This window comes from Myotis yumanensis, unplaced genomic scaffold (assembly GCF_028538775.1).
Source record: "Myotis yumanensis isolate MYYU_CA2020_CCGP unplaced genomic scaffold, mMyoYum1.0.hap1 SCAF_5, whole genome shotgun sequence".
NCBI lineage: Eukaryota > Metazoa > Chordata > Mammalia > Chiroptera > Vespertilionidae > Myotis > Myotis yumanensis.
In genome coordinates, this window is record NW_027223756.1 from 98769388 (window position 1) to 98894760 (window position 125373).

Consider the following 125373-nt stretch of genomic DNA (forward strand, 5'->3'; position numbering starts at 1 on the left):
CTCTATTTCTTCTTCTCATTACAGCTATCCCTTTAGCATTTAGTAATGCTGGCTTGGTGGTAACGTACTCCTTTAGCCTTTTATTTTTTATTTTTGTACAGGAAGCTCTTTATTTGACTGTCTATTTTGAATGATAGCCTTGCTGGATATAGTAATTTTGGTTTCAGATCCTTGCTTTCCATTACCTTGAGTACTTCATGCCATTCCCTTCTGGCCTGTAGAGTTTCTGGTGAGAAATCAGTTGTCAATCTTATTGGAGCTCCTTTGTAGGTAAGAGTTTTCTTTTCTCTTGCTGCCTTTAACATTCTCTCTTTGTCTTTAATTTTTGGCATTTTAAATCTGATGTGTCTGGGCATGGGTTTGTTTGGGTTCTTCTTACTTGGGGTTCTCTGTGCCTCTTAGACTTGTGTAACTTTTTTCTTTACCAGGTTAGGGAAGTGTTCTGCCATTATTTCTTCAAAAAAATGTTCTCTATTTCTTCCTCCTTTTCTGCCTCTTCTGGCACACCTGCTATGTGAATATTGTTACATTTCACATTGTCTTTATGGTTCTCTGATTGAGTGATTTTTTTCAACCCTGTCTTCTAATTCACTGATTCAATCTTCAGCTTCCCCTAATCTGCTGTGTATTCTTTCCAATGTGTTCTTTATTTGTGCTATTGCATTCTTTATGTCTGTTTTTATAGTTACTATATCTTTTCTCATGCTGTTGAGCATCTTTACCATCATTATTCTAAACTCTGTATGAGATAAATTTCTTATCTCCATTTCATTTAGCTCTTCTTCTGGAGAATTCTCTCTTTTTTTTTATTTGGGGGTTGTTTCTTTGTCTCCTCATTTTGGCTTTATGACTATGTATTAGGTAGGTCTGCTACACCTTTCAATCTCTAGTGCAGGACACTGTTTCTGACTAATTAGATCAGGCAAAAACTCAAAGCCTCCAGAGACCGCCTCTGTCTACAGACTGATAGGATTTTGTCTTGTCTTACCCTCAGGCAATTGTCCACAGGTGTGGCAAGAGTATTTTTTTTTAATAGAGTAGGGAAGTTGCTTCTAACTGGAGGCTAATTGTTATTCTCAGTCAGAGGGTCTTTTTCACTCCTGGAGTGTCAGCCTCATGGCCCTGATTTTCCTAAGATTCCACTTCCCTCACCATCTGACTTGTCACTGCTCCTCCCAGCTCAAACTCCATTCCCTGGGTCATTGGCACCCCAAACCTCCCTGCTCCTCCCTGCTCCCTGGGTGATGGGGTTGGAGAGCCAAAGGGGGAAGCTTCGAGAGCCACATCACACCCTCCCATGCCTGCATCTTCACACTTTCTGTCTCCTTCCATGTATCCAGACGTGGATGAGTGTGTGTGGGACCCACTGCTGTGTTAGGGAGGCACCTGCACCAACACAGACAGGAACTACACCTGTCATTGCCCCCTTGGGCATGTGTTGACGGCTAAGGATACTTCCTGTGAGGGTGGGTGTGCAACCAGGTGTGCAAGTGGGGGAGTAAGTGTGAGTGGTTTGATTGAGATATTGGGAATGTGTATATGTGTGTCTCTCTGAGTATGTACTTATTGTCAGTGTGCACGTGTGTATCAGTGCATCTGAGTGTTGCGTGCATAAGATAGTGGGAGTGTATATTCATATATATGTCTGTGAAAAAGAAAGTGGAAAAGCAAGTATGCAAGTATGGGTCAATGTGTGTGTGTGTGTGTGTGTGTGTGTGTGTGTGTGTGTCTACATAAGTGTTTATCTCAGTGTATTTACACAAGGGCAAATATGTTTGCCTATGAGTGGGTGTGAGGTGTGTTTGTGTGTGAGCCTGTGTGAACGTGCATGTGGATACATCTGGGTGTGGATGTGTGGCTGCTGAGGGTGAGTGTATGAATATGTGAGGGTGTTTGTGTCTTGTGAGTGTACAAGAGGATGTACATGTGTATCTGGATGTGGGTGTGCTTGTACAAGAATGGGTGTGTTTGTGTGTGAGGGTGTATCTGTGTGTGGACTTGCATCCCTGGGTGTGTGAGGGTGTGTCTGTGTGTGGACTTGCATCCCTGGGTGTGTGGATGCCTGTAGCATGAGCTCATCAGCATGTATGTGTGTCTGAGTGTCTCCGGGTCGCACAGATGGCAGAGAGAGCCCCTCGCCCATCTGTGCACATTGGTCCTAGCCAGCCATGTGCTACGTGGATGTTGATGAGTGCACCCTCAATAATGGGCTGTGTCCCCATGGCCAGTGCATCAACGTCATTGGCACCTTGCAGTGCTCCTGCCATGCCGGCTTCTGGAGGACTGAGACTGCATCCACCTGCCACACATGGATATCACCCTGCCAGTCCCTGGTCCCCACCTCAACCTCCTGACCTCCTCCAGCCCCCAGATCAGTTCTATGCTTGACCTTCTCCAGGCCCTGTCCCTCCCCTTTGGCCTTGACCCCTGCAGACATCAATGGATGCCTCACTGGGAACGATGGGTGTACTTGTGGGTGTGCCATGCACTGCATTAACACTGAGGGCAGCTACCAATGTGGCTGTTGACATGGCTTCTCGCTGATGCCCAATGGGAGGGTGTGTGCAGGGGCGGGGGTGCAGTCCTGTCCTACTATCTGGGATGGGAGAGCCAAAGCAAAGCTAGCTAGACAAGGGACAGGCCACTGACCCTGTGGGAAGGTTTCTGGGCTCCCCCTTCATCACTGCTCGCCTGTAGCCCTGCCCCTATCCTGCTGCCCCAGACATTAACGAGTGTGAAGAGAACCTGGACATCTGCAATGGTGGATAGTGCAACAACCTCCCAGGAGGTCAGCATTGTTTGTGCTATGATGGTTTCATGGCCACACTGGACATGAGGACAGGTGTTGGTGAGGAGCTGGGACTGCCAGGTGGAAGAGGTAGTGTCAAAACTCACACAACAGGCCTTCCTCAAGGAGGGTGAGACAGAGACCAGGTCCCATTCCTGTCACACATAAAGAGCAGGCTTTTCAGCAGCGCTTGGTGGACTGCTCGTGACTCCAGTGCCCTGAGCCTGCACCAAAGCTCATGGGATGTCTTTCATAGCAGCAGAGTCCCCAAACCTTATTCCTTTGAAGTACATTTGTTGAACACTCACTGTATAGACAACACATATCAGAGGCTCACACCATGTTCCAAGGGCTGTATTTTATTTATTTTTTTGAGGAATATTTCTTTAAATTTTTATTTATTGACTTTTTAGATGAGGGAGAGAGAGAGAGAGAGAGAGAGAGAGAGAGAGAGAGAGAAGACATTGATTTGTTGTTTCACTTATTTATACATTCATTGGTTGATTCTTGTATGTGCCTTGACTGGGGATTGAACCTGCAACCTTGGTGTGTCAGGACAATGCTCTAACCAACTGAGCCACTAAACCAGGGCCAAGAGCCATATTTTACAATTGCCACTGACTGAGGTCTTTTTGTTTGTTTAAATATGTTTTTATTGATTTTAGAAAGAAAGGAAAGGAGAGAGAGAGATAGAAACACTGATGAAAGAGAACCATTGATCAGCTGCCTCCTGCAAGCCCCCTGCTGGGGATCGAGCCTGCAACCCAGGCATGTGCCCTGACTGGAAATCAACCAGAGAACTCTTGGTGCACGGGATGACATTCAATCCAGGCGTGACTGCGGGGTTTATGCAGAGGATGGTGTGCAAGATGGAAAGACACTCAGAATTATGTTCTCTGAGCCCTGTGTGGAGACCCTGGGCTATTTGGGCTGCAATGACTGTTTTCTCCTGGTTAGAAGTCACTCTGCTAGGGAGTGATGTGTACTGGGTGCCCTACCAGGACAGAGATGAGGGCCAAGTGGGGGAATTTCCAGGAAGAAAATATATAGTAATTGCCTCCCAAGAAGACATGCCCAGCCCAGTGCAGCTTAAAGAATTCCAGATCACAGGAGTCTTTAGGAAGCACTTAAGAAAAAGGCCTTGGGACCAAAGATATTCAGGGAATGCTGTCCACTTCATACCTATCTTGCAGATCCACATTGGCATAAAGGCTCTGAAAAGGTCTGCAGTAGCAAATCTGGTTAGTTTTGTTTAATTTGGTATTCTTTATATGTATTTGGCCATAAAATCCTTTTGGAAATGCATGTCTCTATGTGCTGTGCTCTATAAACCATTGAGGTAACACTCACAGCTGCCTGATGGTGGAACCGATGGGAGCTCCCCATCCCTGGAGATGGACAAAGGGTATCTGTGTGGCAGGGCACTCAGCAGTGCTGATGCAATCCCTCTGTGCTCACCTGCTTCCTCTCCCATCATCCCGCAGATGTGAACGAGTGTGACCTGAACCCCCACATCTGCCTCCATGGACTCTGTGAGAACACAAAGCGTTCCTTTGTCTGTCACTGCCAGCTGGGTTATGTCGTCAGAAAGGGAGCTACAGGCTGCTCCAGTGAGCTGGTGGTCAGAGTGCAGGTGGAGGGGGCTCTGAAGGACCAGCTCAGGAGTCATGGGGTCTGCCCTGTCCCTTGAGGCAGAGCATGGCTGCCCTCATTCTTACAGATTTCTGCTGGTGAGGTTCATGTTCAAGCAGGAACAGGACCCAACTGAGAGTCCCTGGGGCTCCCCTTAACAAATAGCTCAGTGGGGAAGCCCTGGAGCCCCAAAGTGTCCACAGCAACCTTCCCCAAACCATGCAAGCCTGATGATTTTCAGTGATACAGGGACCAACACGTTAGCATTTTAGCAGCTACTGTTTTAGCTTCGTAGGTTGCTGTAACCAACTACCGCAATCCTGGTGGCTGAGGACCATCAGGACTTATTCTTTATCCAGAACAACAGCTCTGCAGGCCAGAAGTCTGAAATCAAGGTGTTGGTGGGTTGGCTCCTTCTTAGGGGCTCAGAGGGAGAATCTGTCCCATGCCTCTTTCCTGGTTTCTGATGATGGCCTTTAGTTCTTTGTGCCCCTTGGCTTATAGATGCATCAATCCAATCTCTATGTCTGTCATCACATGGTATTCTCTCTTTCTGTCTCCAAATATTTCTCCTTCCAAAGGATACCAGTCGTTGGGCCCACTGTCATCTAGCATGACCTCATTTAACTTAGTCACATCTACAAAGAACTGATTTCCAAATAAGGTCCTATTCCCAGGTTCCAGAAGAGAGGACTTACTAGTAAACGTATCTTGTGGGTGAACATAGGGCCTATCTGTTACAATTATACAATTATTTTAACACATATCAGGCTCAAACATTATGTGAAAGCATCAAATCCATGACTTCTTAGAGATTTGATGTTGACATAAAATTTTCTTTGAAAATATATTTACGTAAGTGAAAATGGGAGCAGTGTAAAGAAACATTCAGTAAACAGTAGCTCACTTAGATGGTGTATGAGTGTTGCAGAGAATATAAAGGTGATGCAGAATTGCTGGTTCAGAAGGCTTTAAAGAGGTAACATGTACCTTAGGACAATTACTCTTTTTAAACTTTTTTATTTTTCAATTACTAGTGCAGTTAATATACAACATTATATTCATTTCAGGCGTAGGACAGTTACTCTTAATGTCTACTTTAAGTCTCTCATGCTACCATTTTAGATTATTTCTAAGGGGTGCTGGGAGTCATGCCTGTTAGGTTTTGGGGTTTCCCTCTTGGCTCTGGTGGAAGTTCCTGGAGTGATGGGCGGACATACCTGCTCAGCCCTGTCCTTTATTCTTTCCCCTACACTCAAAGCCCTATTTCTACAAGGCCCAGGCCTTGTGGGGGTGCTGTGTCCCTCTCTCGGTCCTGCCCCTACTGTAACTGGGTCCCTGTCCTCTAAGATGTGGACAAATGTGAGCTTGGATGACATAGCTGTGATGGCCATACCTCCTGCCTCTACTTCCTCTGAAGTTTCAGCTGCAGGTGCCAGCCAGGCTGGGTAGGCAATGGCTTTGAATGCCACAGTGAGTGTCTGGGGGCAGGAGGTTTGGGCAGAGAAGCTGAGTTAGGTTGGGAGCAGGACTCAGGGGTGCCGGTGGGCAATGTTCAAGGCTGAGATTGGGGGTCTGCCTCCTGCAACCCCCTAATGCACACATCCAGGGGGTTGTGGGTCCTGTATCCTGCAAATCTGCATGAATGCACCTTCCAGGAGCACCAGTGCAGTCTGAGCACCACCTGCCTCAATGCCCCCATCTCCTACCACCGTGCCTGCCACCTGGGCTTTGCTGGGGACTGCTTCTCCTGTGAAGGTGAGATCTGAGACGGGCAGGAGGGCAGGAGGGGCCCAAGAGAGCAGCCATGGGGGCTGCATGTGTCAGAGTTAGCCTGGATCCTCTCTGCCCACCCTGCCTTCTCGTAAAGCCTCATCTCAGGTGCTGGGGCCTGAAATGCCCTAAGAGCCTGTTCACCTGCCTTGCTGCTGAGGCCCATTGGATGTGTGGGGAAGGCTGCAACAGAGTACCCATCCGTACTCTGCTCTGCTGCCTCCTCCTCCCGGCTGCCTGACTCTGGACTTATTCCCACTCAGAAATGGCCTGGCTTTATACAGAAGTCATGCCCTTCTCCCTTTGGGCCAAAGATGACAGAGGCCCAGAGCTAAAAGTGAGAAGGCAAAGACACAGAAGGAACAGTTCCACCTTTCCTTCAAGTATCACTTCACTTGTCTTATTGTTCTCATTTGAGCATCATAGTAACTATCAACAGCTAACTGGTGTCTGTGACTGCATTACCACTGTCGTGAGCACTCATATTTGTCATTCATTCATACATTCATCAGAACAGAGATATTCCTATTACGATCCCATTTTTTAGATGTAGCAACCAAGGCTCAAGGAGCTTAAGTAGCTTGTTGAGAGGTACCAGCTAATAAGTGATGGAAACTGGCTTTTAGTCCAACCATTCTGATCCTTGAGCCTGAACTCTTTCAATGCAGTGTACCAAATTCATTTATTCACCCATCAGTCCATTCTTTTTCTTTCAACAATATTAGCTGAGCATGTACATGCAGCCAGACACCAACATAAACACACAAGGATAGCATACATTTTGCTCTGAGCAGCACTGTTTAGAAACTCAAAGAAATGGTAAAGGAAGGGAGAGATTAAGATCAAAACACCTATTTCCTCTGTATGTGGAGGTGGGAGCTGTCAATCCAGATTCATAGCCGAAAATGCTTAAAAAATATCTTTTCCCTTCCTGCCACCCTTATCCCATAGAATATCAAGGAAAAAAGGGAATCGACATCAACAAATATGACAGTGTGCCACGTTTCTTGAATGTCACAGGGATAGGAGGCTTTAACCTGAATGCTGACCTTGGATGAAAGACATTTGTGTGTGCAGGGGCGGGGGTGCAGTCCTGTATGAACTGTGTGGACTTGCAGTACATCCCAGCATAACCTTGTAGGGTCAGTTTGTGCAATTGATATGACTTAGATATGACTCCAAAAGCACAAGCGCTTTCCAGCAGTCAGACTCAAGGGCCTTGTACTCCAAAGGGCCCAGCTATTAATTCTTTACCATCTCCATCTTGACATTTTTTCATATTTTTTTGAGCAAGGAAGCCCTTTTGCACTGAGCAAATTCTGTCTCCAGTCCTTGTCAAAGGGTTTGTCTCACTCTTGGAATCACTGAGTCATATGCTAATACTATGTTGACTTTTTGAGGAATTGCCAAATTGTGTTCCCCAGTGACTGCACCATTTTACATTCCCGCCAGCAACATACGAGGGTTCCAGTTTCTCCCCCTGCTCACCTATACTTATTTTCTATTGTTTAAAGCTATACCATCCTAGTGGGTATGAAGTGGTATCTCATTGCACTGATTTGTAGTTCCATAATAACTAATGCAGTTGAGCGTTTTTTCATGTGCTTATTAACCACTTGCATATCTTTTAGAGAAATGTCCATTCAAGTTTTTTGCCCAGTTTTAAATAGGGTTGTTTGTCTTTTAGTTGTTGAGTTTTTAGTGTTTTTTTTAATATATATTATGGATATAAAACTCTTGTCATATATGATTTGCAAATAGTTTCTCCCATTCTGTGGTTGTCTTTTTACTTTCTTGGTAACGTCCTTTGATGCACACTGGTTTTAATTTTGATGAAGTCCAATTTATCTGGTTTGTGTTTGTTTTTTTAGCTTGTGCTTTTGGAGTCATATCTAAGAATCCATTGCTAAATACAAGGTCTTTAAGATTTACCCTATGTTTTCTTCTGAGGGTTTTAGCTCTTACATTTAGTTCTTCTATGTTGAGCTGTTTTTTATTGTTGTTGTTAATCCTCACCCAAAGATATTTTTTCTATTGATTTTTAGAGAGAGTGAAGGCACATGCACAAGAGCAAGAGGCAGGGGAGAAAGAAAGAGAAACATTGATGTGAGGGAGACACATCAATTGGTTGCCTCCCACATGCACCCTGATTTGGGTCAGGGATCAAACATGCAACCCAGGTACGTGCCTTGACAGGAATCAAACCTGAGACCCTTCAGCCGAGGGCTGATGCTCTAACCACTGAGAAAAACTGGCCAGGGCCCAGCAGGGTCAGTTTCTGAAGACTCTCTTCCTGGCCAATAGATGGGCAACTGTCTTCTCATCGGCATTCACAGGGTAGAGAGAAAGCAAGCTAATACAATTATAGCCACACATCCCCCATGACCTCATCTAATCCTAAGCACCTCCCAAAGGCCCCATCTCCAGTAGGGGTTCAGCATACAAATTTAGGGGAGTCGCAAACATTCAGTCTGTAACACTGGCTGACATTCTATGATTGTCAGGTTTCCATGAGAACAGAGTACAACAGTTATCCTGAGTCACTTTCCCATGGAAAGGAAAAGGAATTTTATTATTCTTTTACTCCCCTGTCAAGCACTGCCCTAAGCTCTTTACATGATTAGGTTAATTTAATTCACAATGAGTGGGTATCATAATCTGCATGCTATAGCTAAGGAAACTGGGCAAAGAGCGGGAGGTAAGTCAGGCCACACAGGTTTGAGGTGGTGCAGATTCAAATTATGTTCTATATGTGTGTGATCTCAAATGTTTGTGGCAATTCTGCAAGGTAGGAACTGTTCCAGATCTCATTTCACAGAGGGGTAAACTGAGACACAGAGAGGATAAGCTATACCTTTGATCAGGTGGTAGCCCCAGCGTCATGGTGCCTGACATGTTTCCCCTCACCCCCAGGTGGCCCTGCTCATCCTCTGTTCTCTGCAGGTAATGATGAATGCTTGGCTCAGCCTGGCCTTTATGACACCTGTGGATGCTGCCACAATGCTCCAGGCAGCCTCGGCTGTGAGTGCTATCAAGGTTTCACCCTGGACAGCTCAGGTTGTGAGGGTAGAGCTGGGCTTTGGGTGGAGTCTAGGCTTGGGAGGTGATCCTGAAGGACGCTGGGTGAGCCCTTTATCTTTTTTTTTTAATTAAATCTTTATTGTTCAGATTATTACAGTTGTTCCTCTTTTTTTCCCCCATAGCTCCCCTCCACCCGCTCCCCGCCCCCGCCCTTACCCCCCCCACTGTCCTCATCCATAGGTGTACAATTTTTGTCCAGTCTCTTCCCGCACCCCCCACACCCCTCCCCCCCTCCGAGAATAGTCAGTCCACTCCCTTTCTATGCCCCTGATTCTATTATATTCACCAATTTATTCTGTTCATCAGATTTTTTATTCACTTGATTTTTAGATTCACTTGTTGATAGATGTGTATTTGTTGTTCATAATTTGTATCTATACCTTTTTCTTCTTCCTCTTCTTAAAGGATACCTTTCAGCATTTCATATAATACTGGTTTGGTGGTGATGAACTCCTTTAGCTTTTTCTTATCTGTGAAGCTTTTTATCTGACCTTCACTTCTGAATGATAGCTTTGCTGGATACAGTAATCTTGGTTGTAGGTTCTTGCTATTCATCACTTTGAATATTTCTTGCCACTCCCTTCTGGCCTGCATAGTTTCTGTTGAGAAATCAGCTGACAGTTGTATGGGTAGTCCCTTGTAGGTAACTGACTGTTTTTTTCTTGCTGCTTTTAAGATTCTCTCTTTGTCTTTTGCTCTTGGCATTTTAATTATGATGTGTCTTGGTGTGGTTCTCTTTGGATTCCTTTTGTTTGGGGTTCTCTGCACTTCCTGGACTTGCAAGCCTATTTCTTTCACCAGGTAGGGGAAGTTTTCTGTCATTATTTCTTCAAATAGGTTTTCAATATCTTGCTCTCTCTCTTCTTCTGGCACCCTCATAATTTGGATGTTGGTATGCTTGAAGTTGTCCCAGAGGCTCCTTACACTATCTTCATATTTTTGGATTCTTTTTTCTTTTTGTTTTTCTGGTTGGGTGTTTTTTGCTTCTTCATATTTCAAATCTTTGACTTGATTCTTGCGATCCTCTAGTCTGCTGTTGGAACTCTTTATAATAGTCTTTATTTCAGTCAGTGTATGCTTAATTTCTAGTTAGTCCTTTTTCATATCCTCGAGGGTCTCACTAAATTTATCGGCGGTTTCTAGAAAATTCTTGAAAAACCTTATAAGTGTGGTTTTGAACTCTATATCCAGTAGTTTGCTTTCCTCCATTTCTGTCATTTGTAACCTGTTTCTTTGTCTCCGCATTTTAAAAAAATATATTTTATTGATTTTTTACAGAGAGGAAGGGAGAAGGATAGAGAGTTAGAAACATCGATTTTAGAGGAACATCGATCAGCTGCCTCCTGCACACCCCGCACTGGGGATGTGCCCACAACAAAGGTACATGCCCTTGACCAGAATCGAACCTGGGACCCTTCAGTCCGCAGGCGGACGCTCTATCCACTGAGCCAGACAGGTCAGGGCTGTCTCCGCATTTTTTATGCTTCCCTGTGTTGATAGAGTGCCTTTCTGTGCTAGGTGTCCTATAGGGCCCAATGGCTCAGCCTCCCCAATTACCTGAGGTGGACACACTTGGTGCACCCCTTTGTGGGCTTTGTGCACAGTCTTGTTGTAGTTATGCCTTGATTGTTGTAGGTATCACTGGGAGGAATTGACCTCCAGGCCAATTGGCTGTGAGAATCAGCTGTGTCTACAGTGGGAGAACTTCTGTGCTGGAGACACCCTCTGGGGCAAGACTTGCTTCAGTGGGGCTTTGGTGCTCACTGAGTCTGCCCCCTGAGTGTGTCCCTTATGGATCTGAGGAGTTGTAATCTGGATGGTCCCACTCTGTAGCGGTAAAGTGGAAAGAAGTTAACTAGAAGAGGACGCTCTGCCAGGAGAAGGCGTGAGCCTGCAAGCGGGCCGCGTCAGAACAAAGTCTTGCACGCGAGACTTATTGTTCCGAGGCAGAACTTTCCTTGACGTGATGAATAGTCCATGAAGGCATAGAAAGTTCAGGGGAGGGTGCACTGCTGCAGGTGGAAAGAATCTTTATATAATATAGGAAATTAATAGTTTAATGTATAACTTAGCTTTGATGATTTCATAAAGCATGTTTATTAATCATTGTCACTTGCTGTACCCCATTGTTAATCATTGTCACTTGCTGTACTCCATTGTTAATTGCTGTGCTCACCCCCAATAAAAGCCATGAGGGATCAGAGGATCTTTGCTATTCGCCTGAGCGAGCGGTAGCCCTCTGCTTCTCCATATCCTGTCGTCCGACTCATCTCTGCGCCTCCGTTCACCAAGAACATCAATATCTGGCGCCCGAACAGGGACCAGGGGTGAGTCTAAGGGGCGTGGGACCGAAAGGGAGATGCCAACGCCGAGTACGCGGAACTTTCGGCAATAGAAGCAGAGTAAGGGGACTAGCCCGTCGATGCAGAGTCAATATATAGCTGTCTTGAAATCATTGTTAAAGAGTTCAGGGGTAAAAGTGAAGAATGAGGCTTTTAAAAAATTGTTTGAGGCAATTCAGCAGCACTGTTATTGGTTTAACCCAGAAGGAAAACAGCAGTTAAATCTTAAGTTGTGGAAACAAGTTGGAAGGTCATTAAGAAGGGCTCACCAACAGGGAAATGCTATAGAGGCTGATGTATGGGCTGTTTTTAATTTAGTAACGTTAGCTTTACAGCCTTTTCAGTCTGATTCTGAAGATTGTGAAGAAATTCCTATGAAGTCACAAAGTGCTGCTCCAGGAGCTGAATGTTTAAATCCTGAGCCTCTCCCTCCTAGGAAATCACTACCACCCGAGCCGCTCCCGTTAGAGGTCACTGAACCAAGGGAGTCAAATAAAGGACAGAAAGCTAGGGTTAAAAATGAAGTAGGGGGTTATGAAAGAATAACTTCAGCCAGCGATTCAGAGCTGGATGATTAATCTTCTGCTGGTTCGGAAGATGATTATTGTCCTCGCCCTAAGTTAAGGAAAAGAAGAGTGGCGAGAAGGGAAACAGAGTTGAAGGAACTTTTAGGGAGTTTAAAAGAATTATTACTTACAGTAGTAAGGAAAAGAAAGAAAATAAAAGCCCTCAGGAGTTGGCTGCACCGCCGCCGAAAAGTGAAAGTAAAGCGGCACTAGCCATTAATCTGGCGTTAGCAGCTGAGCCTCCACCCACCTCCTGAGGACACAAAGAGCTGCTAATGCTCAATACCCTCAAGGGTTATATGTATTATTAATTATAATATTATTATATATAATTATATATGTTATTAATTTTTATATATTAATATAAAATTAATTTATACAGATTATAAATTAATTCCTTATCATTAAAATGCTATAGCTAAGGCAGTATTAGCCCCAGGGCAATATCTGCAATTTAAATCCTGGTGGTGGGAAGAAGCCAGGAGAGTGGCGATGATTAACACCCAACAAAATCCACCTAGATGTAATTTTGACCAGTTAACAGGAACCAACACATAGTAGCTTACAGCAACAGGTGCTGTTAGAGAATGCTGTTATTGCACAAATTAGAACTTGTTGCTTAAAGGCTTGGTCAAAAATAGAGGAGGCTAGCATCCCAGTCCAATCATTTTCTAAAGTTATATAAATAATATTAATATAATAATAATAATAATCTTATTAAAATCTTATATAAATAATTAATAATAATACTATTCTTCTTGCTGATGCATTAAAAACTGCAATTCCCATCCTGCTAAATGCTATGGATGTGGGAAAGTGGGACATATGAAAAAAAAAAAAATGGTCTGAAGGCAAAAGTCCCACAAGGGAAAGCTAAACATGCTCCCGGAGTTATTAATGCAGATTATAAAGGAGAAATATTAGTTATGATGTCTGCTTTTAGTATTATAAATATAAAGGCTAGAAAAAATGGCACAGTTATTATTACTTCCCTATAAACAAATAGGGCATATAGCACCAGTTAAGCAAACTAGAAGATTTAGTAGCACAGGAAAAAAGGTTTTTTAGCATACAGTCTTGGGAGGCCAAAGACCTCAATTTTTACAGTTTATTCCCAGAGGGAATAAAAATGATCAACCTAGTAGATTCTAGGGCTAATGTAACTATAATTTTTACTTTGCACTGGCCTCAATCTTGGCCGGTGCACAAGGTGAATGCAACTTTTACAGGTTGTAAACCTCACTGAAATTTTACAAAGCTCTAATCTACTTGAATGTCAGGGGCCAGAAGGACAAAAGGGCCAAATACAGCCATATATTGCCTCCATTCCACTATCTTTGTGGGGAAAAGATCTTTTACAACAGTAGAAGGCTACAATTACTATACCTTCTTTACAGAAAGGTCATAGACAAATGATTTGTCAAGCTGGTGCTGGCGTCACTGGTGCCAGTATTCAGGACCAAAATTTATAAAGGGGGCCACTTCAAAGCGCTACGTCCTACCATTAAAATGAAAAACAACTGAACCGGTTTAGATAGAGCAGTAGCCCCCAACAAGAGAGAAGTTGGAAGAGCTCCAAATTATTATCAAAGAATAAATACAATTAGGGCATATAGAAGCCAGCTCTAGTACATGAAATTCCCGTCTTTGTTATAAAGAAGAAAAAATCAGGTAAATGGAGAATGTTAACTGACTTAAGACGGATTAATGAGATTATTGAGCCTATGGGACCTTTACAACCTGGAATTCCAAATCCAGCATTAATTCCTAAAAATTGGCATTTAATAATTATTGATTTGAAAGACTGTTTTTACACAATCCCTTTATAATCTCAGGATTGTGACAAATTTGCTTTTACGGTCCCTTCCTTAAATAACAGCCAACCTAATCAAAGATATCAATGGCGAGTTCTCCCCCAGGGAATGTTAAATAGTCCTACTATGTGTCAAGCTTATGTTCATCAACCTTTACAAATATTAAGAGAAATGTTTGTTACAGGCATTTGTTATCATTACATGGATGATATTTTATTAGCACATAAAGAAAAATCTAAAGTAGATAGAATGCTGCAAGAAGCTAGAAAATTGTTTAAAGAGTACGGGCTCCAAATATCAGAGGAAAAAATTCAGCAGGTGGAGCCCTGGTTATATTTAGGACAGAAAATTTCAGCAAGCATTATTCAACCTCAAAAGGTTCAGATTAGAAGGGATAGTCTTAACACCTTAAATGATTTTCAGAAACTGTTGGGGGATATAAATTGGCTTCGACCATCTATTGGAATCCCCACCTATCAATTAACTAATCTATTTCAAACATTAGAGGGACCCTCAGATCTCAACAGTCCTAGGCAATTGACTCCTGAGGCAAAAGCCGAATTACAATTAATTGAGCAACAAATTCAAGCAGGACAGTTAGATCGTATACAATCACTGCAGAATCTTAAAGTTTTAATTATTCATACCCCACATTCTCCAACGGGAATTCTTATGCAGGATACTAACATAATTGAATGGGTATTTTTGCCTAACAAATCCAGTAAAAAATTATCTACATATTTACAGAAAATTTGCATTTTAATAGAAAAGAGAAGAATCCGTTTGCGACAGTTATGTGGACAAGATCCAGATGAAATAATAATCCCCTTTAGTAAACAACAACAAGAAATTCATTGGCAATTATCAGATGATTGGCAGAGAGCCTTTAGTGATTTTATGGGAAAAATTCATAATATTTATCCTAAAGACAAAAGAATACAGTTTTTAAAAAGAACTCAATGGATTTTGCCAAAAATAGTTTCTCCAACCCCCCTATCTGGAGCAGAAACTTATTTTACAGATGCAAATAAACAAGGAATGGCTGGATACAGTAATTTTAAAGAAAATAAAGTAGTACAATCTCCCTACCAATCAGTACAAAAGGCAGAATTGTTTGCAATTGTTATGTTACTACAAGATAAAGACTCTATGTCTCTTAACATTATTACTGACTCTCAATATGCGGAGTTTACTGTGCAACACATTAAAACGGCTACTATCTTTAATGATGGGTCTGACTTGCATGAACTATTTCTACAGCTTCAAACACTCTTACGCCTCCGGCATGATCCTATCTTTATAACACACATTCGTGCACACTCTTTACTACCTGGACCTTTATCTGCTGGGAATGCTAACATTGATCAATTGGTTGGTACAGTAACCTCCGCTCAAAGAGAGCATAATATGTATCATTCCAATGCTAGAGCATTGAAAGAAAAGCATCATATTACTTGGAGACAGGCTAAAAATATTTTTAAAACATGCCCTCACTGTCAGCCATTCCACACTGCTCACTTACCCATGGGGGTTAATCCCAGAGGAGAAACTGTTAATGCCCTTTGGCAAATGGATGTCACTCAGGTGCCAGAATTTGGCAAGCTTAAATTTGTTCACCATTCTATTGATACTTATTCCCATTTCTCATGGGCATCAGCGATGTCCTCTGAAAAAGCTGATGCTGTTATAACACATTTATTAGAAGCCTTTGCTGTAATGGGCAAGCCCCGAGCCATTAAAACTGACAATGGCTCAGCATATTTATCAGGTAAGTGTCAACAATTTTTTCAACAATTTAATATTAAACATATTACAGGAATTCCTGGAAACAGTACAGGTCAAACAATTATTGAACAACAGAACCAAACCCTTAAGGAAATGCTGCAAAAACAAAAAGGGGGAGAAGAGCTGGTATCAGGCCAGACTCCCCGACGAAGATTATTAAGAGCTCTATTTACTTTAAATTTTTTAAATTTGAATACAGATGCAGTGTCAGCTGCCGAAATGCATTGGAGACATAAAAAGGAGGTCCCGGTAGAACAACCTATTATGTATCAAGATGTCACTACTAATCAATGGTGCCCGACTACCGTTTTAAGGTGGGGTCGAGGCTATGCTTATGTTTCCACAGGAACTAAAAAGTTCTGGATTCCTGATAAAAGAATCAAGCTAAGGCATGGCGAGCAAGAGGAAGCGTGACGAGGCGGGACTAGAAGACCGGTTTGCGCAGCTAACCATTCAGAGAGGACAAACAATTCGCACGCAGTTGCCTGGCACCCGAAACACCCCTCCACCTACATGGGGACAGGTGAAGTGCCGATGCCAGGAAGGGGAACGTCTTGTGACTGCCCATGGAAGGCCCTGTAACTAATGACTCTAATTAGATGCCTGGACTTTTTAAAGATTGTGGGCCTTTGAAACCAGATGAAAAAGGGTCCAGTCCAATAGAATCAAACTACTGGAGAAATATCTTGTTTTAATTGTACTTTGTTAACCTGTGTAAATAACTCTGTACCTTTTAATCACAGTAGAGAGAGCTTGTATCTATTGCGGAAGGAATATTGAAGAGATCAAAAAGATTTATTGGCATACTAATTACTGCAATTCTAGAATTGATTGCTGTGACAGCGACTGCAGCAAAAGCTGGGATGGCATTGCAGCGATCAGTCCAAACTGCTACTTTTGTTCAGGAATGGCATAAAGATTCAGAACAGTTATGGAGTTCTCAACGGAAAATTGATAGTAAAAGTAATGAACAAATAGCCGATCTTGAACAAACAGTAGCTTTATTAGGGGACCAAATTGTGAGCCTGCAAAGGCGATTACAGTTAAAATGTGATTGGAACCATACTGGTCTGTGTATCACCCCTGTGCCTTACAATGAGACAGTTTTTCCTTGGGATAAGGTTAAGAAACACTTATTGAATCATGGCAATTTAACACAAGAAATTATTGATCTTCAAGATCACATTCACACAACATTTCAAAAGAAATTAGAGGAGGTAACTGGACAGCAAGTTTTACAAGGTCTTATAAATGAGATACAAAATATGAATCCTATTCCACATATTCAAGCATTAATGGAAACCTCCTCAGGGTTGTTATTGCTAGTATTGATACTTTGCTTTGTTCTATATTTAGTCTGCAGAAGATCCCGTAAAGCCGCAGCAGTGAATAATCAACGCAGTGCTATTTTTTCTGTCATGAACCTGAAGCAAAACAAAAAAGGGGGAAATGTAGCGGTAAAGTGGAAAGAAGTTAACTAGAAGAGGACGCTCTGCCAGGAGAAGGCGTGAGCCTGCAAGCGGGCCACGTCAGAACAAAGTCTTGCACGCGAGACTTATTGTTCCGAGGCAGAACTTTCCTTGACGTGATGAATAGTCCATGAAGGCATAGAAAGTTCAGGGGAGGGTGCACTGCTGCAGGTGGAAAGAATCTTTATATAATATAGGAAATTAATAGTTTAATGTATAACTTAGCTTTGATGATTTCATAAAGCATGTTTATTAATCATTGTCACTTGCTGTACCCCATTGTTAATCATTGTTACTTGCTGTACTCCATTGTTAATTGCTGTGCTCACCCCCAATAAAAGCCATGAGGGATCAGAGGATCTTTGCTATTCGCCTGAGCGAGCGGTAGCCCTCTGCTTCTCCATATCCTGTCGTCCGACTCATCTCTGCGCCTCCGTTCACCAAGAACATCAATACACTCTGACCACTGGGTACACTAGCTCTTGGATCTCTAAGGAGGTGCTAATTTAGCCTCTGCCTGAGGCTACCCAACAGGAGCCCAGCTGTGAAGCTATGCAAGCTGCTGTGGGGCCTTGGGCCTTCTTTTGGAGGTTCTGGGTCTCTCTGACCCAGCTCAGTTTGTTAGGTAATTTTCAGATTGCAAAGGGCCAGGCCTTTCATATGCAAAAGCCACTGCGCACAGCTTGGATGGGGCGGGGTCTCAGGGAATCAACAGGGCGGAGCAAACAGCTATGGCTGATCCTCAGCCCTGCCCTAAGAGGCCTCAGGTCTCAGTGTCCCACGGTAATCGGTAATCACTGCAAGCACCTCTGAGAGAAAGCCAGCCTCGAGTTCTGACCGATGCCAGACAGTCCAGTTTCTCTCCGTATGAGTCTGGGTCCCCAGAGACTCGCCCAGAACTGGAGTTCAGAGCAGTTGGGAGCTTGAGACTCCCTCCCGATTGAAAAAGACAACCGCGTCCTCAGCCACCAGCCCTCTCCACGTGTGCCGAGTCCTCAGCCGCCAGCCCTTTTGGCGTGTACCTCCGTACCTCTACACTTTACTTCCGCACCTCCTCTGAGTCTCAGTGCTTTTCTCTTTCCTTCTAGTTGTAGAATTTCCACTCAGCCAGCCTTCCTGTGGTTCTGGATGATGTCCGTTTTGTCTTTTAGTTGTATTTTTGAAGTGGTTGTGTGAGGCAGCAATTTCAGGTGTTTACCTATGCCGCCATCTTGGTTTCTCTCCTTTATCTCTCTTTGTCTTAAAGACAGAGAGATAAATGTGCTGGGCTCTATTGCTGCCAGTATGGCTGTCAGAACTAGCTGGGGGCTGCCACTGTAGCTGCTCCCATGGTTTCACCCCACACTCCCAGTGGAGCCAGTATGATGGTGAGTGGTGGAGGCTGGGAGGAAGCCAGGCTGCCACCTGTCTGGAGAGGGCAAGTAGGAACCACCTCCCTGCAGGATATCATGCTAAGTACAACTACCTAGAGGTCAGATGGCGCAGCCTGGAGTAGTGTGTTCCTACTGCCAGGGAGTCTGGGCTGCAGAGCCAGCATGACAGAGTTCAAGTTCATTCTTAGGGAGTGGTGACCTGGAGGGCTCAACTGAGAAAGATTCTGAAATGGTGCCTGTGATCAGTGGGAAAGAGCGCTGTGATTGATTAGTGATGTCTCCTTTCGTGGCCTGTGATGCAGCTGTCTCCACTCTCCTCACATCTTACCAGTACTGCCTTTTCTCCAGCTCCTCCCCGCCCCCACCCCGCCCGCCCTTTATGGTGGGTCTCTATCTGACCTCTGGCATTTGGCCCTGGGGACCACTCAGACCATCACCGCTGCTATCAATTCCTTGTTCTTAGTCTGTCTCCTCCTCTTTGTACTCATTCATTCCTTCAGCCATGGTTTGCCCAGGACCCACCTGGCACCAGGACCTCTGGATACAGACATGAGCTGAGAAACAGATCTCATCCCTGCCCTCTAGTCCAGTCTCACCAGGGAACCAGAGATTAATTAGGCCAGTGGTCCTCAACTGGGGACTGTTTTGTCCCTTGGGGCACATCTTAAAGACATTTATAGTTGTCACAACTAGGCAGTGAGTGCTTCTGGCATAAAGTGTGGGGGGGCCAGAAATGCTACTCAGCACCCTACTGTGCCCAGGACACCTCCCCCCACACCCCCCCCACACACACACACAAGAATGACCTGGTCACACATGTCAGCAATGCCAAAGGCAAAAGACCTTGCGAGGATTTCTGGAAAGTTTTGAGAAATGATTTTGAGGAGAATTATAGGGCTGGGGGCTTAGGGGAGGCTGATGGAGATTTTGACATTGGCCTTGGGCTCTGAAAGAGGAGCGGGAGTGGGAGGGAGAACATTATTGGTGAAAGGCTTTTGGGGTGTAAAGGCTGGCCCCTGCCCCCAAGTCCTCTCTCCCTCCCTACCCTCAGGTGAGAATGAATGTGTCCTGTTGCCCATGGCCTGTGGCAGTGCCTCCTGCCACAACACGCTGAGTGGCTTCCACTGCGTCTGTCACTCTGGCTTTGTCTTTGACCAGACCTTGGGGAGCTGCCAGGATGTGGACGAGTATGTTACATGGGGAACCCTGTAGCTACAGTTGCTACAATACCCCTGGCGGCTTCCTGTGTGGCTGCCCCCCAGGCTACTTCCAGACTGGGCAAGGATGAGGGGCTTGAGTGGGATGTACCCAAACTCTCAAACCCTGGGGTGTCTGCACATGGGCAAGCCTGTGCACACATGTATATACATGTGCACAGAGAATGGGCACAGAGCCCCAGCAGCAACCGTACACGTGTACACACAAACTCACATGCACTGTGGTATAATTGTCCTCATGGCACTCCTGCATGATTGCACATCCATAGGGATGGATGCACACTTCTTTGATGACATGTGCGCATGAGCACAGCTCACACCTATACCCACAAGCCCAGGCACCCTTGTTCATTCATATATCCAACATGCATGTGTGCAAACACACATTGACATCCCAGCATGCATGCAGACTTGCACATGCACTCGCCCCTGGGTACACTCAGGTACATTCATATACTCTGAGTGCATGCAGGTTCACATGTCTCCGGCCAGTTAAGCCAACGATGCATGTTCCCGTGCGTGCGCGCGCGCACACACACACACACACACACACGTGTGCACGCCTGGAGAGGTTCACACATAGCCACACTGACACATTTGCATGACACCACTTGCACCCAAGGACAGTATGGCTACAGATGAATTATGGGGGTGGCAGGGGGGCCTGCTGCCTCCACCTCCATCCTGGCATAGGCACTGTGTCTTCAGCCTGAGCTTCAGCCCCAGATCTCAGAACACTCTGGATGAGGAGAGCTGCTCTCACGTAAGCCTGCTATGAGTGTAAGATCAAGGACCTCCCCAGCCATAGCACGGCATGCACAGGGACCACCAGGTGCCATGGAGAATGCACTAGGTGTGGCAGTACAGTCAGTGGCGGGGACAGTCGGAGGATGCGCCAAAAGTGGAAACACCAGACTGTCCAGCTTGTCCCAGCGTTGTGGTACCTGCCTAGGCCTTCCTCCACTTCCTCAGCTCCTGGATTTCCCTTGGGCTCTTTGGGGTAAACAAACCCCACAAGCACCCCACTTCACTCCTGGTAATGAGTCAGGTACCTCCCACATAGACTCTGGCCAGGTGTGTTGCCCCTCATGATCCCTTCCATGGCACTTTGATGCCCCCCAATCTTATTTGCACCCCAGAACTTGTCACCCCTCACCTCTTTGCTGGCAAAACCTTCCCTCAGAGCTCCTCTGAATTTAGCACCAATGGGGCCCAGAGTAGCCAGCTTAATGCCTTTGTTCATTCATAGGGTTGTGGTCCTCCATCACTCTTCTCTCCCCCTTCAGACCCTCCTCCTCTGCACCTCTTTCCTGCACCTTTGATGCTTGGGACTCTTGAGCCCACCTCAGCTCTAGAAATCATCCCCATACTCTCGGGGACAGCAGAGCACCTGTAGCTTTGTCCCTCTTGTCCTCTGGGGCCACTCCAGCCATAACCCTGACCCCAGGTTGTGTAGAACAGTGATTTTTGTCCCTGAGGCCACTGCTGGCCAGCCTTGCCACCATCCCCCAAAGGATCTGAAGCTAAACATTTATTAAGTGCCTGCTGAATGCACACACTACTCCAAGCACTCTGCATTCATGGCCTCTCAATGTTTACAACAGTCTTGAGAGGTGGAGATGCCACTATCCCTATTTTACCAATGAGGAAACTGAGGCACAAAGAAGTTAGGTCACATTGCAGATCTCACATTGCAGAACTTAAAAGTGGCAGAGCAGGGGATTCCAGAGCAATAGCACATGGCCTTTTCTTTACAAGCAGCCTTGGTCTTCACGACCAGGCATCCTAGGCCACTCTGCAGTCACTTCCCTCTGAGACCATCACTTTATGTTATTTCAAAAAATCATTGAGCACAGAGGCCATTACCCACATCTGGGACCAAACTTCTTCACTCCAAAGATTTTTCTGAACACTTACTGTGCACTGGGAACTGTAATGGAGCAACAGTAAACAGCAAAAAAAAAGTCTCTGCCCCCATGGGGCTGATACTCTAAAAATAGGGAGACAGATAAGAAACAAGTAAAACATTGTATTTTATAACACATGATAAATTATGATACATGATAAATGCTGGGGAAACAATGAAGGCAGAACTAGGATAGGAATTGGATCTGAGGGGCTTTTAATATTAGATTAAATATGAGTGGATTATTTTGCCCTGTTTTTTCCCTTTTTTTTTTTTTTAACCTCTTGCTGGAAAAAAAAGTGACTGTATATGTTATCCCATTGTTACCATTATTTTCTGTAACCTTTGCAAGGGCAGGGCCATGTGTCTGTAGGGTTTGCCACTGTGTCACCAGCCCTTGATCCTCAGAAGGGTGTTTGGGTTCTGTGACTTTGCCTGCAATACCCACAGACTGCCAGTAGGTGCTGGTAGGAGCACATGTCTGCAACACTTAATGGGAAGGACTGAAATCTCCAGAACTCAGGGGTTAGGAAACAGGAACAGCTTTCACTTTTAATGCAACAGCAAAACACCCCAGCAGCATATCAATTAGGCAAAACAAACACAGCATTGCCCAGAGCAAAGGAGAAGAAAACAGTTAACCTCCTGTGTGATTGGATATGGCATCCAGCCCTGGTTAGTCTGCCATTGCGGCTGGCTGACTTACTCAGAGCCCTATCTGGCTGCCAGGACCAGGAACACACTCACAGGAGCTCAGATAAAGCAGAGTTTGTCATCTGCACACAGAGGGCTCTCAAAAAGCCCAGATGCAGAAAGTGCAGCGGGCCTCCAGGAACCGGAAAGCTATCTGGCAATTCCTCTCTAGCCCAGCGGGATCTTGTGTTTCTCTCACTGTGTTGGGTCTGGCATCCTCTCTTAGGCTGGCTTCTGCTACAAGGCCCTTGGTCATAATTCCAGCCACCCCATCCACCTTTGGGATCTGATGCTGTCTGAGTCTTATATAGGACTCTTAGGTCATATCCTCAATCCCCTCTGGCCAGACTGGCAGGAATCTCACGAAAGCCCCTCTACTGAGATTCGGGGTCTGGAGTAAGTGTGTAAAATTGGTTGCCTACCTTCCCTCTTTGCTTTCCATCTGAGAACCAGCCTCTGATTTCATGCCTCTATCTATAGCCCATGTGCTGTCCATTGACCTTGTGGATGGAGGGCTAGACAGAAGTCAAGGACAGAGGCTGTTCTGTGTTTTCTTCCTCTTTAGAGATTGGCTAAAATCTACCCTTGGCCATGACTCCATGGCCCCCTATTTACCGCATTCCAGTTCTGCCAGCCTCTAACCATCATCCACTTGGTTTTTCTCCCCAGGTGAGCCTAGCCAGCTTTGATGTGGAGATCCTGCTGACCTTGGGCTTGAACCTCTCATGCCTAGGCTGGGCCGAGCACATCCTGGAGCTGCAGCCAGTAATGGAGAGTTTAAGAGGCCAGGTCCACTATGTTATTGTCCCGAGCAATAATCAGCTTCTTCCGCATGCATCACCTCTGTGGTCGCAGGTCCCTGAAGCTGCGGTGTCAGAGGCGAGAGACTGGAACCTACCAGCTGGAGGTGGTGAGCATGGCAGGCCCCTGGTGCATCTGGGCAGAGGGACAGCCAGGGCCAAGGGTCCAGGCCTTGTGGCTGAAGGTTTGGCTACAGCTACTATAGCCTGGTCCCAGGCCCCCAGCCCCCTGTCCAGACTCACTGCCTGGGTACCACCCAGCCCCAGCCTCATTCCATGGGTTTTGAGGAAAACTGATGAAACTCTGCTCGCTACACACCGCAGGGAGACCCTGGTGACGAGCTGGGGCCTTACTAAGGCCTCCATGCCTCCTCCTCTCCAGAGACAGGATACTTTGGAACTGTTGAGAATCCATCCCTGGTTGCAATGGCTGACCAGGTGGAACCCCGAAACTCAGGAAGAGTGACATGCTACGTTATTACCTCAGGCGAGATGAGCCTCTCCCCAGCAGTCTTTCCTGGAGACAACTGGAAGTTGTGGCCTGCACCTCCACCTCCCACATTAGGGTCAAGCAGGGCCCTGTGATTCACTGTATCTGGACAATCTCAGACTAAACTTCTGCACTGCACAAGAGGTGGGCATAGGGCTCATCCCTCCAAGCAGAAGGGCCCACAGGGCCCCAGCCAGAGCTGGTGTTGCACAGCCATGTTCATGCCCCCTAGGGTTCCAAGGATGCTTTATATCAGAAGTGGAAAAACAATAGTTATTTTCGGGTTACATCTGCCTCCTTAGCACGTTCTTGAGGTAAGTAGACACTAAAGGGCTACATGAAGAACCGGAGACCCTAGGAGGGCGGAAGCTATGGGGTGGGGGATGAGCTACAGTGCAGGGCTCTGAGCAGAAAGTATATAGGTGAGAGGTGGGTGGAGACACCTTCCACCTGGGGGTGGAGACACAGTCCTGGGGTACATATAGGCTCTGCCAATTCTTAGGCTTGTGTGTTTGGCATCAACTGAGCCCTCATGGGTTCACTCCATACTGATTAAAATGGCCTGGCTGGCGTGGCTCCATGGTTGAGCATCAACCTATGAACCAGGAGGTTGGGGTTTGATTCCCAGTCAGGGCACATGGCTGGGCAGCCTATCAATGATTCTCTCTCATCATTGATGTTTCTTTCTTTCTTTCTTTCTTTCTTTCTTTCTTTCTTTCTTTCTTTCTCTCTCTCTCTCTCTCTCTCTTTCTTCTCTCTCTCTCTCTCTCTCTCTCTCTCTCTCCCTTCCTCTCTGAAATCAATAACAATATATTTTTTAAAATATTGATGAAAATGGCTCACATTTCCAGACCACATACTACATATTGGACACCATTCTAAATATTTTCCAATTATTGACCCATTTGTTACTACAGCCTCATGGAATAGAAACTGCTATCCTCATCCTTTCAATCATATTGCAGATTGAAAACCTGAAGCTCAGGGAGGTCAAGCAACTTACTAAGGTGACTCCAGGCTGGAGGCAGCAGAACTGGGTTCAAAGTCAGACAGCTGTGCCGTCACCGGCCTGGCCCCAGGTTGATGGCTGAGATTCTCATCCTGTTAACATGTAGTCAGTATGTGTGTGTCTACAACACAGATAGGAATATATTTAGTCCCCACAAACTTGTATGAGGCAGGCAGTGCTATCACTACATTTTACAGATGGGGGGGGGGGGGGGGCAGGCGGGGACTGAGGTTTAGAGAGTTTGTGGAATCTGCCTGGATCACAATAGCACGGTGAGGCCTGGATGTGACCCAGTTTCCTCCAAGTCTGGCTCCTGGCCCCAAACTACCTCTTCTCCTCTAAAGATGGTACATTTGCTTTCATTCAGAACATTCTTTGTCATGGATATGGGCTGCCTGAGGACAGCACATTTGGTTACATTGAGTTTGAGTGGTGACCTGGACCCTGAAATTTGCCCCTTCCTCCTCCTGCAGAGCAGTCACTGAACTCTGTCCTAGCTGGGGTCTGGTTCACCCAAACTATCAGGAGCTTCTGGGCACCCATCAGAGCTTACAGAGGCTTCATCCATTAGCCGGTTATGACAACCCAGGGACCTGGGCAAAGCAAGCATGTGGCCCCACTTTATAAACCAGGAAGGAGGCAGCAAGAGAGTGGCGCGGTTTGCTCAAGGTCACCAGCTGAACATGCACCCGGTCCTATATCTAGCAATCCAGTGCTCGGCCCCCCGGAGATGTCTGCTATCCTGAAGTGAGAGGGGATCATGTGGAATTCAGCACAGGTTGGGACTGGCACCCCATAATGAAACGTGACAGAGACAGGAATGATGTCCCACCAAAGGTTTATTTTTAAAAGCACAGCTCAAGAGGGGTGTCCATGGATGGACTAGAGCTTTGCAAGGGCCCAGAGGGACATAGGCAGGTGTGGCCCCAGAGTAGGTGACAAAAGACTGCAAATGGGTGGTGATCCTTGATGATTGTCCATCAGAACCATTGGCCAGGGCAGGCTCTGGTTCTCAAAGAAAACAAAGGGCTCCCTCCTTACAGCTGCCTAAGGAGCAGGAGGTGGCGGGGTGAGAGACCAATGCAGACTTGGGTACAGGCTTGGAGAGTTGGCTTGAAGGATAGAGCAACTGGGGGGCTGCAAAGCAACAGTCACGGTGGAGAAACTCCAGCCCATCTTGAGTTGATTGATCCTGGAGATGTGCAGTCTCACAGTCCTGCAGGAGAGATTGGAGAGGACTGGAGAGGACAGCAGGTGACAGAGAGTGGAGTGGAGCTGAAGTTTCCTGGGCTGGGTCAGTTGTGGACACCTAGGACGCTCTCATGTGAACCTGTGGGGCTGACCACAGAACCAACCCTCCTTGGTCATGCTGATGAGTCCTCGACCCAATCTGGGCTCATCATGAGCCCTCATCATGATGAGCCCAGAGATGGTAACATGATCCAAGTCCTTACCTGGATTAGCTGCTGTTGGGAGGGAGGCATTCCTCTTGCTGCTTCCAATGCCACCTCTAAACAAGGAGGGTGGAACCCTGTAGGTTCCAGAGCTCAGCTTCTTCCCAGTAGTGTGAGAGCCTGTCAGAAAGATGGAAATAGAAACAGATAATAGATTCATCAATACCCTTTGAGCACCTGGATCCAGCCAAGCCTGAAGCCATTAGCTGGTCATTTGAACTGATGAGTTTCCCATTAGCTTGACTTTCCCATCTCTGGCAATTGAAAGTGTTTTGACTAAAAGAATTGCTCATTCACTCAGTCTCCCACTCCCCAGCAACTGGCTTTCTTTGGGGTGTGGGCAGCTGTCAGTGTGCTAGGCTGCAATCCCCTCCTTTGGGGCTTGAGAAGCTCAGTAGCCTGCAGCTGGGCTGGGGTCTCACCCACCTTGGAAGTTTCCCGAGGTGCCTTGGTGATGCTTTTTCCGATGATTCAGTAACCTCATCCCATTTTGTACCCACTTGGCCTTTGGGTTCCCACACACCATCTTATGTCTGTGAGGGAAGTAGAATCTGTGCAAGTGGGAGTAGAGTGCAAGGTTAATGTGTAAGTGGGAAGCAAAGTTATGTGTGAGCTCCCACCCACCGTAGCCCCCATTGTCCCACTCACATCACAGCGGGTAGGTTACAGCTGCCACTCACATCCTGGTGATGGTAACTATGGGCCCGCCGGAGGACAGTCTGCTTGATGTAGGGATGGTAAGCCAGGCAGCAGTCCTCAAAGACACCTGCAATCACACAGTCACCCAGGCTCACTTTTCTTTTTTGTATTTTTATTTTTGTTGTTAATCCTCACCTGAGGATATTTTTTCCATTGATTTTTGGAGAGGGAGGAAGGGAGGAAGGGTGGGAGGAAGCAAGGAGAGAAACATCAAGTTGAGAGAGACATTGGTTGCTTTCCCGCATGTGCCTGCAACCCAGGTATGTGCCCTTGACCGGAAATTGGTGCACAGGCCATTAAGTGACACAGCCATGGCCAGGATCAGTTTTCTATGTATCTGTGTGGCTGCATTTGCACTGGGTGTGCAGGCACAGCCACCGATGTAGGCACCCTCAAACATATCATGACTGTCCCAGGCCCCATGGAGGCTGAGGGACAGCCCAGGTGATAAGGAAGCCATTAGGCTCACCTTTGGTCCTTGATATGGAGACAGCTGGCAGGAGTTGGAGAGGGCCTGAGACCCTGGCTAGGAAGGGCTCAGGACCTCAAAATGAATGGGAGACTAAGGCCATTTCTACTCCTGCTCTGGGACAGAGGGCAAGGAGGGCAGATGCAGTACCCTGAGGAGGGGCCAGGGGCCACCACTGCCATCTGGGTCCCTCCTCCTAAAATGAGTGGGCTGGCCTGCTGTTCCTGATGTTTTGGTTTCTGCTCCAGATTGGTCTTTCCCCACCTAGGTCTACCTCAGGTACCTCCTCTCTGTTCCCATCAGAGTCACCTCTCTGAGTCACCTGACCAGAAACCGGGAGGTCTCTGTTCATTTACCCTTTAGTTGAATAAAAGCATTTAAAGTTCCTACTCAGGGCCAAATGTCTGGATAAACAGAAGGGAATTGGACCTAGTGTTGTCATCAGGGATGTCCTGGCCTAGCAGGAAGACTAGGAAATTGATCTATGCTGGGAGGGGGAAGTTCAGAAGGGGAGGCACTCAGAGGAGGAGGTGCTGGTGCCAGAGGGTCTGGAAGCAAAGGATGAATTGATGCAAAAGATGGTACAGAGGCCTTCAAGGGATCTGTCCCTCTATTGGCACCTGGAGTGACCATGACTAAGCCCTGGCAGAGTGAAGCCAGAAGGAGGGGTAAAGGAGAGGGCAAGAATGGCCCCAGAGAGCAAGGGGCAGTGGAGTCAAATGGATCCTGGGGCACAGTGTCAGGCAAGCAGTTCCTCAGGCTGGGGGCCAGGATCAAAGGGCCTGGGCTTGCCTGCCTGCTGGAATGAGCCTCTGATACCAGGGCAATGGAAACTAAGCCCAGCCCCCTCTGGGGCAAAGGCTAAGATCTGCTGGGGGACAGGAGAGAGCCTAGTAAGGGGTGGGTGGGGCAGGCGGACCTCGACCCTGCCCTGCCAGCTGCTGGGGTTCGGTTGCCTCCCCTGGGCCCACTGCGATGGAGGGCACCGTGGCGGGGCTCCTCTCCTGGGGTATTGCATGCCCAGAACTGGCTTTTAGTCACCAAAATCCTCAAGTGCCTAATCTAGGGAGAGGAAGGAAGGTATTTCCCAATAATAACAGTAATTACTGTTGGTGCTGCAGGCACTGGGCCAAGTGTTTTGCAGGCATTAGTCCATTGGATCTTCATGGCCCCTCTCTCTACAGCGGGAATTTGGAGCCCCACTTTGCACATGAGGAAACTGAGGCCCATAAAGGCTGAGTAGTGACCCTCAGCCTGACCACCCAGTTAGCCCGGGTTGGGGGAAGCTGGGAAGAGGACCCTTTCCTGCTAGTCTCTGGGGCTCTACAGGGTGAGATCACTGCAGTGTGTCCCTGGTGACAAGGGGCTAGGCCACTATGGGAGCCACCCTCTGCTTCCCACATTCCCTGGGCTGACTGGAGTCCCTGCAGGGAAGACTTGGGTCATGGGCTTTGGTGGAGGCACCACAGGGACTGCACAGATGCCAGGAGTTTCCGCATGCCTGGGGATGGGGTAGCTGTCAGAGAATCTGATGGTGGAAATCAGCTCAGACTAGAGGAGGGGATAGGCAAATGGGAGGGGGGGCAGACAGAAGGATGGATGGGAAGGGGGGGAACTTGGGGGGAGGAGAGTAGGTATGGGCCCAGACAGTACCTTGAGCTTGGACAGCAGGGGCCCAGGTGCCTATGAAGCAGGTCATTAGGCAGGCGAGGAGCCACAAGTTCATGGTGCAGATTTGTTCTCCTCCTCCTGATCCTTGAGGGATAACAGGGGAGGTGGGAGGGGGGTAAGGAGAACACCAAATGGACAGTAGCAGGCACTGGGAACACCCCCCTCCCATCTCAAGCCAGGACCCTCTGCAAGGGAGGCAGGCAGCACAGGATCGGGCCAAGTGGTTCCTGGGAGATCAGCTGCTGGTCTCGGTTGCAGCGAGAGGACACTTACCAAAGCGTACGGGGCTCCTGGTGCCTCTGGAGTATGGGCAAGCTCTCCTGCCCACTAGCCAGCAGGCGTTCTCACTTTATAGATGGAGCCCCACCCTGCACCACCCGTCCTCCACCCTCTTCCTCCTCCTCACCTGTTCTCCCACTCCACCTCCAGGCTTCTCCCTCCTGCCCCGCCCTCCTCTCTTCTCCTGTTTCTCTTTCTAGCTCCTTTCTCCGAGGTCAGGATACCTATGGAGGGAGTTGGGGGCAACTGGGGGTGAGAGGATCCAAATCAGGAAACAATGAGTCCCTCAACTAACTACTCAGAGGTGGAACCGACAGGGGTTTGGCTTCCTTGGCAATAAGAGGCTGAAGATGCCTGCAGGTGGACAGCCCAGCCCTGCCAGGCCACTGGAAGGCTGGCTACCCTGTGACCCCCCACGACTTCCTTCCCTATCCCAGGCCTTTCAGCCAGCACCCTGCTTTCTCCCTGAAGGACCCTTTCTTCTCCTCCTATTCCCTCTCCTCTCAAACACCTGGGTGGCTTCTTGTGGACAGGTGTCAGGCTGCCTAGAGCCCAGGAAACAGACTTTGCCTCTGCTCCCCACTCTCAAGCCACCTGTTCTCTTGGGACCCTGCCTTCACATGGCTTTTCTCTCCTTCCACACAATGGGGTGACTTATGTCACAGAAATGATCTGGTGTTGAGAACAGGCAAATCTATAGAAACAGAAAGTAAAATTAGTGGTTGCCATGGGCTGGGAGGAGGGGAGACTGAGTGACTGCCAACGGGTTGTTGGTGGTGTGTTGCTGTTTTTGTTTGTTCTGAAACTAGATAGTGGTGAGCATCCAGTGACTCTGAGAATACAGTAAACATTACAGAATGGGCCTCTTGCAATGGGTGCAACATACATATGTGAATTTTATCGAATATTCTTGAAAATAATCTCAATAAAACTATTAACTGCAACTAATGTTCTGGTTTTGGAAGAAAAGTCAGGAGCCCCATGTAGCCACACCACCAGGAATAAATGCCACACTAGTAGTGTTACAGAAGACCAGAGAAAAACCAAGCAATGCTTAGAGAAATGGAGTTACACTGCTTTATTATGCCTGTGGTCTCAGTGGAGTCACCTCCAAAAAAAAAATCTGAGCCAAAAACATGGAGGAAGCTTTACCTTTTTATATCTTTCCACCCCTTTGTCTCCCAAATAAGAGTTTTTCCGGACCTTCTGCAGACTTTACCAAGAGCTCTATGTAAGTTATTTTTGCAGGCAGCTTGTAATCTTGAGCGCAGCACAACTTAGTAGATAACTAACAGGCACCTGGTATGGGGGTGGGTAGAAACAGCAGCAGAGCGGCTTGCAAGGTCAGATAGTTGAATTCATAGAACAAGACTATTTATGCATAGTAGAAAATTCAAACAGCAGTTTTTACAAATAGAAGTTAATATATTATAGAGAGCATTAGCCTTTAGCCTTCTCAGTAGGCATCTCTTCTTTCCCTGGGTCCTATGGCACAGCTGAAATAGGGATGCGGGTGTGGGAGGGAAGATGGGGTGCAGGTAGGGGAAAGGGAGCTCTGCAGAGTACTCACAACTGATCGCTTTTAACTTTAAAAAAAATGTTTTTATTGATTTTAGAGAGAGAGGGAGAGAGAGAAAGAAATAGAAACATCAGTGAGAGAGAAACATCAACATCAACATGAGAGAGAAACATGAATTGGCTGCCTCCTGCATGCCCCCTGCCAGGGATCGAACCCGCAACCCGGGCATGTGCCCTGACAGGGAATCAAACCGATGACCTCTTGGTGCATGGGTCGATGCTTAACCACTGACCCACACAGCCCCGGCTGCTTTTAACTTTTAGTTTCCGGCATTATTAGCTGTAGACCACTCTGGGTATTTATAACAGCCTGCACCCCTTTTTCATTTCTCCTGCTCCACCGGAGCGCGTGGTGGGGCCGCTCCTCGCCCCTGCCCTAGCTGAGTCGAAGCTGGCTGGTTGGGGCTTGGCGTGGGGCGGGCCTTGATGAAGGCGCTGGACTAGGGTCAGAGCTTTCTGGGTGGGGCTTACACCTCAGGGCGGAGCCTACAGCCCTGCCCTGTCCCATCCCCGGTGCTGCAGTCCCGGGTGGGCGAGGCTGGGCCCCGCCGCGGCTCCCGCGTGGCTGCGGGCGTGGGGACGCGGCGTGGCGAGCCCGGGCCAGCCTCCGGCCCACTGCCCCTGCCTTCCCCGCTCGTGGGCAGCGGCCAAGACGTGTAGTTTTCCAGACTTAGCCCAGGTCCCGGGCGAGCGAGTCCCTCTTCCCGCCCACTCTGTTTGTTCCAGCGCAGCCTTCACAGGAGGGCGGAGAAGCTGAGGACCCAGAACGCCTATCAGACAGGGATTTGCGCGTTCTTGGACTTGGCTCAGGACCCAGGTGTCTGGGCAGGAGACAAGATGTTCGGAAGCCCTGAATGAAAACCCCCAGTTCTAAGGACCACAGCTGCTGAATGTGAGGAGGACCACACATTCAGGTCAAGGCTCAACCGGGGGAGGAGAGGCCTCTTCCGTTGTACAGCTGCCTCCAGGGGACCTTCTTCCTCATCATGTGTGAAATGAGTGCAGCTGTGGAGACAAATGCATCCTCCTGCTTCCTGGTCACCAGTTCTGACAATGGAAGCTGATGGGGGTGGTCTCCAGCCTGGAGCTGAGCCAAACTCAGGGACTGATTACACCCCAGGGCCTGCAGCGTAGGCTGCAGTACAAGGGTGGTGGGCAGGGCCCCCTGTGAAAAGCACCCTAGTGGGTATACACAGGTGGCCCTACTGTAGAGCTGGGTGGGCAGTGGGTCTGTGAGGAGAAATACCAACTGCTCCCTTTGGAGTGAACTCCTCTTCAGGCTGAGTAGTTCTTACTTCTCTGCTTGAGGATCTTCCCAGGTGCTCAACATTGGCCCACTTTATAGAGGAGGTGATGGAGGGTCTAGGAGGCCAGTCATTTGCCTCTTTTTGGCCAGGAAAATTAACTGTTCTTAAATACTTTGAAGGAACAGGGGACAACCCCCTCCCTAATGGCAGAGAGCCATTGAGCAGAGGCCTAGGGGTCATCAGGAAAGATGCTGGAGAAGTACCACCAGCTGAAGTGGGGGTCCTTCTGCAGTTGCTTTTGCATATCAAATCCCCCTCATCCCCAGGTGCTGCCTACAGTTTTCTGAACCTCTGGTGCCTCAAGGTCCCAGCAGTTCAGGTGGCCTCCGAGAGAAGCAGCTAGGGACCGTTCTCTCTCCTCCTCCCCAGGTCACGCAGCTCTTGGGGAGACGGGTGTCCTGTCTGCTGGGCCTGGACTCCTGTTATGCCGAGTTGCCTCTTGCTCTGGTCCAGAGCCACAATGGTTGCCAAGCAACTAGAGGTAGGTTGGGAGGAGGGAGGGGAAGATGTCTTGCCAGCCTGACCTGACTTTCAGGGACTTGGTTTACAGATTGTGTCTGTGTGTTCCCAATATGGTTGGCCCTGGTCCCTTCTGCAAGTCCAGCTTTGAGGGGTTTCCATCCCCAGGCTAACCAGCTACCTTTGTGTTCCAGAGGGCAGCCACACTGATGGCCAGGGTGAGGGAACTCAGGCTACTGGCACTGGTCTCAGTCTTGGCCTCAGTTCTTATGCTTCTCCTGCTCTTACTGCATTTGTGGAGGCCAGGTGAGGCTGGGGCTGGGGCAGGGGTGGCTTCAGAAGGGAGAGTGGTGTGCCCTGAGGAGAGGATCTTATCCCATTCCAAGAACCTCTAGAAGCTGCTAAGCTCTATTCACCCCTTCCACACAATTTTTCTGGGTACCTCTTACATACCAGCCCTGGGGCGACGGCAGTAAGGAAGCATCTATGTCCCTAACATGAAAGATGACAAGGATGTCACTGATCCTCACTGGACACCTACGTTGGGGCCACTTGCTATCTCATTCATTCTTCACTTAGCAAGCAGCACTTTCTATATGCCAGGCACTGAGCTGGGTGCTGGGTCAAGCAGTGAAAAAGACAGACAGTCCCAGTGTAGAGCAGACAAGACAAGCAGCAAAACAACAAAGCAACAAACTAGGACTGAAGGGTCCTGGGTTCGATTCCAGCCAAGGGCACATGCCCAAGGTGTGGGCTTGATCACCAGTAGGGGGTGTGCAGGAGGCAGCCAATCAATAATTCTCTCTCATCATTGTTGTTTCTATCTCTCTCCCTCTCCCTTCCTCCCTGAAATCAATAAAAATATATTTAAAAAAAACAAAAATGAAGCAAGATGCTGTGAGGTTAGAATCACTGCCTCTAATCCTGAGTAATAGGGAGATGCTAGGGATGAACTTCCCTCCCCTCCCCTCCCCTCCCCTCCCCTCCCCTCCCCTCCCCTTCCCTTCCCTTCTCTTCTCAGGCGTAATTGGAAGCTGGCTGCAGATCAAGAGACAGGGCCAGCTTTTATTTTGTGTAACTGGTGGGGAGCTAAGGAAAGGGAGAAGAAAAACAGACCCACTTTAGACCTGCTAAGAGTGGGGAAACTATAGACATTCAAAGAGAAACACCCTAGGGCCAAGGGCAGGATCTTGGATCTGGAGCCCAAAAAGCCGTGGCCATTGGGGCATGGAATCACAGCCATGATCCACATTTTATGTTGGAGGGAGGTGCCCCCGCCAATTCCACCAAGCTGCATTTCTTTAAAGAGAGCGGTTTGAATTAACAATAACCCTAGAGCAGTGGTCCGCAAACCGCGGCTCGTGAGCCACATGCGGCTCTTTGCCCCCTTGAGTGTGGCTCTTCCACAAAATACCACGTGTGGGCGCTCACATACAGTGCGATTGAAACTTCGTGGCCCATGCGCAGAAGTTGGTTTTCGGCCTGGGCGAGTCTATTTTGAAGAAGTGGCGTTAGAAGAAGTGGGGGGTGTCGTCCGGCGCAGGTGGGCTGCGGGATACGCAGCGCGGGGGAGGTACATTGTTTTGAGGTGCGTTTGCTGAGGTCGACCCCTTCCAACTCTCCCATCCATACTCATCTATCTGAAACAAGTATACAAGACGAGTGTGGATGGGAGAGTTGGAAGGGGTCGACCTCAGCAAATGTACCTCAATCAGATTGAGGACGTTTTTAGCAAAGGCCAACTTAGGAGTACCCTAATTAAATTAATAACAATGTACCTACCTATATAGTTTAAGTTTAAAAAATTTGGCTCTCAAAAGAAATTTCAATCGTTGTACTGTTGATATTTGGCTCTGTTGACTAATGAGTTTGCCAACCACTGCCCTAGAGGATTGCTATTTATCGCCACGTTACAGGAAAAAAACAATCAACTGAGGCCCAGAGAGGTTAAGTTGCCTGACCAAGTAAGTGGGGTCCAGATTCCAAGCTTAGGTCTGACTGCTTCATTCCACATATACATACTATTGAGTGCTGTATTAAACATGTCTTTTAAAAAATCTTAATAATGTAGCCCTGGCCAATGTGGCTCAGTTGGTTGGGTGTTGTCTGTGCACCCAAAGGTTGCTGTTTTGATTCCAGGTCAGGGCACATGCCTGGGTTTCGGGCTTCATCCCCCACGGAGAGCATGCAGGAGGCAGCTGATCAATATTTCACTCTGGCATCAATGTTTCTCTCTCTCTCCCCCTTCCTCTCTCCCTAAAAATCAATTTCTTAAATTCTTTAAAATTTTTTAATAGCCCTGACCAATTTGGCTCAGTGGATAGAGTGTCAGCCTGCGTATTGAAGGGTCCCAGATTCGATTCCGGTCAAGGGCATGTACCTTGGTTGCGGGCACATCTCCAGTGGGGAGTGTGCAGGAGGCAGCTGATCGATGTTTCTCTCTCATCGATGTTTCTAGCTCTCTATCCCTCTCCCTTCCTCTCTGTAAAAAAATCAATAAAATATATTTAAGAAAAAAAATAATAAAAAATAAATTTTTTTAATAATGTATTTTGTTTTACCCTATCTATCATGTTGAAATTATAATACAGGGGTGGGTAAAAGTAGGCTATAGTTGTGAGTATGCAACACTTTTTTCTTGTATTATTATTATTAATTTATTTATTATGTATTACTAACCTACTTTTGCCCACCCCTGTATTATCATTTCAACATGTAACCAAATAAAAATGACTGAGATATTTTCCTTTTTGCATGGTAAGTCTTCAAAACGTGGTTTGTGGTACACCTGCAACTCATTTCAAGTGCCAAATAGCCACATGTGGCTGGTGTTCACCTTACTGAACAGTGCAGTTCTAGCCACAGATAATGGTCAGCTCATCATTTTTTGTTGTTTCTTTTTTATATTTCTTATTGACTGTTTTTTAAAATATGGTTTTATTAATTTTAGAGAGAGGGAGAGAGAGGGAGACCCTTTGATGTGAGAAACATCAATAGGCTGCCTCCTGCATGCACCATGAGCCCGCAACCTGGGCATGTGCCCCAACCAGGAGTCAACTGGTGACCCTTTCAGTATGATGGACAATGCTCAACCAACCGAGTCATACCTGCCACTGAAAGACTGTTTTTTTTATTATTTTTTAAAATATATTTTTATTGATTTCATAGAGGAAGGAGAGGGAGAGAGAGATAGAAACATGAGTGATGAGAGAGAATCATTGATCAACTGCCTCCTGCATAGCCCACACTGGGGATCAAGCCCACAACCTGGGCATGGGCCCTGATCAGGAATGTGCCCTGACCAGGAATCGAACCATCACCTCCTGGTTCATAGGCTGATGTTCAACCACTGAGCCACGCCAGCTGGGCAACTGTTTGGTTTTTTTGTTTGTTTGTTTTTTTTAGAGCAGTTTAATTTTCCCAGCAAAATTGAGGGGAAGGACAGAGTTTCCATATACCCCATCTCCTACGCTTACACAGCCTTCCCCATTATCAACATCCCCACCAGAGGGCATATTTGTTGCCACTGATAAACCTACACTGACACATCATCATCACCCAGAGTCTATCGTTTACATTACAGGTCACTCCTGGTGTTGTACATTCTGTGTACAGTACGTGTACCCATCATTAGTTCACTGCCCTATAAACTCTGTGCTCCAAGCATGTCTTTTTTAAAAATATATTTTTTATGGAATTCAAAGAGGAAGAGAGAGAGATAGAAACATCGATGAGAGAGAATCATTGATTGGCTGCCTCCTGCATGCCCCCTACCAGGGATCAAGCCTGAAATCCAGGCATGTGTCTTGACCTGGAATTGAACTGGTGACTTTTTGGTGCATGGGACGACACTCAATCAACTAAGCCACATTGGCCAGAGCAGCAAAATGTCTTTTTAAGGGCAACCATCTCCTGATAGGTTGACTTCACCATACTTGCATCATAATAAAATTATATATATATATATATATATATATATATATATATATATATACACACACACACACACACACACACACACACACACACACACACACACTAGGGGCCCGGTGCATGAAATTTGTGCACTGGGGGGGAGGGGTGTCCCTCAGCCCAGCCTGCCCCCTCTCACATACTGGGAGCCCTCAGGGGATGTCCTAGTGACGGCTTAGGCCCACTCTCTGCTCCCCTTGGGGAGTGGGCCTAAGCCACAATCTGGCCTCCCTTTGTGGGAAGAGACTGGGCTGATCAGGGGAAGGCACCAGCCCCATCACCCCGCTGCTGCAGCCACTGCCAGTCACTGCAGCCAGCAAGGTTTTTTCATCAACACGGACTCCAGTCCCTTCACCATAAAAAAATGACAACTTTCTTTAGGCATTTTCAAGAAGTGTCTTTCATATAATAATAATTTCTTTATTATTATTTTTTTATCCTCACCTGAGGATATGTTTCCATTGACTTTTAGAGAATGTGGAAGAGAAAGGGAAAGACAGAGAGAAACATCAAAGTGAGAGGAACACTTCGATTGGTTGCCTCCTGCATGAGCCCTGACCTGGGTCCCAGCCAGGGAGGAGCCTGCAACCTAGGTACATGCGCTTGGTCAGAATTGAACCCAGACCCTGCCATCAGCAGGCCAAGGCATTATCAACTGAGCCAAACCGGCTAGGGCAGGATATGACATTTCTTAGCCCTCCAGCAGCGGACCTTCGTTTTTTATACCAGGAGTGTGGTGAAAAACCCTAGATCACCTTTTTGGATTCTTATTACCCAAGTTACTAAGAATACTGCCAGTGGCATACAGGGAGCTTAGCCAATGAGCGGTAAGAAAAGGTGTTTCCTCTGTAGTTCACACCAATCGCCAGCTTGCCCCCAGCCCCCGGCCCAGGCCTGACACCTCTGGCCCAGGCTTTAGGCCTGGGCAGAGGACCCCCATATCCCCTCGATCACCGGCTCCGCCCTCGCCCAGGCCTGACGCCTTGGCCAGAGGCATCGACCTCCATTACCCTCCGATCGCTGAATCAGCCCCTTGGCCAGGCCTGATGCCTCTGCCAGAGGTATCAGGCCTGGGCAGGGGACCCCCATCTCCCTCCCGATCACCGGCTTCTGGGCAGCTTCTGGGGCTTCTGGGGCCAGCCTGCGGCCCAACAGGCGGCAGGCAGGCGGCTTCTGGGGTCGCACACGGGGGCCTGGATGGCGGCTCTCATGCTGGCGGCTGCGCTGTCCTGCCCTGCCTGCAGTATGCAAATTAGCTGCCATCTTTGTTGGCAGTTAATTTGCATATCATGCTGATTAGCCCATGGGAGGCGTAGTGAAGGTACAGTCAATTACCATGTTTGTCTATTATTAGATAGGATTTTAGCAGGTTTAATTCACTTTATTTTTCTTGTATAAAATTATGTGGTGGTCACAGCTGGAGCCTGGGCCCTCTGCACAGAAACTCTGGTGTGGGTCTTTACAAGATGGTCAGTGAATTCCTGATAGGGAGACTTGGTGAACACAGTCTCTTTCCAGAGATCTGGGGTGAGATAGCTATAGGTCTTAGAGATGGCATCGAAGGTGGCCTTGGCAAAGTTGCCCAGGGTGGCAGTGCAGCCCCTGGCCAAGGTATAGCAGTCGTCAATACCAGCCATCATCAGCAACTTCTTAGGCACAGGGGCCAAGACAATGCCAGTACCCCTGGGGGCAGGGATGAGATGACAGCGGCCAGTCACCTTGCAGGAACAGTGTGGGGCTTGCCGATCTTGTTTCTCGGGAACAATAGAGAGCTTGGCCAGGATAATGGCTCCACAGATGGCAGTGGCTACTTCCTTTGAGCACTTAACACCCAGACCAACATGTCCATTGTAGTCTCCAATGGCAACAAATGCCTTGAACTAGGTCCTCTAGCCAGCACTGTCTGCTTTTGCAAAGGCATAATCTTCAAGATCTCATCCTTGAGCGATGCCCCCAAGAAAAAGTCAATGGTCTCAGATTCCTTGATGGGCAAGGAGAATAGATAGATTTCCTCTAGGGATGTGATCGTCATGTCCTTGACCAGGCGGCCCAGCTTGGTGATGGGGATCCACTCCTTGTCCTCGGCCTTGCTTCCATAAGCTCTGCGGCCTCGGCCCCTGCCCCAACCTGGCCGCGACCCCGGCCCCACTTCCCAATGGGGCTTGAAACCAGTGTGTGTGGGGGGAGGCAATATTCATAGGATGTTGCAAGACTGCATGGTCAGTATTCTAGAGGAACATCTATACAGAGACTGTGGGGTACAAAGGGCACCTCACCAGGTCTCTGGAGGGAACAACCACTGAAGTCCTGAAAGACGTGCAGGTGTCAGTCAGAGGCCAGATCAGCTCAGGATGTCCAAGGGACCTACAGGATGGCTGAGGTGAGATACTGAAAGATGGAAGGGGGACAGGTTACCCAGGGCCTCACATGTGGAATTAAGAAGGGTGACCTTTATCAAGGGCGCTGGGGAGCTGCTGAAGGATTTAGCCAAGGGAGAGTAGTAGCAGGTCTATGTTATAGCTCTGCCAAGGTCATGTGGAAGATGCACTGGAAGGCCATTAGCTCAGGCAAAAGAACATTCAACAATCAACAGTCTCTCTTCCCCGGAGGGCTATGGGGAAGTCCCTTTCCCAGTTCTTTTCCGGCCCTACATCAGCGAGAAATAATTCAGGAAATATTTACTGAGGTCTACTATATGCCAGGTTGGGTAGCCATTTTTATATTTCTAACAAAGGGGTTATAGTTGCAACTGATGAATGCTGAGAAGACAGAAAACAGGGACATAGAAGGGAGATAAAAAAATAACTAAGATTAGAAATCAAAGTGGGAACATAACCACCGTCCTTATAGAAATAAATAAAAAGGATTTTAAGAGAATATTATGAACAATTTTATGCTAACAAATCAGATAATCTATATGAAAGGGGCAAATTGCTAGAAACAAGCTATCAAAACTGACTGGAGAAGAAATAGAAAATCTGAAAAGACCTATGACACGTAAGGAGATTGAAGCAGTAATCAAAAATCATACAACAAAGAAAAGACCAGGATCAGATGGCTTCATTATTAAACATTTAAAGAAGAATTAATGCCAATTCTTCTCAAACTCTTCCAATAAAAATATAGAAGAGATGGAACACATCTTAGCTCATTCTTTCTAGGAGGTCAGCATTATTCTGATAACAAAGCCAGACACTTACACACACACACACACACACACACACACACACACACACTATTAGAGCTTATGAAATCAGCAGTTTTACTATATACGATCACACAAAAAACAGTTGCATTTCCATAAAACAGCAATGAGCAATCTAAAAAGGAAATTTAAAAACAATTCCATTTACAATAGCATCAAAAATAATAAAATACAGCCCTGGCCAATGTGGATCAGTTGGTTTAGCATCATCCCATGCACCAATAGGTATCAGGCTCAATTCCAGGTCAGGGCACATACTCAGGTTGCAGGTTCAATCCCTGGTTGGGATATCTCTCTCTCCAACTCCTCTTCCTCCTCCTCCTCCTCCTCCTTCCTCTCTTAAAAACAATTTAAAAATTTTAAATGATAATGATACATATGCATGCTAAATAACATGGTGCTAAACAATGAATGGGTTAACAATGAGATCAAGGAAGAAATAGAAAGATATCTTGAGAACACAACAACCCAAAATCTGTGGGACATAGAAAAAACATTCCTAAGAAGGAAATTCAGAGCATTACAGTTCTATCTCAAGAAACAAGAAAAAGCTCAAGCAAACAATCTAACTTTACACTTAAAGGAACTTGAAAAAGAACAACAAAGTCCAAAGTGAGTAGAAGAAAGGACATAATAAAGATCAGAGCAGAAATAAATGAAATGGAGTCTAAAAAAATACAAAAAAAATCAATGAAACCAAGAGCTGTTTCTTTGCAAAAATAAACAAGATTGACAAACTTTCGACCAGACTCATCAAGAAAAAAAGAGAGAGGACACATATAAATAAAATCAGAAATGAAAAAGGAGACGGAACTGATACAAAAAAATGAAATAAAATACGAAGCATTGTAAGAAAATATTATGAACAACTACATTCCAACAAATTGGACAATCTGGAAGAAATGGATAAATTCTTAGAAACATACAACCTTCCAAAACTAAATGAGGAAGAATCAGAGCATCTGAATAGACAAATTACAACTAGATTGAAGCAATAATAAACTTTTTTTTTAAAAAAAAAACACCTTCTAACAAACAAAAGCCCTGCACCAGATGGCTTCACAGGTGAATTTTACCAAACTTAAAAGAACTAACACCTATCCTTCTCAAACGATTCCAAAAAATTCAAGAGGAGGAAAGACACTGAAGCTCATTTTATGAGTTCAGCATTATCCTAATTCCAAAACCAGATAAAGACACTACAAAGAAAGAAAATTATAGGCCAATATCCCTGATGAACATAGATGCTAAAATCCTCAACAAAATATTACCAAACTGAATCCAGCAATATATTAAAAAGATCACACACCATGATCAAGTGGGGTTTATTCTGGGGGTGCAAGGTTGGTACAATATCTTCAAAACAATAAACGTGATATATCACATAAACAAGTTGAAGGATAAAAACTACATGATCATTATCAATAGATGCAGAAAAAGCATTTGATAAAATCCAGCACATATTTATGATAAAAACTCCCAGCAATGTGGGACTAGAGCAGCGGTTCTCAACTTGTGGGTCGCGACCCCTTTGGGGGTCGACCAACCCTTTCACAGGGTCGCCTAAATACATCCTGCATATCAGATATTTACATTACGATTCATAACAGTAGCAAAATTACAGTTATGAAGTAGCAACGAAAATAATTTTATGGTTGGGGGTCACCACAACATGAGGAACTGTATTAAAGGGTCGAGGCATTAGGAAGGTTGAGAACCACTGGACTAGAGGGAACATACCTCAATGTAATAAAGGCCATATATGACAAATCCACAGCCAACATCATACTCAATGGGCAAAAACTACAAGTGTCCCCCTTAAGACTAGGAATAAGACAGGGATGTCTGCTTTCACCACTCTTATTCAACATAGTACTGGGAGTCCTAGCCACAGCAATTGGACAAAAAGAAGAAATAAAAGGCATTCAAATTGGAAAGGAAGAAGTAAAAATGGTCATTATTTGCAGATGACATGATATTGTATATAGAGAACCCTAAAGACTCCACCAAAAACTACTAGAACTGATAAATGAATTCAGTCGAATACAGAACACAAAATAAATATCCAGAAATCAGATGCACTTTTTTAAAAAGCCTCACCTGAGGATATTTTTCCACTGATTTTCATAGAGAGTGGAAGACAGAGAGAAATACTGATGAGAGAGAAACACATCAATTGGTTGCCTCCTGCATGAGCCCCAACCAGGGCCCGATATGGGGAGGAGCCTGCAACCGAGGTACATGCCCTTGACTGAAATCGAACCCAGGACCCTTCAGTCCGCAGGCCAATGTTCTATCCACTGAGCCAAATCATCTAGGGCTCAGTTGCATTTTTACACACCAATAATGAACTATCAGAAAGAGAAACTAAAAAACACACAATCCCATTTACAATTGTTTCAAAAAGAATAAAATACCTAGGAATGAATTTAACCAATGATGTAAAAAAAATGTTCTTAGAAAATTATAAGACACTGAAGAAAGAAACTGGGTAAGATACAAATAAGTGGAAACATATACGGTGTTCATGGATAGGAAGAATTAACATTAAAATGTCCATACTATCCAAAGCAATCTACATAATCAACACAATTCATATCAAGATACCAATGGCATATTTCACAGAACTAGAACAGATCTTTCAAAAATTTACATGTAACCACAAAAGACCCCAAATCGCAACAGCAGTCCTTTTCTTAAAAAAATACGTTTTTATTGATTTTATAGAGAGAGAAAGGGAGAGGGATAGATAGAAACATCAATGAGAGAAAGACATATCCTGTGCACCCTGCACTGAGGATGGAGCTTGCAACCAGGGCATGTGCCCTGACAGGGAATTGAACCAGGGACCTCTTGGTTCATGGGTAATGCTCAACGACTGAGCAACACTGGCCAGGCACCAACAGCAGTCTTGAGAAAGAAGAACAAAGTTGGAGGAATCATGCTACCTGATATCAAACTATACTACAAGGACATAGTAATCAAAACAGCATGGTACTGGCATAAAAACAGATATATAGACCAAGGAACAGACTAGAGAGCCCAGAAATAAACCACGCCTTTACAGTCCATTAATATTTGATGATGGAGGCAAAAACATACAATGGACTAAAGACAGTCTCTTCAATAAATGGTGTGGGGGAAACTGGACAGATACATGCAAAAAAATGACACTAGACCATCGTCTTACACTGCACACAAGAATAAACTCATAAAAATCTTAGAAGAAAATGCAGTAAAATCTCAGACATTTCCTGTAGCAGTATTTTCTGATATATCTCCTCAGGCCAGGGAAACAAAATAAAAAATGTAAAAATGGGACTCATAAACTAAAGGGTTTCTGCACAGCAAAGGAAATCATCAACGAAATTGAAAGACAACCCACTGAATGATACATCTGATAAGGGGTTAGTTAATATCCAAAATTCATAAAGAACTTACAAAACACAACACCAAAAAACTCAAACAATGCAATTAAAAAATGGACAAAGGACATGAATAGACACTTCTCCAAAGAGGACATACAGATGGCCAATAGACATATGAAAAGATGCTCACTAATCATTAAATACAAATCAAAACCACAATTAGATATCACATCACACCTGTCAGAATGGTTATCATCAATAAATTAACAAGTATTGGTGAGGATGTGGAGAAAAGGGAACCCTTTTGCAGTATTGGTGGGAATGCAGATTGGTGTAGCCACTGTGGGAAACAGTATGGAGTTACCTCAAAAAATTAACATGGAACTGCCTTATGACCCAGCGATTCCACATGGGAATTTATCCAAAGAAACCTGAAACACTAACTTAAAAGAATATATGTATCCCTATGTTCATTGCAATGATATTTGCAATAACCAAGATCTGGAAGCAGCCCAAGTGTCTATCAGTAGATGAGTGGACACAAAAGCTGTGGTACATTTATACAATGGAATACCGTTCTGCTGTAAAAAGGAAGAAAATTTTACCCTTTACAACAGCATGGATGGACCTGGAGAACATTATGCTAAGTGAAATAAGACAGTCAAAGAAAGACAAGTGCCATATGATTTCACTCATATGTGGAATTTATTGAACAAATTGAACTACCAAGCAAAATAGAGACAGACTCAGAGAGCAGGCAGACAGCGCTAGTGGTGGTGGGCTTGTTGGAGGGGTGGTGCGGGGGAGGGGATTGAGTAAAAAAGAAAAAAAAAAGAGAGAGAGAGAGAGAGGTAGAACTCATGGACATGGACAACAATGTGGTGATTGGGAGGGTGGAGGTGGAAGAGGGTATAGCAGGGATAAATAGTGATGGAAAAAAATAAAATAAATTAAGTTAAAAACAAAAAATAAAAAAACAATAATAAAGTACATAGTAATAAATGTTAACTAAGGAAATGTAAAACTTACAGACTAAAAACTATAAAACATTGCTGAAAAGAATTCAAGAAAAGCTAAATAAATGGAAAGACAATCCATGTTCATAGATTGGAAGACTTAACATTGGTAAGACGGCAATACTGCCCTGGCTGGTGTGGTTCAGTTGGTTGAGCATTGTTCTATGCACCGAAAGGTCGCCAGTTTGATTCCAGGTCAGGACACCTACCCAGGTTATGGGTTTGACACAATCCATGTCTCTCTCTCTCTCTCTCTCTCTCTCTCCCTTTCCCTCTCTCCCTCTCTCTCTCTCCCTCCCTCCCTCTTCCTCTCTCTCAAATAAATAAAAACACATTTTTTAAAAAAAGATGGTAATACTCCCCAAAGTGATCTATAGATTGATTCAATGAAATTCCTATCAGAATACCAATTACCTTTTTTGCAGAAATGGAAATGCAGATCCTAAAATTCATATAAACTTACTGGGAACCCTCAATAGCCAATCAAACAGGAGCCCATGCTAAGGGTGGGACCAGCCCTTTTCCTCCTTCAGAGCCACAGTGAAGGCCTGCCCAGCCGGGCAGGGCTTTTGTCAGAAACAGCAGCTCCCTCTGGCTGCCACAATTGGATATGTCCTCCCTCAAAGCAGGCCCAGCCAGGCACTGCCCCTCACTCAATCAGCCCGAGTCCTCATGCCTCCACCTCACCAGATTCTTCTTCACAGGATTATCAAGCTCAAATCCAAGGGTATTCAACTCCTTAAGAAATTCTGTGCAGAATCTTTCATACCCCGCAACAGAAAACAAATGAAAATATAGTTGACCTTTGAATAACATAGGGGTTAGGGTGGAAACTCCCCTCCCCCGCTGATGCAGTAAAAAATTTGCATATAGCCCTGGCCAGTGTTGCTCCATGAAGAGAGCATCAGCCCTCGAATCAAAGGGTCATGGGTTTGATTCCCAGTCAAGGGCACATACCTGGGGTGCAGGTTTGATCTCCTTTGATCCCCATATGCAAGAGGCAACCAATAGATGTGTCTCTCACATCGCTGTTTCTCTATTCCCTTCCTCCCTTCCTCTCTCTCTAAAAAATATCCTCCTGTGAGGATTAACAACAAAAATCTGCATGTAATTTTTGACTCCACCAAAATTTAACTGCAGTGACCCCTCAGTATCCACAGAGGATTGGTTCTAGGACACCCCTCGGATACTAAAATCCTCTAATGCTTAAGTCCCTCATATAAAATGGCATAGAACAATGTATACAGTTGGCTCTCTGCATCCATGGATTCCCCACTGTGAATCAAAAATACTGTTTTTAGCCAAAACCGGTTTGGCTCAGTGGATAGAGCGTCGGCCTGTGGACTGAAGGGTCCCGGGTTCGATTCCGGTCAAGGGCATGTGCCTGGGTTGCGGGCATCTCCCCAGTAGGAGATGTGCAGGAGGCAGCTGATCGATGTCTCTCTCTCATCGATGTTTCTAACTCTCTATCTCTCTCCCTTCCTCTCTGTAAAAAAATCAATAAAATATATTTAAAAAAAAAATACTGTTTTTAATGTGCAGTTGGTTGAATCAGCGAATGTGAAACCTAGGGATACGGAAGACCAATTGTATATTTATTGAAAGAAAACCACATAAGTGGACCCACACAGTTCAAACCCATTGTTCAAGGGTAAACTGTAAATAGAGCTGTGTGGTTCAACCAGGCCCTGGGGGCCTCAAAGCACTCCCATCTCATCATCCCCATCCACTCCAGATATGTGGAAACCCTTGGGCCTCTGAACATATTTTGAAAACCATCTGTTTAGAGAGAAAAGTAAAACCATAGAACTTGGATTTTTCTATTTTCTTCTTGAATCAGTTTTGGAAGTTTGTTTCTATGAATTTGTTAACTTCATATAGGTTATCTAATTTGTTGCCATACAATTGTTCATAGTTACTCTTATAAACCTTTGTATTTCTGTAAGGATTGGTTTTTTCTTTCTCAGTCTAGGTAAAGCTGTTAATTTTATTAATCTTTTCAAAAAACCAACTGTTGGTTTTGTTGATGCTCTGTATTATTTTTCTATTCTCTATTCCACTTATTTCCACTAAAATTTTTATTATTTCCTTCTTGGTGCTAGCTTTAGGTTTAGCCTACTCTTCTTTGTTTAGTTCCTTAAGGTAGATCTTCCTTCTTTTTTAATGTAGGCATTTACAACTATAAATTTCTCTCTGAACACTACTTTTGCTGCATCCCATAGATTTTGATATGTTGTGTTTTTGTTTTCATTCATCTCAAAGTACTTTAAAATTTCTTTTTTGATTTCTTCTTTGACCCATACATCCATTGGTTATTTAAGAGTATGCTGTTTTCCAGTTTTCCCTCTGTGATTTATAGCTTCATTCCATTTTGTTCAGAGAAGATACCTTACATGATTTCAATCTTTTGAAATCTATTGAGATTTGTTCTGTGGCCTAGCATGTGGTCTATACTGGGGAATGTATTATATGCATTTGAGAAAAATGTGTATTCTACTGTTATTGGGTAAAATTTTTTTTAATATCAGTTAAGTTACAGCAATATTGAAAGTGGAATACTGAAGTCTCCAACTATATTGTAGAACTGTCTATTTCTCTCTTCAATTATGCCAGTGTTTGATTTACATATTTTGGGGCTCTGTAGTTTATTTAGTACATATATGTTTATAATTAGTATATCCTCTAGATAGATTGACCCTTTATCCTTCATTGTTTCTTTTAACAACTTTTAACTTTAAATCTTTTTTTGTCTGATATTAGTATAGCTATTCCAGCTCTTTTTTGGTTAATATTTGCATAGAATATATTTTCCTGCCAGGGGAGGGGAGCAGGGGATGGGTAGAGGTAGGCAAAGGTGGGGGGGAAATGGAGGACATCTGTAATAGCGTCAACAATAAAAAGATATTCTTTTACCACTCTTTCGTTTCAAACTTTTTGGATCTAAAATGAGTCCCTTTTAGACCTGGAGAGTATCATGCTAAGTGAAATAAGTCAGTCAGAGAAAGACAAGTATCACATGATCTCACTCATATATGGAATCTAAGTAATAAAATAAACTGATTAACGGAGTCGATCCAGAGACATGGAAGCATGGAACAGAGTGTGGAATCTTGGAGGGAAGGCAGGGGAAGATGGATGAGTGGGAGGTAATCAACCAAAGACCTTGTATGCATATAAGCATAACCCATGGACACAGACAATAGGGTGGTGAAGGCCTAGGGTGGGAGGTTAGGGGTGAGCTGAAGGGGGTCAATGGGGGAAAAAAGGGGACATATGTAATACTTTCAACAATAAAGAATTATTAATAAAATAAGTTCCTTTTAGACAGCATATAGTTGTCACATTTTTACCCATTCTGTCAGTCTCTGCTTTAAACTTATTTGGAGAGTTTAATCCTTTTACATTTAAAGTAATTATGATAAGGAAAAACTTACTTCTTACTACTTGTTTTAAAGGAATGTCTTATACCTTTGTCTCTCAATTTGTCCACTACCACCTTCTCTTGTGTTTACTTGATTTTTTTAAAAATAAATGTTTTTATTGATTTTAGAGAGAGGAAGGGAGAGGGATAGAGAGATAGAAACATTGATGAGAGAGAAACATGTATGGGCTGCCTCTTGCACATCCCCTACTAGGGATTGAGCTTGCAACCTGTGCATGTGCCCTGACCGGGAATCAAACCAGCAACCTCTTGGTTCATGGGTCAATGCTCAACTACTGAGCCACACTGGCCGGGCCGTTTGATTTTTTAGTGTACTATTTGATCCCCTTATTGTTTCCTTTTCTGTATATTTTTAGTTATTCTCTTACTGGTTACCTGGGGATTACAGTTAATATCTTCAATTTGTAACAATCTAGTTTGAATTAATACCTACTTAACTTCAATAGTATATAAACTCTGCTCATATACAGCTTCATTCCTTCTTCTTTGTGTTATCACAAATTACATCTTTATATGTTGTATTTCCATTAAAATAGCTTTATAATTATTGTTCCATGCCTTGTCTTTTCAATCATATAGGGAAAAAAGAGGAGTTACAAACCAACAATACAATAATACTGTCTTTTATACTTACTTATGTAGTTACCTTTACCAGTGTTCTTTATTTCTTCATATGGCTTTGAGTTGCTATCTAGTATCCTTTCATTTCTCCTCACCTTTTAGCATTTCTTGTAGGGCAGGTCTACTAGCCACAAACTCTCTTAACTTTTGTTTATCTGAGAATATCTAAGCTTCATTTTTGCACATCTGTTTTACCAGATACAGAACTCCTGGTTGACTGTTTTATTTCTTTCAGCACTTTAAATATCATTCACTGTTTGCTGGCCTCCATGATATCTGATAAAAAATTGGCTGTTAATCTTTTTGGAGATCTCTTGTTTGTGATGAGTTACTTCTCTCTTGCTGCTTTTAAGACTGTCTTTATCTTACAATCTGATTATAATGTTTCTTTGAGTTATCCTGCTTAGAGTTTGTTGAGCTTCTTGGATGTATAGACCCATGACTGTTATCTGGGAAGTTTTCAGCTATTATTTTTTCAAATAGTCTTTCTCTTTGCCTCTTATTCCTCTGGGACTCCCATTACCTGTATGTTTTACACTTGATAGTATCCCAAAGGAGTCTCATGTTCTGGCATGTATCTTCATTGTTTTTCTTTTGACTTCTCAAATTGGATAATTTTAATTGACTTTACTGCAAGGTAAGCATATTTGAAATTGGCTAGTGTGAATAATTTTAGCTGGCTCTGGGGCACAGGTGCTGTCCCTAATTGCCTGATACCTGGCCCTGGGGTGATTAGGGCAAGGGGATATTGCCTCCCAGAGTGTGAGAGCCTAATAAAGAAGGTGGTTGGAGTGTGAGTTCTAGAGTGTGAGCTCTGGATTGGTTGTTTGAAAAGCCCACTCCCAGGAGAGTCATTTGCTATCTCTAGGAATTAACTAGCCTTGTGAGGGGCAGTCAGTCCCAGATCAGCGAGGTCTCAAGATGTTGAAGAAACATAAAATACTGAAAGTAAAAAACATGATTGAGCAGCTGAGTCAAGATGGACCAACGTCAGAGTGATGGTCATGGTCTTCGATGTGGCAAGAAAGATGACAGGACAAGAAAAACAAACACGAACCTCCTGCCCTGGCTGGCGTGGCTCAGTTGATTGGAGCACTGTCCTGTATACCAAGAAGTTGCAGATTTGATCCCCAGATGGGGGCACATATGGAAGTCAACCAATTGATGTTCTCTCTCTCTCTCTCTCTCTCTCTCTCTCTCTCTCTCTCTCCTTTCCCCTCTCTCTAAAATCAATAAGCATATCTTCCAGTGAAGATTTAAAAAATAATAACCTCCCGTACCAACTAGTAGGGTAAAAGAAGAAAACAAAGGGACCAGATGCTGCCAGCAAACTGCCACTGGTGATACCTCACTTTCAGTGCTGGTTAAAATTATTTAAGTTAGAATTAAACACTATCTTCTCATGGAGGAAGAATTCATTAGAAATCAAGAACAAAAGAAGCATTTAGAAGAAAAGCAAGAGGAGGAAAGAGCAAAGATAGATGATCTGAGGGGGACCCCAATGTCAGTTGGAACTTTAGAAGAGATCATGGATGACAATCACACCATACTGTCTACATCTGTAGGCTCAGAACACTACATTAACATTCTTCCATTTGTAGACAAGGATCTGCTGAAACCGGGCTGCTCTGTCCTGTTGAACCACAAGGTGCCTGCCATGATAGGGGTGCTGATGGATCACACAGATCCCTTGGTCACAGTGATGAAGGTGGAAAAGGCCCTTATGATGACATTTGATTGGACAACCAAATCCAAGAAATTAAGAAATCTGGAACTTCCTTTCACTCACCCTGAATATTATGAAGAGATGGGTTTAAAGTCCCCTTCGGGGATCATTCTCTATGGTCCACCTGGCACAGGCAAAATTTTATTAGCCAAAGCAGTAGCAAACCAAATCTCAGCCACTTTCTTGAGTGAGGTTGGCTCTGAACTTATTCAGAACTATGTAGGCAATGGGCCTAAACTCATTTTGAAATTGTTTCGAGTTGCTGAATGCACCATCCACTGTTGTTTATTGATGAAATTGATGCCACTGGGACAAAAAGCTATGACTCAAATTCTAGTGGTGAGAGAGAAATTCAGCATACAGTGTTGGAATAGTTGGAACTGTTGGAGAGTTGGGTGGATTTGATTTAAGGGGAGACGTAAAACTTTTGATCCAGCACTTATCAGACCAGGCCATATTGACAGGAAGACCGAGTTCCCCTGCCCAATGAAAAGAACAAGAAGCGCATCTTTTAGATCTGAACAGGCAGAATGATGCTGGCTGATGATGTAACACTGGACAACTTCACCATGGCTAAATATAACTTCTCTGGTGCTGACATCAAGGCAATCTGTACAAAAGCTGGTCTGATGGCCTTGAAAGACACAGAATAAAGGTAACAAATGAAGACTTCAAAAAAATCTAAAGAAAGAGGACCAAGATGGCGGCGTAGGTAAACACCGGAGACCGCTGCCGCAAACAACCATTTCAAAAATACAACTAAAAGACGGAACGGACATCACCCAGAACCACAGGAAGGCTGGCTGAAGAGAGACTCTACAACTAGAAGGAAAGAGAACAGCAAACGGAGGCTCAGAGGAGGCGCAGTGTGGAAAATACAAAGGTACCGAGGTGCGTGCGAAAGCGGGCTGGTGGCTGAGGGCGCGGTTGTCGTTTTCGGTCAGGAGTGAGTCTCAGACTCTGGGCTCCAGATCCGGGCGAGTCTCTAGGGACCCAGACTCAAACAGGAGAAGCGGGATCTGGCATCAGTTGGAACCTGAGGGCAGCTTTCTCTCCGAGGTTTGCAGCGGCTGCTGGGGTTCTGAGAAGCAGAGCCTCTGGGAACGGGACTGAGAGCGGCCATAACTGCTCCCTCCGCCCGCCCTGTTGAGCCCGCCCCGCCCAAACCCTGCGCACAGCCATTTGCCGATCGCCTCAGGCAAAGGCTGGATTAGCGCCTCCCCAGAAGGCAGACGTTTTCTACACAGCTGATTCCTACAGCCAGTCAGCCTGGTGGTCAAATCCCTCTAGTGTTAACTACAACAATTAAGGCTTGGCTAGAACAAGACTGTGCACAAAGACCACAAGGGGGTGCACCAAGAAAGCATAAAAGATGTGGAGACAAAAAAACATGACAGAAATGGAGGATATGGAGCTAAGAATCGCAATTTTGAGGGCTTGCTATAAACTTGTGCAGAGCCTCACGAAAACTAATGAGACCCTCGATGCTACGATAAAGAAATTAGAAAGTAGGCATACACGGACTGAAATAAAGAATATTATACCAAATAGCAGACCAGAGGAGCACAAGAATCAAACCAAAGATTTGACAAAAAACACCCAACTGGAAAAGCAAAATGAAAAAAGAATCCGAAAGTGTGAAGATAGTGTAAGGAGCCTCTGGGACAGCTTCAAGCGCACTAATATCAGAATAATAGGGGTGCCAGAAGATGAGAGACAGCAAGATATTGAAAACCTATTTGAAGAAATAATGGCAGAAAACTTCCCCCACCTGGTGAAAGAAATGGACTTACAGGTCCAAGAAGCGAAGAGAACCCCAAACAAAAGGAATCCAAAGAGGACCACACCAAGACACATCATCATTAAAATGCCAAGAGCAAAAGACAAAGAGAGAATCTTAAAAGCAGCAAGAGAAAGAGACTCAATTACCTACAAGGGAATACCCATACGACTGTCAGCTGATTTCTCAACAGAAACTTTGCAGGCCAGAAGGGAATGGCAAGAAATATTCAAAGTACTGAATACCAAGAACCTACAACCAAGATTACTTTATCCAGCAAAGCTATCATTCAGAATTGAAGGTCAGATAAAGAGCTTCACAGATAAGGAAAAGCTAAAGGACTTCATCACCACTAAACCAGTACTATACGAAATGCTGAAAGGTTTCCTTTAAGAAGAGGAAGAAGAAAAAGGTAAAGATACAAATTGTGAACAACAAACATGCATCTATCAACAAGTGAATCTAAGAATCAAGTGAATAAATAATCTGATGTACAGAATGAACTGGTGATTACCATGAATCAGGGACATAGAAGGGGAATGGACTGACTATTCTTGGGGGGGGGGGGGGGGGAATGGGAGATGCGGGAAGAGAATGGACAAAAATCGTGCACCTATGGATGAGGACAGTGGGTGGGGAGTGACGGCGGAGGGTGGGGCGGGAACTGGGAGAAGGGGAGTTATGGGAAAAAAAGAGGAACAAATGTAATCAGAACAATAAAGATTTAATTTAAAAAAAAAAATCTAAAGAAAATGTTCTGTATAAAAAACGAGAATCCCTGAGGGGCTCTATCTCTAGCAAATCACAGTTGCCTTCAAGGAAATGGTTGGGAGCGCTTTGACCCCTTGGAGGTTGGAGAATAAGGATGGGGAAGTTGCCCAGAGGAACCAATGTTACTGTTGATCATTAGCAAAATATCCTGTATACTATGTACCTTTCTCAGCATGATGTGTAGAATGCCCATCATGCAGTGCTCTCTTCTCATTAAAGTGTGCTCTTTCTAAACACACACACACACACACACACACACACACACACAAAATTACCAAGACACAAACATGATTGATATACTCATCAGCACTCTTCTCTCACCACATATCTCTTTTCCCTGTTTCCACAGCCACCCCTTTTGGCAATGGATAAATGCCAAGAAGAGCTCTCAAGTCTCCCCAACCCCATGAAACCCAGCATCTCTGATCCCTTCTTGCCTTACTTCCCGCCCCTCTTTCCCTGTCACCTCCCACTCCTGAACTCCTGCACTGGCTCCAGATTGAAACCTAACAGCGGCCCAGGCCCGTCACCTCAGCCTCCCTAGCATTCCTTCCATTATGCTCTCTCCTCCATTGTTTCAGAGACACAGCCCCTTTCTGTCCTGTTCCCTCTACACACACACTTTTCATCATCTGTGAGACAAGGACATTTTTTCAAGGTTCAGTTCCTGATCCCTTTCTCTGGGATCAGGCAGAGACCACACAAAACCTCCTGTGGTATTTTAGCCACTGGTGAAAGGTTTAAAGGTGCTTCATATATTGTGTCCATTTGACAGTGAATTTCTGCAACAAAAAACTCATTTTCCCTTTAACGTTGGCTATAAAAACCAAAGATATCTTCTCTTGGGGGAGGGAGGTAATTGGCCCAGGGCATGTTGAATGTGGGAAGCTTCAAAGTCATCTATGTGAAGCAACAATTGGGGCTTTTTGATCTTTTTAAGCATAACTTTAAAAAATTGTTTCTCTTTCTAAGCCTAGGAAATCTAGTCCACTCAAATCCTGACCTCCAACCTTTGTACATTGAGTCCTCCCCACCTAGTGGGAGACAGACAGCACCACTGTGCACCATAGCTCATGCCAAGAGAGGCAAATACCATCCTGACCACCTAGCAGCTCTCCCTGACTCAGAGTTTCAGAGTAGATACCTGTATGAATTCCCTGCATTTGCTGTAACAAATTACCACAACTTTAGTAGCTTAAAACATCACAAACTTATTATCTTACAGTCCCGGAGGGCAGAAGTCCTATAATTGAGGTATTGGCAGTGCTATCTTCCTTCTGGAGGCTCTAAGCAGTGGTTCTCAACCTTCCTAATGCCGCGACCCTTTAAAACAGTTCCTCATGTTGTGGTGACCCCCAACCATAAAATTATTTTCGTTGCTACTTCATAATTGTAATTTTGCTACTGTTATGAATCGTAATGTAAATATCTGATATGCAAGATGTATTTTCAGGGGTCGCGACCCACAGGTTGAGAACCGCTGCAAGGGGCAATCCATGTCCATGCCTTTTCCAGCTTCTAGAGGCCATCAGCATGCCTTGGCTCACAGCCTTTTTCTCCATCTTCAAAGTGAACAGTGTAACATCTTCTAACTTCTTTCTCTGACTCTGCTTCCATCCTCACATCTCCTCTAACCTGAACCTTCCTGCCTCCATCTCATAAAGACTCTTGTGATAATACTGGGCCCACCTAGATAATCTAGGAAAATATCCCCATCTCCACTGCCTTAACTTAACCACACCTGCAAGGTCATACTCCCAAGTTCTTGGGGTCAGAACATGGACATCTTGTGTGCGGGGGACATGCATTATTCAGCCTGCCACAGCACCAATGGGGCCACGTTCCTTATATGGGGACCCATGGACCACCCTTTGGGAGGAGCAATGTGTGGGCTTGGTTCTGGAAGATGGCAGGTGGGGCTTTGGGTTAGGGGACAGAAAATGAATACCTGAATGGACGTGACCTGAAGGCTATTAACCTCAGCACAAGGACCAGTGCAAGGGAAAACCTGCTCTTTCCAGGCTCGGTTCTGCAAAGTGGGGGTTCTCCCATGGGTCACTTTTGCCCCCAGGGGACACCTGGCAAAGTGTGAAGACATATTTGGCTGTCATAGCTGGGGAGGGGTGGCCAGAGATGCTGCTAAATAACCTACAATGCATAATATTGTCCTCACCACAAAGAATCCTCCTGCCCAAAGGTCAGTGGCATTGAGAGTGAGAAGCCCTGCTTATAGTCACTTTCTGGCTGTCTCTCCAGACCCAGAGGGACTTCCCCACTCCTTCATGGAGGGTTTCTGCTCAGTGACCTTTAGCCTTTCTGCCCCCATTCTGCCTTTCTTGGCAAAAGCTGTTTCTAGTGACCCTTGGCCTGCCTTTGTGGAGGTTGATAGCTCCTACCTCTGGAGTGTGAAGGCTGGGCCTGACATGGGCCCCATGAAGATGGATCTAAGAATAGTGTTTCCTCCCCACCATCCCCGCCCTGGGCCTGACCTGCTCTGACCTCTGTATCCCTGTACTGGGCAGGTGAGTGAGGCAGATGGTGTGCTGACACCTGTTGAGACTGTGCCAATCACTGGGTGGGGAAAGTTTGGGGAACTCAAATTCACTGGGAAGCAGGTGGCAGGGCCCCTGACAGCAGGAGGACGTGATTGGGTTGGGGCATTCCCTTTCAGCTCATTCCCACAGTGCTCCTGTCAGTGGTGTCCCTGCAGTTAGACATGTTCTCCTTGGCCCAGGGCAGGAGTGGGGTGCCCACCTCACCCACAATGGAAGGTACCCCAGCCTGGGTGGCCTGACCCAGTGTGTGTAGTGGGGAACAGGGTAGGCTCTGTCAGGATGTGATAAATCCCAGCTAGTGTCTTCCTGCTGTTGGTCCCTGCAAGAAGGCTCTGCTGCTTGTCCATTTGGTCAGCAAACTATTGACACCTATAGGCTCCGTGCTTTGCACTGGGGATGCAAAGATGTACAGGACCAGCTGTCCCCTCTAGGAACTCACTGCGATTGGGGAAAGCAGGGTTCATGCTGACTGACTGTTTAACCAAGAACCAGCCCCTGTATTTGGTGTGCTCATCTCTCAGTAGTAGAACAGCTACATTTCTGGAGGAAGCAATGGGGGTAAGGGACGGAAAGAGGGCAGCAGAATATGGGTAGAGAGAGCCCTGATGCAACTCAGAGAGGAGGAGGAAGGTGAACATGTGTCCAGTGGGACTTCCCTGGGGTAAGCCCAGGAAAAACCCTGCTCCTGGGAGTGGGAGGGCTGGTTTGGGGAGATGGCCTATCCTGACTACTACAGGCTCCTGAATTTCTCCCTCACTGCCCCTGTGCTGGTTGTAGCTGCTTGGCTAGCCTCTGTGCATTTCCAGGAAGCCCCTCACTAAGTCCAAGCCCTTGGTGTATGGTACTGTCCTCCTGTTGGGGTCCAATGTCAGCCGTAGGTGCCAGAGAATGGGGTGTCCAAAGCTCAGAATCCTGGCTCCTTGACCTATGGAAGGCCAGGCAGTACCCTCAGGTGGCCAGGGTCACCTGAGCTCCTCTACTCAGCCCTGCTGACACCCAGTGGGCTGCAACAGAATCACATGTTCCCCCAGTGTTACATATGGTCTGCATTGTGTCCTCCCCAAATTTGTATGTTGAAGTCCTAAACCCCAGGACCTCAGAACATGACTGTACATTTTAGCTGGCAACTCAAAGCAAAAAATCGGCCGAGAGACGGCTCGTATCTCAAAAAACTCGTTAGTCGGGACACTTGCAAGTCAAGGCCCCACTGTATTTAGAAATTGGGCCTTTAAGAGGTAGTCAAGTTAAAATTAGGTCATTAGGGTGGGCCCTGATCCAACCTGACTGGTGTTCTTATAAAAAGGGGGAATTAGGACACACACACACACAGAGGGAAGATCATGTGAGGACGTGGAAAAGATGGCCAAGAAGGGGGGCCATAGAAGGAACCAACCCTGCCAACATCTTGATCTTGGACTTCTCACCTCCAGAACTGAGACTAAATTTCTGTTGTTCATAAGTCACCCAGTCTATGCTTTGCTATGGCAGCCCTAGTGAATTCATATACCCAGGATACACCTGAGTAAGACGGCAGCACACCTGGAAGTGGAAGGTACAAAGATGAAGGCAAACCTTTCTCCACAGCCTTCATATTTTCTCTCCCCCGTATGGATCTGAAGCCATCACTTGAACTGCACTACTGAGGCATCCCCTTCCCTCAAACTCAAGCATCTTAAGCCACTGGGCCCCGGTTAGGTGGGGGAGTGGTAATAACACCCACAGATGCCACCACAGACAAAAGACTCCCACCAGGCTGTGTCTTCCTTCTGAGTGGTCCATGTAAACCTCCTTCCCCCTCCCACCAACCCCCCCTCTCTCCCAGGCCCCCACCACCTCTTATCCAAATCCTGCTTAGTCCTTTCTCCTGCCCATTGGCCCTAGGGCTGGGCCTCCCTCAGCACTGGCTGGCCCATCTCTTCCCTTTCTCTGTCCCCCCACACCTGTCCAGCCATAGGTGGAAGACCCTCAGAGGATAGGTACAACTCTATACCCTACACATATCTCTTAAATCATGAGCACTTTAGCATCAAGGTTCCATGCATGAATTCTGTGTTCCATTGATCCTGGCCCTTGGCCCCCTTCTGCCCCTCTTCTAGGAGTGTGTGACCTTGGGCCCACTTGATCCTTCTATAAAATGAGGCTAATAGGACCCAACTCACAGGCTCACCATGAAGATTAAACTGCATCCCCAGAGCTCAGCCTAGGGAGCTACTCTTACTCTATATGGTTAGGGGCCTCCTACTGTCATTTTTAGTGCATGAACAATTCACCAAGCCAGGTTCATCGCTGGGTGTTTGGATTGTTGCCAACTCAAGGGTACCTTATTAAAAATTGTAAGAAATGTCTTACTTTGGATAGACTTTCCCTAGGTGGTGCAGGATAATTTTCAGTGGTATAACCACAAGGTCAGACTATGAGCCCTTTCATATGCTGGCAAGTATCTTCCACAGGGTCTTTCAGATGAATATGACCCCACCCCTGAGGAAAGCTGATGTTGGGGTCCTGGCAGCACTGCAATAATCTTCACCTTGACCAGCCCCTGCCATGGCCTCACTGTTATAACTCTGTGCAGACACTGGTGTTTGTTGACTCTCTTCCCCATCCTGTGAAGTGTCTATTTCTGATCTTTACCCCTTTGGTTCTTATCAATTTGCGTGAGCTTTTAGTAGATAACAACTGACTTGTTCATCTCAGGAAATTCACAGCACATGATCAAAGTTTAGTATGCCTGGAGGCTCTGAGTAATGCTGCTGAGTGTGATTTTGGATCTTCAGTCTGGGAGGCTGGGAGGTTTGAGGGTTTTGTAATACAGGGAGTTATGGGAGTTGCCAGGATCAGGCAGAAGCTGGGAATGGGAACACCCATCCTTGGTGCTCCTATCCTAGCACATGGGGGGCAAGTGAGAGGCACCTCACAGGGAGAGCTGGCAAATCTGTAGGCCTCTGGCCTGTTTCCCATGAGATGCTGGACCAGGAGCAAGGCTGGAGAATTGTCACAGTAAATTGACCACCTGCCTTCAATAAGCATGAAACCTCTATCTCATTCATAAAGAAAATATTGGGGGAACAGTGGTCAGCTATACTCAGCAAAAGAAGCCAGAAACAAAGGGCCACATATTGTAAGATCCCACTTCTATAAAGCAATCAGAAGAAGCATATCCATGGAGTCAGAAAGATTCGAAATTCCCAGGGGCAAGCATGTGACTACTTATGAGCATGGGGTTTATTTTGGGGGTGATAAAATGTTCTGGAATGATATAGTGCTGATGTTTGTACAACTTTGTAAATATACTAGAAACCACTGAATTTCTGCTTAAAACTTTTTTTGTTTGTTTGTTAATCCTCACCTGAGGATATTTTTTCCATTGTTTTTCAGAGAGAGTGGAAAGGAGGGGTAAGGAGAGAGAGAAACATTGATGTGAGAGAGACATCAATGTTGCCTCTGGCACATGCCCCGACTGGTGGTGGAGAGTGAACCTGCAGCCCAGGTATGTGCCCTTGACCAGGAATTGAACCCAAGACCCTTCAGTCCACAGGCCGACTCTAACCATTGGGCAACCAGCTAGGGCTGAATTTCTGCTTTAAATTTTTTTTCAAGCATTGCAAAAAGCCCAACAAATACATGTAAAATATTTATAGACAAAGCAGAAAAGAGAATGTGTATGGCATGAAAAAGAACAGTTGGATAAAAAAACAAATCTTTAAAAAAAAAAAAAAGTGATACTGGCTACTATGAGTCACTGGTAGGAATGAGGAGGGTGACAAAGTGACAGACAGCACCTGGAAGGGAAAGTGGTCACGATCCATATTGCTCTGGGACAAAAGGAGCAACCAGGCCACTCTGTGACCCTGGGAATCAGAGTTGTGAAGCCTCTTCTGATCTTTGACCCTATGGGAGATAAAATGCCCACTGCTGTTCTTGTCAGAAAGATACTGGAATCAAAGGGTAATGGGTCAGATCCAGGAAGATAATTCTGGAAAACAAAACTTGCCAAACTCGTTCAGGCCAGTGCTCCATGTTATCTCAGGAGGTGGTGTTCAGGAAGCCGTGATTCTAAGACAAGAAGCAGAGCCCTTCCCGCTCTCTGGGGCATTAACCATAGAACTTTCTTTATGGGCCTATTGATACAACAGTAGTCCTGACGTGTTAGATGTTCTGCTCAGTGCCTGCTTTACTCATGTTCCCAAGGTGGTAGTGCCACATGCCTTTTGCAAACAAGCAAAACTTTGCAGAGGTTCAAGAAAGTTATTAGCACAGCAGTTCCTGGAGGGCAGCCTTGCACTGCTGTGCCCCTCCAGGGCCAGGCTTTCTGGGTCAGAAATAGGAACCATAGGTGACCCCTGCCCTGAAGGAGCCACTACTTTTATAGCTCCGATTCTGAACTAATCAGGGGCATGAATTCCAAACTGTTGCTAACCTGAAAATAAACTCAGCTGCCTAAGAAAAAATAAAGCTTCCTGGTTTTCTATATGACTGACATACTTGGCACTTGAGGTGGAATCAGACTGAAGTAGGGTCCCCAAAACACTCGAGTGCCAGAAGATTCTTTTGGCTTGTTTGGGCCTGCCCAGCTTCTGTTCTCAGAATGAGGGTTCCACTTTGATGCCTCAGCTCTGTTAGGGACTTAAACCCATATCTTATGTCCACAAAATAAACCCACCCACATATGAAGCCCCGTAAATGGTTCAGATATCATGGCTTTCCACCACATCAGATGTCAGCATGGCTACAGTCCTTCTGGAGGCTCTAGGAGAGAATGTTTCCTTGCCTTTTCAAGCTTCTAGACTGCCTGCCATCTGTGGCTGGTGGCGCTTTCCTCCATCGTCAAAGCCAGCAATGGCATTACTGATCTCTGCTTCCATTGTTACATCTCCTTCTCTGACTCTGACCTTCCTGCCTCAGTCTTATAAAAACCCTTGTTACCACTGGCCTCATGCAGGTAATCCAGGATAATCTCCCCATCTTGATACTTAACGTATCTGATCTGCAAAGTCCTTCTGCTAAGTAAGGTAACATAATCACAGGTTCCGAGAGATTAGGACATGGACATCTTTGGGCTGCTGTTATTCTGCCCACCACAGGAGGACCAGCCTACACTTTCTGAAAAGGGCTAGTCAGTGTGGAGCTGCCCTCTTAAACTGGTCCCCACAAGCTGTAACTTCCGTGGGGGCAGATACACAACTGGCATGATCACTATTGTATCCACAGGGCCGAACACCTGTACTGGGTGTGTTGTGGGCAATTAAAAAGGATTGATGACCTAAAAGAAACAACAAGCACTCCTAGTGCTCACATCTTAGTTTCTAACACCATCTATATTATAAAAGGCCTGTGGCCCTAACGCCTTAACGACCAAAGACCAGTGCAGGTGGTTGGGGCGCGAGCGGGTGGGTGAGGCCACACGATTTCGCACGCTGGGCTTCTAGTTGTCTAATAAAAGGAACCAGTCTCAAAGAAATGGCTGACTTTAAGACTGGGGAGGAAATATATGAGACGAGCCTGATATCTTATAGTACCATAGAAAAGGAAGTGCTCCAAAGAAAACAAAATGAAAAAAGCCAAAATACATAGATTGGGGGGGGGGGGGGGGGGGGTGTCAAAGGGCCACAGAAGCCAACTGGAAGAGATCCCAATGGCTAAAGTCAGAACAATTTGAGCAATAAAAGAAATAAAGTTAAAACCCAGAGTATAAAATATGCAGGAGGCCATAGAGATATAATTAAATGACTAGATAAACTTATAAATGGGGGAGAAAAGAGAAATCTCCCATGCAGAATTCTAAATAATTTAAGTAGTTTTCCATCCTTAAGGAGGAGGAATATAACTCTCTGCTCTTCAAATGTGGGCACATAATGACTTCCTTCCAAAGTATGGCGGGGGGGGGGGGGGGGGGCGGGGGGCGGGCGGGGAGGTTGCAATGAAGCCTGACAGATACTTCGCCAGCCAGGTGTTCAAGGCCAACATCAACAGGCATAGATAATGTGCCCTTGACAGGATGTGATGGGATGACCACTTTACCTCTGTGGTCTTCCTCCCCTAAACCCATCATCCCAGTCTTATCATGAGGAAAACATCAGACAAATTCCAATAGAGGGACATCCTACAAAATATCTGACCAGTTCTCAAAACCGCCAAGGTCATCAAAAACACGGAAAGTCTGAGAATCTGCCACAACCAAGAGAAGCCTAAAAAGACAGGACAGCCCTAGCCGGTTCAGTCAAGGGCACAGACCTTGGTTGCTGTCTCCTCTCCAGCCCAGGCCCTGGTCAGGGTTCGTGCAGGAGGCAACCAATCAATGTGGATCTCTCACATCAATGTTTCTCTCTTTCTCTCTCTCTCCCACCCTCCCTAAAAATCTATGGAAAAATATCCTTGGGTGATACAAAAGAGAGAGAGAAGGGGGCAGGGAGAAGAGATCAACCAAAGAACTTATATGCATACTAGAGGCCCAGTGCACAAATTCGTGCATGGGTGGGGTCCGGCCGGTGGCCCCAATCAGGCAGGGTGGGCTAGGGGGAGGGGACACAGGAGGTTGGCCGGCCAGCCCTGCCCCCAATTGGGGTGATGAACTCCTTTAGCTTTTTCTTGTCTGTGAAGCTCTTTATGTGGCCTTCAATTCTAAATGAGCTTTGCTGGGTAGAGTAGGGCGTGGCAAGAAATATTCAAAGTGCCAAAGAGCAAGGACCCGCAACCAGGGTGACCTTCCTTTTGAAAGGACGCAGCTTCTCCGGGGGTGAGGGTTCGGTCTCCATGAAACCTGGGTCAGTCTTTGTATTGGGCAAGTGGAATCGCTGAGTCCTATTTGAGAGTCGCCAAAGCTGAGAGCGTGATCTCAGAACAGTTAAAAACACATTTGTGAGGGGATGCCATGGGTTCTCTCTCATCAAAAAGCCCACAGGTGTCTGTGCTACACTAACAGGGTTACTTTAACACTGAAGCCTCCATCCGTAAGCCCACCCACCTCCAGGAACTGGCGGGAGGTTGAAAGTGGCCAAGTGGTGCCAGGCGACCTAGCAGGTGTCAGTGGAGGATTTGACAGCTTCGGCAGGGGCTTCAGAGCTTGTTGCTATTTTGTTCTATTTTTTTTTATCTCCTTTTCCCTTTAAACCTCTCCAGACTGTGTGCGTTCAAGAGAGGAGCAGCCTTTGCAGCCTCCTTGGCAGAGAGCACACCTTCGATTTGGGTTCACACGCAGCCGGACAGAGTCCTGTTTAGAAACAAGTGTGAGTCTTGCATTATTTGTGCTATTACCGATAAAGAGGTGTTTAGATTCTGGCACGTAAATATGTTTCCTGCTTATCCATAAGGGTAAGAGGCCGAGCGCAGCCACAGGCACAGCTACAGTTCTTCACTCACTCACAGGCCTCCATCTAAGGGCAACGATGCAGGCGTTTTGCACACAGAGGGGGCCGGGGAGCAGAGTCGGGCAGCAAACGCAGAACACGGCCATCTGCAGCCTTGCTTTTCCCAGACCTTCTGTCTTAGTCCCGATCGGCAACTCTGAGTCTGTAGTGTCTTATTCTTGAGGCAGATTCAGGCATCTGCGGGACATGATGTTTATCACACACTGTTTCTCTGTGTGGGTGGTCAGCACTGTGGTCCTGAATCAGGCTACCTCAGCACTGTGGTGGTGGGGGGGGGGACAGCATGAAGGTATGAACACAATCCATGCAGACTCCTCACTGAGCGCCTTCGGTATATCTTCTGTATACCTGGCGGGCGTCTCCCCTCAGAAGGGGTGCCAATAGCTCAATTGCGTGTTGCCTGTGCCCGCGACCAGCAGGTGGGGGGGGGGGGGCCTGAACGGGGGTGAGGCCAGCAGACAGGAGGGGCTGCGGGAGGTTAGGGGGGCCGCGGGAGATTGGGGGGGTGCCAATCAGGGCTGGATCAGACTGGCTGGCTGCTGCAATGCACGTCATGGCCACCAGTAGTTCCAGTTGTTCTGGTCGTTCCATCTTAATGGTCGCTGGGTTTATATATATATATAGACTAGAGACCCGGTGCATGAAATTCCTGCACTGGGAGGGGGGTCCCTCAGTCTGGCCTGCGCCCTCTAACAGTTCGGGACCCCTTGCTCCTTACTGCCCACCTGCTCGCTGCTCCTTAGCACTGCCGCAGAGGCGGGAGAGGCTCCTGCCACCGCTGCTGCACTCACCAGCCGTGAGCCTCGCTTCTGGCTGAGCAACGTTCCCCCGGTGGGAGTGCACTGACTACCAGGGGGCAGCTCCTTCATTGAGTGTCTGCCCCCTGGTGGTCAGTGTGCATCATAGCAATTGGTCGTTCTGTCATAATGGTTGCTTAGGCTTTTATTATATACTAGAGGCCCAGTACACAAAAATTTGTGCACTCGGGGGGGAGAGGGGGTCCCTCAGCCCGGCCTGTGCCCTCTCACAGTCTGGGACCCCTCAGGAGATAACGACCTGCGGGCTTAGGCCTGCTCCCGGGTGGCAGAGGGCAGGCCCAATCCCTAGGTGCAGCCCCTGGTCGGGCTCAGAGCAGGGCCGATTGGGGAGTTGGGGCACTGCCCCCTGTCATGCACAGAGCAGGGCAGATGGGGAGGTTGAGATGCCACCCCTAGTCACGTTCAGGGTAGGGCTGATTGGGGGGTTGGGGCACTGCCCCCTGTCACACTCAAGGCAGGGTCCATAGGGAAGTTGCAGCGCCACCCCCTGCCACGCACAGAGCAGGGCCGATCAGGGGGTTGGGGCGCTGCCCCCTGTCCACACAGAGCAGGGCCCATCAGGGGTTTGGGGAGCTCCCCCCTGTCACGCACAGAGCAGGGCCAATCAGGGGGTTGAGGAGCTGCCCCCTGCCATGCACAGAGTAGGGCCGATAGGGGAGTTGGGGCACCGCCCCCTGTCACACACAGAGCAGGGCCCGTGGGAGGGGGGGAAAGTTGAGGTGCCACACCCTGTCACACACAGAGCAGGGCTGATCAGGGGGTTGGGGCACCGCCACTGTCACACTCAGGGCAGGGCCGATGGGGAGGTATGGCTCTACCCCGTCTTACATGGAGCAGGGCCCGTGGGGGGTTGGGGCGCCTCCCTCTATCACCCACAGAGCAGGACCGATCAGGGGTTTGGGGCGCTGCCCCCTGTCACGCTGATCCCGGTGCCGGGAGGCCTCGCGGCTCTGCTGATCCCACCCGGCAGGGTCACAGATCCGGGTCCCAGACCGCAGACAGCCTTGCCTGCTGCCGCCTGCCTTCAGTATGCAAATTAGCCGCCATCTTGTTGCTTCAGGGTGGGGGTCCCCACTGGGGTGCCTGGCCAGTCTGGGTGAGGGGCTGAGGGCCGTTTTCAGGCTGGCGGGTGACTGGAGCTCCAAACCTCTCCTTTTTTTCTTTTTTTTTTTTTTATTCTGGCATTTATTTACCTTCTATGGCTGTCACTGGAGCTGAGAGCCGGCTTTCTCTCTGAGGCTCGGCTGAAAGCAGGTTTCTGGCCTTTGTTTTCTGTATTCGAAACAATGTTGCGACTCCAGCTCTGAGATCCTGGCTGACTGACAGGAGCTTTCTGGAGTTTTGTTTATCTTCTATAAATGTTACTATGTTTCCAACTGAAGCTCAGAGGCCGGCAAGGCAGGCAGGGAACGTTGGAGTTCTCTGTCACTGAAGGAAGCAAGCCTCCTGTTAGCTTCCAGCTGCCTGGCTGCCGGCCGCCATCTTGGCTGACAGTTAATTAGCATATCTCCCTGATTAGCCAATGGGAAGGGTAGCGGTCGTACGCCAATTACCATGTTTCTCTTTTATTAGTGTAGACTAGTACCGTGGTCGGCAAACTGCGGCTCGCGAGCCACATGCGGCTCTTTGGCCCCTTGAATGTGGCTCTTCCGAAGCCTTAGGAGTACCCTAATTAAGTTAATAACAATGTACCTACCTATATAGTTTAAGTTTAAAAAATTTGGCTCTCGAAATTTCAATCGTTGTACTGTTGATATTTGGCTCTGTTGACTAATGAGTTTGCCGACCACTGTACTAGTAGATATGCATAACCCATGGACACAGACAATAGTAGGGTAAAGACCTGGGGAGGGGATGGGAATGGGGAAGAAGGGGGGGTCAATGGGGGAAAAATGGGACATCTATAATACTTTAATAAAGATAAATTTTTAAAAATTCTCATCACAAGAACAAAAAAATTATAACTAGGTGTGGTGATGGATGTTAGTATGCTAGTTAAATTCATTGTGGTGACTATTTTGCAATATATAGATATATCAAATCATTATGTTGCACAGCTAAAATTAATATAATGTTATATATCAAGTATTTTTTTAAAAAAGAGAAAGATGGGGGAGGGGGAGAATAACTAAATGTAATATGATATCCTGGATGGGATTCTGGAAGAGAAAAAGAACATTATGTAAAAACAAAGGAAATTAAATTAACTATGAACTTTGGTTGATAATGCTGTATCAATTTTGGTTCATTAGTTATAACAAATGTATCATACTAATAAGAGATATAACTAATAGGGGAAACTGGCTGTGGGGAAAATGGTAGCTCTGTACTTTCTTCGTAATAGTTCCATAAGTCTAAAACTGTTCTAAAAGATAGTTTATTAATGCCAACAATAAAGTATAGATGAATAAATGAAGGACTTCATTCTTCATGGTGACAATGATCATTGCTCCCTTCTCACAGAGATGTTTCAAGAATTACAAGGGAGAACCTGCAAAAGCATTTAGCACACAGTACATGCTCAATTCAGAGCACTTGCCACCATTCTCATAAATCTATGTCATCTGCTATGGAAGCCATTGGCCCTGTTGTGATTATTTAAATTTCAATAAGTAAAAATTAAATATATTAAAAATTCAGTTCTTCAATAATAGATACAGAGGCAGAGCTGCCTCAAACTGATTGTCAAACTGCAGTGGGAAGGCCAGGGAGGGTTGGGGGACAGGAGGGAGGGGAGTAAGAGATCAACCAAAGGACTTGTATGCATCCATATAAGCATAACTAATGGACATAAGACACTGGGGGGTAAGGGAGGGCAGGGGTTTGTCAAGGGCGGGGGGGGGGGGGGGAAGGACACTTATGTAATACCCTTTGTAATACTTTTAGCGAAAAATAAAAAAAATAAAATAAAATAAAAATAAAAAATAAAAAATAAATAAAATAAATAAAAAATAAAAAAAATAAAAATAAAAATTCAGTTCTTTAGTGTAACCAGCTACATGTCAAATGCCCAAAAACCACATGGAGCAAGTAGCTACTAAATTCATGCTGATAAAACACATGCCCATCAGCATAGAAAGTTCTACTGGACCAACACTGCACTAAACAATGAATACCATAGTTCTTTGTTCAGTCTTTTCAACTCCTTCCAGTCCTTGTGCAAATGCCATCTTCTCAACCATCCTGACCACTAACTTTCAAATTGCTACCCCCACATTTCCCCTGCCCTTCCCCAATTTATTTTTCTCTTTACCACTTTTCACCACTTGATGTGGAACCCCCTTGATTTCTTTTCTGCCTCCCCTATATAGCACTGCAAGGTCAAACACAGTAGCACTGGCAACATGTGGCTGTTGAGCCCTTGAAATGTAGCCAATCCAACTATAAATGGGTTGTGAGTGTTCAAAGAATGTGTGAAGGAAAAAAAAAAGTAAAAGATCTCATAATCTTTTTTTTTAATCCTTACCTGAGAATATTTTTTCCATTAATTTTTAGAGAGAGAAGGGAAGGAAAGAAAGAGGGAGAGAAAGAGAAATATCAATGCGAGAGAAGACACATCAATTGGTGGCCTCCTGCATGCGCCCCGACTGAGGCGGGGGATGAACTTGCAACCCCAGGTACGTGCCCTTGACCAGGAATCGAACCCCCGATCCTTTGGTGGGCAGGCTGACGCTCTAACCACTGAACCCCAGTGGCCAGGCATCATAACTTTTTATATCGGTTACACGTTAAAATAACATTTTGGACATAAATTGGGTTAAATAAAACACATTATTAAAATTAACATCACTTGTTTCATTTTACTTTTTCCCTTAACATGGCTACTAGAAAATTTAAATTATGCATGTGGCCAACATTTGTAACTTGCTTACATTTATTTCTACTGGAAAGTGCTGATCTAAAATATGAGCCCAGTAAGGGCAGATATTTTTGTCTATTCAGTGCCTGGCATATAGAAGATGCTCAATAACATTTTAATGAATGAATGTTGGGCTGAGCTTCTGGGAACCCAAGAGCTATAATAGTCAACACTGTTGAAATGCTGACACGTCCATGTCCCGCCTCCACACCACACCAGATAAGGAAACTGAGGCCCATCGAGATGATGACATCAGGCCTTGTCCAACCGCGCGTAGTGCGGAAACGTCAGGGCTAGGATTCGAACACGGGTTCTGTCCCCATAGTCCAGACGCGCTGACCGTTCCTACCTCATTGGGCGGTGGACGCCGGGGACATGACGGACAGGGGCGGGCACACAACATGCGCTCCACAAGGTGCGTGGCTCTTCCACCACCGCCTTCAGTTGGCCTCCGTGATCCGGACACCACCTGGACCATACCGCAGCCATCGCTGGCCACCCGGGTCTCACCTGCCATCTAGCCCTTCGTAGGCAGCGCCAGACGGAAATCCCTCCTCCACCGCGCGCCTCAGGACGCCGCGACAGCCACGCTGGCCAATGAGAAGCGCGCCGTGGCGAACGCCGGCCAATGGGCGCGCGCGCCGAGGGGGCGTGTCCGGGCCGCGGGCCGGAGCGAGTCGTGCGCGCCGAGGAGGAGCTGCCGCCGCCTCCGTCGCCGTAGCCGCTGCCGGTGCCACCGCCACCGCTAGCGAGGCCGAGCGGAGCCGTTAGCGCCGCGCCGCCGCCCCTCGCCCATCTCGGAGCAGCCCTGGGCCCGCCCGCCCGTGTCCAGGTGAGGCTGGGGCCTTCGGTGGTGCTGGCCTAGGTAGGCCGCGGCAGGCCAGAGCTCGCCTCGCCGGGCCGCGGGCGTCCGCGGGCCTGCACCGGCCGAGGCCCAGGCCGCGCAGAGCCGGTCGGAGACGCGCGCGTCCGCGGCTGGCGGGCGGGTGCTGGCCGGTGAGGGCGCGGGCGACAGGCCCCGGACCGGATTCCTCGGCCGCCGCGAGGAGCGGGCGAGGGGGACCCAGCGTGGGCACGCGCCTGCCGGGCGGGCTCCACGACTCGGGCCTGGGCAGTCTTGGAAGCCAGGAATCCGGGGGCAGGAGATCGAAGCCAGAGGCGAGGTGGTGGGGTCAGCGCCTTCAGCACCCAGAGGTTACGGCCCACGGGCTCGGTCCCTGGAAATCCCGCAGATTCTTTTGTGGTCGTTGTCAGATGACCGCGGCTAACCTGAGGTCCTTTGAGAAGTGTGCAAACCCTTCAGTACGAATGGGAGTCCTAGAAAAGTATATGTTTTTTGAACGCCATCTCTAACAAGGCTCTTTAGGGGGCGGGGGACATTTGGATTTGTAAAGTCTGTGTGTGTGTGTGTGTGTGTGTGTGTGTGTTGAAAAGACAAACTGCAGGCAGTTGAACAATGGGGGATGGATACTCTTCCTTTCTTTTTTGGAGTCCTTTCTGCTAGGCTCATTTAAAACCTACTCTGTGCACAGCAGGTGGGGAAGAACTGCTTGCGCTGCCGCAAGGGGGAGAGTAGAACCCCTTTACCCAAAGTGTTCATGTGGGATCCAGATGGCCGTGCTCCAGAAGTGGGAAGATGGGGAGGATGATTACACCGGAGAAGGGGTTCTCAGCCTTGGCATTACTGACGTTTTGGGTCTGATCATTCTTGGTTTCGACTGTCCTGTGCATGTAGAATGTTGAATGGCATTCCTGGCCTCTACCCACTAGATGCGGACACCCCCCCTTGTGAATATAAAAAATGTCTCACATTGCCAAAAATCTGTCTTTCTGTCTGTCTGTCTGTCTCTCTCTCTCTCTCTCTCACACACACACACACACACACACTCACTCACTCACGTGTGAGAGTCGCCACTGGACTAAATAATTTTACACTAAAGGTTCCTCCAGCCCTATCTCTGACACCTTGAGATATAAGGCCCCAAAGACCTTCAACAAACTCATCTGTTGGGGGGTGGGGGGGGGGGCCTTAGATTTTCTTATATGTAAACTAGGATTGACAGCAATATTGCTGTGCAGATTTAAGAGTGTGGGAAGCCCCTAGCATTGTGCATGGCCTGTGAATGGCCAGCACTGAATAATTGATGTTATAAAGTGTCAACAGTTTTTGAGGATTTATTTTATGCTTGACACTTAACAGACATTTATCTCTAGCCCTTGAGGTAGGTACTGTTGCAGTGTTCATTTTATTTTATTTATTTGTTTCATTATTATATTTTTAGTCCTCACCCGAGGATATTTTTCCATTTATTTTTAGAGAGAGTGGAAGAGAGAGGCAAAGACAGAGAGAAATGTCTATGTGAGAGAAACACACTGATTGGTTGCCTCCTGAACATGCCCCCAGCCAGGGCCCAGGCAGGAGAGGAGCCTGCAACCAAGGTACATGCCCTTGACTAGAATAGAATCCGGGACCCTTTGATCCGCAGGCCGATGTTCTATCCACTGAGCCAAACTGGCTAGGGCTACAGTGTTAATTTTAGGGACAAAGAAACTGAGGCTTCGATGGGTCACTTGTTATGACCAGCATCACACCATAAAGTGGCTGAAGCAGGATTTGAACTCAGACCCTCTTACTCAGAGTCCTTATTGCTCTTAACCACAGGGTTCTACTGCTCTTATCATTACAAAAGTCCAGGAGACCCCTGAGGAATTCCATTCAGTTGCCATTGAGCATCTCTGTGTGCAAAGCCCTATGCTGAGATCTATTATAAAACTCTGCAACTTCAAGATCCTGAAATATATGAACATCTCAAAATGTGGACATAAATGTTTATGTTGAAACACTGGTTTTGAGGGGGCAGAATTATGAAAATAGCATCTTCCTAATGCTTGCTTTGTTGCTTCCCTTAATCCCTGCCTCCCATTTTGTTTGTTTGTTTGTTAATCCTCACCCAAGTTTATTTTTTACATTGATTTTTAGAGAGTGGAAGGAGGGAGAGAGAAAAACAGAAACATCGATGTGAAAGAGACACACTGATTAGTTGCCTCCAGCACCTGTCCCAACTGGGGCCAGGGATGCAACCCAGGTACATGCCCTTGATTGGGAATCAAATCTGAGACCCTTTGGCACGCAGATTGATGCTCTAACCACGGAGCCATGCCGGCCAGGGCTGCCTCCCATTTTTTATCCTTTTTCCTCACTCTAGCAAGAGTTGTCATAAACAGCCCTAGTCGGTATGGCTCAGTGGATAGAGCATCAGCCTATGGACCAAAGAGTCTCGGGTTCAATTCTGGTCAAGGGCACATACCTCAGTTGCAGGTTCCTCCCCAGCCCAGACCCTGGTTAGGGCTCATGCAGGAGACAACCAATCATTGTGTTTCTCTCACATCGATATTTCTCTCTGTCTTTCCCTTTCCCATTCTCTCTAAAAATCAATGGAAAAATATTCTTGGGTGAGGATTTAAAAAAAAAAAAGTTGTCGTAAACACAGATCTGATCATGTCACTCCTGATTTAAAGTCTTTGGGCAGATAAAAAAAAAACTAATTAATTTTTTTAAACCTCTTTAGGTGGCTTAAAAGCTAAAGTTTGGGATTCCAGATCTTGCATATTCTAACCCTTCCTTTGTGATTTCACCTGTACAAACTCCAACCCTCTCTCTGCCTGTTGCCCCCACTGCCTGGAATGCTGTTCTCCTCTTGCTGTGTGGCCCAGACCAGAGCTCATTCACCACTTGAAGCCTCTGGCTGACTGCCAGAATCAACTGTTCCTAGTTTGTGTCCTCCCTATCCATTCAATATATTGAATCAAATTACCAGTAAATGGTGAATGGTTAGAGGTGCAGTTGCTGTCTTCTCCCCTAGGTGGCAATATGAAGCAGCCAGGCCGACCTCTGGCTTTGGGTCAGGGAAAGATGGGAGGAAGCCAGCCTAGGAAGGGAATTGAGTCTTGCTTCCCTCCTTTAACCAACTCTCCCTGCTGTGTCCCAGGGCCTGAGCAAGGCTCTGGGGAAGCAGTGGTGGTTATATCCTGTGTGTAGATCGTTTTGGCCCACTCTGGTTAGTGCATTGATGATTGTAAATGGTTGCTGTGAAAGCACCAAAAAGGACACTGTAACCAATGACAGAGTGTTTCCTGAAGGAGGTAAATTTGTGCTGGGGAGGAATTATTCAGGTAAAGATCCTGGGGAAGGTCTTTGCAGGATGCAGGAACAGTATTGGCAAGGGTACAGAGGTGGAAACATTTAGGTTTGTTCAGGGAACCACATGGGGTCTGGTACTTCAGGGGCAAGAAAGGTGAAGTGAGTAGTGGCCAAAGAACTCACGTGGCTGGTGTGCAGAGGGTTTGGGTGTTGTCCTGTAGCTGCCAGGGTGGCTATTAGGCAGTTTTAGTCTACAAAGTGAGGGAATCAGATCTGTACAGAGGAGGAAGAGTTGGAGGGGGATAATGCTGAAGGTCAGCAAACCAGTGAGAAAGTGATTCCTTTCCCTTCAATAAGGAAAATTGGGAATATGACCCTGGAATGTAGTAATAGGGAAAAAAGAGGGCGTGGGTTTGAGATGTGATTAGGAGCTAAAAGATACAGAACTCAGTGAGTATTTAGATGTGGGACATGAGCAAGAGATGAATGATTCCGGGTCTCTGCCTGAGTGACCGGTAGATGAACAGAGGAAAAGAGAGAAAGTGGGAGTAGCTGTTTAGAATGTGGACATCAAAGGGAAAGCAAATCACTCAGGTAGAATGCGTGTGCATGGGTACACAGACAGTGAAACAAAGGTGGCAGAAAGCAGTCTCCTTGTTCCTAGGTGTTGGGGGGATTCACTTATATGATCATTGTCCATCCCCACTCAACCTAGAGAGCCTCCATGTACTGGTATATTGGCCAAGTTCATGATCACACTTTATAGCCTGAAAACATGAAGCATAACTGTCCAATGTCACAGGGAATGGGGAGAAGTGGAAGAATTTGCCTCCTCAAGAAACTTAGAACCTGCCCTACCCAGTTTGGCTCAGTGGATAGAGCATCAGCCTGTGGACTGAAGGGTCCAGGTTCAATTCCAGTCAAGGGCACATGCCCAGGTTGTGGGCTCGATCCCCAGAAGGGAGTGTGCAGGAGGCCGCCGATCAATAATTCTCTCTCATCGATGTTCCTATCTCTCCTTCTCCCTCACTCTGTGAAATAAAAATATATTTAAAAAAACACACACAAAAAACAACAACAACTTAACAGCCTGAGCTAGGGAAAGTAGAGTGTGTGAAATTCAACAACGAAAAGTTGAAGCAGCAGGTCATGACAGTATTGAGAAAGTGTGGAAAGAAATGATTGCCCGTTTTTTGGTTTTAGGTTTTGATGAAAGCATTGGTGTCCAAACTGTGTCTTGTGATTAGAGAGGTGTTGGCAGGAGTTTCCAAGTGCAGCCAGAGGACTGAGTGAATAAGAAAGGAGAGTACAAGGAGGTTCAGAAGCCCAAGTGGACTGGTTTGGGCAGGCAGAGGTTCAGAAGGTGAGCTTGGAGATAAATCTGGAAAAGCATGCCAAGGTCTGGTGATAGAGGCACAGTCGAGGTGATCTTGGAATATTGCTTTTCTAGGGAAGAGATAAGGATGGATTGACTGGTCAAGAGGCTTTTGCAGTACTGAGGTGGCCGGATAATGGCCTGAACTTGAAGGTGAGTGTTGCACCTGATCTGCTTATGTCCCAGGCATCTCAGCCTGGCAGATACAGATTTGCCGTGACTTAGCTGGAGCCACCCCAGCCAGGCGACTTTCCCCTCTATGAGCTGTGGGAAGGGGAGAGTAAGAAAACATGTACTGTGTCCACTTGAGCCTTTATCTCGCATACCAGTTTTAATTGGGTCAGGAGATACATTCAGGGTTTTTGGGTTTTTTTTTCCTTTTCTGGCACCAGAGTATTTCCTGGGGGACCTTATATTCCTAAGTCTTTTACCCTGAAGAACTCCGAATTTTACATCAGGAATAATTGATTCCAGGTCTCTACATGATATATGAATTATCAAGCTTGAGCCTGCAGATATATTTGATTGTTCTAGTTTTCTTCTTAAGTAGCTTAGAAAGTCTGCTCTGTAACCATAAAATGAGGCAGATTCTAAGGGGTACCCAGCAGAAACCAGTCTTGCTGCTTTATGTATGTATCACCTATGTATATTTTGATGTCATTTCTATACATAGCTCTCCCTTATACATGCAGTAGGTATACTACTGATGTGAACAACATTGCTGAAGTCACACAGACAACCAAGACTGTTTAAAATATTCAATGGGGCTGAAAACCCTCAGATCATCTCAAGAGGACATCTAGATATATTCAGTTTATGGAAATGTTTTTAAATCAGCAGAAGTCATTTTGATAAACTCAAAATCTATTTTTTGTTCCTTGCAATTGACTTTGATGCTGTGGGATAGGACGGTACTTATTGATAATCCTAAAAAAGATACTGAATGTGTTAACAAGCTGTTAGGACAATTGCCAACTGCCCTTCTTTAATATAAAAGAATGCACCAAATGTACATGATTCCTGGGTGAATTGAGACCCAGTGTCTGTCCCACCTCTGCTACTGTGTGTACCTGTGTGATGCACCTATAGTTTGCTAAGTACCCTGGGTTTGCTTGACGATCCTTAGGTGATAGTGATGTAGCCTGGCCCCCAAGACTTTCACCAATGATATAAGTGAAAAACAATGTAAGTCAGAGTGATTCATGCAGTGATAAAGGTTTACACCAGTGGTGTATGGGCACAGAACAAGAGCGACCTATTGTCCTGGGGGATTTTTTTAAAGATAAATGAGGAGATGATGGAGAGGTGTACAATCTGCAAAGGGAGCAGCTATGATAGAGACATGGGGCTATGAAGGTCTGTGATATCCTGGGGGAGAAGCTAATGAGGGAAGTAAGGACTGGAGCCGCAAGGCCAGCCCCAAGATGAAGGGCCTTATGTTTCATCCTTGCTCTGTGACAAGCTTGAGACCTGACTCTGCCACTTAGTAACAGGGTGATGCCTGACCACAAGCAATGAAATCTCTGAGCCTCGGTGAGTGTTGACACCATGGAGGGGAAGGGCTAGCTTGGTGAGGCTGAACGTGCTGACTTGGAGGGGTCTCCAGGACATCTGCATGGAGAGACACACTAAGTGAGAAGAGACAGGGTCAGGTGAGCTGAGACAGCCAGAGATGGTCACAACTAGGAAGGCATTGATTGTCAGGTTGAAATGAAGGCCGGTTGTGGTTGGAGATTGTGGGGACAGAAGCTGGTTTGGAACAGGTTAGGGGAAGGGACCCAGAGAGCAGGATGGAGTGGCCACAAAGCACCAAGGAATTGTGCTCTTGGGATTTTAGTGTCTACCTTGTTGCCAGTTGACCAAGAACTGGGCCTGCTGGGAGCTGCTCAGTCCCAACTGGGCATCAGAAAGAGCTAGCATGCTGGGGAACAGGGCTGCAAAGCAGAATGCACTTTTTTATTTATATTTATTTATTTATATATAAGTAAATTTATTTATATAATTTTTATATATTTATATATATTTATTTATATGTATTTATGTTTTACTAAAACACACAATAATGGGGATTTACTTATTTATTTATATATATATATATATATATTTTTTTTTTTTTTAATATATTTTATTGATTTTTTACAGAGAGAAAGGGAGAGGGATAGAGCCAGAAACATGAATGAGAGAGAAACATTGATCAGCTGCCTCCTGCACGCCCCCCACTGGGGATGTGCCCGCAACCAAGGTACATGCCCTTGACCGGAATCGAACCCGGGACCCTTGAATCCGCAGGCCGACACTGTATCCACTGAGCCAAACCGGTTCTGGCTATATATATTTTTTAATCGATTTCAGAGGGGAGGGGAGAGGAGAGCAAGATAGAAACATCCATGATGAGAGAGAATCATTGATTGGCTGCCTCCTGCATGCCCCCTACTGGGGATCGAACCTGCAACCCGGGCATGTGCCCTTGACTGGAATCGAACCCAGGACCCTTCAGTCCACAGGCCAACTCTCTATCTACTAAGCCAAACCAAGCAGGGCAGAAGATGCACTTTTTAAACCTTGAAATTTTATTTTTAATTCACTCTCTTTGGTGTAGTTTTTTGAGTTTTGACAAATGTAGAGTCAAGTGACTACCACCATGATCAAGATATCAAAAAGTTCCGTCATCTTGCCCTGACCGGTTTGGCTCAGTGGATAGAGCATCGGCCTGCGGACTGAAGGGTTCCAGGTTCAGTTCCGGTCAAGGGCATGTACCTTGGTTGTGGGCACAATCCCGGTGGGAGTGTACAGGAGGCAGCTGATCGATGTGTCTCTCTCATCGATGTTTCTAACTCTCTATCCCTCTCCCTTCCTCTCTATAAAAAAAAATCAATAAAATATATTTAAAAGAAAAAGTTCCGTCATCCAAGAAACAAAAATACAGTTGACAATGAGGGGGTCAGGTGTGCCAACCACCTGTGCAATCAAATCCTCGTGTAACTAAAGTGGGTCCTACTTATACGTGGATTTCCAACTGTGGATCGAATATACTTATTCCTCAGTGTTCCCCCTGTGTAGTCAACTCTTCCTCTGCTTTCTGCCCCTGGCAACCACTGACCTAACACCCTGGTTTTGCCTTTTCCAGAATGAAATCATGTACGTGTCTCAAAATCGTTTTCCCACTCAGCAAAATGTTTTTGAGATACATACAAGTTGCATGAATTAGTAGCACCTTTTTATTGCTGAGCAGTATTCCATTGTGTGGTAGTTTATCCACTAACAGCTTGAAGGACATTTGGGTTCCAGTTTTTGGTGGTTATGAATAAAGCTGCTATAAACATTTGTGTATAGGTTTTTATATGAACGCTAGAGGCCCAGTGCACAAATTCATGCACGGGTGAGGTCCATCCAGCCCAGCCCAAATTGGGGCGGATCAGGGCTGGGCCTGTCAGGAGGAGGAGATGGCGGGAGGTTGGCCAGTGGGCCCTGCTCCTGATTGGGGCGGGGCGGGGGGGGGCGATTGGGGGCCAACAGCCTCAAGGAGGGGCCATGGGTGGTTGGCCAGCTGGCCCTGCCCCTGATGGGAGTGGGGAGGCTGGCTGGGGGGAGGGGCCGCAGGCCAATCAGGGTGGTGGGGGCCCATTGGGGGTGGGGCCAGGTCGGAGGAGGGGCTGCAGGAGGTTGGCCAGCTGGCCCTGTCCCCTATTGGGGTAGGGGGAGTAATCAGGGGCAGGGCTGGCTGGGGGAGGGGCTGATTGGGGTGGTGGGGGCCCATTGGGGGGCGGGGCGGCTGGGAGGAGGGACTGCAGGAGGTTGGCTGGCCCCACCCCCTATTGGGGTGGGGGGGGTCATCAGGAGCGGGGCCAGCGGGGAGAGACTGCAGGCTGATCAGGATGGTGGGGGGCTGGTCAGAGGAAGGGGCTGCATGAGGTTGGCCAGCCGGCCCTACCCCCTATTGGGGTGGGGGGGATCAGAGGTGGGGCCAGCCGGGGAGGGGCCTCGGGAGGTTGGCCGGCAGCCCCAACCCTGGATCCGGCCGGTTCGCTGGCCACAGTGGGCGTCATAGCAACCGACTGGTCATTCTGGTCATTCCAGCGGTCCAGTTGCTGGCTTTTTATATATATACTAGAGGCCCAGTCTCGCAGTCTGGGACCCCTCGGGAGATAACAACCTGCTGGCTTAGGCCTGCTCCTGGGTGGCAGAGGGCAGGCCCAATCCCTAGGTGCAGCCACTGGTCAGGCTCAGAGCAGGGCTGATTGGGGAGTTGGGGCGCCGCCCCCTGTCATGCACAGAGCAGGGCAGATTGGGAGGTTGCAATGCCACCCTCAGTCACGCTCAGGGTAGGGCCAATTGGGGGGGTTGGGGCACCGCCCCCTGTCACACTCAAGGCAGGGTCGATGGGGAGGTTGCGGCGCCACCCCCTGTCACGCACAAAGCAGGGCCAATCAAGGGGTTGGGGCGCTGCCCCCTGTCACAGACAGAGCAGGGCCCATCAGGGAGGTTGGGGCTCCGTACCCTGTCACGCACAGAGCAGGGCCAATCAGGGGGTTGGGGCGCTGCCCCCTGTCATGCACAGAGCAGGGCTGATCAGGGGGTTGAGGAGCTCCCCCTGTCACTCACAGAGTAGGGCCGATAGGGGAGTTAGGGCACCGCCCCCTGTCACACACAGAGCAGGGCGGATCAGGGGGTTGGGGCACCACCCTCTATTACCCACAGAGCAGGGCCGATCAGGGGGTTGTGGCGCCACCACTGTCACACTCAGGGCAGGGCCAATGGGGAGGTTATGGCTCTACCCCATCACACACAGAGCAGGGCCCGTGGGGGTGGGGGGGGTGGGGGTTGGGGCGCTGCCCTCTGTCACCCACAGAGCAAGACCGATCAGGGGGTTGGGGCACCGCCACTGTCACACTCAGGGCAGGGCCGATGGGGAGGTTATGGCTCTACCCTGTCACACACAGAGCAGGGCCTGGGGGGGGGAGGGGGGGATGTTGGGGCACCGCACCCTGTCACACACAGAGCAGGGCCGATCAGGGGGTTGGGATGCTGCCCCCTGTCACGCTGATCCGGTGCCAGGAGGCCTCGCAGCTCCGCTGATCCCGGTGCTGGGAGGCATATTACCCTGTTACTATATAGGATAGAGGCCTGGGGGCCAGCTGGTTTGCCCTGAAGGGTGTCCTGGATCAGGGTGGGAGTCCCCACTGGGGTGCCTGGCCAGCCTGGATGAGGAGATGATGGCTGTTTGCAGCTGGTCACACACCCTTCAGGCTGGGGGTCCCCACTGGGGTGCCTGGCCAGTCTGGGTGAGGGGCTGAGGGCTGCCTTCAGGCTGGCGATTGACTGAAGGTCCCAACCGCTCCTTTTTTTCTTTTTTTTTTTTATTCTGGGCCAACTTTAGCTCTGGCTCTAGCTCTGAGGCCTCGGCTGCTGAAAGCTGGTATCTGGTTTGTTTGCGTTCTATAATCGAAACAATGTATAACTCCAGCTCTGAGATCCCGGCGGCTGAAAGCTGGTTTCTGGGGTTTTGTTTAGCTTCTATATTTGTTACAAAGTTTCAGACTGCCAGCTCAGAGGCCGGCAAGGCAGGTGGGGAACGTTGGAGTCCTCCTTCACTGAAGCAAGCAAGCCTCATGTTTGTTTCCAGCTGCCTGGCTGTCGGCCGCCATCTTGGCTGATAGTTAATTTGCATATACTCACTAATTAGCCAATGAAAAGGGTAGTGGTCGTACGCTAATTACCATGTTTCTCTTTTATTAGTGTAGATATAGATCACTTTCATTTCTCTTGTATGAAGACTAGGAATAAGAACTGTAGTCTGTTTTCCAAAGTGGCTGTAGCATTTTTACATTTCCACCAGCAATGTATGAAAGTTTTGGTTTCTCCACATCTTCACCAGAAATTGATATTGTCTGTTTTGTTGTTGTTTGCTTGCTTTTGTCTGTGTGTTTTATTAAAATATAGTTGACATACAATATTAGTTTCAGGGATAGTTTGCTTTTTTTTTATTTTGTTTTAGCCTTTCTAAATGGGTAATAGTATCTCGATTCTCACCCTAAATGCGGAGAGGTTTTAATTTGCATTTCCCTAATTAATGACATTGAGCATCTTTTCGCATGTTTATTTGCCATCCATATATCTTCTTTTGCCATTTTTTAAATTGGGTTGTTATTGTTAAGTTTAGACAGTTTTAAAAAATATATGTTCTAGATACAAGTACTTTTGCAAATATGTGATTTGCAAATATTTTCTTCCAGCCTATGGATTGTAATTTTCCTAGCAGTGTCTTTTCACAGAGCAAAAGTTTTAACATTTGGTGGTATCCAGTTTCAATTTCCAGTTTATCAATTTCCAGTTTCAATCCATTTTATCAATTTCTTTTATATGGATTGGGCTTTTGGTGTGGTGTCTAAGAAATCTTTGCCCCATCTAATGTCACAAAGATTTTCTCCTAGAAATGTTCTGTTTTTACATTTTAGAATAGAGGTCAGCACACTTTTTCTGTAAAGAGCCAGATGGTAAATATTTTCAGCTTTGTCACAATTACTCAACTACGTAGCTATAGGGCAAAAGCAGCCCAGACAATACATAAACAAATTAGAGTAGCTGTGTGCCAATAAAACTTTATTTATAAAAACAGGCAGTGGATCAAATTTGGCCCCCAGGTCATAGTTTGCTGACCACTGTTTTAGAAAGTTAACTTTTACCAGGGGTAGAAAATACACCACACCTCTCTGGATAATGAGAATGAGTAATTATTGTTCATCCATGAAGGCAGGCTGAAGGAGAAGGCAGAAGAGTAGATGCCTAACACAGAACAAGAGTGAAGAGAGGGAGTGATAAAGAAAAAAGAGGAAAGAAGAAAAATGTTAGAATCCCATTTGGAGCAAACTTCAGTGTATTTTTTATTTTTATCTTTTTTAAAAAAATTTTTTCAGAGTGCATTTTAATTTCTTAGAGTTTACCCTTGCACTTTGGTTCAGGTTTCAGCAGATGTTTTTGTTTGCTTTTGAGCTAATGATCTCAAAGTCTCCTGGTCACAGACAGTTTAACAGGTTTGTGGAGTTTTTCATAATTAAACCTGTTAATGCTGGTGGTCCTGTGCTTTCTACTGAATGTTGGTATTGTCTAACCATTCCCCAGTAATGCATATTTAAATTATATTCAGTGTTTTACTTTTACCAGCCAGGGGGTTATGTGTTCTTATGCATGTTCCCCTACACATGTGTGTTTATTTCCCTAGAACAGACTCCTACAGTTCTGAGTTGGAGGATAGTATTCACATAAAAAATCTTGGTAGGCACTACCAAGTTATCCTTTAAAAAGGTGGTACCATGTCACACTCATATCAACAGTCTATAAGAGTATTGCCCCTTTATCTTTAAACTGGATTTATTCCCTCTAACAAGCAAAAGGTAGCATCTCTTATTTCACATTTTCTTCATTATTCTCGAACTTGAGCTTCTTTCCATAGTTTCCTAGCTATTTGAATTGCTGGCATCTATTAATTGCGGTTAATATCCTTTGATCACTTGTCTGTTAGTGATATATATATATATGATTTTTTTTTTAAATTAATTTGTAGATGCTCTAAATGGACTTTTCTCAGCCACGGCAGTATTGACATTTTGGGGCTGGATAGATCTTGGTAGGGACTGTCCTGTGCCTTGTGGAATGTTCAGCAGCATCCCTGGCCTCTGCCCACTAAATGCCAGTGGCACGTGCACACACACACCCCACCCCCCAGTTGTGATAATCAGAATTGTCTCCAGACATTGCCCAGTATCCCCTGGGGGCAGAATCACCCAGGTGAGAACCACCAATCTAAGTAATATAATAGGTAGCAAATACAGTTGACCCTTGAACAACATGGGGATTAAAGGTGCTGATACCCTATGTCAGGGGTCCTCAAACTACGGCCCGCGGGCCACATGCAAATACAAATATTGTATTTGTTCCCGTTTTGTGTTTTTTTTTTTCCTGTCTTTTTTAAAAAAATATATTTTATTGATTTTTTACAGAGAGGAAAGGAGAGAGATAGAGAGTTAGAAACATCGATGAGAGAGAAACATCGATCAGCCGCCTCCTGCACATCTCCTACTGGGGATGTGCCCGCAACCCAGGTACATGCCCTTGACTGGAATCGAACCTGGGACCTTTCAATCCGCAGGCCGACGCTCTATCCACCGAGCCAAACCGGTTTTGGCGCCGTTTTGTTTTTTTTACTTCAAAATAAGATATGTGCAGTGTGCATAGGAATTTGTTCATAGTTTTTTTTAAAACTATAGTCCGGCCCTCCAACGGTCTGAGGGACAGTGAACTGGCCCCCTGTTTAAAAAGTTTGAGGACCCCTGCCCTATGTAATCAAAAATCCACCTTATAGCCCTAGCTGGTTTTGCTCAGTAGATAGAGCTTAAGCCTGAAGACTGAAGGGTCCCAGGGCACATGCCTGGGTTGCAGGCTCAATCCTCAGTAGGCGGCGTGCAGGAGGCAGCCAATCAATGATTCTTTCTCATCATTGATGTTTCTCTCTCTCCCTCTCCCTCCCTCTCTGAAATCAATAAATATATATATATTAAATCTACCTTATAAAAATGCAGCTGACCTATGAACAACGGATTTGAACTATGTGGATCCACTAAAGGCATTCCAAAGCCTGCATGCTTTCAATTCTGTGTTAAGGTCAACTGTATTTTCTCCCAGTCTCCTGCTTGTCTGTTTCTGATGCCTTTTGGCATGCAAAGTTTTGAACCTTATGAAGTCTAACTTTCTAATCTCTTTTTTTGGCTTTTGATGCCAAACTACTTTATAAAGAGCAGGGAACAGTACATTTGCAAATAAGTAAAAGAAATGCTGGGAGATTGGACTAACGTTGCACATTGTATATGGAACTTAAATGATGGTGCTGAAATTGTATGTGTCTTTTTTGAAGCCCTCTTAGTAAGTGGAAATGGTTGAACTTGGAATTGTTTTGTTTTAACAGACTTTTTTAGAGTAGTTTTAGGTTTACAGAAAGATTGCAAAGAAAGTACAAAGTGAGTTTCCATATACCTCTCCTCGAACACAAAGTTTCCCCTATTATTAGCATCTCACATTAGTATGAACCATTACTGATACATGTTATCTGAAGCCCATAGTTGCTTTAGGGTTCCCTCTTGGTGGTGTACATTCCATGGGTTTGGACAAATGTAGAAAGACATGTATCCACCATTACAGTATCACACAGAATAACTTCACTGCCCTAAAAAATCCTCTGTGCTTCATCTATTCATCCCTCTCCCAAAATTCCAGCAACCTCTCATCTTTTTATTGTCTCCATTGTTTTACCTTTTCCACAGTGTTGTATAATTGGAATCATATAATATGTAGCCTTTCAAAAGCTGTTTTCTTTCACTTAGCGGTGTGCATTTAAGGTTCCTCCATGTCTCTATGGCTTCATAGCTCATTTCTTTTTATTCCTGAATAATACTCCCTTATGTAGATGTTTTTTTCTCCATTCACCTACTAAAGGACATCGTGGTTTCTCCCAGTTTTGGGGGCTGCTGTAAACTTCCATGTGCAGGTTTTTGTGTGGACATATGTTGAAGAGAAAACTAAGTGCTAATGCAGTCATTAGTTTTGTTTCACATTCTGCAATTTGAACATTAGGAATTTACTTGATTTTTTTCCCCCTGCAGATTTTTAAAAAATACAATGTCTAATGGTTATGAAGACCACATGGCCGAAGACTGCAGGGATGACATCGGGAGAACAAATTTAATAGTCAACTACCTCCCTCAGAACATGACCCAGGATGAGTTGCGAAGTCTGTTCAGCAGTATTGGTGAAGTCGAGTCTGCAAAACTTATTCGGGATAAAGTCGCAGGTAAAGAAACCAAGACATTTTTGTAGAGGGAGTGCTTTTGGCTGTCCTGTTAAGCACTGTCTTTTTTACCTGTGACTCTGCAGCATTCCTCCGTGTAGAAGAGCTGCAGCCTTGCAATGATACTTTTAAAGTTTCATTTTTATCTCAGACTCTACTCTGCCACCGTCGTGGTATAAGATTGGATGTAGGTTCCCAAAAGAGGTAAAAATCAACATTAGACAGAGAGCATGTCCAAAATAAGATGGTGGAAGGGGAGGAAAAATGAGGAGACACCAGAAACTAGGTCTGCTCTTAAGAGCTGGAAGGTGCCAAAGAAGGACAGCCTGGCCTGCTGTGGGCTCACCTATGGAAGGGACTCTGACCAGCGCCCTGCTCCAGGCAGGCCCATTCATCTTCCCAGGCTCCCACTCAGTGGGTCAGGCCCACTGAGTCCCCAATGAGTGGCTCCTCATTAGGTTTGGGTGACCTTGACTGTTTGTTGTCACTCCATCAACCTGAACATCTGAAACACACTGAACTTGATCTCTCTGTGGGAATGGGAGCATGGCAGTGGTTCAACAGGCTGGATGTGTGGTTGGTAGGCTGGTTCAAAGCCCTGCTCTCCACTCCCTCAAAGTATGACTTGTAAGCCTCAGTGTCTCCATTCATAATGTGGGTATGGTGGTGCCTACCTCCTGATGCTACCTACCTCATAAGGGTTTGAGGAAGGCCCAGTAGTACCTGGTAAGGTTGTCATTCTGAGAGCTTGGTTTCAAGGACTCTGGAGAAAAATAGGGAAAGACCAGGTACTAGGATTCTTTTCTCCCCAGGGAAGAACACTGTTTTAGAGAGCTCTCCCCCTCTTTGTCCTCCTCCTCTTCTTCCTCTTCTTCTCCCTCCTTCCTCTTCTCCTCCTCTCTTCCTCATCCTCCACATCTTTCTCCCCTGCCTTTTCCTCTTTCTCCTTTCCCCTCTCTTCCTCCTCTTCATCCTTCTTCTCCTCCCCCTCCCCTTCCTCCTCTCTGCTCTGGTGAGCTGAGGAATGGACAGTCTTCCCAGGATGGCTTTGGCTGCCACCTGGGTTGTGGGACTATGTATGATTCCCTACACTGAAACTAATTTTAAAGTAAAACAGTCCTGGCCAGTGTGGTTCAGTTGATTGGGCATCGTCCCATGCACCAAAAGGGTGCTGGTTCAATACCCAGGTTATGGGCTCAATCCCCAATGTGGAGCGTACAGGAGGCAGCTGATCGATGTTCCACTCTCACATCAATGTTTCTCTTTCTCTCCCTTTTTCTCTCTCTAAATTTTAATAAAAATATATTTTTTAAAGTAAAACAGTATTTATATTATAGACATACAATAATATTTAAATTTACATGACAGTAGCCTAACCAGAGTGGCTCAGTTGGTTGAGTGTCCTCCTGTGCACCAAAAAGTTGCTGGTTTGATTCTTAGGGCACATACCTGGGTTGCAGGTTCAGTCTCCCCAGAGGGGGCATTTATGGAAGGCAACCAATCGATGTATTCTCTGATACATCAATGTTTCTCCTTCTCCCCCTTCCCCTTCCTCTCTCTAAGCATGTCCTTGGGTGAGGACTTAAAAAAACATTTTTTCATAACAGTAGAGTAAGATATTGAACCACATGTACCCATTCTCAACTCTCAGCATTTGCGAGAGATGGGACGATGCCCATGACTGGATAACTCCTGGAGAGGCTGGCTGACCCCGTATAAGGAATTGGTTTGTCAGAGGAGGGCTTGGAACTCAAAGTATTTTTAATTAATTTATTTTTAAAATATATTTTTATTGATTTCAGAGAGGATGGGAGAGGGAGAGAGAGATAGAAACATCAATGATGAGAGGGAATCACTGATCGCCTGCCTCCTGTACTCCTCCTACTGGGGATTGAGTCCGCAACCCAGGCACATGCCCTGACTGGGAATGGAACCGTGATCTGGTTCATGGGTTGACGCTTAATCACTGAGCCACACCAGCCAGCAGTCTCTGCTCGTTTAAAAAATCCTTGCTAGCCCTGGCCAGTGTGGCTCCATTGGTTAGAGCAGCAGTCGCCATTGGTGGTCTGTGAGATCTGAAAGGTTGGCAACCGCTGGGTTAGAGTGTGTCCCATAAAGGGTCACAGGTTCAATTCCCAGACAGGACACATACCCAGGTTGCAGGTTTGATCCCTGGTTGGGGTGAATAGGAAGCAACCAGTCAATGTTTCTCTCCCTCTCCCTCAGCCTGCCTCTCTAGAATCAATGAAAAACATATCCTTGGGTGAGGAGTAAAAAAAAAATCCTTGCTAAAATTCGCCAACTTCCTGTAGATCAGGTTTTCTCAACTTGAGCACTATCGCTATTTGGGATTGGATAATTCTTGGGGTGGGGCATCCTGTGTGTTGTAGGATGTTGAACAGCATCCCTGATCTTCACCCACTAGATACCAGTGGCACTTTCAGAATTGTGATAACCAAAAAAATGTCCCCAGACATTGCCAAATATTTCCGAGGGGGTAGAATCACTCACAATTGAAAACCACTATTCTAGCTATTCTTCTCCTGTTCACAGACACAGCAAATTACTGTCTCCTCTTCCTTCTAGAAGCCTCTTCCCTTGGCTTCTGTGAACCACCACCCTGGTTCTCTTCCAACCCTGAGGCCTTGCTCTGCCTCCCTTGCAGCCCCTTCTGAGCTATTAACTTCAGCGGTCCTCAAGGTTACTCCCAAGCCTCTTCTTTGTAAGTCTGTATGGTGGTAAGTGGATGCACCTGCAGCTTAGCTTCCCCTTTAGTTTGCCACTTCTCTTTCAGCCACAAAGCTCCTCTAAGCTTCAGACCCCTCAACTGCTCAAATTCAGTGTTTTCCAAATTAAACTTGACTTTCCTGCAAGCCAAGGAAAGTGCACCACCCATTGTAACCGATGGCACCACTGTCCACTTATTGGCTCTGCTCAGAAATATAAACATGACCTTTGACATGTATCCCTGACTTTTCCCTTTGGATGCTTCCATCTCTTTTCTTCCATCTCCCCTGCCTTCATACTAGACCAGGCCACATCATCCTCTGCCTACATTAGTGCTCTTGCCTCTTAACTGGTCACCCATGCTTCCTCCAGACCATTCCCACTGCAGCAAAGGAATCTCTTTAACACTCCATATCTCACTCTGTCACTCAGCTTCTTTAAAACCCCTCCCATTTCCTTTAGGATGCTTTCCCTGGCCCAACCCGGTCAGTTTTAGATGCCTCACTTCTGGGTTCCCATAACATCGGGGCAGACCTGCAACATGGGTTTCCACACTGCACTGAAGTTGGAACTTTATTGTCCATTAGGTCCATGTAGTTCTTGGAAGCAGGGACCCTATTCATCTCTGTATCCCTGGAGGTAGTCATAGTCTGTTGAAGGAATGAATAAATAAAAGGGTCTGGGGATTGGAGGAGAATGCATATCAGCATGGACATTCATTCACCCTGCAAATATTCATTGAGTGCTGACCACGGGCCAGGCCCTGATGACAGGAGGAATGAGGGTGGTCTCTGGGATCCGAGAATGTTTCACTTGGTGACCTCAATATTCAAAATATTTCTGGCCAGCCAGGCTCCAGCCCCACGTGGGGACATGCATTTGTTGTTGCTTGTTCCATCCACAGTCACCAGCTAGCCTTACTGTGCAGCCCTGCCCTGCTCTCTGTTCTGGTGTTTGGTCCTTCTGCAGATGCCGTATGGCCCATGGGGGACCAGGAACCAGCCTCTATCCTCCTGGACTGTTTGTCATACTGGCCACTTGGTCTTCAGCCTCTAGTTCAGTTTTGCTCAGCTTCTGTCTCATTGCTGTGCACCTCTGGTCAGGATAAAGCCCTTATCCCTGCCTGCAGCTCACAAGTCTCCCGAGGACCTGTCCCCTCATCCCAGCCACTGCACCCCACACACACTTTCCTCTCGGATTGGAATGAGCTACTTGTCATTCCCTAGACATGCCCACGATTGCACACTTGTGATTTCATAAAGACTGTTCCCTCAGCAGGAATGTTCTTCCACATCTAGTCAGCCTGATCACTTTTTTTCTCCTTAATGCAAAATAATCTTTGTTCCTTATAGAAAAAGGTTTCACATGAGATAAGAAAAGTTTAAATTACCCATAATCTCACAATTGTGTTTCATGTCCTTCTCAACCTGTGGGTCGCGACCCCTTTGGGGGTCGAACGACCCTTTCACAGGGGTCGCCTAAGACCATCGGAAAACACATATATAATTACATATTGTTTTTGTGATTAATCACTATGCTTTAATTATGTTCAATTTGTAACAATGAAGATACATCCTGCATATCAGATATTTACATTACAATTCATAACAGTAGCAAAATTACAGTTATGAAGTAGCAACGAAAATAATTTTATGGTTGGGGTCACCACAACATGAGGAACTATATTAAAGGGTCGCGGCATTAGGAAGGTTGAAAACCACTGTTCTAGACTTATTTCTTTATTCCTTGTTGTAAGCAATTGTGTTCTTTTACAAAATGGGCTTACACCACCCAAACTATGTGGAAACTTTTCTTCTGATATTTGTGGAGATTTTTCTCTGCCATTGAACATAGCTATCTCCTCATCATAATGGTTACATAGTATTCTGCTGTATGGAGGTTCTGAGTTTATACAACAGGTTACTGTAGCTGTTTTTCTCTATTTATTAACCTCACTGAGATAAATATCCTGGCACAAATCTTTGCTCTCTGGTTATTTCCATAGGAAGTCTTCTTAGAAGTGAACCAACAGATGTGATAGTGTATATAGTCGTCCCCCTTATCTGTGGTTTTGCTTTCCATGGTTTCAGTTCCCCATGGTCAACCACTGTCCAAAAATATTAAATGGAAAATTTTGGAAATAATAAGTTTCAAATTGCACATTGTCCTGAGTAGCGTGATGAAATCTCTTATCATCCTCCTGTGTCCCACCGGAGATGTGACTCATTCCTTTGTCCAGCATCTCCACGATATATGTGCTCCTTGCCAGTTAGTCACTTAGTAGCCAGATCAACTGTTGTGGTATCTCAGTGCTTGTGTTCAATTAACCCTTATTTTACTTCATAATGGTCCTAAAGCATAAGAGTAGTGATGCTGGCAGCTTGGGCATGCCAAAGAGGAGCCGTAAATGCTTCCTTTAAGTGAAAGGTATGTATGTATAAAAAGAAACATAATATATGTAGGGTTCAGTGCTGTGCTGGGTTTCCAGCATCCACTGGGGGTCTTGGAGGTAATACCCTGAGGATAAGGGAGGATTACTGTACTTTCTAAAACCCCTTGACCCTTATTGCCAGCTTGCCCTCCAGTTTATACTCCCTTCCCCCACCAGCCCTTCCACCCCCTGATGTGGCAGGGTTTCTCATCTTTGCCAGCCAGCCTAAGTGAAGAATGGCATCTGATCCTGATGGTAATTTGCACTTCTAGGAAAATTTATCTGTTTTCCTGTACTTACTGGCTGTTTTGTACTCTTATAAAATACCTTTATTGTCCTTTGACTGCTTTCTTTCTTTGGGGGCATTTGTTGTTTCTTATTTATTGCCTGCTTAGTTCACTCATTCCCCCCAAGACCCAGTCTCTCCTTCAGTGAAGTCTTCCCTTGAGCCCCCGTGGAAGTTTTAAGGAGGACTTGACTGCTCCTGCACTCTGACGTTGCAGGGAAGGCCTCGTCCACAGGCACTCACCTACCTCATCCATGGACTCCAGGTCAATTTGAGAAACACTAGGGGATTAAAATAGTAAATCTGGCTGCTCTTGTCTGCAAATAGAAGATGAAATGCTCTGTAATTATCTATTAGTTTTAACCCTTGCCCAAAGAGAGAGGAAGTATGTTTGGAAATGGAAAAGCACTTGCCCAAGGTAGTCTGACAGGGCATGAAGAGTGCTCCATGAGGAGGCAAGTAGGCTTGCTTTTCTACAGGCAGTGGCTCTTGGAACACTGGATCCTGACCAGCAGCAGGACATGGTGTCAAGGAAGAGAGGGTTGGACACGGACCCCAGCCTCTGGCCCCACCCAGATGCACTGAATCAGCCAGACTTGGTATTTGAACATCTGACATTTAACCTTCCTGGAGGGAGGGCAATGCTAGGGCCATGGCAAATCAGAAAACCAGAGCTGAGCCCAAGCTGGTTTGGCTCAGTGGTTAGAGTGTCAGCCCAAGTAATGAAAGATCTTGGGTTTGCTTCCAGTCAGGAGCACGTACCTGGGTTGCAGGCTCGTTCCTCAGCCTGGTCTAGGCTCGTGTGGGAGGCAGCTAATCAATGTGTCTCTCACATTGATGTTTCTCTCTGTTTCTCTCCCTGCTCCCTTCCACTGTCTCTGAAGGATCAATGGAAAAAAAGTATCCTCTGGTGAGAATTAACAAACCAAAAAAGAAAGCCAGAACTGAGAAGCACTGGGCCTGTTGGTGGCATTTTTCCTACAACATGGGAAGTGAGAGATGGGAGGAGTGCTGAACTCTGGGACATCCTTTGACCTCAGAACCAAGGTTTATTTATGCTTTTTCCCTGTCCCTTCTCACTCTTCTGTTTCTTTCCCTCATCTTCTGCCCTCCTCTCCTGTCCACCACATCTCCCCTCCAGGGCTCTGGTGGCCCTCATCCCCAGCCCAAAGTCCAGGCAGGCCCTGTTCTCCTCAAGCCCTAAGCAGCCTATGTAGGATCCTTGCCCTACCCAAGCTCTGACACTTAGCATCACTGCTCCTCCAGCCAGACCTCAGAATTCTCTCATTTGGGGCTGGTCTTCCATCATCCTGAAGGGCAAATAGGCCTTGATGGCACTGAGTCTAGCAGGCTCACTGTCTCTAGGAGGAGGAGAATCATCTGTAAGGAGCTGAGAAGCATAGATTCCCATGCCTGCCTGACATCCTGGGTCCCCGGACTCTGAAGGCTTCTAGGGAGCTGCATCATTACCTGCATGACTTGTGGACCCTATTAGAGAAACAGTAACTTAGAGACTGCTTTGGGAAGTGAGGGTCTTTCCCCAGGTGCCTGGGAGTCCTCTGTATAACCATGAGAAATCCTGCTCTCAGGGGCTCCCCACCTGCACTGCAAGCATCAGCTCTCAACCTGTGCATGTTGGAATCCTACTGAAGCCACCCCACTCCACTCCACTCCCATTCCAATTTCATTGCTCTGGGATATGGCTTGGGTAGTGATCATCTTTTAGAAGCTTCCCTGGTGATTCTAATGGGAAGCCAAAGATGAAAGTGATTGGTTCATGGTGAAGGTAAGAGTGGAGGTTGGTGCTCAGCACTATGTTAAGCACTTTGCTCTACAGCAGTGATGGCGAACCTTTTGAGCTCGGCGTGTCAGCATTTTGAAAAACCCTAACTTAACTCTGGTGCCATGTCACATATAGAGATTTTTTGATATTTGCAACCATAGTAAAACAAAGATTTATATTTTTGATATTTATTTTATATATTTAAATGCCATTTAACAAAGAAAAATCAACCAAAAAAATGAGTTCGCGTGTCACCTCTGACACGCGTGTCATAGGTTCGCCATCACTGCTCTACAGCATCATCAATTGGGTGAAAGCCAGGGACTCCCATTTGTTCATCCACCACCTTTCTTCTTGCTGCACACAGGTGCCCACCACAGAGGGTAGAACAGATTGAGGGGATAGAGCCAGCCCTGGGGACGGGTATGCAGAGATCCCTCCCCACCTGGCCCCAGAAGGCTCAGCCCATCCCAGGAGTGCTGGCACTTTAGGCTCCTCTGAAGCTCTCTCCGGCATCAGCCTATCTGCAGGTCTTCTCTGTGGGTCTTCCTTCTGCTGCCCCCTTTCTGGTGCATACTGCTCAAGCTCACAGACTCCACAGGATCCTAGCTTGACCTACTGCATCTGCTTTCCAACCAGCAGCCACCTCTGGTCCATTCCCCCATTTCCTGGAACATACTCATTGTCTCTACCTCAGAGACTTGGCACTTGCTCTTCTGTCTGGAATGCTTGTCCTCAGCTATCCAGAGGTCTTGCTTCAAATATCACCTCCTCAAAGGGTGCTCCTGTCCACCCTGTCTACTGAGGGCCCATCCTGTCAGCCTCTCACCACCAGAAAGATTCTCCTCCTAGCACCTATGCAGTGGTTTGTTTCTTGCTGGTTTGTTGTCCAATTTACCCACTGGGATATGAGTTTTATAAAGGTAGAAGCTTCCTCCTTTCTGATCATCATCAAAACCCCACCCCACCCAGCCAACCTAGCCTGGAATCTGGCACATACTAGGTGCTCAGTTATTGTTGGTGGACTCATTCAGGAAAACTGGAGTGGGTGTAGGAACATGAAAGGGAGGCAGGCAGTGGCCATCTAAGGGTGTGCAACTTCCTAGGTGACATTAGAAGGTGCAGGCGCACAGGTGGTCAGAGAGGTCACCCAGGAAGACTGATGGAGATAAAGGACCAAAGGCAGAGCCTTGGGGACCATCTTGATGAAATTGGCAGAGGAAGAACCTGAAGAGGGACAGCTGGGGAGAAAGAAAACTTGGCACTGTTGTCACATCCTGGAGGAGGTGGCACTTCAAGCTGAGAGCTCAAGGAGCTGGGTCCTGAAACTGTCCATGGGCAGCACCAAAGGGCCATGGACAGCCTTGGTGAGTGTAGTGCTTGCAGTCAGCAGTGACCACTCTAGGGAGCCAGCCAGGGCCACCAAGCACTGAGGTGGGGCAAGGCCCATGTTTATATGCTGAGAGGAGCCGCTGTAGTTGAAGACACAGGAACAGGGCCTGGGTGAGTCTACACTGGTGTTTGGTTTCTCCAGCATTGCTTAGACCACTTGAGGCACCAGTAGGGAAGAAGACTGGGGGTACTGGGTGGAATTGGCCTTGTGGGAGGAGCAGAAAGACAAGGAGACCGGTGTGCAGGTGCTGCTGATCAGGGAGGAGTGGAGGAGCCTGTCCAAGGCTGGGTCAGAAAGGACAGACTCTTGGCCTGGCTACAGTGAGAGACCAACAGAGTGAGGTTGAAGAGCAAGCGTTTGGGCATAAAAATCCCAGGCAGGCTGGAGTTTGGTTGGGAATCTACCACAGACCTCCTCTGCATCCTCAGCTCTCACATTTGTGGTCTGGAATGTTTGCAGGGACCCTAAGTCCCTGATCTGGAGCTGATTGTAGTTTTCTGAGTTGTGCTATGACTCTCCTGCTAGATGGGCCTGGACCCCACAGCCCTCCTTTCCAGGGTCCTCACTGTTCAGGCTCAGGGGCTGAGTCTCTGAGGTCCATGGGGTTTTGTTAAAAATATGGGTCTGGAGGGTCAGATTTTGTTTTTGTTTCTTTAAAAAAGAAAGCAGCTGTATAAATAATTTTTATAGCTACTCTACCCTGAAGGAGGCAGAGTGGAATTCCACAAGGTATTCCCTAACTGTGGGCTGTGCCATGACTTCCATCCAAAGCCTGTTGTTTGGGGTTGGGGGATGACCTTACAGTGGAGAAGAAACCTGCCAAACGGACTGCTCTGCTGGGAGATGAAGGTCAACATCATCTGTGATAAGTCACATTGACAGCATGCACCCCCTGATGTCATAAGAAGGACATTCATTTCACTATGTGATCTTCCTCCCCAAAACCCATCATGCCAACCTAACCATGAGAAAAAGCATCTGACAAGCCCAGATTGAGAGGGATTCTACAACATTACTGACCAGCCCTCCTCAAAACTGTCAAGGTCATCACAAGCAAGGAAGGTCTGAGAAATTGTCTCAGCCAAGAGGAGCCTAAGGAGACATGATAGCTAAATGTTACTTGGGATTCCGAATGGCATCCTGGAACAGAAAAGAACATTAGGGAAAGACAAATACTATGGAAATCAAATGTGAACTGCAGTTAATAATAATGTATCGTCTGGCTGGTTTGGCTCAGTGGATAGAGTATCAGCCTGCCGACTAAAGGGTCCCGGGTTTGATTCTGGTCAAGGGCACATGCCAGGGTTGCAGGCTCGATCCCCAGTAGGGGGCATGCAGGAGGCAGCTGATAGTGATTCTCTCTCATCATTGATGGTTCTATCTCTCTCCCTCTCCGTCCTCACTCTCTGAAATCAGTACAAATATAGTTTTTAAAAAATAATGTATCACTGCTGGTTTATTACTTGTTAACAAGCATTCTATCCATTCTACTATAAGTTGTTACTAATGGGAAACTGGGTGTGGGGTATATGGGAATTCTACATTATCTTTGTAATTTTTCTTTAAATTTAAAAAATTATTATTATTTTTTTTAAGTGGTAAAACTGAGTTAGGCTGTCCTCTAGGTTCCAAGTCTCATTATCACAGAAATGGGCCTGGCTTCCTCTGGCATCTCAGGTTGAGTCAGCACAGCTGCAATGAGGATCTCCATCTCTGTGTGGCTCAGGGCCTGGTTGTATTTTTTATTTATTTTTTTAATCCTCACCTGAGGACATGCTTAGAAAGAGGAAGAGGGGGAGGGAAAGAAAGAGAAACATTGATCAGTTGCTTTTTTAAAAATATATATTTTTATTTATTTTAGAGAGGAAGGGAAAGGGAGAGAGAAACAGAAACATCGATGATGAGACAGAATCATTGATCGGCTGCCTCCTGCACATTCCACACTGGGGATTGAGTCCACAATCCAGGCATATGCCCTGACCGGGAATCAAATCGTGACCTCCTGGTTCATAGGTCGATGCTCAACCATTGAGCCATGCTGACTGGGTGATCAGTTGCCTTCTGTATACTCTCCAACTGGGAATCAAACCCACAACCTAGGTATGTACCCTGAACAGGAATCAAACCCATAACCTTTTGGTGCACAGGATGATGTTCAATCAACTGAGCCACTCCGGCCAGTCGGGCGCCCTGGTTGTATTTTTTATCTGCTCATTGTAACCCTCTGCCAACTGGAGAAATGGAACAAAACTCAATGAAGGTGGTCCTTGGTCTTACACACAGCTCTATTTCTGCCCAGGGCAGTGCCTGTGTGTAGTGGGTGCCCCCTAATGTGGCATGTGCATGGGTCAGATGTGAGCACATTGGTGGTTCTCTTCCTTGCGTATCCTCCTGCTCCCCCTGTTGTGAAGGTGTAAGGCTCCTTCCACCTCTGACCCTCAGCCTTTGCTCCTCTCTGGCTTCCTGGGAACCCACAGAGCCTTGCCTTCAATGCTGAGTCCCTTGTGGGTATCCAATTGGTGGTCACTCCCACTTCTAAAAGTTTCATAAAGAGCTGGAACATGTTACCTGTAACCTTGGATCTCTTTGGAAAGAACTCAGGTTCTTGGGGCCCTGCAAGCTTGGCCAAGGCTGTGAAGGGGGTACAGGGGCTGCCCAGCAGGGCTGGAACTTCTCTAAGTGCTGTCTTCTCCCTGTGCTCCCCACTGGGTTGCAGATTTGGGAAAGTAAGAAAACTGACACTGGGTGGCACCAGAGCCCAGCAAGCTTTCCCTGCTTTGGAGTATGAAGTGGTAGAGAAATGCCTGTCTACCTATCTGCTGCCTGTAACCGTCCTTCTCCCCTTCTCAGACCCAGGCCCCTCAGAACCCCACAGAGTAGCCATCACTAGTGGGACCAATCATTGTCATTGCTTTAGTGATGGGTTCCCCAGGATGTAGTCAGTAGCACAGTTTTTCTTTTTAAATAACTTTTTTAAATTACAGAAGTAACATTTGCTCTTTGCAGAAAATGTATAAGTTTGCCAAAGAAGTGTACCAAATAAACCATTAATATAGCCGGGCGGGCCAGCATGGCTCAGTGGTTAAGCATCAACCTATGAACCAGGAGGTAATGGTTCGATACCTGGTCAGGACAAATGCCCGGGTTGTGGGCTTGATCCCTGGTGGGGGTTGCGCAGGAAGCAGCCAATCAATGATTATCTCTCATCATTGTTGTTTGTATCTATCTCTCCCTCTCCCTTCCTCTCTGAAATCAATAAAATATATATTAAAAAACAGTAATAAATAAACCATTAATATAAATTATAAACACATTTCCTGCAGACCCTGGCTCTTAAGGTTCCTGTGTTTTTTGTCTTTTCTCTGACCTTATTCTTTTGAGCGCAGCCAGACATAGGAGGGCATAGTCCTTTTCATCCTCTTGGTCTCTCTTGGTTGGTTTACCAGTGTGCACATGTTCTCCCACAGGACACAGCTTGGGCTATGGCTTTGTGAACTATGTGACTGCAAAGGACGCGGAGAAAGCAATAAACACACTGAATGGCCTGCGGCTCCAGTCCAAAACCATTAAGGTAAAGAGTGGTGAGCACCACCTCATTCAATCCTGTCCTGGGCTGGAATCTGGGCCAAACCTGACTTACCTCACCATCACTGTCAAGGGCACCATTAGCATCTCAGAAACCTGGTTCTTTCAGGGCCTCTGGGGAGCCTCCTGACTGCCCAAAATTGAGGTATTGGCATCTCACATGTGTGTTGAATGGTGACCATTCCAAGCCTCATGCCGTGGCTCATGGCTTCCTCGCCCCACCAGTAAAAGGAGGTTCCCCATGAAGAGCATGTAGAGAGGGGAGCCCCCTTCTCGGCCCAGGCCTCCCCTGCCTGTCTCATGTCTGGCTGTGACATTCCCATTCTTGTGCACCCCCATTTTCATGCCCTGCCTTCCCCGCTCCTGGCATACTGTAGTGGCACAGCATTGTCACCCTTCCAGCCCCATCACAGCCACTTCATTCGACATTCACTTAGCACATGTTTATTGAACACCTACTATGTTGAACAAATCAGACAAACCATGCCCTCATAGAGCTGGGAGGGGAGTGTTCTTGGCACATAGAACTACACTCCTGCCCTTCCTAGCAGGACTGAGCTTTCTGGTAAGAACACACCTGTTGTCCATGCCCTCATGCTGCCCAGTGACACAAGAGTTTATACTTGAAATTAAAAAAAAAAGAGTTCATATTTGCTCCTGTGTTATGGTTTCAGGCTCCTCATCACATCAATTTTGTGACCCTCAGAGAGAAAGTTCTGGAGCACATGGTTCTCTTGTTTCCTCCCCTTCCGTCTCTGTCTCTCAGCCTCCTCACTCAGTTCTGACTATGTTGGGTGTGACTGAGATTGCCCCTAGATTGCCCCTTTGTGGGCAGAAGCCTTCCTCCAAGCTGCCCCTTTCCAATGAGACCTTGGTCCCTTCTTGTGGCCTGCAGAGTCCACACAGCTGTCACTTTTTCTTCAGTAACCTTTTCTTTGAAGAAAGGACCAAAGACCTTTTCTTACCATCAGCTCCTGCAGCTTCTCACCACCTCTAGTACATGCATGCCATTTTCTCTAAGCCACTACAAAAGTTCCTTTTAGGCTTTCTTCAAGTTTGCAAAACATAAGCCCAAAAGGCCTAGAGTCATGTAATATTGAACAGTTGCGTGTGGAACTCAGGGCTCCCCTAGCACTCACGTCTCCATCTGGGCTTCTGTGGTGAGCTTGCCTATTGGCAGGTGAATGTTGCATTCCCGGCAGCACCCAGCTTTCTTGCCCACCACTCCTCATAGGCAGGTCTTGTTCCCAGCCCAGCTCATCATCCAGAGAGGGATAAGGCCTTGGTAAGTGCACAGGTAACAGGGTTCAGTCCCTGCTCTGCCACCAACAAACTGTGGACCTTCAGTTACTTACTTTATAAAACAGGAATAATGTTCCCTTCATTGAAATGTGAAAATGCTGCCAGCTATCAGCTCATTGCCTGGTCAATGGGGAGCTGCCTCAGGTGATGAGTGTTTGCGTGTTCTCCCACCATAGGTTGGCTTTTTCTCACCCCAAAATTTAACACCCTTCCTTGATGCTTTGGCCACACACCTGTCCTAACCCCCGAAAGTGGTTTTATTTTCAAGGTGTCATATGCTCGCCCAAGCTCAGAGGTCATCAAAGACGCTAACTTGTACATCAGTGGGCTCCCCAGGACCATGACCCAGAAGGATGTGGAGGACATGTTCTCTCGATTCGGGCGAATCATCAACTCCCGAGTCCTTGTGGACCAGACGACAGGTAGGGAGGTGGCCTGGGATGCACGGTGAGGTTTTCCTCTAGGCCAGGGGCTGGGTTTTCTAGGGAAGACAGATCATGTTTGATTTTAAATGTCGTTAGTTGTTCCACCAATGAAAACAGAATCAAAATGAGATGACATTGGCATTTGTTCTGTGAGACTGGGGAGATAAAGTGGCATGAAAGAGCCCCTGAGTCAGGCTGGCATTTTATGGTGAAAACACCAAGACATTGTGGCACCAAGACATACCTTCCCTTGGGCACCCAAATGTCCCAGCCTGGCCTATGAATGGGTTACAAAGATTTGCTGCTATTCTTATTGCAGGCATACAATGTGTGATGTGACCATCTTTACTCTTGGTCCAGGCCTTTCTGTCCCAAAGCTACAAGGGTGACTGTTTCTGATGATTTAGGTGCCCCGCCCACAGAACTCAGCAGTGGTCGATTTTCTCGATGATTATCCCAGCCCCTCTCAGGTCATCTCAGTTCAGGACATTAGCTGCTTGGGCTCTGGGCGTTGCTGAATCAGCCTTGGGCAGACAGACTGGCAGGAAGCTGGGTTCTGGCCCTGACTGTGGCTCTCATCCCCTGCTGGCCTGGGAACTGGGATCAGGATATCCCTTGCCAACTCCTATGCATGCCTCCAGCTGGGGAGCAGAGAGCTTGGGCCATGCCTTCTTTTCGACCCCTCAGAACTGTTCCTGCCAGGAGTGGGAATCTGCTGACAAACTAAAAAGGACGCTTCTTGCCTCCGGAGCTCAGCGAAGCCAGTAGAATTGTCTCCATTTGATTTTTATGTTCTTCCTACACAGAGTATTCACCACCTCCTTGGCTGTGGTATTAAAACTAATATTGGGTAATTAGGGCACAGGAAGTCATAGCTCTGAGATCACCTCCCCTTTGCAGAGCAAACCCTGGAGAGCAGGTAGGTGGGGTCACACACATTTTTTCATGTCCCCCCCAAGCTGTGTGCTTTGGGGCATCTGGCCTTGTCCCCTGCTCTCCATTCTCTAGCCCCAACTGTGGAAGCTGAGATTGGTGCCTGCTGGAGCCTGGCCTTGAGAGGAGTGGGCAGCTTGATTGCCCCAGAGGCCTGAGGAGGAGAAGTGGCTTGTGGAGTATAGTCTGCAGGCTCAGGTCACTGGCGTTTCATGGGAGCTCTGGGTATACCCCTAGTCTGGCACAGACACCAGGTTATGCTGGAGTGACCCCATCTGACCCTTTGCTGGAGGGTAGGGGGTGGTCATAGGGTGAGGATACCATTTATTTGGGATAAAACCCCCTGGCCTGTACCAGATTAGTTTCCTAAAGCCCCCATTAAGAGAAAACAGTGCAGTCAGCTGGTCAATGCATGTATTTATTCCCAGCTCCACCTGCATAGGAGTGTCTGAATGGGCTGCCTGGGGACCCACCTTCCTGCTTCCATGGCCCTGCTTTTCTAGATTGCACAATGACTGCTTTGCCTCAGCTGATCTCTGTCCAGCACTGCTGAATGGGGCCTTGCTCTCTGGAGCCCAGCGACCTTGAGAACATACCCCTGGCCATGTAGCTTTTGTTTCACTTCTGTAGATAGCTCCCTCAGCCCTTTGCTGGGGATTTTGCCTCCTTTCTGTCTGCAAGGCTTTTATCTCCTAGTGTTGGGGGCCCCTCAGGGTTGCCCCCAGGCTCAGCTGTGACCTTAAGGTGGTGTACTAGACCCTCACTCTCCCTCGGGCCTCCCTGCCAGCTACTTCAAGGAAGGAACTGGGGCCCCCACCCCACACCTTTTCTGTTACGGTGTCCTTGCAAGAGGACAGGAGGGAAGGGAGAGATGAGGGGCTCCTGGACTCCTCTCTCAGCCCTGCATCCTGACCTGGGGCTAGAATTATCAAAAATGTGAGTCCCTGGGGGCTGAGGGTTCCCTTCTTCCCCTTGCTCTAGAGGAGGCTACCCACCCAGGGCCCCTCTACTGGGACCCCATGGAGCCCACAAGGAAATGAGGCAGAGAACGGCATGGCAGACAGGTTTGACTTAATATGATAGGCTTTTTAGTGTTGAAGAAATAGGAAGCTCTCTTAAGAAACCGTTACATCCTGAGCTAACAGAACTTAATTTTTTAATTTTTCTTTGCTTCTTTATCCATTTTAATTGTGAACTTTATAATTTACTCATTTGGAGATTGTGCCATTTATTGGTCTCTGCTCTTAATTCTAAAAAACACTAGTAGAAAAGAAGGATCTCTTACCCTTTGAGACAGCATGGAGGGACCTGGAAAATATTATGCTAAGTGAAATAAGCCAGTCAGAGAAAGGCAAGTATCACATGATCTCACTCATATGTGGGATATAATGAACAAAATAAACTGATGAACAAAATAGATCCGCATAGAACAGACTGTGGAATCTCAGAGGGAAGGTGGGGGTCGGGGGAGTGATCAACCAAAGAACTTGAATGCATATGTGCATAACCCATGGACACAGACAATAGGGTGGTAAAGGCCTGGGGCAGGGGTGGGAGCAGGTTGGAAGGGGCTGTGGAGGAAAAGGGGGGACATATGAAATACTTTTAACAATAAAGATTTAATGACATTTAAAAAAAATAAATCCTATGTAATAATGCGGTAATATGCAAATTGACCATCACTCCAGCACACAAGGCCAGCAGGGGAGGGCAGTTGGGAGGGACCAGGCCTGAAAGGGAGGGCACTTGGAGGCGATCGGGCCTGCAGGGGAGGGCAGTTAGGGGTGACCAGGCCTGCAGGGGAGGGCAGTTAGGGGTGACCAGCCCTGCAGGGGAGGGCAGTTAGGGGTGACCAGCCCTGCAGGGGAGGGCAGTTAGGGGCAATCGGGCCATCAGGGGAACAGTTAGGCCTCGATCAGGCTGGCAGGGGAGTGGTTAGGGGGTGATCAGGCAGGCAGGCGAGCGGTTGGGAGCCAGTAGTCCTGGATTGTGAGAGGGATCCCAGATTGGAGAGGGTGTAGGCTGGGCTGAAGGACACACACACACACACACACACACACACACACTGTGCATGAATATCGTGCACCAGGCCTCTACTACATAAAATAAAAAACACTAGAGGGAATTTTTTTGAAGATAGCTCTATTTTTTCCCTCTAGTGTAGATTTATCACATTAAAGTATAGATTTATCACATTAGTGAATTAACGTTTTCTTGCACTAAATAACATTTTCTTTCTCAGGTTTTGTTCATTGCATCGGGAAGTTTTTATTTGAAAGTCATTTTACAAAATCAAACAGGGAAATCCCACTTGCATACACACTCTCTCTGCTTGATCTTAAGGTCTTTATAAATAGAATAAAACCATCTCCCAGAAAGCAGCTTCCTATAGGAGCCTGCCAGCTCAGCATTATTTATCTAAAGTTAGATTTTGTTCAGGTTTCCATCTGTCTAAGCTATTATTCATGCCTTTTAAGAGTGAATAAAAACAATACTTTCAGGTGTTGTTTTGAACTGAAATAAAAAAATAAGCTCAGGTTCTAGAATTTTCTGGGGCATACATGTGATCGCTAGGTCTGATCTCACTAATTCAGTGAGTGTCTCTGGCTGTGTCAATTTTAAAGAGTCATGAAGCCAACGTGGGGGCAGCCTTCAGGCCACTAGGAGCTTCTGTATGATCTCCTAGGGCACTGTGCTGGGGGAAGGGGGAAGCTGGGACAGGGAGCTTCCTAGTTGGAGTGTTGTGTGCTTTAAGACCCAGCATGGGTTGTCCACAATATGTTACAGTTGTAAACAAAGAATCCTTGGCCTGAGGGTCCCTGACCATTCATTGTGTGCTTCAGTGGGGCCCACAGTATCACATCCAAGTCAGGCCTCAACATGGGATTTCAGACATAGAGAGGTGTCAACCATGCCTTGCAGTGACACTTGTCATCTGATGTGCCTGAGTCTCTCTATGCCCCTCCAGGGCCTCAGGACCAGCCAGGGAGACTCATTCCCCATGCCCACCATGGGGGAGGCAGTTGGTAGGAGGGACCCTGTGGGAAATGGTAAGGAAAGGTACTGGAACATGGGAGCTGAATGGGGGGACATCTGGTGTGTTCAGTTAGCTGGTGACCCTATGAATGGCAGGCAATATGAGAGTGGGCTATTGACCACAGCCATCCCACCAGTTACACCAGCCCAGCAATGTCACCCTCAGACTGGCCCTTGCTGTCACCTCTCCACTACACTTGAACCTTCACTGTGTGTGTTTTTGTTTTGTTTTTGACACCCTGTTTCTTCTCAGGAGAAGGAGCCAGACTCTTCTGTGACTCCAAATTCCCTCGCCCCAGCCCCACCCCATTCCTTGAGTTCTTCAAGGGCCAAGATCTCCTCATCATCCCCCCAGACCCAGAATGTGGATGGACAGGGTTTGGGGGCAGCTGAACCCTCTGCTGTCTGGTTTGCTCAGGTCTCACACTCATGCCAACTGACCAGACACTGCCTATAGCAGTTGGGCCTTAGATCTCAGGCAGCCTGGTCCTGTATCGCGTTCCTGCTCTGTTGAAGGACTCAGCTTACCTACAGGTGCCTCAGTCTAGGTAGCAAGAGAAGGTACCCACCTCGAGGCAGATGGAGGCCACGACAGGGTCCCTGGCCCATCTCATGCAGGGAGAGATGAGGGGCTCCTGGGAACAAGACCAGGTATGGAGTAGGCCTAAGACAGGGTCTCTTAACCTACCAGGCGGTCTATGGGGTACTGTCAGCACTGTTGTGTGTGCCTGGTCAGTTTAGGGGGAAAGAGTGAGTGGCATCACTTGATTCGGAGGGCAGATTGGGGCCCACAGGAGATCCCAGGACTTTCAAGTAGTGAATGAGCTGATGGCAGCAGGAAAGTGCTGTTAGGGTGAGGTTTAGTTACTGGGACTCCATGCCCTTCAGCGATGAAGGAGAAGGCTGAGCTGGGCACCTAGTAACCAGGGATTCTGCTGGGCCCACTAGAAAGGCAGCAGGCTGCAAAAGCCTGTTTGGGCTATGAGGCCAGGTTGCTCCTTATTCGCTATAGGCCCTCAGAGGCACCACTGCTCCTCAGGCACACTGGGAGGATAGGGCAGGCATGGGCGGGGGGGGAGGGGGGGGAGGGGTCCAGAGCCCAGGGAGAATTCTCAGACCTAGCCCTGCCAATCGGTTGCCTTCCCTCCCCAGCCCATCCAGCACCCACACCACAGTGGGTACCTGGTGTCAAAATAGTGATGGGAGGTAGGGGGTGTGATTGCTTCTAATGTGGCTGTCTGTCACCAAAATAGCTTTTGGCACTGAGTAACTCAGAAGAAAGTCTGAAACCTTAATATTTTATTAGTCATTGTTGGGTTTTTTTAATTCATTCTTTTTTTTTTAGATAATCATAGAACTATTTTTAATTGGATTATAAATGTCCCTTCATTCTTTTTTCTTTTTTTTATCCTCACCCAAGGACATGCTTAGAAAGAGGAAGGGAGGAGGAAAGAGAGGGAGGGAGCGAGGGCGGGACATCGATCAGCTGCTTTCCATATATATTTTGATGAGGGCTCGAACTCGCAAGCCCAGGTATGTGTTCTCACCAGGAATTGAACCGGCAACATCGCTGTGCACAGGACCATGCTCAACCAACTGAGCCACTCCGGCTGTGTTGTCCCTTTATTCTTAATTTAAACATGTTTAACATTTCCAAATTCACTTCACACAGAATAATGAAACCTTGACCCAGGTGGCTTGAGCATATTTAGGTTTAATTTTTGTCTATCTCATTAAGTAAGCATCCAATTTGAAGCGCAGTAGACTGACTTGCTTGATTTTTGTTTTTCAGTTTTAAAAAATCCTTGCATTTTTTTCCCCCTAACTCCATTTTTGTTGGTTTGTTAAAAAGGTTTGTCCAGAGGGGTTGCGTTTATCCGGTTTGACAAACGGTCGGAAGCAGAAGAGGCAATTACCAGTTTCAATGGTCATAAACCCCCAGGTTCCTCTGAACCCATTACAGTGAAGTTCGCAGCCAATCCCAACCAGAACAAAAATGTGGCGCTGCTCTCCCAGCTGTACCACTCGCCAGCTAGACGGTTTGGAGGCCCCGTGCATCACCAGGCACAGAGATTCAGGTGGGTCAGGAGGGCAGTGCTCTCATCTACCTACCCAGTCTCTTCCCACCATGGCTGGCAGTGCTTTGAAGGCTGTTAGAGCCTCACTGGCTTGGTAACCACACACAGTGGGAAGCACTGGGCATGCCAGGCTGCTCACATCAGAAGGTTGTACTCAGAATCATTTCATGTCTCCATGTCCCACCTCCATTATAAAAGTGTCTGTATGAAAGCCATCTCTTTCCAATTGAGTGTTGTCTTTAATTAGAATAAAAAAGATGATGCCAGTTCCAACCAGGTACTGAGAGAGCGGGTGATAGCACTCCAGCATATAGTTTCTAGAGAGATGAGAGTATAGCTGTGAGTTTAAAAGATCATTCCAAAAAAACCATGTATATATAACACATAGATACAGACAATTGTGTGGTAATAGCCAGAGGGAAAGGGGGGTGGGAGCTAGGTGTAGGTGGGCAACGAGAGGGAAATGAGGAAGGAAAGAGACATTGCTTGAGGACGATGGGCGCATGGATGCAGTGTGTAGATGATCTTTTATTGAGTTGTACACTTGAAACCTGTATGGTTTTGTGAACCAATGTCACCCCAATAAATTCAATTTAAAAAAAAAAAAAAAGAAAATACTCTAAAAATATGCATCATTCAACTCCGTAAGAAAAGGATGCAGCTGTAGGTATGTTCAGTGAGAGCTTTTTTCCTTCTTGAGTTTTTAAACAGGTTTTAGACATTTGGTCATCAGGCCTAAGGCAACCCTTTCTCACATACCTGTGGAGTTATTTTGATATCTAAATACTGTATGCCTTCTGTTGAAAAGCCCTGTCCAGAGTTCTCAACCATGTCAGGTTCTAAAGCTGGCTCTCCTAGTTACTAGACAAAGGCAGGGGAAGTGCCTTCAGACAGAAGCAAGTATGGAAGTAAATCCAGTGTGGAAGTCAGATAACATAGATCACCTCACTACTGATGAGGATGAGTGGATGGCAGTGTTCATTGAGTTATGGTAACTGGAAAACCAGGGACGGCTGGAGGAGGAGAAGGGGGCCTTGCTCACAGCAACAAGGAGTAGAAAAGAAAGTGGAGACCAGAGGAGCCAAACGGCTGGTTAGGCAGGGAAAGGAACATGACGGACAGAGGAACAAAGCAAAAAGATGGAAGGAAGTAGTGAGTGGGAGAGACAGGAGGAAAGATTTACCACCAGAAGGCAGACTAAGATAAGAATAAGAGAAAGACCCGGAAGAGAAGAAAGTGCCTCTGTTGTTACCACATTGGGGAAAGGAGGGTCAGCTCTCCTTTTGTGCCATAAGAGAAAGGAGTTAGGGGTGGGTTTCCTGACTGTCAGGATGAAAGAAATCAGCTCCAATTGGCAGGAGAAAAACCTTAACAATAATTCATAAGAATCAGAATTATGTCAATAAAAGGCAATAAATTATTTCTTCAGATTATTTGTAGTATAATAGCTACATAAGAAGGTTAACTATAATAAGTCATGTCCATATTGGTACCTATAAAACTTGGAGAAAAATAGGTCCTTTTAAGGGGTCCTTTTAAAAGTGGGAATCCCTTTCCAGTTCTCATTGAGAACCAGCTGGGTGCCTTTTCTCACCCCCATTTCAATGCTGTTGTGGTCTCACTGTCATCCCAACAGACTCAAGATCACTGACAAGCCACAAGTCATGTAACCAACTCAGGTGTTCTGATGTAGGCTGTTTAAAATTATTTTTGAGAAGTCAAAGCCATGGCCAATAATGTGTCTGGATTCTTCCATACCTGTGTTGAATACAATCCTTGGATCAGTGGCCTATACCTCGGGGGCTGGTCACCCTGCCTGGGGTCATGTCTGTCAAGAAAGTGAATTTGTTTAATGGCCCCTTGAAGGCACCCACCTACCTCTCTGTCAGCCCCATAGCTCGAAGCCCGATTTTATTTTGGAGATATAATACTTCTCCATTTGCATGGTGTGGCTTCACGGATATTGTATCACAGTCAGATCTTTTTAAATTGACCTGAAACCATGACTTTTTAATTTGTGAACCATCTAGAGGGCCACATGGCTTCAGTAACAACTTTATTATCTCCCTTAATCCTTATTGCAATGGCTACACATTGGTAGAAGGCTTAGTTTTGATGTAATTAAAAGTGTTCCACATTTTTGGTACAGTTCAGTGACCCTGCAGTATGGCCTCTGGCCCTTTTGGGATGTTATGAGCCAGCAAAGGAAGGTTACCCAGAGCTTTGGGAAGGAGTTCCCTTGTGCCGGCAGTGGCCCTTCACCGGAGCATGTGTAACCTGGACACCGCTTGGTTATGAACCCTTAGAGATGGCAGGTCATGACCAGGGGAAGGTACAAAATTTAGAAAAAGAAGAAAAAAGTACAGGCCTCCCCAAAAGACATACATGCAGTATGAGGAAAGCGTTTCCTCCAGGGCAATTTGAGGGTGTAAGAGCACCTCAGAGGATGTGGAGAGGCTTCCATCATTTAAAATGTGAGAAGCACAGAAATGGCGAACAGGAACCACACACACACAGTGGGAAGAGTGGAGGAAGTGGTTGGTCAGCCACTAACAGACCATCATTCTGAGTGAAATCAGTTGAGGCTCTGAACTTCACAGGCAACAAGTGTCTCAGGGGCGACTCCCTTCCTCTGCCACCATATTGAATTCCTCTCAGTTAAAAAAAAAAATCTTGCTTGTGACTGGTGGGGTGTGGCAGCCTTGAGAACTCCACCCCTGGCTGATGGGAGAGGGAAGGGCCTGAGCCAATCCCGCCTATTCCTCCAATAGTGTTGGCATGCTGGCCAACACTGACCTTGACCTTGACCTTGACCTTGACCTGAATGCTGTGCTCTCTGTTTGCTAGGTTCTCCCCTATGGGTGTAGATCACATGAGTGGGCTTTCTGGTGTCAATGTCCCAGGAAACGCGTCTTCAGGCTGGTGCATCTTCATCTACAACCTTGGTCAAGATGCCGATGAGGGAATCCTCTGGCAGATGTTTGGCCCCTTTGGCGCAGTCACCAATGTGAAAGTGATTCGCGACTTCAACACCAACAAGTGCAAAGGCTTTGGTTTTGTGACCATGACAAACTATGAAGAAGCCGCGATGGCCATAGCAAGTCTGAACGGCTACCGCCTGGGGGACAAAATCTTACAGGTTTCCTTCAAAACCAACAAGTCCCACAAATAACTCACTCATGCTTTTTTGTACGGAATAGATAATTCAGAGTGAAGAAGTTGAAACTTTTTTGTTAGTGTACAACTCATTTTGCGCCAATTTTCACAAGTGTTTGTCTTAGTCTAAATGAGAAGTGAAAAGGTTTTTATACTCTGAGATGCAACCAACATGTTCAAATGTTTGAAATCCCACAATGTTAGACCAACTTTAAGTTTCTTAAGTTATTTCCTTTAAAATATATATTAAACAGAAATCTAAGTAGACTGCATTGACTAACCAGTCCCTCGGGATGGTGGTGAAACTGAAGCATGCTTTAACTTCTAAGACTGTCTAACACCAACTTCATTCGGTGTCTCCACAAACTGGATAAAAAAAAATGACCTTTTAATTTTCGTTTTTAAACTAAAGATGTTAGACAGATGCTGAGTGTGCGTTTTCTCAACTGCTTCAACATTTTAAGCAGTTTCTGCTTTGGTTGACATGAAATTGCTTCCCCAAGCAGGTCCCATTGCCACCTTCTGGTCACTCAGTCCTGGGTTCTGCCAAGTAGTCCTGACAGTGGCCGAGGGCCACCACTGGGGACAGGGCCACAAGCTGGGTCAGGCCCTCTAAAGGAGGACACAATGTTTTCTAAGCCCAGACGTCAATGGGAACGGACCAAAGAGTTTCAGGGAAACTCCATATATTCCTGAATCAGATCTAAGCCCCAGGCACTCCTGAAGATGTGTAGCTACTCTGACATTCTGAGTTCCTGTCCACACATTGCATGCACAGTGCCCCACACATCAGATATTGTTGTTCACAGCCATTTCTCCAGTTTCCAAAAGCATTTAACATAGCTCGAATGCATAAGATAGCTCTATTTTTAATAACATGAACATTTGAGCATTATATTTCTCATATCCCTTGTGAGTGCTAGACTTTTTCTACTTTAGTCGGATTTTGTTTTGAAACTTTGCTTTCATATGAACACTCAGCAGGAAAGTACTTACTTCTTGCCAATTATCTATTAACAACGAAAAAAAGAAAACCTTTGATTTGTAGTTTTAAAGATTAACCCTCAAAAAAGTTCTCTTCATTATTGCTTTGACATTTTGGGTTGTTCTGTTAATTTTCTTTTGCTTTTTTGTGTTTTTTGTTTGTTTTTACTTTTGCATTTAAGACCATTAAATTTGATTTTGTTTTGCTCAAATTTTGTTTTGTTTTTTATTTTACCTTTTCTTTCTTTTTGGCTAGGCAAGATACAGACGGCCCAGCATTCAGGGAGGATATATAAGAGCTTAAGGAACAAATACTTGCCTCAAGACAAAGCATTTACAAATCTGTCGTATAGGAATGTGCGGTCACAGATGGTGTGTTTTTAAAATGGGGAGCCAGTAGGGAGAATGTGACAGGGCCTGCGAAGTAGCCAGGACTAGATCTCCGGGCAATTCTTAAGGAGCATGATCCGATTTTTATAAATATCTAGTGTACAGTGAGAATAAAAAACAGAATAACTTATTACCAGCAGTTTTTAACTTTGACACAAGACTAAACGTAATAATAGGCTGTTTTTTAGTTATTGAGATCATGGAATTGCAGCATTATTTATCTATTAGTCTATTTATTTACATGGGGGAGGGGAAAGGCCGATAGGCACAGCCTTCTCCAAAAAAAGATCAGTGTTCTGAGAAGCCCATGAAAAAATTTTGAGGCTATTACTCTCATACTTCCGTGAGGGGCTACCAGCTGCTTGCATTATTCTCCCAAATTTAAGATGTTGCCATGTTCTTTTCCCATACAAGGCCAAGTTCATACCTTGAGGCCTTGTCTCATAAACTGCCATGGAGGGCCTCCTCCCTCCAGCAGAATTTCCCAGATCCTAAGTCAAAGCCAGCTTGCGTGCCTCCTAAAACCCCAAACATAGAGATTGTCCCCACTCTGTTGCCCCAGAGTGCTCTTCACCCTGGGACTGGCATGTTTTTCTGGAAAAATAAGCCTTTCAGGTGGTGCAACCTTGGGCCAACATTTCCTCAGAGATAAGATTCCCAATTCTAAAACCAACCCTTAAATCTCATTGACACACATTCCTGTCAGCCCTCACTCGTGCTCATTTTATTACAAGGATAATATAAAATGCAAATGAGATGATGGTGGGCTCGCACCCAGCACCGCAACTTCTTTCCTCCCCTCCCTTTTATTTGAGCCGGATTGATTGTTCTGATGTTAGGTCAGATGAAGAGGAGATGTAGAGTACATATGAGCCTTTGAAAGTTGAGTTTCTCAGGTCATTAAAATTCTCCTGTTACATGGTCACCTCACCACTCTTTGAATAGCCTTCTAACTAAAAACCCCAATGTGTTTCTTTGGGAGTTTTGATGTACAGGTGTGTGGAACGATTCTGTTTTTGACATATTCCTCCTGAAAAGCAATTGTCACTCCCATCTAGGTACCAGATGCTGGCCCTGTGTCTATAAAGTTCATTACATCTCTAGGCTTGTTTGCAAAAGGAAGATTTATTTTTTAAAAGTCACAATCCAAAAGAAACCATTTTTCAAAATTTACATTTTTATTTATATTTGTATTTTGCAAAATGAGTGATCTTATTTGGGAATTTTGATGGAAAAATAAGAGTAGATAAAGTTAATTTATCACAAGTTTGGTTTGGTACATAAATACCAAAGAAGCCTTGGTTGAATTCTCTTTTGTCCTGTGTAACTACCCTAACAATTGTTTGCTAAACAGCTCCCAACTTGTGGACCTGGTTCCAGTTGAGTTCTCTTATTTTTAACCCTTGGCTTCTGGAGCTTTTCAGTGGAATATGCTAGGCCATGATCTTCTGCGCGACTATGCCTCTTACCAGCAGGTAGGGCTGGGTTGGTCTGTCATCTTTGTTCAGAAGGTGAGTTTTTCCCTTGCCAAAGGCAGCTGACTTAACCTTGGAGAGTCTGCACTTGGTGTTAATGCTAGAAACCTCTGCACAGGCTGCTGCAGGAGTTGGTGCCTCTGAGCTGGCAACTGAGCGGTCCCTACTGGATCAGACAAGTAGAAGAATCCTATGAAAGTTATTGGCAATAACTTATTCTGGTTGGCCTCCAAACTAGGGCCATTCTAGGGCCATTGACTGACCTGAGTCCACTGTTGGGCTTGAAAATCAAAGTCAGCTTCACCCAGCTAGCTGTTCCATTTTACATCTGATGCAGCCTGATTTTTTTTTCTCTACTTATTGCAGCCTTCCTGTGTTGGATAAAAAAGAATAAGAATAAGCTGCCCCACCCCCACCCCCTACCCCAGTCCTCCACCAGAAATTCTTCCCATCTTCCCAAGACCTAAGGCACCTACTTCCCTCCCATTCATCAGATTTCCAGGCCAGCCACCAACTAAGGTTGCAAGTGCTTTGTGTTGAGTGGCATTGATAATTGACCCTTTCTTACAATAGCAGTAGAACTTGAATCCCAGATCTTCAGCGGGGTTCAAGGTTCTAAACCTTTTGATTTGCCTCTGACTTCTAATGATTGTATTGTATATTTTCCCACAACCTTTTGGTGACATAGTTCAGTTTTCTGCTTGGTTGTTTTTAAAAAAAGAAAATTTACTTGTAAGTCACCACCAGGACCTATGTTAGGCTAACCAGTGGTCTGAGCAGTGATTTTGAGAGGACTATATTTCACTTCCCCCTACCCCTAGAAGAGAAAGCTTGTCCATTGGTTGGGACCACCTCGTTACCATGTAATGTTCTGTTTATAGTGACTTGCTCTGGGGGAGGGGGACTTTCCTGACCGGTCCCCTTGTTGTACAGTAGATGAGTAGACATTTTGTATATTAGTGTTTTAAGTTACTGATTTGTTTTATATAAAATAATTTATTTTTCAGATACCATTTTTCATTTTAACTTTGTTTTTACATGGGTTTGTTTTCAATAAAGTATGACACTGCTGTCCAAAGTCAACAATAAAATGAATCCCATTGTGTTATTTTGAGGATGCTTATGTAATTAGCTTATTGTTATTATTATTATTATTATTATTATTAATTTTCAAGGGGGAAAAAAGCCCTCAGTTTTCCATCTTCCTATTTCCCTTTTTATCCTTGTGAATAAATGTTCTTTAGTGTTTTAAGAGGAAAAAGCAAACCTAGATTTTGATAATACAGAAGATTTCAGATTAATAAAGAAGCTTTGAAAGAAGACCATTTTTCAAAATTTTAGTGAAGTATGAATATTTTTTGTCAATGGCTTTCTCAAAGAGAATGAAACTTTTGCACCATTTTCAGAGTTTTTATAGAGATGCCAAATTGATATATTTACATGTAATGGAAACATGAAAAAGTTTTATTAAACAATTGTTCATAGCTGTGTAGACATTTTAATTCAGTTTCCAAAGCTCTCAAAGCGTATTTTTGGAGTACGGAGTGATAACAGTTTGGGATATGATTCCAAACATTCTATTGTCCAAATACTTAGTTATTTCCACGGGTATCAGGTTTGTGTTAAATACTGTATGTGAACTATGACTGGAATTCTGTGATATTTTGGTAATAAATGAAGTGGGATCATTGAGATGTGGTGGTGTAGGGTGATGGTGTGTAACTTATAAGCAGTGAACACTGCCAAAGCGCCAGCTGGGGTTGCAGGTGACTTCCTCCTAGTTATACTTGGGCTGCCCTCTTGTATACAAGCTCTCCCTATATGCCAGGTATGGCCTTGACCCATGTGAGGAGGTAGGGGACCCTCGGACAGCCAGCTGGGGGTATTGAGGGAAAAGCACCAGGATGTGCTCTGTGACCAGATCTCCCACAACCCTCTGCTACACAAATTTTGCCCCCTCCCCTGAACACACAAGCCAGTTCCCTCCCCTCAGAGACTCAGAGGCCCCTCTTCTCCAGGTTCAATGATCTTGGGCTTTCTGTGTTGTCCCTGAGAGTTTCCTGCCTGTCTGCTCCTCACTCCTGAGCCCTGTGGCCATTCTAAGTGTCCTGACATTAATCTCCTTGGTGACGGGAAAGCAAATTCTGACTGAGAGGCAGGATGGAGCACAAGGATCTTAGGTTTGAATCCTGGCTTGGCCCTCTCCCCAGTGTGCATTGGGGGCAAGACACTGACTTTCCAAGCTTCAGTGTCCCCATCTGTGAAATGGGATCCATAACACTCACCCCATAGGATTCTTAGAAAAGAAAAATAGATCAAGTAGGTACTGCACTTACCACAGCTGTTCTGAATCCAGGAAGCATCAGAATCGAGGTTGGTGTCAGCAGAGAGGAGCAAGCCCCCACGCTGCCCAACAGCCAGTGGGCTCCACTGAAACCTACAGATGGGCCTCTTCTAAAGTCTCTCATTTTTCGTGTGTGTGTGTGTGTGTGTGTGTGTGTGTGTGTGTCTTGGAGTTCTGTGTTCATCTTCCTCTTTTCTAGATGTGGCTAAACAGTCCCATGACTTCTGAGAATACCTCAGAATATCCAGCCCCTGTCTGCCATAGGGGGGCATCTGGGGAAGAAGGAGCACACTCCAGCAGGAGGTGGTTCAGGGTGTCCCCTGCATGCTCAGACCAGAGGCCACTGCAGGGCCTCCAGCAGGGCTCCTTTGATGGACTGTTCCAGGCGTCTGCACTGTGCACTGACGAGAAGGGACCTGGGTGTCAGCCCTTTCCAGTGCATCAGAGAGTAGGGCTTCTTGGCCTGGAGTGCATCCTCCTTCCCCAGAGGCCCTGTTTAAAAGCATATTCACCATCAGCAGGTGTGGGGTAAGCCTGAGATTGTGCATTCCTAACAAGCCCAGGTGATGCTCACACTCCAGGAACCCACTTTGAAAAGCAAGAGGTTTAAGAAGGTGCCTTAAGTGGGGGTATGTTTTAAGAAAATCTTGCTGGCCCCATCTCCACTCTGGTGCCAAGAAAGCTTCTGATTCCCTCTCACCCAGAATTCAGAGCCCTGTGAGGCCGAACCCATGTGCAAGGCAGGAGAGTTCTTGCCACCAGACTGACTGCCCAGCACAGGCTGTTTTCATGTTCAAGGCTCTGACGGCCTAACATCTACATCCCTATGTCCTTAGGTTTTTTTATTGGTTTAACTTCAATAACTTCTTAGCACAATTTAAGAGGATTTCAAGAAGAGCAGGGAGAAAATCATAGTCACCAGTGTTTTCCCAGAGAACCTGTTTGTGTTTAGTAATAAACAGGACCAAGTTGCAATGTGAGTGTTTACTGGGGTGGTGGAGGGAGGAGGGGCACGGTGAATATATCCCTTGTCCTCTTAGCCTGGTGCCCCCAACGAGCAGGACAGTAGTGGTGGCATGGGATTGCCATCCTCTGACAAGTGGCAGCCTGGACTTCCCACCCCATCAGCTCCAGGAAGCCACACAGAAGTCCTGCAGCAGAACTAAAGCTAGCCAGGGAGCATCTGTTCCAAGTCGGGGGCTGCTTTGCCCACCTGCCTCATCTGGCGATGGTTAGTACATTTTATCCCACACAGGGGTCCAAGGGATCAGACCAAAGACCCCTTACCCCATGTGTGGGTACTGCTGAGGAGGGGGTGGGGCAGCAGGGTGTCCCAGGGGCTGGCATTGTCAGGATTTAACAGGAGAGAGTTAAAGGAGCTAGAGATAGTGGTGGGAAAGGTGCTGTTAGCTGTGAGCTGTGCTTTGCTCTTTACAAAGTACTTTTCTCACATTACAGGTGTGTCAGCCCTATGAGGAATGTGTCACTGTTATTGTTGTTCATATACCCACTTTACAAATGATATGCCAAAGCTTAGTCCACTGGAAAACAGGCTATTTAGTGCTGTTGATTTTACCCCCAGGTATAGAACATCCTGGGTTTGGGCTCCCTTTTAGTTTTGTGCCTCTGAACTGCACATTTTGGGGTTCAGTTTGTGATGGAAAGTTTGGATGCAGAGGAGGTGTGGTGGTTCCTGCAGGTGTGACCGAACAGGGATGAGAAGGGGCTCAGGTGCCTGCAGGTACATGCCATGACCCGGAGCTGACCCCAAGTTCTCCCTGGGTCTTTACGCCACCCCAGAGCAATTGAGGCCACCTCTTGAGTAGTTAGCCAGCTCCTACCCGCTGGGACCTCCTGGGACAGTGTCCTCTGCAGGCGTCTCATAACCTGCCAGCAGAACTGGCACAGAATGTGCAGGGCCTCTTGTTCAGAAAGTGTTAAGAACGCCATGGCCAGTGTGGCTCAGTGTTTAGCATTGACCTATGAATCAAGAGGTTACTGCTCGATTCCTGGTCAGGGTTGGCAGGCTCCATCCCTAGTACAGGGCGTACAGGAGGCAGCCAGTCAATGATTCTCTCTCATCATTGATGTTTCTATCTCCCTCTCCCTTCCTCTCTGAAATCAGTAAAAATACTAAAAGTAAAAAAAAAAAAAAAAAAAAGAAAGAAAGAAAAAAGAATGCCCTGGCCAGTGTGGCTCAGTTGGTTGAGCGTTGTTCCATGCACCAAAAGGTCGTCAGTTCAGTTGCCCCTTAGGGCAAATGCCCAGGTTGGGGGCTCAACCTCCAGTACAGAGTGTGCAGAAAGCAGCCCATTGACGTTTCTCTCCCTCTCCCTTCCTCTCAAAAAAAAATCAATAAAAACATACACACACACATTCTGAGTGGCCAGATTATTATGACCACCTGATGTTTGTAGGCAAATTAGCTATAATTTCATGCTGAAGTTGCTAGAGGACCAGACCCATTATAAATATGGAAGCAGGTTGTTTACCACAACAGTAGAAGTGATTTTTTTTCTGAAGATATGGGTAAACAATGCGATTTAACAGCCTTTGAACATGGGATACACACACACACACACACACACACACATATACATACACACACATACATACACTGAGTGGCCAGATTATTATGACCACCCCATCAGTACTTCGTTGGGCCACCTTTTGCCTTCAATACTGCGGCGATTCTTCTTGGCATTGACTCCACGAGATGTTGAAAGGTGATGTGAGGAATCTGACACCATGCCTGATATATAGCACTGTCCAGTTCTGTGAGATTTGATGGTTGTGGAACCAGCTGCCTGATGACTCTTTTAACTTCGTCCCACAAATGGTCAATTGGATTGAGATCTGGTGATTGTAGGGGCCACCTAAGCAAGGTAAAGTCTCCCTCATGTTCTTGAAACCACTCCTGCACAATCCGAGCACCGTGGCATGGCGCATTGTCTTGTTGGAAGAAGCCATCTCCATTGGGATATGCCATCAACATGATAGGATGAACTTGATCAGCAACGATACTTGGGTATGTTGTGCTATTCAGACGTTGTTCCACACGAATTAAAGGGCCTAAATCATGCCAGGAAAACATGCCCCAAAACATAACACTGCCCCCATCAGCTTGAAGGGTTGTCCTCATGCGTGTGGAGTGCATGCTTTCATGCTGTTTCCGCCAAATTCTCACTCTGCCATCTGCATGATGCAACTGGAAACATGATTCATCGGACCACATGACTTTTTTCCAATGCTTGACTGTCCAATCCTTGTGTTCCTGTGCGAATTGGAGACGTTTTATCTTGGTAACTGCATACAGCAAAGGTGTTCGAACAGGCCTTCGGCTTCCATATCCCATATGGTGCAGTTTATGGCTAATTTGCCTATAAACATCAGGTGGTCATAATAATCTGGCATATATATATATATATATATATATATATATATATATACACACACACACACACACACACACATATATATATATATACTTTAAAGAAAAGCATTAAGAATTTCAAAACAGCAACACCAGAGCATTAAGCTGAGCACAGGGCCCTCTGAGTGTGGAATCCTATGTGCCTGCATGGGTAGCATGCCCACAACACCAGCTCTGCCTGCCACCTGTCTCTATTCAGAAATTTTCAAGTTGTCTTGGGGCTTCTTGGAGACTATGGAATTTTTAAATTTGCCTTTTACCTTTATTCCAAGGACTAAATTCTGTCCAGTTGGTTTTCTCAAGTTGATGCAGGGCCTAAAAACTCAGTGTGGCAGCATCTGGGGCCTGGATGTCAGAGGAAACTGCAGCTTAGAGGTCCACTGCTGAGGGGAGGGGGTGGCCGGACTGGGATAGACCGCTGAAAGGTCCTTTTCAGTTGGAGGAATCCAGAACAAGAGATGGGGGTGGGGACAGGGCTGGAGATGGGGGTGGGAACAGAACAGCAGGGAGCTGTTCTGGTGGCACAGGCATAAAGACCCTTTTCTCTCTCTGTCAAGTGAAGCCCCGTGGAGAGGCCTTGCTGGGCAACAGTGTAAAATACCCATCCCAGGCCTACACCAAAGAGATGGCCACTGGAAAGGGCATACGGTATGGGGAGAGTGAGGCCCCAGAAACAGTCTGTGCAGGGATTGGAGCCCCAAAACCACCAGGGGCCCCTCAGGAGAGACTTTGGAGTTGAGAGATGGAGTCCAGAGCATACAGCCCCAGCTAAAGCAGTTGTTGTTTTTAAGATATCAAGGAATCCCAGCCTCGTTCTTTTTTTCTTTCTTTTCTTTTTTTGAGAGAGAGGGGAAAAAACATCTATTTGTTGTTCTGCTTATTTATGCATTCATTGGTTGACTCTTGTATGTCCCCTGACCTGGGATCAAATCCACAACCTTGGGGTATCTGGACAAAGCTCTAACCCACTGAACTACCTAGCCAGGGCCCAAGCCAGTTTTTATTTACAAATAAACGTAAGTTTTCTCCTGCATGCAAGTAAATAAAATGGCTGTATCCCAGGAAAACAGGAACATTGAATGATGGGGATGGTCTGCCTTGACACAGAATATATGGCAACCAGGAAATTCACATGGGGACCCCTCAGAGAGTCAGAGTGCCTACATGCAGGCCACAGGCTTTCTAAGAAGAGCCATGGATGCTGGAACCAGAATCTCAAGGTAGATGCTCAGAAGGCAGGCCTTTCCCAGGGAGGGAGGCAGCGGAGTATGTGTCTCTCAAAGATGTACAAATCCCCTCAACAGGCTGGGCTGAGGAATGCAGTGGGAAGCCTTGAATGCCAAGGTCACACCAGAGGTGAAGGGGAACTAGTCTTCATTTCTTTGGATGTCAGACCCTTGTCAGTGCTGTTGTCCCTGCTGGGAGTGGCTTTGCACCTTGATCATTCCCTCTGCTTAAATTTCACCCACTGGGCTGCCATCTCTCATTGGTTGTGTGGACTGGGCTGGGGCCAGGAGAGGGGCAATGACATTTAAAGGGTTTTTACAGGGCATCTGGTAATGATATGTGTCCTGCTGGAGAAGGCAGGGGTGGGGGTGATGAGCAAAATGACAACAGTGCAACTATTTAAAGTTGATAATTAAAAATGAATAAATAAGGGAAACTTAGAAAGGGATGTGTCAAAGATGGAGGTAGCAAGGTCTGCGCATTGCATGGAGAGTGAAGATAAAATAAGTCGTGAAGGCACCTGGGCCCAGACCCTCAGAAAAACAAGCATAAACCTTTGTAAATAGGCTTTCTGATTTTATTTTGGTAAATTTTTAAATCCTAAAACATTTCACTCATCTGCTTCTGTGACTGAGGAAATAAAAGTGCAGTGTTGTTTTTTTAAATATATTTTATTGATTTTTTACAGAGAGGAAGGGAGAGGGATAGAGAGTTAGAAACATCGATGAGAGAGAAACATCGATCAGCTGCCTCCTGCACACTCCCCACTGGGGATGTGGCCAAAACCAAGGTACATGCCCTTGACCGGAATCGAACCTGGGACCCTTGAGTCCGCAGGCCGATGCTCTACCCACTGAGCCAAACTGGTTAGGGCAAAAAGTGCAGTGTTTTGCAAGTTATTTTTAAACCCTTCAGTTTAAAACTGCTGTCTTAAAGGTTTTTAATTTAGAGAGATGATGTGTATAAAGCACCCCCTTCCCTCTCCTACACCCTTTTCAAGCCCTTTAAGCTCCCATTCCCCCTCCTTCATGCAGGTTATAGCCTTAAAATCCGACAGACTGGAAGGTGTGGGCAGCATGTCAAGGAGGACAATGGAGGCAGAGAACGGGGGTAAGGAGGAGGCCAAGACCTCCCATCACTCCTAGGTGTCCTCCAACAGGCAAGTAGGATATATGTGTACACTGTTTGATTTAGTGTGATAGAAGCCAGCAGGTCGGGCTACATACTTTGTGAGGCCCGGTGCAAAGATAAAATGTTCAAAATTAAGAATTTCAGATCAGCAAAATGTGGTCCATTCATACAATGGAATATTATTCAGCCTTAGAAAAGAAGGAAATTCTGACAGTGTTACAACTGGATGAATCTTGAGGACATTATGCTCAGTGAAATAAGCAGTTACAAAAGGATAAATATTGTATGATTCCACTTATATGAGGTGGTAGAGGAGTCAGATCCATAGAGACAGAAAGTAGATGGTGGGTGCCAGGGGCTGGGGGAGGGGGAAGAGAAGTAAGTGTTTAATGGGGACAGAGTTTCATTTTGAGAAGATGAGGAAGTTCTGGAGATGATGGTGGTGATGGTTGCACAACAATGTGAATGTACTTAATGCCCCTGAACTGTTTAGTTAAAAATGGTAAATGTTATGTGTATTTTACCACAATTAAAAATAAAGTTTAAAAAAGTTATTAAGAATTTCAAGACAGCCCTGGCCGGTGTGGCTTGGTTGAACGCTGTCCCATATACCCGGAGGTTGTCAGTTCGATTCCCAGTCAAGGGCACACGCCCAGTTGTAGGCTCGATCCCTAGTTGGGGGCATGCAAGAGGCAGCCAATGGATGTTGCACTCTCACATCCATGTTTTTCCTCTCTCTTTCTCTCCCTTCCTCTCTCTAAGCATGTCCTCAGGTGAGGTAGGTAGAAATAAATAAATAGATAGATAGATGAATTTTTTGTTATGTGGATTTCATCTCAATTAAAAAACAAAAATCATGCCATGGCTGAGTAGCTCTGTTGGTTAGAGCATTGTCCCGACACACCAAGGTTGTGGGTTTGATCCCTGGTCAAGTCACATACAAGAATCAACCAATGGCCCAGTGGATAGAGTGTTGGCCTGCGGCATGAAGTATCCTGGGTTTGATTCCAGTCAATGGCATGTACCTCGGTTGCAGGCTCCTCCTCAGCCCAGGCCTTGTTCGGGGCACATGCAGTAGGCAACCAATTGATGTGTTTCTCTCACATCGATATTTCTCTCTGTCTTTCCCTCTCTCTTCCACTCTCCCTAAAAATCAATGGAAAAATATCCTCAGGTGAGGATAAAAAAAAAAAGAATCAACCAATGAATGCATAAATAAATGGAACAACAAAATTGATGTCTCTCTCTCTGTCTTTTCTCTCTCTCTCTCTCTCTCTCTCTCTCTCTCTCTCTCTCTCCCTCCCTCCCTCCTTTCCTCTCTCCCTCTAAAGTTAATCTTTTAAAAATTTAAAAAACAAAAGTCATCTTAGGGGCTTAACTGCCAAAAGTTTGACATGCACAATAGACCAGTTGGCCGAGTCTTGAGTGCTCAGTGTTTATGATATCTCCCTTCAGCACTCAGTCCTGCCAAGTGGGCCAGCTTACATGGGAATGTTGAATGTCTGCACTCTTTCAACAGAAGGTCTATGTATTAGTTTGCCAGGGTGACTTCAACAATGGAAATTTAGGATCTCACAGTTCTGGTTGCCTCACCAAGATCTCTGCCTTCATCTGCAGATGACATCTTCCCTCTGTGGATGTCTATGTCCAAATTTCCCCTTTTTATAAGAACACCACCATGCCGAAACCGGTTTGGCTCAGTGGATGGAGCGTCGGCCTGCAGACTGAAGGGTCCCAGGTTCGATTCCGGTCAGGGGCATGTGCCTTGGTTGTGGGCACATCCCCAGTGGGGGGTGTGCAGGAGGCAACTGATCGATGTTTCTCTCTCATCGATGTTTCTGACTCTCTATCTCTCTCCCTTCCTCTCTGTAAAAAATCAATAAAATATATTTTTTTTAAAAAAAGAACACCACTCATATTGGATTTAAGGCCCCCCCTACTCCAATGTGACTTTTTTTTTTTTTAAATATATTTTACTGATTTTCTACAGAGAGGAAGGGAGAGAGATAGAGAGCTAGAAACATCGACGAGAGAGAAACATCGATCAGCCGCCTCCTGCACATCTCCCACTGGGGATGTGCCCGCAACCCAGGTACATGCCCTTGACCGGAATCGAACCCGGGACCCCTCGGTCCGCAGGCCGACGCTCTATCCACTGAGCCAAACCGGTTTCGGCCAATGTGACTTTTTTAACTAATTACATCTGCAATGAATCTATTCCTCAATAGGCTCACATTCTGAGGCACTGGGGGTTAGGATGATCTATATGTATAAAACCCTAATATGCAAATAGACCAAACGGCTGAACAACCAAACAACCAGTCACTATGACGTGCGCTGACCACCAGGGGGCGCGCATGGAACATGGCAGGCATCAGCAGCAGGTGGCAGAGCACAGAGCATGGCAGGCATTGGCCATGGCAGGATGGTGGAGCAGGTGAGCGGGGGCACCAGTCACTGTTACTGGAGCGAGCCTCTGGTGGTTACTGAAAATTCTTTGCTCCCATGTGCCACAGTCCCGCCGGGCACTCACATCCGCTGCCAGCACCAGAGCTGCCGCTCGCATCTGCTGCTAGTGCCCGGCACCGGCCTTGATCACTTGGCGCTGTCAGCAGGTGCGAGTGGCGGCTGCCGGCCCCAACCACCCCTCAGGGCTTGTCCACCTCCCCCTGCTCCAGAGGGGCGATCGGGGATGGCAGCCACCACTTGCACCCGCTGCTGGTGACAGCCCCGCTTGCACCTAGTGCCAGAGCCACCGCTTGCACCTGCAGCCAGTGCCGGAGCCACTGCTCGCACCTGCTGCCAGCACCTGGCACCAGTCCCAATCACTTAACACTGTCAGCAGGGGCGAGCAGCAGTTGCTGGCCCCAATCGCCCCTGAGGGCTTCTCCACCTCCCCCTGCTCCTGAGGGGTGATCAAAGCAGCAACCACTACTCGCACCCACTGATGGTGCCAGCCCCACTCCCACCCACTGCTGGTGCAGGCCCCAATCACTACACGCCATCAGCAGGTGTGAGTGGGGCTGCCGGTAGATGGGGCCGAGGCGGGAAGGGCTGGGTGGGGGCACAGAGAATGGGCCTAGACTTGCTCCTGTGCCCACTGCAGCCTCGCGGCCCACGGTTCCTATCAAGGTGCACAAACTCGTGCACTGAACCCCTAGTAACATAAATTTGTGAGGACACAATTCAACCCATAACAATCTCCCATGTGCCAGCTCTGAGAGTAGCCAAAATGACACCATCTCTCTCCTCATACTGCTACCCACTCAAGATTGTCTACAATAAGAGAGGCACAGGCTTCAAGCAGAAGTGTTTAGAAAGTTATAAAGCAATTTGACATTGTCTCTACATCCAAGTCCATTCTCAATTGACTCATCTCCTTGCCCAGGGTCTAAACCAATCAGGATGTTGTCTGAGTTATTTGGTGTATAAACTCTGTATTACTTCTCAACAGGTTAGAATTTTTTTTGAATAAATCTTTATTGTTCAGATTATTACAGTTGTTCCTCTTTTCTCCCCCTCCCCCCTCCACCAATAGCTCTCCTTCACCCGGTTTCCACCCCACCCCATGCCCTTATCCCCCCCCCCCCCCATTGTCCTCATCCATAGGTGTAAGATTTTTGTCCAATCTCTTCCTGTACCTCCACTCCCCCTCCCCCTCCCCGAGAATTGTCAGTCCACTCCCTGTCTATGCCCCTGATTCTATTATATTCACCAGTTTATTCTGTTCGTCAGATTTTTTATTCACTTGATTTTTAGATTCACTTGTTGATAGATATGTATTTATTGTCACTTTGTTATTTATAATTTTTATCTTTACCTTTTTCTTCCTCTTCTTAGAGAATACCCTTCAGCATTTCATATAATACTGGTTTGGTGGTGATGAACTCCTTTAGCTTTTTCTTGTCTGTGAAGCTCTTTATCTGACCTTCAATTCTGAATGATAGCTTTGCTGGGTAGAGTAATCTTGGTTGTAGGTTCTTGCTATTCATCACTTTGAATATTTCTTGCCACTCCCTTCTGGTCTGCATAGTTTCTGTTGAGAAATCAGCTGACAGTTGTATGGGTACTCCCTTGTAGGTAACTGACTGTCTTCCTCTTGCTGCTTTTAAGATTCTCTCTTTGTCTTTTGCCCTTGGCATTTTAATTATGATGTGTCTTGGTGTGGTCCTCTTTGGATTCCTTTTGTTTGGGGTTCTCTGTGCTTCTTGGACTTATAAGTCTATTTTTTTCACCAGGTAGGGGAAGTTTTCTGTCATTATTTCTTCAAATAGGTTTTCAATATCTTGCTCTCTCTCTTCTTCTGGCACCCCCATAATTCGGATGTTGGTACACTTGAAGTTGTCCCAGAGGCTCCTTACACTATCTTCATATTTTTAGATTATTTTTTCTTTTTGTTTTTCCAGTTGGGTGTTTTTTGCTTCTTCGTATTTCAAATCTTTGACTTGATTCTTGGGATCCTCTCATCTGCTGTTGGATCTCTGTATATTATTCTTTATTTCAGTCAGTGTATGCTTAATTTCTGCTTGGTCCTTTATCATATCCTTGAGGGTCTCACTATATTTCTCTGAGGTTTCTAAAAGATTCTTGAGTAACCTTATAACCGTGATTTTGAATTCTATATCCAGTAGTTTGCTTTCATTTCTTTCATTTGTGGCTTGTTTCATTGTCTCTGCATTGTGGCTGCTTCCCTGTTTGTTTCTATGTACTGGGTAGCTGCTAAGTCTCCTTGAGTTGATAGAATGGACTTGTGTGGTTGGTGTCCTATAGGGCCCAGTGGTTCAGCCTCCCCAGTCACCTGAGGTGGATGTTCTTGGTGCACCCCTTTGTGGGATGTTTTCACAGTCTTGTTGTAGTTAACCCTTGATTGCTGTTGGTATCACTGGAAGGAATTGATCTCCAGGCCAAATGGCTGTGGTGACCAGCTGTGTCTACACTGGAAGATCTGTTGCACAGCAGACACCCTTATGGGGCAGGACTTGCTTCAGTAGGGCTTTGGTGCTCACTGAGTCTTCCCCTTGAGTGTGTCTCTTATGGATGTGAAGAGTTGTAATCTGTTATTATCTCCAAGAAGGTGTAAGGTCAGCCACTGTCTGGGGCTTCCCAGCAGGAGCTACAGAGACATCTGTAGATTCCTCCTCTTTGTATGGGGATTGGAAGTGTCCAGAGGAGGCCCAGCTGTGAAGCAAGGCTGCTGCTGCTGCGAGGTGGTGGACCTTCTTTTGGAACCTCTGGTGCTCTCTGACCCAGATGCAGTTTGTTTTAGGTGAAAGGACAGGCCATTCATATGCAAAAGCCAATGCCCACAGCTTGGGTGGGGTTATAAATTGGGTGGGGCGTGGTCTCTGGGAATCACCAGGGCGGAGCAAACAGCAATTGCTTCCCTGAACCAGAGAAGTCCCTGGTTCTCCGCGTCCTGCACACCTGTGCAGGAACAATGATTGCTGCGAGCACCTCTAAGAGTAAGCCATCCTCACGTTCCTGTCCCAATGCCAGACAGTCCAGTTTCTCCCCATATATGTCTGGGTCCCCCAGAGTCTCGCCCGTAACTGGAACTCAGAGCAAGTGGGAGCTTATATCTCCCTCCCAGTTTAAAGAACAGCACATCCAGGTGCCAGCACTTTCCGCGCCTCCACACCTCTTACCGGTCTCAATGAGATTTCTTCACCTCTCTAGTTGTAGAATTTCCACTCAGCCAGCTTTCCCATGGTTCTGAGTGGTAGTTGTTCTGCCGTTTAGTTGTAATTTTGATGTGGTTGTGGGAGGCAGCAAGTATAGGTGATTACCTATGCCGCCATCTTGGTTTCTCCCTAGAATTTTTTTTTATTGATTGATTTTTTTTTTAGAGAGAGGAGAAGGGAAAGAGAGAGAAACATCTGTTTGTTTTCCACTTATTTATGCATTCATAGGTTGATTTTTGTATGTACCCTGACCAGAGATCGAACTCACAACTTGGAATATTGGGATGACGCTTTTTAAAAAAATATATTTTATTGATTTTTTTACAGAGAAGAAGGGAGAGTAATAGAGTCAGAAACATCGATGGGAGAGAAACATTGATCAGCTGCCTCCTGCACACCTCCTACTGGGGATGTGCCCACAACCAAGGTACATGCCCTTGACCGGAATCGAACCTGAGACCCTTGAGTCCACAGGCTGATGCTCTATCCACTGAGCCAAACCGGTTAGGGCTGGGATGACGCTTTAACAAATTGAACTACCTAGCCAGGCCACCAGATTAGAAATTTTAAAAAGAGGCAAAACCTAAAACCTGATCCTTCACTACAGACTGTTAGAGAAGGTCTTGTAGAAAAGTTAGATGTCCATTAATAACTGAATGTACCAGCCAGGAGGACAAGCCAGAGACAGAGCCCTGGTGGTGTGGCACTATTGGCCTGAACCCCAAGCTGAGTCTTGACAATTCCCTCAACCCCTCCATTCCAGACAAGGCTCAAAGGCAGAGGGCATGAAAGAGATACAAGGTGGTTCCCCAACCTCCTGCCTGATTTGTATCTTAGAATCTGCCATTTCCCAGTCCTGTTCCAGCTTTCTTGTCTGAGCCTTGGCAATGCTGCTCCTTCTCTTTGCTCGTTAATCATATCTTTTATTTTCTATATTCTGATGCTTTGATATCCTGGGGTCTTGCTGCCCAGTTCCTAGAGACATGCCAAGTAGCAAGCCTTTCATGTGCAGACCAACCAATCCAGAGCTGATCCTCCCAACCACCTCTGTCATCAGACTCACACACCATTCCTTGGCCTTGATCACCCCAGGGCCAGGTGCTAAACAACCAGAGACAGAACCTGTGCCCCAGAGCATGCTGAAACTATTCACATGAGCCAGACTTCCCCTCTCTCTGGTTTCCTATCCACCCAGCTCTCCTCCCTCATGCTGCCTATGTATGTCCCTCCAGAAATACCCTGTCATTCAAGTAAATCTACCAGTCTATATCATAAAGTATTTTAAACAGGGAGTGAGGCCTTCAGATCTGTGTTTTAAGCCCACCCAGATGCTAAAAGGAGAAAGGCTTTCTGTACATAGAGCTTCATGCATTTCAGAAATGAAATTATTGGCTTGGCCCTCGCCAAGTAGCTCAATTGATTAGAGTACTGATTCCCAAAGTGGGCGCTACCGCCCCCCGGTGGGCGCTGCAGCGATCCAGGGGGGCGGTGATGGCCACAGGTGCATTTGGGGGCAATGAGTAACTGCTATTAAAATTTTTAAAAAATTAATTTCCAGGGGCTGAGTAATATTTTTTCTGGAAAGGGGGCAGTAGGCCAAATAAGTTTGGGAACCACTGGATTAGAGCATCATCTCGATAACCAATGTTGCGGGTTTGATCCCTGGTAAGGGCACATACAAGAAGCAATCAATGAATGCATAAATAAGTGGAACAAAAAAATGATGTTTCTCTCCCTTCTCTCTCTAAAATCAATTTTTTGTTTTTAACAGCTTTATTTAAAATCAATTAAATTTTTTAAAAGAAATTGTTGCCCTGGCCACTTGGCTCAGTAAATAGAGCGACTGAAGGGTTCTGGGTTCAATTCTGGTTAAGGGCATGTACCTTGATTGCAGACTCAATTCCCTGCCCCAGTCTGGGCATGTGTGGAAGGCAATCAATCTATGTGTCTTTCTCACATTGATGTTTCTCTCTCTGTGTTTCTCCCCCCTCCCTTTCACTCTCTCTAAAAAAATCAATGGAAAAAAATATACTTGGGTAAGGATTAACCAAAAAAAGAAAGAGAGAGAGAGAGAGAGAGAGAGAGAGAGAGAGAGGAGAGAGAGGAAAGAAAGAAAGAAAGAAAGAAAGAAAGAAAGAAAGAAAGAAAGAAAAAGAGGAAAGGGAAGGGAAGGGGAGGGGAGGGAAGGGAAGGGAAGGAAGAAGGAAGGAAGGAAGGAAGGAAAGAAGGAAGGAAGGAAGGAAGGAGAAGGAAGGAAGGAAGGAAAGAAGAAAGAAAGAAAGAAAGAAAGAAAGAAAGAGGAAAGGAAGGGAGGGAGGGAAGGGAAGGGAAGGAGGAAGGAGAAGGAAGGAAGGAAGGAAGGATGGAGAGGGAAGGAAGGAAGGAAGGAAGGAAGGAAGGAAGAAGAAGAAAGAAAGAAAGAAAGAAAGAAAGAACGAAAGAAAGAAAGAAAGAGGGAGGAAAGGGAAGGGAAGGGAGGGGGAGGAAGGGAAGGGAAGGAAGGAAGAAGGAAGGAAGGAAGGAAGGGAAGAAGAAAGAAAGAAAGAAGAAGAAGAAAGAAAGAAAGAAGAAAGAAAGAAAGAAAAGGAAAGGGAAGGGAAGGAAGGAGGAAGGAAGGAAGGAAGGAAGGAAAGAAAGAAAGAAAGAAAGAAAGAAAGAGAAAGAAAGAAGAAAGAGAAGAGAAAGAAAGAAAAGAAGGGAGGAGAGGGGAGGGAAGGGAAGGGAGGGAAGGGGAAGGAGGAAGGAAGGAAGGAAGGAAGGAAGGAAGGAAGGAAGGAGGAAAGGAAAGAAAGAAGAAAGGAAAGGAAAGAAAGAAAGAAAGAAGGAAAGGAAGGGAGGGAGGGAAGAGGAAGGGAAGGAGAAGGAAGGAAGGAAGGAAGAGGAAGGAAAGGAAGGAAGGAAGGAAGGAAGGAAGGAGGAAGGAAGGAAGAAAGAAAGAAAGAAAGAAGAAAGAAAAGAAAGGAAGAGGAAAGGAAGGGGAAGGAAGGAAGGAAGGAAGGAAGGAAGGAAGGAAGGAAGGAAGGAAGGAAGGAAGGAAGGAAGGAAGAGGAAGGAAAAAGAAAGAAAGA

At 46.2% G+C, this 125373-nt stretch overlaps 2 protein-coding genes and 2 pseudogenes across 3 annotated transcripts; 2 read left to right on the forward strand and 2 right to left on the reverse strand.

Moving 5' to 3' along the window:
* Window positions 1-25559: 25559 nt before the first annotated feature.
* Window positions 25560-29373, reverse strand: CCL25 (C-C motif chemokine ligand 25). Of its 2 annotated transcripts, none has more exons than XM_070414103.1 (6): window positions 29305-29373; window positions 29014-29115; window positions 26841-26958; window positions 26619-26743; window positions 26193-26312; window positions 25560-25954 (listed from the first exon to the last, which is right to left on the reverse strand). In XM_070414103.1, exons 2-6 carry the CDS (start codon window positions 29084-29086, stop codon window positions 25947-25949), a joined length of 444 nt encoding a protein of 147 aa, XP_070270204.1. In that variant the 5' UTR covers window positions 29087-29115; window positions 29305-29373; the 3' UTR covers window positions 25560-25946. The 2 variants fall into 2 exon arrangements, with proteins under 2 accessions (XP_070270204.1, XP_070270203.1); XM_070414102.1 differs by lacking the exon at window positions 25560-25954 and adding an exon at window positions 25963-26076.
* Window positions 29374-37566: 8193 nt separating this feature from the next.
* LOC139010073 (small ribosomal subunit protein uS5 pseudogene) lies at window positions 37567-39185 on the reverse strand (annotated as a pseudogene).
* Window positions 39186-49257: 10072 nt separating this feature from the next.
* On the forward strand, window positions 49258-52582 carry LOC139009979 (26S proteasome regulatory subunit 4-like; annotated as a pseudogene).
* A 15264-nt stretch (window positions 52583-67846) lies between these two features.
* Window positions 67847-110181, forward strand: ELAVL1 (ELAV like RNA binding protein 1). Its single transcript, XM_070416678.1, has 6 exons — window positions 67847-67983; window positions 82321-82508; window positions 94593-94696; window positions 96281-96434; window positions 102259-102484; window positions 105332-110181. Exons 2-6 carry the CDS (start codon window positions 82337-82339, stop codon window positions 105654-105656), a joined length of 981 nt encoding a protein of 326 aa, XP_070272779.1. The 5' UTR covers window positions 67847-67983; window positions 82321-82336; the 3' UTR covers window positions 105657-110181.
* Window positions 110182-125373: the final 15192 nt, after the last annotated feature.

Bases quoted from the DNA above. Each gene is read 5' to 3' on its own strand.
- CCL25 (XM_070414102.1), bottom strand. From the start codon at position 29,086: ATGAACTTGTGGCTCCTCGCCTGCCTAATGACCTGCTTCATAGGCACC. The intron at 26,313-26,618 runs GTGGGTGAGACC...TCTTTCTGACAG, and splicing joins CACCTCGGGAAACTTCCAAG to GCTCTCACACTACTGGGAAG. The intron at 26,077-26,192 runs GTAAGGACTTGG...TTCTGTGGTCAG, and splicing joins CCCAACAGCAGCTAATCCAG to CCCCACAGGTTCACATGAGA.
- ELAVL1 (XM_070416678.1), top strand. From the start codon at position 82,337: ATGTCTAATGGTTATGAAGACCACATGGCCGAAGACTGCAGGGATGAC. The intron at 94,697-96,280 runs GTAAAGAGTGGT...TTTATTTTCAAG, and splicing joins TCCAGTCCAAAACCATTAAG to GTGTCATATGCTCGCCCAAG. The intron at 96,435-102,258 runs GTAGGGAGGTGG...TTTGTTAAAAAG, and splicing joins CCTTGTGGACCAGACGACAG to GTTTGTCCAGAGGGGTTGCG.